This window comes from Pelobates fuscus, chromosome 2 (assembly GCF_036172605.1).
Source record: "Pelobates fuscus isolate aPelFus1 chromosome 2, aPelFus1.pri, whole genome shotgun sequence".
In the NCBI taxonomy this organism is placed as follows: Eukaryota; Metazoa; Chordata; class Amphibia; order Anura; family Pelobatidae; genus Pelobates; species Pelobates fuscus.
In genome coordinates this window covers 356,639,042-356,783,220 of record NC_086318.1, presented here as the reverse complement: position 1 = coordinate 356,783,220, position 144,179 = coordinate 356,639,042, and the positions used below count along the sequence as shown (strand labels likewise).

General features: G+C 41.7%; 1 protein-coding gene across 1 annotated transcript; it reads right to left on the bottom strand.

Moving 5' to 3' along the window:
• Positions 1 to 26,067: 26,067 nt before the first annotated feature.
• On the bottom strand, positions 26,068 to 132,462 carry RMDN2 (regulator of microtubule dynamics 2). The gene is made up of 11 exons (XM_063443642.1): positions 132,353 to 132,462; positions 124,321 to 125,067; positions 107,075 to 107,249; positions 102,674 to 102,776; positions 96,454 to 96,514; positions 55,663 to 55,738; positions 53,601 to 53,678; positions 42,548 to 42,646; positions 39,616 to 39,669; positions 39,422 to 39,502; positions 26,068 to 26,560 (listed from the first exon to the last, which is right to left on the bottom strand). Exons 2-11 carry the CDS (start codon positions 124,755 to 124,757, stop codon positions 26,507 to 26,509), a joined length of 1,218 nt encoding a protein of 405 aa, XP_063299712.1. The 5' UTR covers positions 124,758 to 125,067; positions 132,353 to 132,462; the 3' UTR covers positions 26,068 to 26,506.
• Positions 132,463 to 144,179: the final 11,717 nt, after the last annotated feature.

Sequence of the window (144,179 nt, the reverse complement as noted above, 5' to 3'; positions counted from 1 at the left end):
CTCTTTCATCCAGGCACCTCACGTTGATTATCCTAGTGGTGGAACTAATGTAGAGAGGACGGTGGTGCAAATATGTTTTCTGGACCCCCTCTAGTGCAAGTGTGGCCAAAAGGTAGATCTCCACCTGTCGGAGAACTTCAACAATGCTATACCAGATGGGGATCTACCATTTTCTTATCATTGCAGGGTTATATTTGTGAGCAGTGTTTGATCGTTTGAATGTAAGCATGTTTTTGTATTAAGTATATGTGTGCATGTATGGGTGTATTTGTATGTACTGTTGCCATTGGAATGTAGTGGTGTACTTGTTTGTAATGTTTGCGTCTGAATGCAAGGGTGTTTGCATGTAGTGTCGGACTTAAAATGCAGGTGTGCTTTTTGAGTGTTGGTGTTTGAATGAAGGGGTGTTTGTAGATAATTTTAGTGTTTTAATGCCGGGGTGTGTTTGTATGTAATGTTTGCGTTTGCAGTACGTGTGTAGTGGATGCAGTGTGTGTATTGTGTTTATAAAATATACATATACACAATGTGTGTTTGAATGTAAGCATGTTTTTTTGCATGGAGTATGTGTGAAGTGTATACACATATACACACACAGACACACAAATACACACCCTGACAGCAATACACACAATGACACCTAGTTAAACAGACACTCATGTACACAGATACACACTGACACTAAATACACACACAATGACACAAAAGGACGCAGAGACAGGAGGTGAGTGTGACAGTGTGTGGGAGAGGTGAGGGTGACAGTGTGGGAGGGAGTGTGTGTGCTGGTAACAGTGTGGGGGGCAGTGTGAGGGCAAAGTGAGAAATGATTACAGTGGGCGGGCAGGGGGAGAAGGCGTGGGCAGGCAGGGGGAGAAGGGGTGGCACAGGCGGGAGGAAAGGGTTACAGTGTGGGGGGCAGGGGGAGAAAAGGCTACAGTGGGGGGGCAGGGGGGAAAAGGCTACAGTGGGGGGGCAGGGGGAGAAAAGGTTACAGGGGGGGCGGGGGTGACATGGGGAGGGCAGGTAGTGAAGGGGTGACATGGGGGAGGGCAGGGAGTAAAGGGGTGACACATAGGGGAAGGCAGGGAGTGAAGGGGTGACATGGGGAGGGCAGGGAGTGAAGGGGTTACATGGGGAGGGCAGGGAGTGAAGGGGTTACATGGGGAGGGCAGGGAGTGAAGGGGTTACATGGGGAGGGCAGGGAGTGAAGGGGTTACATGGGGAGGGCAGGGAGTGAAGGGGTTACATGGGGAGGGCAGGGGGTGAAGTGGTTACATGGGGAGGGCAGGGGGTGAAGGGGTTACATGGGGAGGGCAGGGGGTGAAGGGGTTACATTGGGGAGGGCAGGGGGTGAAGGGGTTACATTGGGGAGGGCAGGGAGTGAAGGGGTTACATGGGGAGGGCAGGGAGTGAAGGGGTTACATGGGGAGGGCAGGGAGTTAAGGGGTTACATGGGGAGGGCAGGGGTAAAGGGGTTGCAGGGGGTGAAGGGGTTACATGGGGAGGGCAGGGGTTGCAGGGGGTGAAGGGGTTACATGGGGAGGGCAGGGGGTGAAGTGGTTACATGGGAGGGCAGGGGGTGAAATGGTTACATGGGGGCAGGGGGTGAAGTGGTTACATGGGGGAAGGGCAGGGGGTGAAGGGGTTACATGGGGAGGGCAGGGGGTGAAGTGGTTACATGGGGAGGCCAGGGGGTGAAGGGGTTACATGGGGAGGGCAGGGAGTGAAGGGGTTACATGGGGAGGGCAGGGGGTGAAGTGGTTACATGGGGAGGCCAGGGGGTGAAGGGGTTACATGGGGAGGCCAGGGGGTGAAGGGGTTAAATTGGGGAGGGCAGGGAGTGAAGGGGTTACATGGGGAGGGCAGGGAGTGAAGGGGTTACATGGGGAGGGCAGGGGTTGCAGGGGGTGAAGGGGTTACATGGGGAGGGCAGGGGGTGAAGTGGTTACATGGGAGTGCAGGGGGTGAAATGGTTACATGGGGGCAGGGGGTGAAGGGGTTACATGGGGGGAGGGCAGGGGGTGAAGGGGTTACATGGGGGAGGGCAGGGGGTGAAGGGGTTACATGGGGAGGGCAGGGGGTGAAATGGTTACATGGGGGAGGGCAGGGGGTGAAGGGGTTACATGGGGGAGGGCAGGGGGTGAAGGGGTTACATGGGGGGAGGGCAGGGGGTGAAGGGGTTACATGGGGGGAGGGCAGGGGGTGAAGGGGTTACATGGGGAGGGCAGGGGGTGAAGGGGTTACATGGGGGGAGGGCAGGGGGTGAAGGGGTTACATGGGGGAGGGCAGGGGGTGAAGGGGTTACATGGGGGAGGGCAGGGAGTGAAGGGGTTACATGGGGAGGGCAGGGAGTGAAGGGGTTACATGGGGAGGGCAGGGAGTGAAGGGGTTACATGGGGGGAGGGCAGAGGGTGAAGGGGTTACATGGGGGGAGGCCAGGGGGTGAAGGGGTTACATGGGGGAGGGCAGGGGGTGAAGGGGTTACATGGGGGGAGGGCAGGGGGTGAAGGGGTTACATGGGGGGAGGGCAGGGGGTGAAGGGGTTAAATTGGGGAGGGCAGGGAGTGAAGGGGTTACATGGGGGGGGCAGGGGGTGAAGGGGTTACATGGGGAGGGAGGACATGGTCTGGGGCTGTGTCCTACCTGTAATAAATTCCCTGGTGGTCCAGTGTCTCCCTGGTGGTCCGTTGGGGTAACTCTCCGGTCTGCAGCTCCGCCGAGTGCAGAGCTGCAGACAGTGTAATAAAAATCTCGCGAGCTCCCTGAGTGTTGCCATGGTAACGCTCTGGGAGCTCGCGAGACTTCTATCACACGGTCTGCAGCTCTGCACCCGGCGGAGCTGCAGACAGGAGCTGCTGGGCAGACTGATTGGAGGGAGCCCGGCGGCATACAGGGCAAGCCGCCGGGCTCCCTCCTGGTGTCAGTCTGCTTGCCTGACTCCCCAGCGGCCCTGGATGTGTGGGTCAGCGCGACCCACTGGGAATCGCCCTGCGACCCACCAGTGGGTCGCGACCCACACTTTGGGAACCGCTGATCTAGACCACTCTCATACCAGATTAAAGTTCACCTAACACCATACTTTTGAGACATTGGTTATGTGGCCCCAGAGGCTGCGTGTTGCCATTTTTTGATGGGGAACCTGCAGGATCCGGATGTCCTGGGTCCTAAAGGTGACCTCCGCCAGACAACTTTACCTCTCGGAGACACACTGTTATTTTTTGTATATACTTTAATTGGTTAAGAAAAGGAGAAACCTTTTTTATTTTATTTTGTTTGTTCTAGCTTTTGCATCTGCACAGAGCACCCTACAACCCTCAACAAACAAGTGAGAGGAACAAGTATCCTCAACTTTGAGTAAACAAAGGACCAAGGTGATAACACCTATACTTACAGTAAACATGGCCTCTATGCCAGCCTTAACTCCATTAACACAAAGGACTTAAAAATGCCAAACAAAAATCTCCCATGCTCTCTGCTCTTTCAAATACCACAAGGCACAGGTGGTGTACATTCAGGAAACACACTTTAAGGAGTTCCATACTCCAAAAAATACTAAACATGTTTACACACAGGGATTCTTTAGCAATAACTTTGACTGCAGATCCAAAGGAACTGTGATATTGAGGTATAAACTTTCCCTTTCTTTTTCCCTAATGCAAATAAAGGTGGCTCCCTACTGGCTCATATGATTGCTATGAAGAGATCATCCACATTTATAGAGAAATTACATACGAATGATAATCGGCCCTTCTACAAACCTATGTAAACCAGAGACTCATTTCTGACTTGATAACCCACTCAATGAGAAGAAAATACCTATTGCAGTCAAAACAGCCAAACCAGGCAAATCCCCTGACCTTGATAGTCTTACAATAAAATATTATAAGCAATGTGTCTCTATCTTATAGCCACACCTATTCACAGCTTTTAACTCACTCGCAAACAACTGCCCGATATCCCTCCTAAACACTGACATCAAACTACTGTCAAAAATCTTATTCTAAAGGTTGCATGATGACCAGGTGGTTTTTATCCCACAAGACCCTTAACCAGTCACCGGTTGGAGTGCTTTCTCCTCTTGTCTACTGATGCAGAGATGGCCTTCAATTGGTTAACTGGAAATGTATCTTTGCAATGAGAACTATGAGGGCTTCAGTTCACACCTACTTCAGTGGGCTCAAGCTCTCTATTCTTCACTGACTGCTACAGTATACATCAAAGGGGCATTTATTGCACTGTTTCGGATCTAAAATGGAATCACACAACAGGGCTCCCTTTTGTCACTTTTGCTCTACGTTCTTGACCTCAAACCCTCCCTGAACATGATCTACCCCAATCCTGATAACTCTGGAATTAGAGACAGAAAGAAGCACTTCAAACTGGCAGTGTATGCGAATGATCCTCTCTTCTATGTCACCAACACAAACATCTCCCTACCTAATATCAAGAGAAAAATGTGAATGCTTTCCCCTTTTGTTGGGCTACTGCAGCCAGAAAATATCTATGAATTTGGATGAGCGCAAACCACAACTTATTGTACATCAGAAACATCCAACCCATATTAGAGAGGTTCCATAAAGATCTGGAGGGGTGGCCACACATCGTTGCTCTGCCACATAGTAATGGTAAAACTTAGTCTTCTGCCTCACCTACAATACCTTTTTGAGACGATTCCAATAACCCTGCCAAGGATCTTTTTCCAAGCCCTAAAAAAATTGTTGATCCAATATGTGAGGAAAAAAGTAGATCACGGCTGCAGTTCTCTACTGTGAGCCAACTGAAGGCTGAAGGGGGCTTTGCAGTCCCAGACTCTATATCCGGTGGAGTGGGCAAAGGATAGGATTCACGAGTAGTGGAATGTGAAAGAGCCACAGGTGGGGAGATCTCTAGCAGGAAATAGTGTGGCTGGATAGCAATGTGTGTGCTCCACTGATGACCCAGTATTCCTTTATTATCTCAATATACATACACACTTGCTTTTAATTAAGACTTCTCCTCCTTCCCATCCCCACTTACAACTTTGATACATAATTCTTCTTTTCCCATGTGACTGGATCCCCGTGTGGGGGGACACAGCCACTTACAAGTCAGACACTTGATGGTGAATGACAAGATAATCCCACTGCAAACATTGAAGAGGTTATATACCACAACGTTAATGGCGATGTTCAGGCATCACCACGTGAAGGTGTTTTTGAGTAAAGTTCCACAGCAGCACCTCCTTTGCTTGACCTCCCTGCGTTTGGTGAGCTATGCATGAACCTAGATCCACTAGATCCACAGTCTTTGCAAAAGCAAAGTAGACCCCCGAAACCTATCTGTATGGGGAAATGGAAGGACACATTGGGCTTGACCTTTACAGATGCCCAATGGTAAACAATCTGCGACATCACACATTATTGCTCCTTATTGAGCAAGATCCAAGAAACAGCATACAAAGTACATTGCAAGTGTTGAAAGCAGTTGATTCTTCCTGCACAGGTAGTTGCTGGAGGTGTATGAACGCAGAAGGTATGGCCCTGCATATCTGGTTGGAATGCATGGAGATCTGCCCATTTTGGCAGAAGACACATTCCTTCATACAGAAAATTTCTGTAAATTTTCCCTTGCAGCAGGCTCCTTTTCTCATCTACCACATGACTACGTCATCTTCTACCTACACGTAATCGCTAACTGTAAGAATACTAAACGTGGCAAAAAGTTCACCACCACAAATGTGGAGGAAAATGGAGTTTTGGTATATATTCATATACAAAAAAAAATTAAAAATCACTTGCAGTGTTTTTTAAAGCAGTGTATTTTGGATTAATAGCAATCTCAATGGTTTACAAGACCTTCTAGCCTTTCCTAGGGTTATATTTAGAGCTAGGAAAATGGTAATAGCGTGATCCGTAGGCTTGGATGGCCTGGGGAGCGCTACGGGGTAGTTCTGCAGATGTAGTTCTGCCTTAAGTACCAATATTAGAAAATAATAACAACTTTAATGCGGGTATCATAGAATTAATGATCCCAGGAAAAAATGAAAATAAAACTTAATGCACCATCACCACTAAGGATAAAATAATGGGGGTAGAGGGGACCATATAATCTGTGGAAATATCCCAGATCGAAAGGTAGAATTGCTAATGGAGTCTAAAGGGAAATAAACCTGCGTAAACGATAGCTGTATGAGTATCTCAAACTAAGGAGGCTCAATGTCACAGCCGCAGGGTAACCCCAAGGCTCCAAAAAAGGAGAGAGAATCTTTAACCACTAAATATGATAACAGTATCCATAGAGTAACAGCTATATCGCAACCACTCCATATAGTAAGCTAGTGCACAGTGTAATGGATCTATCTGTAGAGATCCTACTATGTGTGCAGAGCTTTGGTAAAAATAGTGGCTCATATGATAGCTGTGGAACAAAACAGATACTGTTCTAGAGACACTCTGCTAGCTGGTTCTAACACTTGATAAAGTTGGCAAGTGTATCATACACTGGATGCAGTTGTAGAGAACCTGCTGTGTATGCAGGGCTTTGTAGAGATATCAATTCCCAATGTTGCTGAAAAAGAAAAAATTCTACTCTGTAATCATTCTCCTGGCAAGTTCTAACAACTGTTAGATCCCAATGGTGCCCATTCCCCCTAGACCAAAAGAGATCCCATCAAACGTGCAACAGTTTAAAAACAAATAGCGGATCTAACGTACGTTTCGGCGCTGCCAAAGCGCCTTTGTCAAAGGTAAACCGGGTACTGAGACAGTTGGCGTTTTAATACGCCCAGTAAACGATCCAGCGACCAATCATATTCAGAGGTGTGTCTCACCGATGCGCGCCAAGCCGGCACGCTGTGCAAGCTGTCAGTCAGCATTGGGTCCGCCCACGTGAGTATAGACGGGGCGGGACCTGTGAGCGGCGAAAAACGCCTGGCTGATCTGACCGCAGAGACAGTGTAATTGTTGGGGGAACACACTGCGACCCAACTTACATAAATGTGATCCTTAGTACTTCCCTATCTAAGGTGGAATCAAAACCACCATTATGTGTAGGGAAGTAATTAGATCACACCAGCGGTATAGTGATACATGAATAAGAATAATATACACTATACTCAATGAGTCTGGCTGATCTGTCCACAGAGTCAGTGTTACTGTGAGAAATCACATTGCGACCCATCATGCATAGGTGCGATCCTAAATATCCCTATCTATGGTGGAATCATAACCACCATTATGTGTAGGGAAGTGAATAGACCACATCAGTGGTATAGTGATACATGTCATGTCATAATGTCTGGGATGCCCAGAGAAAGAGCATGAGTATAACTAATGTACACTATACTGCATATATATAGATGGATGATAGAGACAATTAAAGGCGTAAAAGCCCTATTTGGTTATTGTGGAGCCCTAAAGATAGAGCTGTACAGAATTCTTCCGGTCTGAAAATACATCTATGGGAAAACTGATCCCATTGTAGATGGTAAGTACCGAAAGATCTGAGAGGAAGTCTCTGTGGTCTAAACCTAACCATTAATGGTTTATTGAATAGGATCACATTTACTTATAGACAGGAGGTGTCCAATTGTAGTGCTCTGTCTATGTATGGTCTTTTAATATATATTGCTGCTGGTATGATAGTACCTGGTTAATTGAGGATCATTATATACAACGATTACGATTAATAAGTGAAATAAATTGTAAAGAGAGACGTAAGGAAAGAACATTACAACGCATTAACTATATACATATCTACAGATATAGAACATCATGTGTCTATGAAAGGAGTGAAGGTGAAGCCCTCATTTAGACCTTTGGGGGCTAACGTGTCCAGCTTAAAAATCCAGTAGCATTCCCTCCTTTTGAGGGTCTGGTCTAGATCACCCCCTCTTTTTCCTAACTGAATTTTTTCAATACCCGCAAATTTGATACACTTTGGGGTGTCAGCATGATTGTTTCTGATATGCCTGGCCACTGGTGTGTCCCTATTGGAGGACACAGAGTGGACATGTTCCATGATACGTTTTTTGAAAGGGCGTATAGTCTTGCCCACGTACTTCATGCCACATTTGCATGTAAGTAGGTAAATCATACCAAGGGTGTTGCAGTTGAAGAACTGTTTTATGGGAATTTCTATGGAGTTGCTAGAGTCAGAAATGGTTTTAGATCCTTTCGCTATATGTACACATGCGACACATCTACCACACTGATATGTGCCTTGTATCTTCATCCAGGTGCTGTTTTTCTTTTTTTGGTGCTGAAAAGTGGCTGGGTACCAATATTTCTTTCATGTTTTTACCTCTTCTGGCTGTTATCGATACTTTGGTAGTGATTATGTCCTTGAGGTGTGGATCCTCAGTTAGTAATGGCCAGAAATGTCCCATCACCTTCTTCACCTCATTCCATCCAGCGTCATAACTTGCTATACATCTTATTATGATGTATGGATCTAATGGTTTTAGATCCTTTCGCTATATGTACACATGCGACACATCTACCACACTGATATGTGCCTTGTATCTTCATCCAGGTGCTGTTTTTCTTTTTTTGGTGCTGAAAAGTGGCTGGGTACCAATATTTCTTTCATGTTTTTACCTCTTCTGGCTGTTATCGATACTTTGGTAGTGATTATGTCCTTGAGGTGTGGATCCTCAGTTAGTAACGGCCAGAAATGTCCCATCACCTTCTTCACCTCATTCCATCCAGCGTCATAACTTGCTATACATCTTATAGCTTTCTTGGGGTCCTCTTTGGGCTTATTGGTGAGTAGTTCTTCTCGTTCAAGGTTAAGTGCTCTCTGGTAGGCGTGTTTTAGGCATCTATTCGGATAGCCTCTTTGTTTGAATCTCTTCCGCAGATCTGCAGCTTGGATTTTGAAATCCTCGGTGGATGAACAGTTTCTTCTTAGTCTCAAGTACTGCCCCACTTGAATTCCTCTTTCAAGATAGATAGGGTGGTGGCTCTCCCATCGTAGCATGTTGTTCATAGAGGGTGGTCTCTATACCAAGGTCCTTGGTTATCCTTAGAGTGCAGTCCAAGAAATTAAGTGTCTGATCCCCAAATTCCATGGTGAATCTTAAGTTGAGATTGTTCAAGTTTAATGTCTCAACGAATGTTTCAAAGAGTAGTTGGGTACCTGTCCAGATGATTAGGACATCATCAATGTACCTTTTCCATAAGAAGATACATTCAGTAAACCTGGTATGGGGATCCGTAAAGACTATTTCTCTCTCCCACCATCCCAGGTGCAGGTTAGCATATGATGGGGCACAAGACGTCCCCATCGCAATCCCCTGCACCTGGTGATAGTATTTGTTTTGGAAGAGGAAAAAGTTGTGTGTGAGGATAAACTTTAACAAATCCAGTACAAAGGTAGTGTGGATGTCATGCTCTATACCTCTTTTCTTAAGGAAGTATTCAATATGATCCAGGCCACTCGAGTGTGGTATGGAGGAGTATAGGGCTTCCACGTCTAGGCTACAGAGGGTTGCTCCCTCAGGTACCTTGATTGTTGCTAGGCATTTTAGGGTATCTTTCGTGTCTTTCAAGTATGATGGTAGACTTTCTACAAATGGTCGTAGAATTCTGTCTACATAGACACTGCCCTTACTGGTGAAGTTATTTGTACCTGAGACAATTGGTCTAGATGTCAGAGTTTCTTGCTGCTTGTGGATTTTTGGAAGGCAGTAGAACGTGGAGATCGTAGGGTATCTGATAAAGACACTGGCATATTCTTCCTTTGATAGTATGCCCTGATCAAAGGCTCGATCAAGGAGGGTCTTGTATTCGCTTTGGTATTTAACAGAGGGATCTGTGGTCAGTAACTTATAGGTCCTATCATCATGTAGGATGGCTTCGACCAACTGTATATAGTGTTGCCTGTTTAGAATGACGATGTTGCCGCCTTTATCAGAAGGCTTGATTATAATATTCTCGTTGTCCCTGAGTTCACACAAAGCCCTCCATTCCCTCCCGGGTAGATTCCCCCTAGGTTTCATTTTCAGCATATCTGTGTTAATAGCTTTGATCATACTGGTAGTAGAGTCTATGAATGATTCAATATTCTTGAATTCTCTAAGGTTGGGAGTGAACTTGCTCTTTGAACGTAAATCAGTATAGGGTGCTGTGTAGTTAGTGTCACTATCTTCTAGGAGAGACACCAATTCCAGAAAGCATTGGTATTCTCTAGAATTAAAGCCAAATTCCCTAGCTTTTTTGTCATCCTTTTGCTTAATGTCAGGGTACCTGAAGTCTCTACCTCCGAGAGAGGTAGAGACTTAGACGTCTATCCGTCCGGACGGGCTGTTTCCTCTGTTCCTCGCGGTCCACCCGGTCACGTAAACGCCGGCCGCGAGGGAGTCACTTCCTTTTGTAGCAGGACGTCCGGAAACCGACGTCATGACGCCAGCCCGGAACGACCTGTCACTCAATCCTTTAGAGACTAATCAGATCTCGTCGGAGGCGTGTCTATCCCTCCGAGCCAGGGTATTTAAACTTGCTTCTCCCATTTGCTCATTGCCCTGTCGTGGTTCTAGCCTGTCTAGTCACACAGTGCTCTGGTATTTTCTGTTATCCCTTTGGTTCCGACCCGGCTTGTTTGACTTACTCTGTTTACCTCTGTTATCCTTGACCCGGCTTGTTCCTCGCTTACCTGTCCTCTCGTTCCCTCGACCTCGGCTTGTCTCTGACCATTCTCTATACTCTCCGTACGTTAGTCCGGCCATTCTAAGGTCCGGTATACGTATCCTGTACCTGTTTGTACTCTGCGTGTTGGATCCCTGTCCCGATCCTGACACTTAAAGAACTTGTGAAGGGCTAGCTTCCTCCCAAAAAGGTTAATATCCTTTATGCATTGGAAGTGATTAAATGGAGGAATTGGGACGAAAGAAAGCCCTCTAAGTAGTACCTTTGCTTGTAAAGGAGTCAAAGTGACCTCAGATAGGTTCACCACCCTCCTATCATCCTCTAATATCGCCTGCGTGCTCTCCCTCTGTAACGGGTCTGTCTCTGAGTTTGAACGTCCCCCTCTCGGGGGGGCTGTCCTAAAAAAGCCACCCCTTTCTTTAGGATTCCCTTACTGGATTGAGGATTAGTGCTACCTGTTGGAACCGTAACTTGTTCGTTGTCAGTGTCAGATGTCTCGTAGTCAGAGGTCATATAGTGATCTGAATCTGGCCTTGTTGTTTTTTTAAAACGTCTATATACCTTCCCTTTTTTATAATCGTCATTATCCCTGACGAATTTGCCGTGTTTGCGGCTTTTGACGTTGCTCTGATATTTGTTAAGGTTCTGTTGGAGTCTCTGTTCTTGTACAGTGAAAGAGGGATCATCTTTGCAACTCTGTGTCCCTTCGACCGCTATATTGACTTTCTCATTGACCACTTTCAGCCTTTCTGATTCGAATCTGAGCAGAATGTCCGGCCATTCTAAGGTCCGGTATACGTATCCTGTACCTGTTTGTACTCTGCGTGTTGGATCCCTGTCCCGATCCTGACATTACGACAGGGCCAATGGATCCTGCAAGTACAAAGAGTCAGCTTGGTCCCTCTGATCCTAGGTTCAAAGCCATGGAACACAGAATGGACCAAATGGCACTAGCGCTACAGGCGTTATTATCTCGTGCCAATAATCCACCAGAGGAGACACGTACTACGTCTATCTCCCCTGTAAGTTCTGGCCTAGAGGTAGCCACTGTAGGTGCCTTCTCCCGCATTACCCCACCAGTACGTTATGGTGGTTCACCTGAAAAGTGTCGTGGTTTTTTAAACCAGATTAGTATCCACTTTGAATTGCAACCTCGTTCCTATCCTACTGATAGAAAGGTTGGATTTATTATCACCTTACTCATTGAGAAAGCTCTGAGATGGGCCAACCCACTATGGGAGAACGATAACCCGTTAGTATATAATTATAATGCCTTTGTAGCTGCCTTTAGAAGAACTTTTGACCCCCCTGGTAGAAAGGTCAATGCAGCCAGATTACTGTTGCGCCTGAGACAGGAGAACCGAACTCTCGTGGATTATGCACTAGAGTTCAGGTCTCTGGCGTCAGAAGTTAAGTGGAATGAGCAGGCTTATATAGATGTGTTTTTGAACGGGCTATCAGACGTAATCCTTGATGAGGTTGCTACTAGAGAACTCCCTGAAAATTTGGAGGATTTAATTTCGTTCATTTCTCGTATTGATGAGCGTTTAAGAGAGAGACAAAACACTCGAGAGAGGAACCTTAGACCTTCCTTTAAATTAGCTCCCGCATTTCAAAGTCCTGATTCCACTACCTTACTGTTTCCTGAACCTATGCAGATAGGCAATACTCGCCTCTCAGAAGAAGAGAGACAGTACAGGAGAAGAGAGGGATTATGCATGTATTGTGGAGTCAGAGGTCACTTACGCCTGAATTGTCCTAATCGTTCGGGAAACGCTCGCACCTAAGTTTCTCTAGAGGACAGGCCTTGGGTGTTTCTATTTTGTCCTCTACTCATAATTATAAAGATCACAGGCTTCTGCTACCAGTTTCTTTAACTTGGGAGAAGGGAGTACTAAAGACTATGGCTTTGATAGATTCTGGAGCTGCTGAGAATTTTATCGACCAAGCCTTTGCTACTAAACACACTGTCCCATCCCAGTCAAGGGATACACCCTTGGCCGTTGAGGCCATAGATGGTAGACCTTTACTTGAGCCTGTTATCTCCCGTGAGACCATACCCGTTAACTTAACTGTTGGTATCTTACACGAGGAGAACTTATCACTTATGCTCATTTCGTCCCCTTCGGTCCCCATAGTCCTGGGGTACCCATGGTTAAAAAGACATAACCCTATTATCGATTGGGAGTTAGGGGAGATACTCTCATGGGGTCAGGGCTGCCAGGAGAAGTGTTTACGCAGGGTTTCCCCATTGGCTGTAATAAACACACCGGGTAGTTCCACTCAGTCTACAGAGGGACAGATACCGTTCATCTACCAGGACTTAAAAGCAGTATTCGACAAGAAGAATGCCGATACCTTACCTCCACACAGGTCATTTGATTTTAAAATTAAGCTTCTACCTGGTACTATGCCTCCGAGGGGCAATGTATATCCTCTATCCACTCAAGAGAACTCAGTTCTAGAGGAATATATTCGTGAGAATCTAGAAAAGGGATTCATTAGGAGATCCTCTTCCCCCGCCGGGGCTGGTTTTTTTTTCGTTAAAAAGAAGGATGGTACTTTGAGACCTTGTATTGATTACCGAGGTTTGAATAAGATAACCATCAGAAATGCCTATCCCATTCCTTTGATTACCGAGCTGTTTGATCGTTTAAAGGGCTCTAAAATGTTCACCAAGTTAGATCTCAGAGGGGCGTATAACTTGGTGAGAATCCAGCATGGACACGAGTGGATGACAGCGTTCAATACCCGTTATGGTCACTATGAATAAACGGTTATGCCATTTGGTCTTTGTAATGCTCCGGCAGTATTTCAGGATTTGATTAATGAAGTTCTTAGGGAGTTTCAACATGATTGTGTCATTGTATACCTGGATGACATACTTATACACTCTAGGGAGATTGAGACCCACCACAGACAAGTCAGAAAGGTATTGCACAAACTTCTGCAACATGGCCTATACTGTAAATTGGAGAAATGCAGTTTTGACCAGTCTCAGATAGACTTTCTTGGGTACGTGATTTCTGGGGAAGGCTTTAAGATGGATCCTGACAAACTCCAATCTATTTTAGATTGGCCATTGCCTAAGGGACTCAAGGCTATTCAGAGGTTTATTGGTTTCTCTAATTATTATAGGCGCTTTATTAAGGGATACTCTTCTATTATTGCGCCTATTACCAATATGACCAAACAAGGGGCTGATACTAAGACCTGGTCTACTGAGGCTCTTGTTGCTTTCAAGACGCTCAAGGAACTTTTTGCTTTGGCTCCAATTTTGGTCCATCCTGATACGACTCTGCCGTTCCTACTCGAGGTCGATGCCTCTGAGACGGGAGTAGGGGCTGTTCTGTCACAAAGGTTAGGGGTGGACAAACCGTTACACCCTTGTGGGTTTTTCTCTAAGAAACTATCTGGTCCTGAAAGCAGATATGACATCGGTGACAGGGAACTGTTAGCGGTCATTATGGCTCTTAAGGAGTGGAGACATTTATTAGAGGGGACCTTACATCCTGTTACTATTTTAACGGACCACAAGAACTTGTCCTATATAGGGGAGGCTAAGCGCCAATCCGCCAGGCAAGCTCGTTGGTCCTTATTCCTGACTCACTTCAATTATGTGCTTACTTATAGACCTGGTTCTAAGAACTCCAAAGCCGATGCTTTATCTCGCCAATATGAACCGTCCACTATAGCTGAGCCAGTTCTTTCCTCGATAGTTCCTAAATGTAATATCATCGCTAACACGAATCTCAGGATTCATTCTCCGTTGCTTACCGAGATCATAAAGTTACAACATCTAGCTCCTAAACAGACTCCTGGGGATAGACACTTCGTTCCTCCTGCTCTCCAACTGGAAGTGTTACGGTGTTTCCACAACAGCAAGGTAGCTGGGCATCCTGGCATTCGCAAGACGTATGCTTTAATCTCCAAAGATTTCTGGTGGCCTGCTTTGCGTAAGGATATTAAAGATTTCGTCGATACTTGTGAGGTCTGTACTAAGACTAAGCAACCTCATACGCTTCCATGTGGATTTCTGCATCCCTTAGAGGTTCCAGAGAAGCCATGGTCCTGTTTAGCTATGGACTTTATTGTCGATTTGCCTATCTCTAAAAAACAGACTGTCATCCTCACCGTGGTTGACAGATTCACCAAGATGGCTCACTTCGTTCCTCTGCCTAAACTCCCGTCTTCACCCGAATTGGCAGAGATATTCGCAAGGGAGATTTTTCGTTTACATGGGATACCCTCCCAAATTGTATCTGACAGAGGCTCCCAATTTGTTTCCCGTTTTTGGAGGTCCTTCTGCTCTACACTGGGTATCAAATTGAATTTCTCTTCTGCCTATCATCCTCAGTCTAACGGAGCTGCTGAACGCACCAACCAAAAGATTGAACAATATTTACGTTGTTTTGTTTCTGAACACCAGGACGATTTGGTTGGTTTGATTCCTTGGGCGGAGTTTGCACACAACAATCTCGTTTGTGATTCTACTCATTCAAGCCCCTTCTTCATGAATTATGGCTTTCATCCATCTATTCTTCCCTCGGCTTCTCCTTCCCAAGGGATACCGTCGGTTGATGTTCATGTTGCCAATTTGAGGAAGTTGTGGGATCAGACTCGACAAATTCTTCTGCACAATTCTATGCTGGTTAAGAAACACGCCGATAAACGTAGAAGGGCGGCTCCGGTGTTTGTTCCAGGTGATAGAGTATGGTTGAGTACAAGAAACATCCGTTTAAAAGTACCTTCCATGAAGTTCGCTCCTCGTTATATTGGACCTTACAGGGTGCTGACTCGAATTAACCCAGTTGCGTATCGTCTAGCTCTTCCAACTGCCTTACGCATCCCTAACTCATTTCATGTTTCATTGCTGAAACCACTAGTCTGCAACAGATTTTCCTCCACAACGTCCTCTCCTCGCTCTGTTCAGGTGGAGGGTCAGAAGGAGTATGAGGTTAACTCTATTATCGATTCTCGAATCTCCCGGGGGAGAGTACAATATCTGGTCGATTGGAAGGGATATGGTCCTGAGGAGAGGAGTTGGGTACCTCAAGAGGATGTTCATGCTCCTCGTCTCCGCAGGGCGTTTCACTCCCGCTTCCCATCTCGTCCCGGTTCCTTCCGCCCGGTGGGCGTATCTGAGAGGGGGGGTACTGTCAGGGTACCTGAAGTCTCTACCTCCGAGAGAGGTAGAGACTTAGACGTCTATCCGTCCGGACGGGCTGTTTCCTCTGTTCCTCGCGGTCCACCCGGTCACGTAAACGCCGGCCGCGAGGGAGTCACTTCCTTTTGTAGCAGGACGTCCGGAAACCGACGTCATGACGCCAGCCCGGAACGACCTGTCACTCAATCCTTTAGAGACTAATCAGATCTCGTCGGAGGCGTGTCTATCCCTCCGAGCCAGGGTATTTAAACTTGCTTCTCCCATTTGCTCATTGCCCTGTCGTGGTTCTAGCCTGTCTAGTCACACAGTGCTCTGGTATTTTCTGTTATCCCTTTGGTTCCGACCCGGCTTGTTTGACTTACTCTGTTTACCTCTGTTATCCTTGACCCGGCTTGTTCCTCGCTTACCTGTCCTCTCGTTCCCTCGACCTCGGCTTGTCTCTGACCATTCTCTATACTCTCCGTACGTTAGTCCGGCCATTCTAAGGTCCGGTATACGTATCCTGTACCTGTTTGTACTCTGCGTGTTGGATCCCTGTCCCGATCCTGACACTTAAAGAACTTGTGAAGGGCTAGCTTCCTCCCAAAAAGGTTAATATCCTTTATGCATTGGAAGTGATTAAATGGAGGAATTGGGACGAAAGAAAGCCCTCTAAGTAGTACCTTTGCTTGTAAAGGAGTCAAAGTGACCTCAGATAGGTTCACCACCCTCCTATCATCCTCTAATATCGCCTGCGTGCTCTCCCTCTGTAACGGGTCTGTCTCTGAGTTTGAACGTCCCCCTCTCGGGGGGGCTGTCCTAAAAAAGCCACCCCTTTCTTTAGGATTCCCTTACTGGATTGAGGATTAGTGCTACCTGTTGGAACCGTAACTTGTTCGTTGTCAGTGTCAGATGTCTCGTAGTCAGAGGTCATATAGTGATCTGAATCTGGCCTTGTTGTTTTTTTAAAACGTCTATATACCTTCCCTTTTTTATAATCGTCATTATCCCTGACGAATTTGCCGTGTTTGCGGCTTTTGACGTTGCTCTGATATTTGTTAAGGTTCTGTTGGAGTCTCTGTTCTTGTACAGTGAAAGAGGGATCATCTTTGCAACTCTGTGTCCCTTCGACCGCTATATTGACTTTCTCATTGACCACTTTCAGCCTTTCTGATTCGAATCTGAGCAGAATGTCCATGATTTTTTTAGAACAAGTGTCTGCTGCCTCCTCCCATTCCTTCAAAAGGAGAGGGTCGTCTAGTTCCACGTTAGGGGTGGTTTGAATTCTCAAACCTCTAGGTATCATTGCCTTGCTAAGATATTTTTGCAATGAAGTCACCTCCCACCCTAACCTGATTTGTTGTTTACAAAGGTTAGATGGGGTCCTGAACTTGGCATTTATGTTATCTTGCTCGGGCAGATATGTCAAGGCTTTGTCAGAGAATACTGAGTCAATGTCTGTACACCACTTATTGGACTCCTTCAACTGAGAAAGAAAGTTAGTCATGATGTTCTATTGTCTGTAGTTTTGATTTAAATGTGATCGCACACTCTGAAGGTATTGAAACCTCTAGAAATAGATATAACTAGAAAAAAAGAGAGAGCACCGAAGTGCTTAAGTTCCCAGTTCGTGGGAACAAGAGTGTGTCTGCAGAACTGATAGGGGATAACCCTTGTGTTTGTACATATATTAGGAAAATGGTAATAGCGTGATCCGTAGGCTTGGATGGCCTGGGGAGCGCTACGGGGTAGTTCTGCAGATGTAGTTCTGCCTTAAGTACCAATCTTAGAAAATAATAACAACTTTAATGCGGGTATCATAGAATTAATGATCCCAGGAAAAAATGAAAATAAAACTTAATGCACCATCACCACTAAGGATAAGATAATGGGGGTAGAGGGGACCATATAATCTGTGGAAATATCAAAGATCGAAAGGTAGAATTGCTAATGGAGTCTAAAGGGAAATAAACCTGCGTAAACGATAGCTGTATGAGTATCTCAAACTAAGGAGGCGCAATGTCACAGCCGCAGGGTAACCCCAAGGCTCCAAAAAAGGAGACAACGTTAATGGCGATGTTCAGGCATCACCAGGTGAAGGTGTTTTTGAGTAAAGTTCCACAGCAGCACCTCCTTTGCTTGACCTCCCTGCGTTTGGTGAGCTATGCATGAACCTAGATCCACTAGACCATAGCATCTCATACTTATACAATACTTTGCAAAAGCAAAGTAGACCCCCGAAACCTATCTGTATGGGGAAATGGAAGGACACATTGGGCTTGACCTTTACAGATGCCCAATGGTAAACAATCTGCGACATCACACATTATTGCTCCTTATTCAGCAAGATCCAAGAAACAGCATACAAAGTACATTGCAAGTGTTGAAAGCAGTTGATTCTTCCTGCACAGGTAGTTGCTGGAGGTGTATGAACGCAGAAGGTATGGCCCTGCATATCTGGTTGGAATGCATGGAGATCTGCCCATTTTGGCAGAAGAAACATTCCTTCATACAGAAAATTTCTGGCAAACCTTCACCCTTGCAGCAGGCTCCTTTTCTCATCTACCACATGACTACGTCATCTTCTACCTACACGTAATCACTAACTGTAAGAATACTAAACGTGGCAAAAAGTTCACCACCACAAATGTGGAGGAAAATGGAGCTATGGTATACATTCATATACAAAAAAAATTAAAAATCACTTGCAGTGTTTTTTAAAGCAGTGTTTTTTGGATTAATAGCAATCTCAATGGTTTACAAGACCTTCTAGCCTTTCCTAGGGTTATATTAAGAGCTAGGTGCATGTAATCTAGCTTCATGTCAATGCCTGGATACACATTTAGCATAGCTATATATCACTGTTTGGGAAACTAGCTCTATCTCCTCGTGTCTGGGGAAGACATAGGGAGAAATATTTAGAAGGAAAATAAAAACTCACAGGAAGGTGGAAATACTGTTAACAGTATCATAGCAATCACTATAAACAGTATCATAGCAATCCAATTTTGGATAAAACATTACAAGTCAGTTTGTAACAGTGTAAACTAGAGACTAAAAAAGTCAACTCAAAAATAATTTGAGATCATATTTCAATGTGATAACTCTTGCACATAAATGTGTACAGGTGGGGGCGGAGCCTAGCAGCGCAACTGAATAGACGCCATATTACATAGCTCGAATAAAATCCACTAAATATCACCGGCATCACTGCACAACCAGCCGTAAAAAGGGCAGATATCACAGCAGCCCATCACCCTGAAGCCGCCGATGCCTTTTTTCCTCACTGCGGGGAAAAAAAAGACAGAGCTGAGGCTCCAAGGCCTACCAAGCCAGCAGACAACCCATCACAGCATACAGAAGCCTCCCAAGCTGGGACGAACCAGACTTCCTAACTCTGCTGGCAGGCGACATGGGCAGGAGAAACCTAAAGACACCCGCGACTACCACCGGAACGCAACAAGACATATGCCAGATGCTGCAACACCCACGACGGCACCGGCACTGGCACCGCAATAAGCTTCACTCTACCGAGAGCCCTCGACTTCAGGAGCCGACAGCAGGATCTCACGCCAAAGCCCAACACCGGCACACAGAGAGACCCCGTGACAGAAGCCCCGGAAACAAAACGGGAACTCCAAGACATGCTCACCGGCCTCCAAAACAACCTCAGGGTGATGTGGGAGGCGGACCTGGCAGTCCTCACGATGGAGGTACATGCCGTCAAAATGCGCACACAGACAACTGAGGGAAACTTGACAGACCTACAAAAGAGACTTCAAGCACTGAGCGACAGGGTGCAGCACCTGCAAGATACACAGGCCGAAACGAACAGACAAATACACATACTGGATGACAGGGGAAGGAGAAAAAACATAAAGGTACGAGGAATAGCAGAGACAATACCCCTAGAAGAATTGCCACACTTCGTGAGAATGTTAGTGACATCCTTAATGCTAGCGAGAGAGGACAAATACCTTGCATTTGATGGGGCATACAGAATAGCCAAATCCCCAAGGGCCCCCAGTACCGCACCACGTGACGTCATTTTAGGTGCAAAACGTTGTTTAACAAGCTAAGCCTACTAGCGGCGATCAAAGGGAAGACGCCATATAACTTTGAGGACTGCAAAATCTCCTTCTTCCAGGATCTCAGCAGAGCCACACTAAAGTGGCGAAAAACCATGCAGCCCCTCGTGCAGACCCTACAAAAAGAAGGGGTGTCGTACCGATGGGCAACACCACAAACACTGTGGGTCACCAAAGAAGGAAAGCACTACAAGGCCTCAGACCCTGCAGACGCTCCCGGTGGCACTGAACTTACCTTCACGGCACGCCGCCACCCACGAACTGCCGGGCACACAGCCTCGGATGAACTCTGACAACGATACATTTCCATCAGTCCATAGAGGAGATAGGAGACCAACGACCTGAAACAGCAGACCCATGCTGCAGTGACATATATGAGGCTATCACAGTTAAAAATGTTTAGCATGTTTGTTGATACATTCTACGCTTACTTTGCCTACCATCATACACCCACACACCGACACATACCCAGCCGCCTTGCCGGGACACCCAAACAGCACATATGACGCGCACACACCGCTTAGAGACTCTTCCACCCACCCCTCCCCCCCCCCCACACAGGGCACCAAAGTGCCAGAAAAGAAGAAAAATCAAGGGGACATGGGTTCAGAATTCCAGACAAGGGCCGGAGCTGGGCCAAAAGCCAGAGCCCACATTACTAGAGATTATCTTACATAGATATCCCACTCACCAGAGGAGGAACCTACTCGGACGATAACCTTGACACTAATAGGAATCATAGCCCCCCCACTAGGTGAAGGCAACGCAATAGCAAAGCCAACACCCCCCTTACCTAAACCTAAACGAACTCGATCTAGCAAACTTCACTGGCACACAACCCCCGCAGCACTACACGCAGAGGGGGTCAACTACCCCTAGCAGCGACCAACTAGTTACAACCCGACAGACCACCATACTCATAAAAATGTGCAACACACTAACCCGACATAACTACTAAGCCACGATGTTACATGCGATGTTATCCACTGTACATGACCATGCTGCAAAGTATATACGTATGTTACATGCAAATCTGCACCAAAAATAAAGAATTAAAAAAAAAAGTGCACAGGTCTTATTTAGTAGCCTACCTGTTTTACGATGACTCACACTTACGACTAGGCATAAGTGCGAGCTGTCGTGGGGAAATTTCCCCCGAGACGACGCACCAGAGCAGGGAATCCCTTAGCTCCTCACTTACCGACCAATTTGTTCTACGACCGGTGTCGTAAGAACGGAACCCGGTCGGTAAGTGAGGAGTGTCTGCATAATAAAGCAAATTTAAAGGATATTAGATTTTTTGTTTATAAAGTCATATAGAATGATTTCTGCACATTTAAAACAGAATGTGTAAACTGCATCAATGTAGAATGAATTTCTACATCAATGTATAAACCCCAAGAGAAAAGAGGCATGAAATAAGATGTATTTAATAATTAATGTAACTTAAAGGTAAGTTGCCTCTGGGCTTAGTAGAAAGGTATTTGTGGATGTCCAGCAGTGCTTAAGCCAGTTGCAAAATAGTACCTTTAGGGTACAAAGGTGTGTGATATTAAGACAGGCAAATAAGATCAAATAGGTGAAACCCAGTAAATTACACTGGTAGCATTTAAAGCACAGAGTGGCAGAACTTCACCGTAAGTCCATTCCATTCCATAATACTTTATCACCTTTGGCTAAGAGAAAGGTGAAAGTAGATCAACAATGGCGGACAATCAATATTTTTATAAAAAATGTAAGAAACAGATTTGCAAATTATTATTGATAGCCACAAAATACTAAAAACTGTTTGCCAAAAGTTACATGTCTACACAGTTTGAGAAATGCAAGTGTGTAGTTGAGGTCACATAGAGAAGAGATTGAATTGACTATTTTTACCTTCAGATATTTAAAAAAAAAAAAAAAAAAAAGAACAGATCTGAAAGTGGAAGATGATTTTAATTCCAATGGAAATATTTACATCAGATTATAAAAATGAATTGAAGAAACAAATTTATATTAGTTACTTTAAAGTGTCACGAGGCCCAAAATAATGTTTCAAGAATCTAGAGTTACATTAGTTCGGAATCATTAACGTTCTGCTAAGCCAGCAGTTATTTCATAATCATTAACAGTTTAAACATGTACGTTATCTGCTATTTATTTACTAGAGTAAATATTGCAGTCACGAAATTCATTTTGATCTTGCCCTTCACATGGTAAATGAACCAGTGCACATACTTCACATCCTCTTTCATGATATCAATTCTCAAAATGAAAACCACTGCTTCCTGTGGTTCCAGTAAAAAGGAAATAAAATATGAATTCGAGTGCATGTGATATTTCCTTAATTCACATTTACAATTAAATAATTTTGAAAGGGATGTAAGGTAAAATAATATGATTTGTTTAATGGTCATATAAATAATATGTACCAGTTTAATCTTATACACAAGTATAAACAAATATTATACGTGAGTATGACATTAAACCGATAGACTTACAACATATAATAGAAAATAAAAAACAGATGTTTTTGTAAAACAAGTAGTTAAAGGGAAATTCCAGGTACAAACACAATTTTATAAGTTTTATAAATTTTGCATTCCCAATTTTGTACGCATTTGCAAAAGAATGTGCGTCCTAAATCTCCCTGCTCTATCCCTCTTCCACCATTTTAAATAATACGTTGTTGTTGGTTCCTGTACCTGCATAAAGCTTTTTTTTTTTTTTTTACTATTCTTCTGTGAAAAGAAACAAAACATTGTCTCTAAGGAGTACAGAGTAAAAGCTGATCAATGAACCACAAGTCACAGAAACTTCTGCTCTTTGCAGAACCGAACTTTGGAATCTGCTAATCAGTCCCTCGCTCTATGCTTTACAATCTTTGCAGTGCTGAATTATACTTGTCCAACTGTTCTGGTTTTGTAGGCTAGAATGAGAGGCTCATTGGATTGTTAAAATTCAAATAGAAACTAGCATGCTCAACTGATTTATAGACTTGTACACAGCAAAAAAAAAAAAAGTCATTGTGGCTGAATCACTTCTGAAAATGAAAAAGTTTTCGGGAAGGATGAATTTTGTTAACGAAGAAAGATTTGGGAAAATGAACCAGACGAACCAAAAACAGCCAGAGTACTGTAAAACATATATAATATAAATATTATATACATTAGGTCTGAAGCAAGGTCTGAGGAAGAAAGGAAAACTCTTGAATGCTTGTCTTTTAAGTATTATGTTAGTCCAATAAAAAAAATGTATCATTGCCTACTGCACTATTCTGGTATTTTGTCTTCTGGACCAATAAGGCTAATCCAATCTACACACACACACACATATATATATATATATATATATATCACCAGCATCAGCAGCACCCCATTTATGCATGTTCGGGTGAGTGCAGCCCCCTGGTTTCATATATATTTAATTTTACATAGCTGAATAGAGCCATGCGGCCATCAAGTTTAGCCTTTCATATTATATGTACATATATTTTAGAAAGTTCCGATTGGGAACTGAAACGTTGTTGCACTATGGCATACTGCTGAATAAAGCTAAGTTTATATTTTTTCAACTATCTAAAAAGTCCTTTGAGTGCTATTTTTATACAGTTATACATATATTTATTTATTTATTTTTAGTACACTGATAGGCCCATTTTACACCATTTGGTTTACAGATCAAGTTACATAGTTACATACATCAAGCTCAGCCTTTCTCACATTTGATTTTTGCTGTTGATCCAAAAGAAGGTAAAAACCACAGACCAATTGTGCAACAAACTAGGAAAAAAAATCCTTCTTGACCCCAAAATGGCAGTCAGATATCTCCTATTAACCCACTAATTAAAATTTATACCCCAGTATACTATATTTTTGCAAGTATTTATCCAATTGCTGTTTAAACATCTGTATAGACTGATAAAATCACCTCTTCAGGCAGAGAATTCCACATCGTATTGTTCTTACTGTAAAAAAAATGTTTTTACTTTGCCTTGGACTAAATCTCCTTTCTTCCAGTCTAAATGCGTGACCTCGTGTTCGATGTATAGTCCTATTTATGAATAGATTTCCAGACAATTGTTTGTATTGGCCAAGATTATATTTTAATATTGCTGTCATATCCCCTCTAGGGCACTGTTTTTCCCAAAATAAAGAGATTTAGATTTATTAACCTGCCTTCATAACTAAAATGCTCAATTAAAAAGCTTAAAATTTTGTAATAGACACGTGCAATTCATTTCGTTCCGAATGTGAATTCAGCTGAATTTCAGGCAACTGGGACATTCAGAGGCTTCCGAAGGGCCGAATTTTGGAAGTGCCGAACTGAACCGAATTGCCAAAGTGCCAAAGTGCTTTGGATTTCTGAAAAGTGGCAAAACAAGACAAGAAGGGAAAATTACGTGAATGATGAGAGGCGTAGGGTTAGGGGTAGAAGTAGGGTTAGGGTAGAGGTAGGGTTAGGGTTAGGAAGCCCTACAGAGGTTCCAAATTCTGAAGTCCCGAATTGCCGAAGTCCCGAATTGCCGAAGTCCCAAATTTCAGAAGTGCAGAACCGAACCACCGAATCCCAAATTGCCAAAATACTGAATTTTGGAAGTGCCGAACTGAACTGAAGTGCCGAATTGCAGAAATTTTTTTTCTTACCCGAATTTCCGAACCAATTTTTTTGATCATGCACATCCCTATTTATTAACCTGCCTTCATAACTAAAATGTTCCACTTTTTCTATTGCCATTATATCCTTGTTGAGAACAGGTGCCCAAAATTGCACAGCATATTGAGAGTGTGGACTTACCAGTGATTTATAAAGAGGCAAAATTATACGATACCTTACTGGCCTTAGCACTGCCAATTGACATTGCATATTGTTGCCTAGTTTATTGCACTTAGGGTGTAAGTTGCTTGTGCATTCTTTACCCCAATTTGCATAACGTTGCATTTTTCTACATAAAATTTCACTTGCCATTTGAGTGCCCATTCCCCCAATCTATCTAAATCCCTCTGCAATTAAGTAATATCCTGCTCACATTATATTCTTTTACAGATCTTTGTGTCCTCTGCAAACACTGAAACATGGCTTTTAATGCCTATTTCAAGATCATTTATAAATATGTTAAATTGGAGTGGTCCCAGAACAGAACCCTGAAAATTTACCATTAATGACAGCTCTCTGTGTTCTGTTTAAGTTATTGTTCTACCCAAGAACAAGAATTTTCATCTAGACCAATTTCTTTTAGTTTGAACACTAAACTATTGTGAGGAACCATATCAAACGCCACGGCAAAATCTAAGTAGAACACATCCACTGCAAAACCCTGATCTATACTTCTACTTACTTCTTCGTAAAATGCAATTAGGTTAGTTTGACATGACCTATGTTTCATAAAACCATGCTGATTATTGCTAATAACACTGCTCCTCCCAATGAATTCATGAATATTATCCCTTAATAAGCCTTCAAATACTTTCCCAGTGACAGAAATTAAGCTCACAGGTCTATGGTTTCCAGGCAAATTTTTTGAACCCTTTTTGAATATAGGAACCACATCTGCATACCTCAAATTCTCCGGTACAATTCCTGAAAGAAAATAATCTTAAAAGATTAAATACAGAGGTTCACTTATTTCCACACTTAGCGCCTAAGTACTTGAGGGTGAATACCTTCAGGTGTCAGAGTTTTGTTTACATTAACTTTCTTTAGCTGCTGTAGCACCTTGTTTTGAGTCATCTATTCACAAATATTTCTGCACTCTTTATGCAGCAATCATATGCATATATATTACCATATAATCTTCTTTAAATATATACTGAGTAAAAAATTCAAAATGTCTGCCTTTTCCTGGTCTTCATTAACTAACACACCCATCCCTGTTTTCAGTGTACATACACTTTCATTTTTTGAATTTATTTATTTTTAAGTGAGAAAACTTAACCAATAGAAGGAAAAAGAGGAGGAGAAGTAAAATTATTCTTAATCCCTTTGTCCTCATGCCCAATGTTTGGTAGATGAAATTTCTAAATTTATGAAGTGCTTAAATGCATTTTTTAGTGCATGTTGGATACTCTTAAAGGAAACCAAATTTAATTTCTGTTTTTCTTGACCAGAACAAAGCATTACATTTTACATATGTATATGTTCTTTAAACAACTCCACTACCCCCCCCCCCCCACCCTAAAAATATCCTAGGTATATTTCTACTAAACAACAAAAATAATCCACTTGGTTTAGATCAAAATATTTTTATTGTTGCAACCATTACCAGCTCTGTAATTATTGCTAATATAGTACATTATTCTTTCAGCTAAAATACACTTTTATATACACACTTATTTAAAAGTTATGGAGGTAATATTGAAATCATGCAAAGATCACATTTAAAAAATGCCCCATACCATGTTCACATTGTTAGTCACTGTTTATTCAATAAAATACAGAAGCAATCCAGTCAATCCTGGAACATGTGGGAATTATATCTGAAAGTTCCTTAATAATGATTTACTCTGAAATTTTATCAGTTTGGTGACATTATGAAAGTGAACTGAAGTCTGTAAAGGGCTTTGTGTAAATATTTAATCACAGTGTATACAATTCATTTAATTCCAGGTGTTGGGTTCTTTTCTCGGAATGTATTCTTAATGTATTGGAAAGCATTCATAAGTGCTTCAGGGACTAATGGATGCAATCAAGACTTCCAAATCTTTCTGGGCATCTTTATCCTAGGAAAAAATATATATAAATTTCAGTAAACAAATTTCCTGTACAAAAATGTAATTGGGAAAAAATATTATATTTAAATAGACTTGTTGGAAAATTTAACTTCAAATACAGTTTATTGCACAGGTTCAAAGTAGATGGAAAGCTTCTTGATGGTAACTTTCGATATCTTAGAATTTGTAATACATTTTCTGAATTCAGCATTCTGAATTGTTGTGAAAAGTGCAGGCATCTTATTAAATACAAATCAGATTTCTAATGCGTCATAGTTAATACAAATAATATGTAAACATTAATATAATTATATAATATATCATATAATATATATATTATATAATATATTAAAGTGGATTTAATGTAATACAGCTATTGAATAGTGTAAAATAAAAATACTTTATTTAGAATGTTTATAAAACAAAGTCATGACAATACATTTCCCCTAGGCACGGTAGATTATCATTATTGGCATTCATATAGCGCCAACAGATTCCGTAGCGCTTTACAATATTATAAAAGTGGGAGATTTAACAATAAAGAAGAAAATTAAAAAAAAATAAAAACTTACAGGAACGATAGGTTGAAGAGGACCCTGCTCAAACGAGCTTACAGTCTATAGGAGGTGGGGTATAAAACACAATAGGACAGGAGATCGCAATCAAAGAAGTTGGAAGTGAAGCAGAACTGGAGTAGAGAGTAGAGTGCTGCCCGTTGAGCAAGAGACGGGTATGTGAGGTAGAGGTTACTCAGAGTAAAACTTACCTGAAGAGATTTTAAGATTTTTTTGTCCTGAAGAAGTTTTAAGGCCCTTCTTAAAAGATTGAAGACTATGGGAGATTCTGATGGTGGTAGGTAGGCTATTCTATAGAAAGGGAGCCGCCCACGAGAAGTCCTGCAAGCATGAGTTGGCCATACATGTGCGAGCAGCGGACAGTAGAAGGTCATGAGCCGAGCGTAGAGACCGAGAAGGGGCATACCTATGAATCAGTGAAGAGATGTAGAAGGGGCTAGAAATGTTCAATATTTTAAAGATGTGGATTAGAACTTTGAATTGACTCCTATAGGATACAGGAAGCCAATGTAAGGAATGAAAGAGGGGTGAGGTGTGAGAGGACCAACTGGAGGGGAAAATCAGCCTGGCGGTGCATTCATTACAGATTGTAACGTGGCAATACGGCTTTTGGGAAGACAGATTAGGAGAGGGTTACAATAATCCATGCAAGAGATTACTAGAGCATGGACAAGGTCCTTAGTAGCATCTTGTGTAAGAAAGGGGTGGATGTGGGCTATGTTTTTACGTGGGAATATACAAGATTTGGTAACTGTAACAGATCCCCTATACTCTGAGTATATCCTTTGTAATTCTCAGAAATCCCAAAGTGAAGCAGTGATTATAGCTCTGGTATACCCAAACATCAGTCAAGACTTGATCAAGGGTACAAAAAGACGGATTCATTATGGCCCAGTGGCCTGCATGGGGTCTCCAGCAAAAACATAGTAAAACACTCCCACAACAAGCTCATGAGTCTCTGTGTCTGGGAGATAATGGAGTATACTTTGCTTAAACTAATTATCTCCCAGGCACTAGAGATGCAAAAGATAAAACATACATAATATTAATAGGATAGCCTGGATCTGAGTGCCCAAAGTGTCTAAATAGCGCCCAGATTCCACGAATACAGCCGAATAGCTAACAGGGTAAAGTTTTGACCGACCGCACACATGGAGTCTGCCCAAAATAGTTCCATGAGGAAAGTAGTAGCGGTCGGTCACTTTCGGGAGTCCAAAAACGAAAGAAATACCGAACAGTTCCCCTGGCTCATAGGTAGAGATTGTTCGCCTGGTTCATGTGAACAATCCTACTGAACAGCGCTCTCCTGGCTTGTCGGGAATAAGAGCAGGCGTTTATATGAGGTTACCGGTGTTAGCGGTGTTGAGTGTCCGACTTAGAGTTCCAGACACTCGACGACCAAGTCCCTGCTTACGTTCGTGTGACAAGATGGCCACTGTTTGCTCCAGCATGTGTTGTTCGGTTATACAAACGGCGGCCACACAGAGAGAGCACTTAAGTTTGTGATTTCTTTGAAGTTCAATGAGCTAGAGGGGTGGTCAGTGTTCGGTAGATTACAGCTCCCGATATGAGGAAACATTTGTGTTCAGGGAAACGTTTAACACAAACAAGGAAGGAACTGTCCTTAGCATAAGAGAAATAGTGAGTTTGTCCCATGGTATATGGCCCATAGTAGGTGGGCAGAAGGCCAGCTTCCACACTCCTCCAGGAGTTTGTAGCAAATGTCCAGGGTAAAGAGCATTTGTCACAGTAACAGACTAGATATGAGGCTCAAAAGTGAGGCCAGAATAAAGTATAATGCCAAGACAGCATGCAAGGATGGACTGATGTGGGTACCACTAACTTGAAGGGAGAGCGAAAGAGGAGGATCAGTATTAGGAGGAGGAAAGATAAGGAGCTCAGTTTTAGAGAGATTGAGTTTCAGAAAGCAGAAGGACATCCAGTCAGAGATGGACGAAAGGCAAGCAGTGACACGTTGCAGGACAGCAGGGGAGAGGTGCAGGAAGGAGAGATATATCTGGGTGTACATGTGGTAGTGGAATCTAAATGAGGTGATAGGTTTGCCAATAGAGGCAGTATAAAGAGAAAATAGAAGGGGACGAAGGACAGAGCCTTGGGGGACTCCAACCAAGACAGGACAAAGGAAGGAGGTATTATTAGAAAAGGAGACATTGAATGAGTGTTGGGAGAGATAGGAGGAAAACCATGAGAGGACAGTGTCACAAAGACAGTGTGATAGAGGAGGTTGAAGAAGGAGAACATGATCAACAGTGCCAAAAGGCAGCACAGAGGTCAAGAAGAATTATTATGGAGTAGTGGCCTTTGGATTTAGCTGTGATTAGGTCATTAGTAACTTTGATAAGAGCAGTCTCAGTAGAGTTGAGGGGGCGGAAGCCAGACTGAAGAGGGTTAAGGAGAGAGTTGGGATTGAGAAAGTCAGCCAAACCGGTATAGTCGCTCCAGAAGCTTTAAGGAAAAAAGGGAACAGGGTATGGGACGATAGTTAGAAGAGGAGGGCTGGTCAAGAGATGATTTTTTTATGGATGGGTACTACAATGGCATGTTTAAGGGCGGCAGGGACAATGCCAGAAGAGAGAGCAGTTGAAAACGTGTGTTAAGGAAGTCTCAAGACAAGGGGAGAGGTAAGGTAAGATGGGACAGGATCAAGTGGGCAAGTGGTGGGGCAAGAGGAAAGGAGAAATACAACCACCTCTTGTTCAGTAGCCGGGAAGAAAGTCTGAAGGGTAGGAAAGGCGTGATCTACGTGTGGTTGAGAAAGAAAGGGGCAATGTGGGGAGGATTCTTTCCTTAGTTGTTATTACATCTGTCATTACATCTCCAAATAGGATTCTGGAGTTAGTTTGGTTAAAAGGCCAGTAATGACTAACAAAAGATAAATGTTGAAAATGTTGGCATACTGTTAGAACTTTCTGAAAATTATGGGACATGCCTATTTAAATGCCTTTTAGAGAACTTATGTGATAAGAGAGAATACAAAAGAGTTGAGAAAAACCCTGAAACATTTACAATTATATGTTCCTGATGCTTCAGCCAGCCAGAATACAGCTAGAATTTACATCACTGTCAGTGTTCAGGAAAAGCTGAAATTAAAGGGAAACTATAGTGACAGGAAAACAAACAAATTTTCCTGGCACTATAGCTCTCCCCTCTGTCAATGCCCCATCCGTGGTGCAGAAGGGGTTAAAAAATCCTGGATCCAGCACCTATGTCCCTCGGCATTGGCTTGGGTCTGCCTTCACTTCTCCCCTGCGGTCGTCAGCTGGCAGGGAGACCTAATGCGTTTGCACAGCAATGGCCGCACTCGCATAAGGATTTTCCCATAGGAAAGCATTATTCAATGCTTTCCTATGAGTATTCCGGTGACGCTGGAACTCCTCATGCATAACATGTGGACGTCCAACGTCACTAAGGCAACCAAAAGTAATACATGTAAAAATAGGTAAGTTCAACAACATTTACATATATATCTCTTTAAAATTCTCTAAATGTGCTGTTTAGTGTATTTAAAGTCTCTTAAGATGATTGGAAAATAAGTGCAGCTTAGTACAATATACTGCATTTTTTAATAAGGAACTGAATGATATAAAAATAAATTAAGTATCTGGCTATTTCATAACTAAAGGATGGCGATATTACATCATTACATTCTGTATGAGTCTGTCTTGTTGGTTAAAGTATCTTTAAAAAAAATAATCAGATTACTAATATTTCTTAACAATATCTCACTAGAGTACATTCAAAATATGTAAACTATTTGTATATGATTCATTTTATTTTTACGCTGTTTAGATACATGTTTACTGTGTAGTCTTAACATTCTATATATTTTATCATATAGACATTATCTTTTACACATACTTCGTAGATATAGTTAAGAGTCCCCATCCTCTCCCTTTCAAAATGTAATCAATTACATGAGATAGGCCTCAAAGTTATTATTTTTGGCTTTGATACAGAAAATACTGCTTATTAAAGAGATATTTGTTATATACACATTTCCCTTCAAATTCTTCCCTCTGTCTGTAAGGCTCTGTACAATCTATTCATGACATACCACTGACTAATAATACATGAAGATGGTGTTTTCCCAAAGATAGGTTTCCTACAAGTTGTCTTTTCTGTTCCATAAATTAACTTTGTGAATCACTCCCGTGTGACAACCATTATTTCAAAAGTGTTCATGATTTATTTTGTAAATCACAAGTTCAAATTTCTCAACAACATTTCTGAGATGCATACTTTGTATCTCATTAAAAATGCTTTATAAAAAAAACACCAAAGAACATTTTGTAAATATTATACTGCCCGTAAGCCTGACTTAAAGGTCTCAAAAACTTTGCCTTCAGAGAAAAATATATTATTTATTACTTACAGGTTTTATATTCAGCTCAGGGATATTAATTTAAATTTATTCCCCTCATCCCTAATTTGATAGTTTTAGAATAGATTTTACTCAGTTCAGTTTTCAGGTCTGATTAACTCACAAGTTAGTTAATATTATTATTATTATTATTATTGCCGTTAATATAGCGCAAACAGATTCCGTAGCGCTTTACAATATTATGAGAAGGGGGATTTAACTATAAACAGGACAATTACAAGAAAACTTACAGGAACGATAGGTTGAAGAGGACCCTGCTCAGACAAGCTTACAGTCTACAGGGAGTGCAGAATTATTAGGCAAGTTGTATTTTTGAGGATTAATTTTATTATTGAACAACAACCATGTTCTCAATGAACCCAAAAAACTCATTAATATCAAAGCTGAATATTTTTGGAAGTAGTTTTTAGTTTGTTTTTAGTTATAGCTATTTTAGGGGGATATCTGTGTGTGCAGGTGACTATTGCTGTGCATAATTATTAGGCAACTTAACAAAAAACAAATATATACCCATTTCAATTATTTATTTTTACCAGTGAAACCAATATAACATCTCAACATTCACAAATATAAATTTCTGACATTCAAAAACATAACAAAAACAAATCAGTGACCAATATAGCCACCTTTCTTTGCAAGGACACTCAAAAGCCTGCCATCCATGGATTCTGTCAGTGTTTTGATCTGTTCACCATCAACATTGCGTGCAGCAGCAACCACAGCCTCCCAGACACTGTTCAGAGAGGTGTACTGTTTTCCCTCCTTGTAAATCTCACATTTGATGATGGACCACAGGTTCTCAATGGGTTTCAGATCAGGTGAACAAGGAGGCCATGTCATTAGATTTTCTTCTTTTATACCCTTTCTTGCCAGCCACGCTGTGGAGTACTTGGACGCGTGTGATGGAGCTTTGTCCTGCATGAAAATCATGTTTTTCTTGAAGGATGCAGACTTCTTCCTGTACCACTGCTTGAAGAAGGTGTCTTCCAGAAACTGGCAGTAGGACTGGGAGTTGAGCTTGACTCCATCCTCAACCCGAAAAGGCCCCACAAGCTCATCTTTGATGATACCAGCCCAAACCAGTACTCCACCTCCACCTTGCTGGCGTCTGAGTCGGACTGGAGCTCTCTGCCCTTTACCAATCCATCCATCTGGCCCATCAAGACTCACTCTCATTTCATCAGTCCATAAAACCTTAGAAAAATCAGTCTTGAGATATTTCTTGGCCCAGTCTTGACGTTTCAGCTTGTGTGTCTTGTTCAGTGGTGGTCGTCTTTCAGCCTTTCTTACCATGGCCATGTCTCTGAGTATTGCACACCTTGTGCTTTTGGGCACTCCAGTATATGGCCAAACTGGTGGCAAGTGGCATCTTGGCAGCTGCACGCTTGACTTTTCTCAGTTCGTGGGCAGTTATTTTGCACCTTGGTTTCTCCACACACTTCTTGCGACCCTGTTGACTATTTTGAATGAAACACTTGATTGTTCGATGATCACACTTCAGAAGCTTTGCAATTTTAAGAGTGCTGCATCCCTCTGCAAGATATCTCACTATTTTTGACTTTTCTGAGCCTGTCAAGTCCTTCTTTTGACCCATTTTGCCAAAGGAAAGGAAGTTGCCTAATAATTATGCACACCTGATATAGGGTGTTGATGTCATTAAACCACACCCCTTCTCATTACAGAGATGCACATCACCTAATATGCTTAATTGGTAGTAGGCTTTCGAGCCTATACAGCTTGGAGTAAGACAACATGCATAAAGAGGATGATGTGGTCAAAATACTCATTTGCCTAATAATTCTGCACTCCCTGTATAGGAGGTGGGGTATAAATCACATTAGGACAGTTAACCATAAACTGTTTGCACAAGCAAGTTGATAGATTTATTTTGGGTAATTACAAAACAGCCTAAACGCTTATCAAAATCTGGACAAAACTTCCCTGTAACGTTTCAAGTGTATTTCAATGATGATCTTCCTCCCCAACCCTCCCCTTTCTTTTTTCTGTATCCCTCCCCCCCCCCTTTTTAAAAATCCATAAAATTCGCAAATGGAGAAATAATAAAAAATCTGGATCCAACTTCTATAATTATTATTATTTTATTATTTATATAGCGCCAACAAATTCCGTAGCGCTGTACAATGAGACCAAAATCTCAAAACACATTTTTAAACTGCAGACTTATTTGGTATAAAATAGCATTACAAAACAACTTGCTGACCAGTCACAAGAGCTTATATTATAGCAAGAGCGTTGACCATTGGTCAGTGTGGCCTTTCATTTCTTGTGGTTACTTGACTATAATTATGATACATACAGTGTAACATCAGATAGAATACTAATTTCAGCAGGGCTCTCATTATCTTCCTTTGTTAGATATTAAATGATATGTTTTGATCACCTCTTGTGCTATATGTACTGTGAAAGAGAACCGTCGAAAGGAGCACTTCATATTATTCTTCAGACAACTCTCGTCATACATTTTATGTTGGCGACATACCTTTGTATGCCAATAATTGATGGGGAGGTGAGTAAAAGAACTATGTCACTATTTAGACTTCATTAAAAATGTACATAATTTGCAAGCAACTTAGATATCATAGTATAGATAGCATTTATGTTCTTTCAGTTAAAAAAAAAAGTTGAATGGAAAGTACACATAAAAAGGCCGATAGACTGACCCTGAAACCATAAGCACTCTCTCTCTCCTAGCTTCAACTCATTTTTAAAGGGGAACCAACACTTCCTTAGATTTTCAATATCTTGTTGACATATTGAAGAAAAAAAAGTTGTTGGGAGATTTGAAAATTAAAACTAAATATAGTAATCCACACCACTGTCTTTATATCAATTCTGCAAATAAACATCTCCATCTTGGATCCTGTATATAAACTCTGCCCTGTAAGAAACAGTCTTTGCACCTGTTAGTCACCATAGAGAGGAAGAGAAAAATAAACAATGGGAGATGTGTTCAATTGCTGTGTTCTGAGAAATGGTGTAAAGTCTTAAAAATGGTAAATCACTTGCACTGAAAAACTGAAAGAATTTTAAGAATAAAAACAAAAAATACATTTTACCCCTTAGGAACAGAAGTCATTTTCCAACATCTGAACCAAAACAATACCTAGAACAGGAGTATGCAACCTTAGGCACTACATCCATAATACTGGCAAGGCATCAGGTAATGTAGTCTATAACGTCTGGAGTGTTGAAGGGTGCTTTTCCCAGACCTAGAATGTGTGCTACGTTTGTTCCAACATAATTTAAGGGCTTCTCTTTAAGTATATATTATATATTGTTTGTAGAGGACAGAAATGTCTGTCTTTCATTATGCAATATATATATACCTAACACAACGTTAAGCTTGATTAACATGCTAAAAATGGTTAAAAATGCACATTTATTTCACAGCTTTTCTTAAGATATTTACACATCAATTCCAGCAAAATAAAAATAATTCAAAACAGATTCACATCTCTGATACTTAAATGCCTCACATTTCTCGGATCTAATTTTTTTTGTAGTTACCACTACCTCTATACCAACCCTAACTCTATGCCAAACCTACACCTTAACCCTACGCTTACAATAACTTAAAAAAAAAAACTACTTCCAACCCTAAAACAGTATTAACCCCTTTACACTAACAGCAAATCTACACTAACCCTACACCAACACTACCCCTACTCAACCCTTAGAGTTTATGGGATTCCCTTAAATAGAAATCTAATATTTAAATTTCCTTTATTGTGCAGTGTGTTTAATTTAGAATTTATCATCTCTTCTCTGTAGACCCTCAGAAGCCTCCTGTTTATGATTAAAATTCTACTAACATAGCAAGACATAAAAAAATTCCAACAAGTATCCCATGTGCTGTCAGGGCTGATTGAAAATGAAAACATTGGTTCATGTAGGATGTGGGAGTCACAGGGAGGTGTTGCTAGGGCTGTATAAACAGATGCACAAGTAAATTCAACTTTTACATGGCAGTCATTTCTCAATGAAACCCTTGAAGGGGTTAATTGAGAATGGTGCATCATATACAGAAGAAAAAAATAAAATAACATAAGTTTCAGGTAATGTTCAATGTTATTTTCAGTGGTGTAATTTCCAGATAACTGGCAGTTATTCTCTGTCATCTAAAATTCAGAGACGTGTTTACATTGGCAAATTATAGAACGAAAGCTAAATCTTCAAAATGTAAAAAACATTTAAAAAAAGAATGCAGCATCCTATTAAGCAGAAAAAAAAATAACAGGAGTTACAGGTGATTTTAATTATTTTGTTCAACGGTGTAAAAAGTGACAGTTACCCCTTAACGTCTGAACTTCTTTGAAGTGTATATACTGGCACAGTATAACATGAAACAAATCCATATATTTCGCCACGTCCCAGTTGAAAACTGGATCAACTTTATATCGCAAAGTAAACAAGGCAGACAAATTAATTCCTTAATTATACATGAAGGCTGTGAATGAATAACAGTGCTCATGTATAAACATTAGACAGTGCCAAGTAATAGGTTATTGGAGACCCCACAAAACCTGTAATAGTTATTTCCTATTATGCAAGAGGAACATAAAGAAAGTTTATCACTTTGAGTATTACTGGCTTTCTACATATGAAGCAAGAGTGCCACCCGGAGCTGATATGTACAGTAATTAAAGTAACACTATGGCATTATGAATACAAACCTGGGTTATTATTATTATTAAGTTTGGCAATGGTGTTCTCCTCTGCATTTAGTTAAAGGCCCCCAAATCTAAACAAAAAAATAAGGTTTTACTTACCTCTTTATACAGCGCTTGGTTTCAGTCCCTATAGCCGCTTGATCCGCATCCTGCAATGTCATGCCGACACTTCTCTTTTGTCCAATCCAATGCCCCTTATAGAAGAGCATTGGGGATGAAAAGCACAATTGAGAAGTGCATTCAATGAGGAGCCCTCTAAATGGGTGCCGGTGATAGGCTAAGAGCATCAGCTAACAGTCTCAAACTACAAATTAAAAATGTGTCCAGAGTGCAATAAAACATCATGCATCTTTGCGGATACATGTAAACTTACAGAGACTGGATTTGGCAGCTGAACAACAGGCGGTATGTGCTGTTAGTATTGGCACATACTTTAAAGTTTAACCAATATGCAGCTGATAGCTGCTGTCAACTGGTAAGACTATCACACTGCTCTACTAGTTTACTAGTTTTTCCCCCCAGCAATTAATTTAGCTAAAAAAAAAAACCACAAAAAAAACCTGCATATTCAAGTGCTAGTGTATGAAAAGTGCACTTTTCCCCTACTTCTAGGGTTAATATTTGTAGCAGCTTCTGCTTCTACTTAATTAACACTGCCTGGCCATATTAAGGCTGCTGAGAATTTCTCACTACTACTGCTGATTACAAACACAGAGAGAGTGTAAAAGTGTGCCGGAGTGGTAAGAAAAACTTTGTGCTGTCTAATTATTGTTTTGTGACTGGGAACCAGCTTAGCTAGTTAGTACTGTTAGAACGGAAATAACTCTGTTTACTTAGTCTTCTAGAAAGAGTAGGCTTTTATTTGCTTTTGGTTTGATTTATGTCTTAAGAGGAAAGAGTATCCTGAATTTTAAAAACTGTTGGTTTTTTGTAAATAAACATATTGAAAAAGCATTTGAGTAGCTGTGTATATACACAGACACACATACATATAATATATATAACACGTATACACTCATGTATATATGGCTGTATATGTGTATGTATATTTTGAAGGAACAAAATGTTGTACTGAAAAAGTGAACTTACATTCTTAGTAACATCTCTATTTATCAATGTTACCAAGCTCCCGGTCCCTTTAAATACCTCCCATGTATTTACGTTTGTTAAGGACTCTGACAAAGTCATTGTAGGAGCTAGAGTAAAACCAGTATTTTCGGTACTAGGTGGCGGTTTAGAGATGCATGGCTCTCCTAGGTTAAGATCACTAATTTCCAATTACATACAAAAGTAGCCTATACGTGTACATAAAAATCTAAAACGTAAAGGCAGACTGAAACAAAAGTGTTTTTTTATTTACTTGAAGTTTATTGGAGTTTGTTCACCAAATATCATCTTAATCAGAATATGAGTGAAGTGTAACAATAAAAGGGCACATGTAGATCAAACATAGCGTCATAGAGGAAATTATAACAGAAAAACAGAAAAAATACAATATATAAATTGACACTTATATGGAGAAACTAGTATGAACTAAACTAGGCTTAGGCTAGTGATAAAATATCAAGCCCATCTGAAGTGTTTGGAGACTATCATAGCATTAGGAACTGAGTTAGAAAGCGTGTTCTGTTGCATTCTGAACACTATTACAAGCCGTTGTGTCCACTACTATATGGAGCTATAGTAGCTTCTCTAGATTTATAGGGTTTACTGGGTGTTGCCATGGTTGTGGTTTATTTCTTTAACTGCAACCGATGGACTTAAGTCCCACTCTGTTTAGTTTTGGTCTGCAAAGTTCCAAAGTTAGTACAAATTATATTTCATTATTACAAATTATTAGTACAAATTATTTCATATTTTGAATACATTTTAAAAATTAAATATATATATATATATATATATATATATATATCAGTGTTCCTGATGAAAGTCCCAGAAGAGGACTGAAACGTTGAGCTGCCATTTTTAAATAAATTCTATACTTTTTATCTACTCTACACAAACCGCTGGTCATACTGTACATCTTTGATATTTAAACCTGACCTGGATTTCAAGCACCCGGATTTTAAAGCTACAGTCAGTGTGCAAGGAACTTGGATTATTGTGTGTATATATATATATATATATATATATATATATATATATATATATATCCACAATAAATGTATCCTTGCACTCACGCTTTAGTATCCTACTGCCTTGGTGCAGTGGTATAATTAGCCGGGTGCCAGTCCTTCCAGGGGATCCTGATGTATACCGGTAAAGGAAAAATGCAGGCTGCATTCTCGGACTTTAAATATAAAAAAAAAACTGCTTTATTCCATGTGACAAGAAAATCGACTTTTCGGTCCACGAAGGGACCTTCCTCAGGATTAAGTCACCTCGTCCTAACCTCTGCTGATAACCCAGAAACTTTTCTAGGGAAACTGAACTTACTGGCCGTGCCATTGGTACAGAAAGCGCCGCAGGTGGAGGAAATAGTCGCAGAGCGACCACATGGAATAAAGTGCAGCCTGCATTTTTCCTATACATATACATATATACACGGTTTATCCAAAAATATCAAATTGAGGCCTAATTTAGAGGGGGGGAAAAAAAGTACAACCTATAATAGTTAATGAGTGGAGCAAGTGGTGAGCATTCTAAATCATTACAGTGTTTTGTTACAAATGTTCTTGGCTGTTGTAAGAGCAGATTACGGTAATTAAATCTTCAGTATCTGTTCTCATTTGGCAATCACACTGGCATTCATAAAGAGACAGTCTAAACATTGGGATCTGTTCAAAATCACAGCAGGGAATACTGAGTGTTGCAGTTATCTTCACAGCAACAAAATGTGAGACTTAACGAGTAAGGTAAATATATGATAGATGTAAAAAGCATATTGTGCTACTGAGCAGTATTGCACAAACTTAACCTTACATAAAAATAACTAGATGGTGATTTGTGATAAGTTGAAATAAAGTTAAAGGGAAAAAAAATGGACTAAACTAGCTAGAATAAAATATGATGTCCAACTCAACTGCTTTGTATTTTTATTTTGGTTATAAGCTATTTTGGTTTTCGTTGTGCATACAAAACGTGAGATCTTTACAACTCACAGTTAAATAAATACATCTACATAGTGTCTTAGATTTAAATACCACTTGCCCCTAAATTGGAGGTGCTGTGTACTGTACTGGGTATTGTTCATAAGGCTCACCTCTTTAGTTACAGATGCAATAGCCGATGCATCATTGCAATACTTCAAAGCTTTAGTTTTCTGTCCCAGATCTTTGTAACACTGAGGGAGACATACACAGAAAGGATGAGTAAAAAGCAAAACTATACAAACCGCAGACTTAGAGTATGCTATATTTATGGGAAATAATCAGATAAAAAAAATTTTCTTGTTACCTTTGCCAAGAACACATAGTTGTACTTCGAGTACCCAGGATGCATTTCTTCAGCCTTGGAAATAATGGGAACACGATTACAACAATAAATTACAGCGAAAACAAAGAAATTAAAGTATTATTGGCATGAAATGCTGAGACAGAGATGGGAAAGAGCCAGGAGGTTTTTCATAGGGAGGTAAGCAATTAAAAAAAGGAGATCTGGAAGGACTAACAAATATGAGATTGCTTTCCTTTGATTTTTCAGCCCATAATTTAATATGCTGTATCAGCCAATTGTCTGGATGATTATTATGGGAAATGTAGGTTGCATGTTAACGGTTACTGAACTACACTAAAGATGTAGCCTACTCATTGTTACCAGAAGAATATATAGAATAGGGGTGCCCAATAGCTACTGGTCGACTGCCTTGAGCAGTTGCGTATAAAGTGATCAGACTTCTTCATTAAATTTTTAATATTGCAACGTTACATCCTCGACTTGTGAATGCTGATTTTAACAACTAATATAATAAGGGGAAAGGCTTATATCATAACCCTGCCCCCTTAACACAGGGTACTATCTACAATCTGGACAAGGGAAGTGGCTAAAAATTAGAGTGTGTTCATCCCTGCAGGCCACAGCAGAAGCCTACTGTATGCAAACAAACACAAAATGGGGATGGAGGAGGGTAGAAGAAAGGGCACACATATAGGGTGAGACAGACATAGGGATGACAGGTGGAGGCAGGATGTAGAAAGAGAGCAAAATGTGCGTGGAGTAGAGACTTAGCATCACAAGTGTAACCTACAACCCAACACACAAAGTGAAAATCCACCAAAAGAAACAGACAGATAGAAGGTCCCTAAACTGGTCTTGAGAATGGCCGGATAATAGAATAAAATTCAAAGAACGTCAGAATAAACCAAGGTTAAGGGAAGTCAGAAACACACATATACTAGAGACCAAGTCAAGAGAGCCAGAAATAGACAATTACGAGAAACAAAGCTGAGTCAAGGGAACCAGAAAACAGTAGTCGAGAGCAAGCCAGCTTAACACCAAAATTATACAAAACAGACAAAAGAACGCGCTATTGGGACACTAGGAACATTAGGAACCACAATGAAAATAAGGTTTTATACATTTGGGGGCGTTGTTAGCATTGCCCCGCCCCAAAACATGAATGTTTGTTGAGCTCTAGGTTTTTGAACTCAAACGACATCTTGACAGTGACTGGTGAGCCCCCCCAGTGGCCGGCGTCCAGGAGGCTGTCTGAGACAGCAGGCAGAGTGCTGACAACAAGTATGAGTGGGATAGAGAATAAGAAAAGAAAAAAAAAAAAAAGAGGAAGCAGTGTGGGGAGTGAGGGTTGGAAATAGAACTGAGGTGAAGAAATAGGATCAGAAGTTAGAGTGGCATTGAAACAGAGGGTCACCAGTGGGGGTTGCAAGACTGACATGTTTCCTACCAAAATGAAATAGTAGGAAAAGGTAGCTCCATATTACTGGTCATTAGAGTGGCTGGCTTTAATGCTATCAAGGAAAGGGAACCCATAGACCGTAACAAGTCTAAAATCTGGCACATGAGGATAGAACAATGCTAATAAACTATCATAGTTCAAGATAATAAAAAACAGTCTAGAAATAGCCAAAGAAAATCAAAACTAGACAGTAATCACATGTTATGATCGTTCAGTAGCAGAAACAACAAAATACAGAGGCTGATACAGAGGCTTTTAGACTTGTCTTGTCTATAAATTAATATATTCAAACTAATTGATCAGGAAGATAATTTATTTCCTGAATAAATAGATTCAAAGAATTTTGATTTGGACGATCGATTCGCTCATGACAAACACATTTTTGCACAAGTCTAGTTTATATAGCATTAGCAAATTAAGTCATCAACTGGGATCATTTTGATGATGCCAGAAGGTGCTTGTAGGATTACACATATTTGACACACAGTTCAGTGACGGCAAAGTTTGGACATCAACAAATGATAAATATCTGCAGTGTGCAGTGTCAAAGTGAATAAAACACTTAGAATGCTGCAGGTTGTTGCTGAAACATGCAGATCCCATTACAGTTTAATAGAGAAAGAGGGACACAAGTGGAGTGTAGGATGAAAACAGTGCGACCCAAGTGAGGTGGGATTGAGAAACACACAAATAAGATCATTGATGTAATGTTTACATCATTATTGAAATTAATAAAACTAATAGTGAAAGTTTTAACTTTTATTTACATATATAACTAATGTATTAGTTTGTTAATATAGCAGGAGACAATTCAGTCTCTTCATAATTGCCGCAGATGCCAATACCGACAGCTTCATATTAAAACCTTGTGCATACATACACATACATACAGACTCCACGCACCAAGACCACTTAAAACCAGTGAGGTGGTAATGGTGCTTGGAGTAGCCCTTAAACATGTATGGACAGTGACATTACAGTAATGAAATGTAATAATGGCATCAGTAATAATATAAGTCACTCAATGGCATTTCAAACAAGAAGTATAGTTCATCTTGGGGAGGGAATATTGTGATATTTAACAAAAAGGGGAAGTGATGTATTTAGTAACCGTGACAATGCTTTTTACAAAACTTAGCATATGATTCTATGATGGATCATAAGACATTACACTTTAAGAGCACTTTTTTGTGATTGAGAATAGAGTTAGTATAGGTAAACCCAAATCTACCAGTGCTGGTAGAAATGTCAATACACACAGAATGCAAACGGGACTGTAATGCACCTACACTAGTTCACATATTGCATAGACAACTCCGGACTTTTGTAATTTCAAACACATAAATGCAAACAGAAAATCACATGATGTGCATACAACTATATTTAGTGACTGGGACCTGGGTATGAGAGTAATAAATTAATCATAACGACAGTACACAAATCTAAATAGACCATAAATAGTTGAATATTTGCCTTCAGAAAATAATTCAAGGCATCTTGTACTGTTGCAGTTGGTGGATTCCCAAACAGGGTAGCAGCCACTTTTCTTTCAATCCAGGATAACCGGGAAACCTGTAATACACAGTCCCATTTGTAATTATAGTGCAACAAATCTGAAGAACAAATTGTTTCCTATTATACAATACTGCATTTATATAATACAAGCACACACGCTAAAATAGGAACATTTCAAAGGAAGTAAACGGGAATAATTAGTGCTTTACTATTTGGATAACTGTATGGAAAAATATGATATTCTTGTTACTACACATTGTAAATAGGTTCATTTTGACATATAAAAGTGCAGGTTTTCTTTGGAGTATATGTAATATGACCACCTAGTTAGTGGCGTACTGTGAAGGAACACTGCAGGCACCCAGGCCATTTCATGAAGTGGTCTAAGTGCAGTGCTCTTGTCGTTTTAAACCTGCAATGTAAAAAACAATGGCAATTTGTAGAAACTGCAATGCATTAATTGCATTGTTAATCATACCTCTAGTGGCGGTCTTTCTGACAAACACTAAAGGCACTTTCCCTGCGACGCCAGAGTCAGACTCAGTTCATCAATCAAATGCAACTCACGTAAGCATAGATTGGACGAGTGCACGCATATCAAATCCCCAGTGCTTCTCTATCAGTAGTGCAGAAATTATGTCTAGATAATTTGCTTATGTTAATTTATTTGTATTTTAAATTCCATTTAATGTGGGTTAAAGTCAACTGCTTTTTAAAGGGAAACTATAGTGCAGGGCTGCGCTCCCACCATCAGCGCTAAAAGGGTTAAAAATTCTCTTCTCACTTACCTGATTCCAGTGCTGATGTCTTTCGGTGCTGGGTCAGGCTCCGTCTCCACCGACTGGAGGGATCTATTGCGCATGTGGGGTGAGCGCAGCGATTGCATTAGGACTTCTCCATAGAAAAGCATTGAATCAGTGCAGCCCAAAAGTCCTCTATGGACCCGGAAGGTCAATAGAGGAATTATATATATTTTAAGTTGTAGTGCCACCTAGTGGGGTAAGCTACAGCCACAAGTTCTAAATAAATATTGTCTTAAGATGCTAAACAATTCAGCTATTGTAGTGGTTATGGTGCAAAGAAGCTATGGGAGTTGTCCATTTATTTTTTTTTTAAAACCAGTTCGATGTGGACTGGCAAAAGAGGGTCTCCCTGGCATGGAAAGCCCCAACCTTCTTTGCAGACATGATAATGAAGATGTGTTACAAATGTTGTACACATTTGCAGAATTAAGTCTCTTTGCATAATAACCAATGCAATATGCTCCAGTGTTTATTTATAGGGACACTATAGTCACCAGAACAACTGCAGCTTAATGTGTTTTTTTCTGGTGAGTATAGCAAGTTCCTGCAGACTTCTCAATGTAAAACACTTTTCAGAGACAAGGCAATGTCTACATTGTTGCCTAGTAACACCTCCAGTGGCAGTCACTCAGACGGCAACTAGAGGTTCTTCCTGGGTGTGCAGCACTAACGTTCAGTGTCTCCATGCTTTGCATGGAGTCGCTGAACTTTCCCCATAGAGATGCACTGAGTCAATGCATCTCTATGAGAAGATTCTGATTGGTGCAGAGCGGGGTTTTGCCACACAAGTGCGACAGCCTCCCAGTGCTTTCCTAAGGGAAAGCATTGGATTAGCTGAGATTATGAAGTTTGATGATCTCAGCCAAGGGTTGGAGCGTGGGCAGGGCACGACCGGCCCCACGTGGCACTGAAAAAGGTGTGTAAAATCACATCTGGAGTGCCAAAAGGTTGCCTATCTCTGACTTAAGGGAACACTCCAAGCACCATTACCACTACAGCATTCTGTTGTGATTATGGATCCAGGAATGCTCTTGCACACTCCTAGTGTCAATAGTCAGACCATTTGAAACTTGACAACCTACTTGAAGTTTGCTTGGATCTGGTTTCAGCCTCCCGTGGAGCCAAAAGCTCCAACATGGAGCTTACTTTGTGAGTATGTATGTATGTATTTATGTAATCTATATATCTCCAAGCTAAAAAAAAACAATCACAGAGAACCGTTTAGCACACCAACTATAAAGATCTAGCCCCTAACCTCCTATAAAAATGCATAAAACAAATGGGTAGCGCTTATATTAACTGCCACATTAAACACAATTGATCACTACAAGACAGATAGAATAAGATAAAATAAAATTGACATCCACAGAATGAATAATCATTATTGGAGCACATTAGAGCATTGCACAAAGTAAACCAAAGATAACCAATAAAATAATCCTTGTATAGTTATATTAGGGCAGCGCATGAGGTATATAGAGATCAAATTGTACTTAATCCAGAGGTGAGAGGTTCCAATCTGGTATAATGACGGATCCTACTGCCAGAGTAGGTATTTACATAGTGGTAACTATGTAAATTGGCTCTCGATGGAAAAACTTTCCAATTGATGCAATACTTTTAGAAAAACTTTTAATGTAATTTATCTACAAGAATTTCACATACATTAATGTTGACTTAATCATTTTCTAAGAGTATTGAAAAATTCCTGAGACAGAGAGCTCATGGAAGAGGTAACCAGCACCCTGTGGACCAAAGGTAAGTTGTCATATCATTTGCAAACCATTTGACTACATACCCTGGGATGTCTACAGGGCACTCCAGGCAACATAACCACTACAGTATGCTGCAGAAGTAATGGTACTCGGCATATTCCTTAACGTGACTAAACTGAATGCAAGGGGCAGAAAACTTCTGCAGGCACCAGTCCTGAAATTGCATACATGAGCTGTTATATGCAGAATCAAGTACCCTGAAAAGTTCAATTGATGGTTTTTAATACATAAGAGTTTGATTCATTTTACGTGCAGAATGTAAAGTATTTAAGCAGATACCTTGGTATACAACCAACGCAAGGTTTATACATGTACACCTGGATGGCGAACATACAGAATCATCTTGCTACATCATGTAAAAGCTTGAATAGGAGATACGATATATGTTAGACGGTATCTCACCGAATCTGGGAAGTACCCTACTTCTTCGTAGATATGGATGGAAAAAATAGTTAAGGACTGAACTACCGGTACTAAAGAAGCTTTCTGTTGGGTTAACCTAAAATCCAAGAATGATATAACTGACGGTTACCAATGTTTAAGCAAGACACTTTTTTTTGTTTTAACAAACCACTATTTTTAGACTGAAAAAGGTTAGAAATATTTAAATAATGTCTTATGTCTTATTATTTAAAAGTCAAGCTGGGGGGCGTGGTTTGACCGCCGTGCGAAATGGCCGCCTGAGAGCAGAGCTCCGCACCCGAAGCCCGCCAAAACGCCCTGCAACACGCTACAGCTACCCCAAAAAACCCCAAAACAGCCCGAACTGTCCCCCTGCTCCCGCAGCAAATGGCCAGCAGGAAGCTGTCGAAGCAGGGCCATAAAGACGCGATGTCGGTCGCGGACATGCTATCCACGCCGCGGCCTACCACTCGAGGCGCCCAGACGGACCAACCGCATAGGCAGGAGGAGGCACCGGGTGGGACCCCGTCGCGGGGGGCGCCGACTGAAACCTCGAGCGCAACGATCCTCCACTCCATTGCGGAGGTCAAGGGCTTCCTGGCGGCGGAAATAGCTCGGTCGACGGCAGAAGTGAAGGCGGAAATAGCCGCCATTGGCATCCGCACAGCGGCAGTTGAGCGCCGGATGGCCGGGATCGCCAAAGCCCAAAATGATAACACCACTGTCACCAATGCCCTGCAGCACAGACTTGTGGACCTTGAAATAGAAATGGAGGACATCTCTAACAGAGCCCGCCGCAATAATTTACGCATCCGCGGCCTGCCAGAGACAGTAGGGGAGACAGACCTAGAAGCAGCACTGGTGAGCACTTTCAGACGCAGCCTCCCTGATATACCAGAGCACATGTGGTGGATAGACAGAGCCCACAGGGCCCTCAGAGCTAAAGGCCCTAACAACAGCCCCCCAAGGGATGTCATCATAAAATGGCATTACTACAAAACAAAAGAAGCCATCCTCAAGCATAGCAGATCGCACCCATACACCTGGGAACGCACTGAACTGCAATTGTACCCGGACATAGCTCCCTCTACGCTGCAAAGACGCAAGGCCTGGAGACCGGTAACAGATCTCCTCAGGGAACAGGGGGTGAGGTTTGCCTGGGGATACCCCTTTAAAATTATAGTCTTCAAGGGACCCAAGCCAGCAGTACTACTACCCTCTATGGACATACCAACTTTCCTCACAGGCCTTGACATAGCTGTGCCGGCTGATCTACAACTCCCCCAGGGAGGACAGGCCCAACTCCCACTACTACCAGACGCATGGGGGCACAGCGACCTGACGGAGGACATGCACTAAAAGGGAACCTCAGCAACAAAACCACGGGAGCATTGAGCCGAATGCAAACTGACCTGCTTAACTGAAGGACTTCTTAATACAGCGGTTTACAAAGCCTGGACTGAGAGCAAGTATATACTGAGACTGGGGTGGGAGGGGGGGGGGGGGGACAATGGTTATTGGGACTCCCGGAAACTAAGCCACGCATGCCCTGAGAAGGGGTATGACTGCGATCTGATGGCGGACACTTAGCTACTCTGCTCTACGGTCAAAAGCCAAGCTACAGCGGAGTCACAGAGTAGCGGGACGCTTACTAGAGACGCCCAGTATTACAGGGACCTTTGCCTCGCTTGACTTGGGGCCTCTTATGGGGTGCCTGGGGGCGGGTGGGGGGGCTGGGGTGGGTTCCGGGGGGGTGGGGGGTGTACATCAACAGAGAGCACTCAAAGCTGGCCTCCCCCCCCCCGTTTCTGCCCTCCCCCCCCTTCCTCCCCCGGGGCGCTCCGGGAATACCGCCCGGGAGGTGGGACCAGTCCTGAGGGAGGGGGTGGAGAATGATCCCCCGTATGGTAGGTGGGAGTCCAGATGAGGTATAGGGAACCTGGGGGGCACACACGACAAGTACCTTTTATACACACAGACCTAAGGCAGGCGAGCCCCAACACACATTACAGGGGGAGATCCTGATGGGGGCGGACCCCCCCCCCCCCCACCTACACACTAGCTGTAGTTAGCTGAATACGGGTTTGACTGGGTGCTGGGTTTGGCAGCCACCGCTCCCTTAGAGGTGATCCCCTCAGCGGAGCGGTTGCACACCCCCACAGCTCCTGGCGATTGATAAGACCCGGAATTCCTGTTGTTGAATTGTTATTGTTTTTTTGTGTTTTTGTTATTGAATTTGTACTAAATATTGTACACTATAACTTTGTACTCTAACAGGTGGTAGACCTTCTGAGCCTGCTCGCCTGTTTCTCTCTACTTCTTCTCTTGTATCTCTTTACTCTCCCCGCCTTACCCACCCCTCATCCCATCCCCGTACCGGACGAGCCGAAACTCCGCGGAGAGACCCAACGCTCTGAGCGCATAGGATCCTCACTGCAGACCTGTCATAGAATACAGCAGCCAACGGTGAGTACCCCACAAATCTAAGTCACAGCTCAAAGTAACACGACACACACCCCGACACATGGACCTCCTCCTGACCTCACTAAATGTAAATGGCCTAAACACCGCAAACAAACGCAGGCTGTTACTGAGAGAAATCCATAGACAGAGGGCCACAATAGCTTTTATCCAAGAGTCCCACATTCCTCGCACCTCTAGGATTCAACTTACGAACCATATCTATACGAGAGCCTACACATCTAGGGCGACATGTAAAAGAAATGGAGTAGAAATACTCATGCATAAGAACTGCCCCATGCGAGTCACTGGGGTGCAAACAGACACGGAGGGCCGGTACGTGGTACTCTCAGGAACAATGCTCAACAACACATACCACCTTATCAACGTATATGGCCCAAATACTCCAAACCCACAATTCTGGAGAGATCTGGAACTCATAGTTAAGAACCTGCCGAGAGGCATACTAATTCTAGGGGGGGACCTTAATGCCACGCCCTGCCCGGCGTCGGACAGAGGGGGTGGACAACAGTTGCCCCGATCGCATAATAGGGGGGGCCAAGACAAACTCCTCCACACCTTCATACAACACACGGGACTGCTTGACCCATGGAGACTGCATCACCCGGGAGAGAGGGACTTCACCTTCTTCTCCGCGGCTCACAAATCCTACTCCCGCATAGACCTCTTCCTTACAAATAGCATGGGAATGCAATGGATAAAAACCTCACGAATCAATCCGATCACGTGGTCGGATCATGCAGATATCGAAATAACATTGAAAGCACCCGGTAATCACACGCAATGGAAATGGAGACTAAATGCCTCCATGCTGAAAGACACACAAACACAGGAGGATCTCCGACAGGAGATCGGGCATTACTTCCAAACAAACGCTACACCGGACATAACACCAACGACCCTGTGGGCGGCCCATAAAGCGGTGATTCGTGGTCTCCTCATAAAAATAGCGACACGTAGGAAAAAACAGAAATACGAGACACTCACGGCATTACAAACACAATTGCGTAAAACCGAAATGCAACACAAACAGATGGTCACTCAGACCACGACTAGGGAACTGACAGAACTCCGACGGCTCATTACGGAACTTATGTTGGACGACATAGGCAAGACGCTAGTAAGGACAAAAAGACTGTTCTATGAAAAGTCCAATAAAATGGACTCCCTACTGGCGAAGGCCCTCAGACCCCAAACACAAGCGCCTACGATCCACGCCATTAGAAATGACAAAGGGCAGATACTCACAAGCCCGACCGACATCAATGAAGAATTCACCAGATTCTTCATGTCAGTGTATAATCACTCTCCCACTCTGACAAGCAGTAACAAGCTGCATGCCACAGCAGTGGCGAAGTTTTTAGAGGCAATAGATCTCCCACTACCCCAAGCGGACCTGGTTGCCCCCCTGGGGGACCCGATAGACGCGGAGGAGGTAGATAGGGCCATAACGGCACTGAAGGGTAACAAAGCCCCAGGCCCAGACGGCTTCGATGGGGCCTATTACAAAACCTACAGGGAGGACCTGGTGCCACACCTGACAAACATGTACACACACTGGACAAAAGGAGAAGCCCCATCCCCAGACCTTACGACAGCTAACATCGTCCTGATCCCGAAGCCAGATAGAGACCCGGCGCTAGTCGCAAATTACCGCCCTATCTCACTTATAAACTTTGATGTAAAAATCTACGCCAAGCTGCTAGCGAACAGGTTAAACCCACTCCTGTCGAAACTCGTACACGCTGACCAAGTTGGCTTTGTACCCAACAGACAACTATACGAAAATACCAGACGGGCGGTAGATCTCATGTGGTGGGCGGGGGAGTCCCGAACGCCTTCTCTGATCCTTTCCCTGGACGCGGAGAAGGCGTTCGACAGACTTCAGTGGCACTTTATGTTTACCCTGTTAAGGAAATTACAGATACCAGACCTCTATATAACAGCGGTGAGAGCACTGTACCATAACCCGAGGGCGCAGACGGTGATACCGGGTGCGCCTCCATGCCCTTTCAACCTTACAAACGGCACGAGGCAAGGGTGCCCGCTGTCGCCGCTATTGTTCATACTGGCCCTAGAACCTCTGCTGCAATCAATACGATCCCACCCGCAGATCACGGGAGTGAAGATAGCGACAGAAGAATTTAAGGTCTCTGCTTACGCAGACGACATTCTGCTCACTGTCACCAACCCCGGGAGCTCAATCCCACACCTCCTGGACCTCCTAGACTCATATAACCAAGTGTCGGGATACAAAATTAATGTAGATAAGTCCGTGGGTATGCCCATAGCAATGACGGAGGAAGACGTCGTAGCGGTCCAACAAACAACCCACCTGACCATCACCCACAACCCTATAAAATACCTTGGAGTAAAATTGACAGCCCGCCCCGAGGACCTATACAGAGAAAACCACCTCCGCATTATCACAGCCCTGTTAAAAGATCTGGACACATGGCATGAAAAACCAATTTCATGGATAGGAAGATTGCATAGTATAAAAATGAATCTGCTCCCACGCTTGCTCTTCCTGTTCCAAGCGCTCCCAACAAAAGTGACCAAAACAGACCTAAAAACACTACAAACTGCCATTGACGACTTCATTTGGGCCCGTAAAAGACACAGAATTAAGAGACAGACACTCTACAGGCCTAAGAGCAGAGGGGGGTTGGGACTTCCCAACCTTCACCTCTATTACCTCTCAGCACAACTCGCCCAGGTTATAGAATGGCACGCACCGCCAGACACACATAGATGGGCAGATGTGGAGACCTTGCTCATGTCCACGGACCTACCACAGTTCTGGATCTGGTTGCCTCGAGCGGACAGACCAGTGCTTCGCACCACCTGCCCAGCCATTCTGAACTCCATCAGAATCTGGGATTTAACGGCACATAAATACGCACTCACGCACCCGGTGTCACCACTAGCCCCATACCTACGAAATAAAGCCTTCCCCCCGGGAATGACTGCCAGAGACTTTAGAAACATTGAAGATACCGGTATACAGAGATACCACCAGCTGTTCCACGCGGGCAGGTTCCATTCATTCGATGAACTAAAGACCCTGGCCCCCCTGACAACAAAGGACTATTTCAGATACATGCAGTTGAGGGACTTTGCAACAAAAGCACATATCAAGGCAGCGGCATTGGCAAAACTTACCTTCTTTGAGCGACTATGTATCGAGGAGGGTCCACGTACCGGCCTCATCACCGCACTCTACAGTCAACTAAGCGCACCGACAGGTAACTCCCACATACATAGCACACTGGGAAGCAGACCTCCAGCAACCCCTGGAGAGCGGGGAATGGCAGGACATATGGGAGGCGGCAGCGAAGGCCTCCATTTGTGTCCTCCATCAAGAGCAGTGTTACAAGACACTAATGCGCTGGTATACCACACCGGTGAAGCTCTGCAGAATGGGCAAAACAACAACAGACACCTGTTGGAGGGGGTGTGGGGAACAGGGCACATACCTGCACATGTGGTGGGGGTGCCCGAAGGCACAAACCTACTGGGAAACGATAGCCACACTACTGACGACGGTCCTACACAAGTGCATCCGACCAGACCCCTGGACATTTCTAATATCCAGACCAATAGACAGCCTGCCACACAAAGAACAAAAACTGCTGAACAAAATTACCTTAGCCGCCAGGCGAGCAATGGCAAAAAAGTGGCTACACACAGACATGCCGCAGATAGAAACAGTAATACAATATATTAAAGAAGCGCATCTAATGGATAAGCTCACTGCACAAATTAGAGACACCTTCCAAACATTCCTTAAGACATGGGAACCTTGGGAAGACTACATAGACCACTGAGGGCCCGGACTCTACCAAAGACGCTCCCCCGGTACACTCTCCCCCCTCCCCCCCACACCCCCTGAACCCCTGGCATCTCCTTCCTAGTCTTTCACCCCTCTACTTTCTTACTATCCTGTATAACTTCTTTTCTAAAAATAAAAATCCATGCATGGCTGCGTTTATAACTGAGGCCGGTGATTATCGCACTACACATCGGTGCAGACGATGAAGCTGCACCCGATAGGCCATATGAAGTCAACGTTCCCAACGAAGCTTCTGATCAACACCTTCATCGATACCCTAACGACATGACTCACTGCACCGACGAGTGTATGCGTACACCGCCCCCCACCCTTTTTCTTCTTCTGTACAAGCACCATGCATGATTGATACATACAGCAGTTATAAAAAAAAAAAAAAAAAAAAAAAAAAAAAAAAAACAGAAAATAATAAAACTCCTTGACTAGTAGCCAAACAAGCTTACGGTCATATGTGCCGGTCTCTGTACCTAATGTATAAGGACACTGTATAAACACGTGTAAACATGTTGCACAATGTTGGGCTTTTGCATAAGCCATATATGCCTATTATCTGCATGCTTATCTTGTCAAGATGAAAAAATAAAGAATTTAAAAAAAAAAAAAAAAAAAAAAGTCAAGCTCTGCAAAGACAAACTAAAAAAAAAATACAATTATTTAACATGTTAAAATAATATTTTCAAGACATGTCATTCTTCAAGATTAAGATCTAATACATTAATCCAGTGGGATTCCACTGATGATTTCCTAGATTATCTACGACCATACAACTCCTACTTTGATTGGCCACACTATAGAAAGGTCATTCTGGGACATCAGGAGAGACACAGCTTGGATACGGATTTAAGCTTTGACTTTCGATTAATACATACTGAAGAAAGTTAAACATACACAAACAAAAGTAGCTAAATATTAAGGAAATATTAAAGTACTGAGTACATAATTACAGGAAGATTTGTGCTAATGATCTTCGTTTTATTATCCTGATGATTCACTGCTGAAGAGGAAATTCATCAAATGCAAGTAGTGTGTGTATGAGTCAAGTAGCATGTAGGTGTCAGGGTGTGAGACAGGCTGATCTTTTTTCCTCTTTATATTAAACATAGGCATCTGTTTTAGTACCTCTCACAAACCCTCCTGTCCTTCTGAATTCTTCACTGGGGATTTCATTAGTCATAAGGAAAGAACTACCTAATTACCTATCATGGATAGATAACTCTTTCCAATGTCACCTTCCAAATTTAGAATGTGTGTATAGACGTCTTTTATTCTGAAAAAAGTAAGTTTAAAAAAAAAAAAAAAAAAGAGAGAGAGAAGAAATACGGTACTAAAAGAAAAGGAAAATAGTTTAGCAAGACTTTACATGCCGTCTATTAAAATATGATGACTATTTTCACAGATCCTACATGTTTTGAGATAAATTAGTGAAAGGTGAATACAAAATAAAAAGCTAAACACAGATCGATCAAAGCTATAGTGCTTATTACAAGAGTTCCCCTGCTGTTCGTAGGAATACTTAACAGCACATTAATGTAAGGGTAAAATGCAATAATGTAAAAAATAAATTGTGGCTCTTTGTCACACACAAAACAAACATGCACGAAGGATATATGCATACATATTATATATTCAAATAAACACAATGTCTTCATTCATAAGAAAAAGTGTATTTAATCTATAAGAAACCACGAGTGACTTACCTCATAGCACCATCTACCCAACAGGTAGTACTGGAGAGGGTCCTGTGGATTTAATTCTATTGCTTTATCTAGATGTTCCTGAAAAATGATTAAACCTTTACATCAATCAAACCTTTATAAAACTTTAGTTTGTAAATTAATGCTTGTGTTACTATGACAAGCACTCTATATCTTTCAGTAAAACCTTCTATCCTTCTTTTTCAAACATTCTACAGGATATGATTGAAAATAGGAAAATAAACATTGTGCGTTGATGAAAGGACTTTTATGTACGTAATACCCTGTTTGATCATTACATTTGTTGATTTGATGCATTGTTTAATCTTGGGCCTTATATGTGTAGAACATAAAGGATAATGTTTGATTGTATTTAATTTTGGAACTATCCTACATAGATATATATATTTCAACAAGCATTATATTTAATAAGGAGACAGGAGGCTACCAATATTTGGGTCTTACATTTTCTACTGGTATTGTTGATGTAGGTATCAAACACATGACTGGCAGAGGTTTATTTAGCCTAGATAAGGGTAACTTAAATAGGTAGCCATAGTATTAGTCCTGTGAGAAGGGAAGCCTGTTTTTGAGGATGAGCTGCTTTTTCTACTCATTGGTAATGTTGACTTGGATGTTGTGGCCAGTCTGCAAAGATTAGTGAAACCTTCCTATGCCAGAGGCTTTCTTCATCCTATAATAAATGGGACATTAGGTCAAGGGATCCCAAAGTTTACCTCCACTCATGTCTTGGCACTTGTATTTTACAATTCAAAAGAATAGGGTAACATGGATTTATAAAACACTAGGTGGCTCATTCACCAAACATTAGATGGCAGTGAGATGACAGACTTGGAATATTTGGGGGAAAATGGCAGACTTGGGATTATTGCAATGTCACAATCACACACAATTATTTAAAAGAACACTATAGCATTGGGAATACAAACTGCCCCTATCCCTATAGTGTCCTTTCTCTGCCTCCTGGTGTATAAAACGTACCTTTTTCCAGCATGGAGATCCCTTGGCTCTTGGTCGGTTCTCCTTCTCCAGTGACGTCACGCTAACTCTGTAAGAATGCAGGAACTGGCTCTAGTGGCTGTCTGGAAGACAGCCACAATAGGCTGTCTTAACCCAGCAATCTTACAGGGTTAGGGTAACAATGGCATTTCACCCAGACCACTTTATTGAAGTGGTCTGAGTGCCTATAGTGTAACTTTAATACATGTATTTTAAATTAATAGACTTGGAGATATTAACCCCTTAAGGACACATGACATGTGTGACATGTCATGATTCCCTTTTATTCCAGAAGTTTGGTCCTTAAGGGGTTAAAGTGCACAAAGTGTTAAATATATCATATCTCTATATTTCTATTTATATATCTATATCTGTGTATCACTATTAATCTATGAACATATATAGATAGAGGTCAGGATGCCCAATCACGCTGCAGGAAAGAGAGGTTATCCACAGGGCCTCTCCCTCCGAGCCGGAGGTGTAACGACTGGGTCCAGCATTATGGAGGACGCAGGCTGCTGTAGTCCTGCGCTACTAAATTGCGCTGCCCCCCCCCCAAAACATCATATGTTACGTAAATGTGCGTGCGGTGTCAGGTTTTCACCACGCACACACACATTTCGGGGTCATTGGACATATTTTGACCAATAAGCAAGGTTTTTAATTTGGTTATGCGAAAGCACATATTTATTTTTTTATTATTATGTTTTTTGATCTTGGCTTGTTCTGACTATCCGTATTTCTGGTATGCATGACCCTTTAGCTTTGTCTTCTCTTTTATGCTCCTGTCTGTGTCCCGAACTTCGGTTTGTTTCTGATTATTCTTTCTACGTTAGATCCCACCATTCTAAGGCCCGGTAATCTATTCTACGTTTAGACTTAATCCTGAGTGTTGGACCACAGCCCCATCCGGACAATAGCAAGATAGATGCTATATAATTTTACATTAATTATTTCTCACTAAATGCCAAAACTAGTAAAACAAGAAAGAAAAAGTAGAGCAAAATTTAAATATTTTCTTTCTATATTATCACTAATAACTTACCTTGAAGAGATAGCCATTCTTTATTTTATTCTGCACATTATCATACTCAGACATGTATCCACACATGATAGCAAACCTGTAAATACATATATAAAAACAGACTCAATTTTGGAAATAAATGTAGATTTACCAGTAAAAAATCACAAATCATTTAAGTGTGTTTTCATAACACGTTTCATATTATTCTCTGCATTTTGTGAATATAGGTCTCAATACAGTTTGACTTTTAATATTAGCAGCTATAAGCTCACAACCTCTGCACAGGAAGAAATTAAGTTAAAAGTTTATATATGACTTGTGAATACATGTGTTCTCAATAGTCCTGATTGTCTTCCTTGTAGAATTATGTAGGATTAAAAGTAACTAGGAAAGCTACAATTTCTGGGGAAATTGTGTGAAGTGTTCTTGCCTCCACCAGTAGTCTACAACTGGAGTGGGTGGAGTAACTGTTATTATTTATTTATATAGCACATTTAACCCCTTAAGACCGCAAGACGTACCATGCCGTCCTTATTTGGGCGTGTCACGGTTCTCACCGCAACATCCAGACGGCCAGACGAGGTCACTCCAGAAGTGCCCGATGAGGGACTTGAACCTGGGTACTCTGCAATCCTGGACCTGCTCTCTTGTCTCTGAGCCACTACACAGCTCTAGAAATTGCCTGAAGTTAATCTTGCCTTGTATCCAGCACTGGGGGCTGGACGTTATTCTGTGGCTGCTTCAACATTCTCAGCACACCTGTGGCTAATCACTAATCAGCCAGGTATAAGACACTGCCTCTCCCTGAGGGCAGTGTCAGTTCATTGACTCTGGTTCAAGTATTGCTGTTTCATGTTCCAGTGTGCTCCTGACCTTGGATTGTTATTTCGTTGTACCCTGACTTCTGGCATCCTCTGACCTCGGCTCTCTACTCGCTCATCCTGATTTCTGGCACCCACTGACCTCTGGCTTACCCACGACTATTCTCCTGGTTTATCCGTTTCTGTACTGCGTCTTGGAGCATTAACCTGCACAGCCCCCGTGCACAGACTCACAGGCCAGGTGAGTTCTTACCTGACCACCTTGGTCTGTGTTTAATTGCAAGGGTGAGCATATATCTGCGCTACAGACTCCCAATAAAGGTAAGCCGTTACAGAATGAACTGACCATTTATGGAGTCCGCAGAGATATGTAAAATGCTCCCCTCCCTTGCTCAGCAAGTGTCCAGCCTGACCCAGACTGTTTTGGAGCTGCAGCAAGAAGTTTTATTTCTTAAAGGCACAGTACGCCCAGTCCCAGAACCTGCTTTTCCAGAGCCGTTTGTTGTGATGCCTGACAGATTTGATGGTTCCCGTTCCTCCTATACAGCATTCAGACTGGATTGTGAACTCCTTTTTGCCCTTAAGCCTAGAACCTACGCCACTGACCCTATCAAAGTCCTCTCTGCTATAAACCTGTGTACCGGGCGGATTAAGGTGTGGGCACACCAGAAGCTGCAGGAACAAAGCACTGTCTTGGACAGCTGGGAGTCATTCATGACTGCAATGGACTCTCAGTGCGTTACCTCCAGGAAAGCTACCCCCAAGCCTGCTCCTTATACCTGCAAATCTCGGTTACCAAAAGAAAAGGACTCCTACCAAGTCCCCATCATGTTGCAGCATAAACCCACCTTCAGGGACCCGCCTTGTGACCCTGTTTATACTCAAGCTAGCCATGAAACTCCACTGGACATGGAGGAACCCATGGAAATTGGATTTACCAGAACTAGATTGCCTCCTAAGGAAAAAGACCGCAGGAGAGCCCATGGCCTATGCCTATACTGTGGGAAAAGAGGGCATTTCATCTCTCTCTGCCCAACTCGTCCACCTAGGCCAAGATCACTTTTGTCTGGTACCATATGGACTTATCCTGTCATCCCGGCAAGACAGCCTGGAAACTGCCAGCCCTGTCCCCGTTCTGTGACACAAAAGGGTACCCAAACTACTACAGTCAATGTTACCAGTGTCCCTCAAGAACCTGCAACCAGTACCCCTGAGGAATCTCCACCTCCTGCTCCAGAAACATCTGTACCTCCTCTTAATGACACTTCTGTTCAAGCAAGCACTATCACCACTTCCTGCCTTGCCAAAAAAGTTCTACCACCTGACTGCACGTATGCCTCAAATGGCACTGTTGTATGCAAACGGGATCTAGAAGTATTCGGAAAAGCACTGAAAGCTGCGAATGCCTCCCCAGTGAGAACTACTAGAGCAAGGGCTACGGTAGGTGCTGTGTTTCCCTCTGATCTGGAAGAAGGCCGTACGTTTGGCATGGATGCCTATGGTAGAACGTACCTCCTGCCAGATGACGTATTCAATCTATCAGAGGAGGAAGGTAATGATGAACTACCAAATCACGCCCGGAGGGCGTTCTTGAGGGAGGGGTACTGTCACGGTTCTCACCGCAACATCCAGACGGCCAGACGAGGTCACTCCAGAAGTGCCCGATGAGGGACTTGAACCTGGGTACTCTGCAATCCTGGACCTGCTCTCTTGTCTCTGAGCCACTACACAGCTCTAGAAATTGCCTGAAGTTAATCTTGCCTTGTATCCAGCACTGGGGGCTGGACGTTATTCTGTGGCTGCTTCAACATTCTCAGCACACCTGTGGCTAATCACTAATCAGCCAGGTATAAGACACTGCCTCTCCCTGAGGGCAGTGTCAGTTCATTGACTCTGGTTCAAGTATTGCTGTTTCATGTTCCAGTGTGCTCCTGACCTTGGATTGTTATTTCGTTGTACCCTGACTTCTGGCATCCTCTGACCTCGGCTCTCTACTCGCTCATCCTGATTTCTGGCACCCACTGACCTCTGGCTTACCCACGACTATTCTCCTGGTTTATCCGTTTCTGTACTGCGTCTTGGAGCATTAACCTGCACAGCCCCCGTGCACAGACTCACAGGCCAGGTGAGTTCTTACCTGACCACCTTGGTCTGTGTTTAATTGCACGGGTGAGCATATATCTGCGCTACAGACTCCCAATAAAGGTAAGCCGTTACAGGGCGGCTCTAAACGCCGCAGGACGGCATGGTACGTCCTGGGCGGTCTTACCCCCCACGTGGCCGGCGGAACATGGCCGCTGCAGATCGCGGTCGGGGGGCATGCCTGGCCCCCCAGGCAGAACCCCTGTGCCTGGGGACCGCGGTCTGCAGCTTCCGATCGCAGTGACAGGCTGTCACTGCGATCGGTATTTACCATGTGTCAGCCGATTTTAAAATCGGCTGACACATGGAGCCGGCCGCATTTTCACTCTGCAGATCGCGGTCGGGGGACATGCCTGGCCCCCCAGGCAGTCCCCCGGCGGTCAGTGACCGCGATCTGCAGAGTATGATCGCAGGGAGAGGCTGTCTCTGCGATCTGAATGCAGAGACAGCCTCTCCCTGCGATCAGAGTTACTATGTGTCAGCCTATTGGCTGACCCATAGTAACTGCAGGCAGGATCCCCCTGCAGATCGCGGTGGGGGGCATGCCTGGCCACCCAGGCACTCCCCCTGTGGCCAATTACCGCGATCTGCAGGAGGTGATCACAGTGACAGGCAGTCACTGTGATCACTGATCCTGTGTGTCAGCCAGTGATGTAAAATCACTGGCTGACACTGTCTCTGCCCCTCTCCTCCCCTCTTAACCCCTTAAAGTAAAAAAATAAATAAAATTAAAGTTAAAAATAAAATACACTTACATCATTTATATATATAATCTATATATATATATATATATATATATATATATATATACGCACACATTTACACATACACTAAGTGTATTTTAATATTTATATATATATAATTATATATATATATATATATATATATATTAATATCAAAATACACGTAGAAGGATATTGATTAAATATATACATAATTATAATTATATATATATATATTATAATAAAAAATATGTAAATACGTAAAAAAAAAAAAAAAATAATTAAAAAAATATATATGTGTGTAATTTCGTTCTAACTGTATTTTGATATTAATATATATATATATATATATATATATATCAAAATACACGTAGAACGAAATAATATATATATATGTATATACCCAAGTATATACGTATACATCACTATATGTATAACTATATATAAATAAAAAATAATAGTAAAAAAATGATATACATATATATACATATATATATATATATACAAACACACGTGTATATATAATAATTTTACATATATATTTATGTAATAATTTTACATAATTAGGTCCTTTTATTAATTACAATTTGCAGGACCTGCCTAACAACCCAGGCCGAAAGTATAGGGAATTTAATTTGCTAGCACTATATTTAACCCTATAAACTTTCCAAGACACTATAAAACCTGACGCGTTTCGGCGTTACAGCCTTCTTCAGAAGCGGTGATTCTGCTCTTCTCCATTCCGTTGTTTTTAAATCTAAAGTTTTGGCGCCGTTTTTCCCTCCGGTAAAGTACTTCCGCATTCGTCATTGGTACTCGACAGACCTGTTCGGCGCATTTGTTTGGCATCCTTGCGCCATGACGTCGGGTCGTGATAGTAATCCCAGGGGTTGCCGGCGGCCATCTTTAAAAGTCCGTTTGCAATACTGTTTGCCAGGACTGTTCATTCTAAAGTTCTTTTGGCATTAAAATTCAATACTGTGACATATCTTTACACCAATATTCACATAAACACTAGATTAAATAGGAGACTTCCCTCTATACAAATAAATAAGATGGTTAAATTACACAAATAAAACTCATCTATAATACAAATTCAGCTTATAATGGATATACCCCAATCCTCCTAACAGGGACAAAAAAAAAGGGAGGGAGAGGGGGGGGAGGAAAAATTCAGAAAAAAGAGAGACATATTAAATAAAATAACATTAATATATTTAAAAAATATATTAATTATAAACATTAAATACACGAGTTAATTTCAAAGTCGGCATTTAAGCCATTGGGTATCAGGGTATCTACATTAAAAATCCACCTCATCTCGCTTTTACTGAGGAGTTTTTCTATATCACCTCCTCTCCAGTGGGTTTTAACTCCTTCTATTCCTATAAATTCTATTCCACTGGCATTGCCACCATGGGCTTCCAAAAAATGTTTGGATACACTGTGTTGAAGAAATTTTCGATTAATATTATAAATGTGTTCCCTAATACGGATTTTCAAAGCTCTTGACGTTTTTCCAATATATTGGTATCCGCAGGGACACGTAACCATATATATAATATTTTTAGAATTGCATGTTAAAAATGATTTTATCTTATATTCTTGTTTATTAGTGAATGAGGTGAATTTCATAATGTTCTTATTTTTATTTGTTCTTAAAGTGCACCCTCTACATGACATGCAATAATAAAAACCATTTTCCCTTTTAAAAAACATTGACATTGGGTTATTATTACTATTTTCTTTGTCTAAAAAACTCGTAGTTAAAACCTGTTTAAAGTTTTTCGCCCCTCTATATATAATCCTAGGTTTATTACCTAAATATCGACAAATTTCTTTATCTTCTTCTAAAATATGCCAATTCTTATGTATTATTTTCCGTATAGAATTGCTATTTGAACTAAAATTAAAAACTAAAGGTATTTCTTCATTTTCCTCCATATTTTCCTTATTTTTATGTTTTCCTTTCAACATATTAATCCTTGGTTCTTCTTCTATTTGTGCACATATTGTTTTCAGGGAATCATAGTTATAGCCTTTTTCTACAAATTGGTCGATTAAAATTTTAGATTGGCATTTAAATTGATCCAGGTCTGTACAGTTCCGTCTCAATCTTAAAAACTGGCCTTTCGGTATGTTGGTAAGCCACGGTTTAAAATGACAACTTTTAAGATCAATAAAACTATTTACATCTACTGTTTTAAAAAAAGTTCTGCTTTTGATTAGATCATTTTCTACATAGATGCATAGATCTAGAAAGTTGATTTGGCTTGGGCTAATTTCATAAGTTAATTTAATATTCCAATCGTTCTCATTAAGGCTATTTAAAAAGTTTGAAAGTGATTCTTCTGATCCCTTCCACACTATAAAAATATCATCAATATATCTTTTGTAGAGGACCAGACTCGCCCCGATATTCGATCTTGAGAATACCTCCAATTCTTCCCAATATGCCATAAAAAGATTTGCATAACTCGGGGCGAATCTGGTCCCCATTGCTGTTCCTTTAATCTGTAGATAAAATTTATTCTCGAACCAAAAGAAATTGTTTAAAAGGATCATTTTAATACCTTCCATTAAAAATTCTATTTGTTCTAATTTTAAAATCGTATCTTTCTTTAAAAAATGTTCTGTAGCCTCACACCCTTTCTCATGGTTAATAATGGTGTAGAGGCTACTCACATCGCACGTTACCATAAGAAAATCTTTTTCCCATTTAAAATCATTAAGAATTTGTAATAAAGTCATAGTATCTTTTAAATATGAGGGACGTTTTTTTACAGAATCCTGTAAAAATTGATCTAAAAACTGGGAAAGGGGGGATAAAAGGGAGCCAATTCCAGAAACGATTGGTCTACCCGGAGGGTTGTGCATATCTTTATGGACCTTCGGTAGTACATATAAAACAGGAATTCGTGGGAATCTGAGGTTTAAAAAATCAAACTCTTTCTTATTGAGTATTCCCCGTTCCAAACCTTGATTTAAAAAGATACTCAATTTTTGTTTCATATCCTCCATTGGGTTATTTCTTAATTCAACATATGTTTCTAAATCCGATAATTGTCTGTATATTTCTTTTAAATAGTTGTCTCTCTGCCAGATGACAACACCCCCCCCCTTATCCGCAGGTTTAATAACAATGGAGGAATCTTCTTTTAGATCTTGTAAGGCTAATCTTTCCAATTTCGTCAGATTCTTGCAGGAATCTCTAACTGGTTTAACCTTCCTCAAATCTTTTATACATAATTTCTCAAAAATTTTTATTGCATCTGACTTTAGATAACTTGGAAAGAAATTAGATTTATTTTTAAGGGTTGTATGTTTAAATTCCTGATTCTCCATATTTACAGTATTTGTACCATTGTTTGGAAATTTATCAAAAAATTTCTTTAAACATAACTTGCGTGAAAACCTGTTTATATCTAAAAACACTTCAAATTTATCTGTGTCACAACTGGGGACAAATTTAAAACCTCTATTTAAAACTTCTTTATGTGTCTCATTTAAAATTTTATCGGAAAGGTTAAAAATTCTTATGTCTCTTAATTTCTCCTCATTTCTTCCTCCTTCCTCCTCTTTTCCCCCCTTCTGTATTCTATTTCTTCTTCTTGTCTTACTCTTTTTGTCGGGGTCTGTGTTTTTAATCTCCCTCCAGGTCTGATCATTGTTTGTCCTAAAAAAGGATCCTCCCCATCAAAATGTTCCAATTGTTTAAATCTATTTGTTAGGGTGATCTCTCTTTTTGGAGAAGAGAAAATTTTGGATTTTTGATCGTACTGTGTGGATTTAAAGCTATTTCTCCTATATTTGTTAATTTTGGGTTTAACTTTAATCCATTCTTCTTTTTTATCATACTTCCTTTGATTAGCTACCACAGGGGATTGGTTTATGGAATATTTTCTCCCATTATTTTTCAATTTGGGTTCAAATTTATGTTTGCTAGACTGCATTTTGGCCTTAAAATTTTCCCTTTTCATATTTTCTTTTTTAAAACCTTTATTTTCCCCCCTGGGTCTTACTTTCCCTTCGGAATAGTCTTCCTGATCCCTTTTAAACTTTCTTTTTTTAGTTTCTATAACTTTTCTTTCTATATTTTTGATATTTTCAGTGATTTTCGTTAGTAAAACTTTGAATTCTTCCATCTCCATGAAAGGTTCAAGTTTTTTCTGAATATCTTTAATTTCTTCATCTAATTGATGTAAGTTCAGGGTACGTTGATCTATAATAATTCCCATCATGTGTTTACCAAAAGATTCCAATGCATTATCCCAAATATTCATAAATACATTGTTATCCTGGTCAGATGTGGGAGATTTATAAAATCTTAAGCCTCTTGGTGTTATTTGCAAGGCAACATATTTTTCAAGGGTATACACTTCCCATTTAAATTTCATTTCTTTGATCAGAAGACGTTCAAGCTGGAAACAAATCGAGTCCAGGTCATTACTGATCAAAAGGGATGATTTTTCTGTACTTCCCTCAATTAACCCAAATTTTTGGTCCATACCTTTATGCCAACTATTACGTAGTTTAGAGATTGACATAATGGGTTTGTCACTTTTCCACAACTAGAGTGATGAGAAACAAGTATCATACAATAAAAACAAGGTGTTGGAAAAAGTGAAAATCTGGTGCTGCTATCACCTATGTGCACCACTCAACACATATACAAATAAAGCAAAGTGAAATATAAACAGGTGAGAGCACTCTAAAATATTTAAAAGGTTTTTACCAATACTTCATAGGACTTATTCCTGAAAATGAGATAAAAAGACCATAGGGTAATACAGTTTTACTGTATTACCCTATGGTCTTTTTATCTCATTTTCAGGAATAAGTCCTATGAAGTATTGGTAAAAACCTTTTAAATATTTTAGAGTGCTCTCACCTGTTTATATTTCACTTTGCTTTATTTGTATATGTGTTGAGTGGTGCACATAGGTGATAGCAGCACCAGATTTTCACTTTTTCCAACACCTTGTTTTTATTGTATGATACTTGTTTCTCATCACTCTAGTTGTGGAAAAGTGACAAACCCATTATGTCAATCTCTAAACTACGTAATAGTTGGCATAAAGGTATGGACCAAAAATTTGGGTTAATTGAGGGAAGTACAGAAAAATCATCCCTTTTGATCAGTAATGACCTGGACTCGATTTGTTTCCAGCTTGAACGTCTTCTGATCAAAGAAATGAAATTTAAATGGGAAGTGTATACCCTTGAAAAATATGTTGCCTTGCAAATAACACCAAGAGGCTTAAGATTTTATAAATCTCCCACATCTGACCAGGATAACAATGTATTTATGAATATTTGGGATAATGCATTGGAATCTTTTGGTAAACACATGATGGGAATTATTATAGATCAACGTACCCTGAACTTACATCAATTAGATGAAGAAATTAAAGATATTCAGAAAAAACTTGAACCTTTCATGGAGATGGAAGAATTCAAAGTTTTACTAACGAAAATCACTGAAAATATCAAAAATATAGAAAGAAAAGTTATAGAAACTAAAAAAAGAAAGTTTAAAAGGGATCAGGAAGACTATTCCGAAGGGAAAGTAAGACCCAGGGGGGAAAATAAAGGTTTTAAAAAAGAAAATATGAAAAGGGAAAATTTTAAGGCCAAAATGCAGTCTAGCAAACATAAATTTGAACCCAAATTGAAAAATAATGGGAGAAAATATTCCATAAACCAATCCCCTGTGGTAGCTAATCAAAGGAAGTATGATAAAAAAGAAGAATGGATTAAAGTTAAACCCAAAATTAACAAATATAGGAGAAATAGCTTTAAATCCACACAGTACGATCAAAAATCCAAAATTTTCTCTTCTCCAAAAAGAGAGATCACCCTAACAAATAGATTTAAACAATTGGAACATTTTGATGGGGAGGATCCTTTTTTAGGACAAACAATGATCAGACCTGGAGGGAGATTAAAAACACAGACCCCGACAAAAAGAGTAAGACAAGAAGAAGAAATAGAATACAGAAGGGGGGAAAAGAGGAGGAAGGAGGAAGAAATGAGGAGAAATTAAGAGACATAAGAATTTTTAACCTTTCCGATAAAATTTTAAATGAGACACATAAAGAAGTTTTAAATAGAGGTTTTAAATTTGTCCCCAGTTGTGACACAGATAAATTTGAAGTGTTTTTAGATATAAACAGGTTTTCACGCAAGTTATGTTTAAAGAAATTTTTTGATAAATTTCCAAACAATGGTACAAATACTGTAAATATGGAGAATCAGGAATTTAAACATACAACCCTTAAAAATAAATCTAATTTCTTTCCAAGTTATCTAAAGTCAGATGCAATAAAAATTTTTGAGAAATTATGTATAAAAGATTTGAGGAAGGTTAAACCAGTTAGAGATTCCTGCAAGAATCTGACGAAATTGGAAAGATTAGCCTTACAAGATCTAAAAGAAGATTCCTCCATTGTTATTAAACCTGCGGATAAGGGGGGGGGTGTTGTCATCTGGCAGAGAGACAACTATTTAAAAGAAATATACAGACAATTATCGGATTTAGAAACATATGTTGAATTAAGAAATAACCCAATGGAGGATATGAAACAAAAATTGAGTATCTTTTTAAATCAAGGTTTGGAACGGGGAATACTCAATAAGAAAGAGTTTGATTTTTTAAACCTCAGATTCCCACGAATTCCTGTTTTATATGTACTACCGAAGGTCCATAAAGATATGCACAACCCTCCGGGTAGACCAATCGTTTCTGGAATTGGCTCCCTTTTATCCCCCCTTTCCCAGTTTTTAGATCAATTTTTACAGGATTCTGTAAAAAAACGTCCCTCATATTTAAAAGATACTATGACTTTATTACAAATTCTTAATGATTTTAAATGGGAAAAAGATTTTCTTATGGTAACGTGCGATGTGAGTAGCCTCTACACCATTATTAACCATGAGAAAGGGTGTGAGGCTACAGAACATTTTTTAAAGAAAGATACGATTTTAAAATTAGAACAAATAGAATTTTTAATGGAAGGTATTAAAATGATCCTTTTAAACAATTTCTTTTGGTTCGAGAATAAATTTTATCTACAGATTAAAGGAACAGCAATGGGGACCAGATTCGCCCCGAGTTATGCAAATCTTTTTATGGCATATTGGGAAGAATTGGAGGTATTCTCAAGATCGAATATCGGGGCGAGTCTGGTCCTCTACAAAAGATATATTGATGATATTTTTATAGTGTGGAAGGGATCAGAAGAATCACTTTCAAACTTTTTAAATAGCCTTAATGAGAACGATTGGAATATTAAATTAACTTATGAAATTAGCCCAAGCCAAATCAACTTTCTAGATCTATGCATCTATGTAGAAAATGATCTAATCAAAAGCAGAACTTTTTTTAAAACAGTAGATGTAAATAGTTTTATTGATCTTAAAAGTTGTCATTTTAAACCGTGGCTTACCAACATACCGAAAGGCCAGTTTTTAAGATTGAGACGGAACTGTACAGACCTGGATCAATTTAAATGCCAATCTAAAATTTTAATCGACCAATTTGTAGAAAAAGGCTATAACTATGATTCCCTGAAAACAATATGTGCACAAATAGAAGAAGAACCAAGGATTAATATGTTGAAAGGAAAACATAAAAATAAGGAAAATATGGAGGAAAATGAAGAAATACCTTTAGTTTTTAATTTTAGTTCAAATAGCAATTCTATACGGAAAATAATACATAAGAATTGGCATATTTTAGAAGAAGATAAAGAAATTTGTCGATATTTAGGTAATAAACCTAGGATTATATATAGAGGGGCGAAAAACTTTAAACAGGTTTTAACTACGAGTTTTTTAGACAAAGAAAATAGTAATAATAACCCAATGTCAATGTTTTTTAAAAGGGAAAATGGTTTTTATTATTGCATGTCATGTAGAGGGTGCACTTTAAGAACAAATAAAAATAAGAACATTATGAAATTCACCTCATTCACTAATAAACAAGAATATAAGATAAAATCATTTTTAACATGCAATTCTAAAAATATTATATATATGGTTACGTGTCCCTGCGGATACCAATATATTGGAAAAACGTCAAGAGCTTTGAAAATCCGTATTAGGGAACACATTTATAATATTAATCGAAAATTTCTTCAACACAGTGTATCCAAACATTTTTTGGAAGCCCATGGTGGCAATGCCAGTGGAATAGAATTTATAGGAATAGAAGGAGTTAAAACCCACTGGAGAGGAGGTGATATAGAAAAACTCCTCAGTAAAAGCGAGATGAGGTGGATTTTTAATGTAGATACCCTGATACCCAATGGCTTAAATGCCGACTTTGAAATTAACTCGTGTATTTAATGTTTATAATTAATATATTTTTTAAATATATTAATGTTATTTTATTTAATATGTCTCTCTTTTTTCTGAATTTTTCCTCCCCCCCCTCTCCCTCCCTTTTTTTTTTGTCCCTGTTAGGAGGATTGGGGTATATCCATTATAAGCTGAATTTGTATTATAGATGAGTTTTATTTGTGTAATTTAACCATCTTATTTATTTGTATAGAGGGAAGTCTCCTATTTAATCTAGTGTTTATGTGAATATTGGTGTAAAGATATGTCACAGTATTGAATTTTAATGCCAAAAGAACTTTAGAATGAACAGTCCTGGCAAACAGTATTGCAAACGGACTTTTAAAGATGGCCGCCGGCAACCCCTGGGATTACTATCACGACCCGACGTCATGGCGCAAGGATGCCAAACAAATGCGCCGAACAGGTCTGTCGAGTACCAATGACGAATGCGGAAGTACTTTACCGGAGGGAAAAACGGCGCCAAAACTTTAGATTTAAAAACAACGGAATGGAGAAGAGCAGAATCACCGCTTCTGAAGAAGGCTGTAACGCCGAAACGCGTCAGGTGGCGATATTTTTGGTGGACTCATCTTGTTTTTAGAGAATTTGTTATTTGTGTGCAATAAAGTAACCTTAAAGTGATCCTGCATCCTGGGTCTTTTGGAGTGGTTTCCGTGTGGCACTAAAGGAAGTATCCCGAATTCTGAACAGATATCCACCAATACAGATGCTCTTCTCTGCTGTTTAGTCTGAGTCAGCTTTTAAGTGACTCAGACAAATGTGAGTTTGACCAATAAGAGGTGTTTTAATATTAGTGTTTTACTGTATTACCCTATGGTCTTTTTATCTCATTTTCAGGAATAAGTCCTATGAAGTATTGGTAAAAACCTTTTAAATATTTTAGAGTGCTCTCACCTGTTTATATTTCACTTTGCTTTATTTGTATATGTGTTGAGTGGTGCACATAGGTGATAGCAGCACCAGATTTTCACTTTTTCCAACACCTTGTTTTTATTGTATGATACTATAAAACCTGTACATGGGGGGTACTGTTTTACTCGGGAGACATCGCTAAATACAAATATTTGTGTTTCAAAACCGTAAAATTTATTACAACAATGATATCGTCAGGGAAAGTGAAATTTATTGCATTTTTCGCACACAAACGGCACTTACACTGACGATATTTTTGCTGTCATACTTTTTGCTGTTTTGAAACACAAATATTTGTGTTCAGCAAAGTCTCCTGAGTATAACAGTACCCCTCATGTACAGGTTTTAGGGTGTTTTCAAAAGTTACAGAGTCAAATATAAGGCTTGCGTTTCAGTTTTTTCACAATGAAATTCGCCAGATTGGTTACGTTGGCTTTGAGACCGTATAGTAGCCCAGAAATAAGAATTACCTCCATAATGGCATACCATTTGCAAAAGTAGACAACCCAAGGTATTGCAAATGGGGTATGTTCAGTCTTTTTTAGTAGCCACTTAGTCACAAACACTGGCCAAAATTGGCTTTCAAATTAGTTTTTTGCATTTTTCACACACAAACAAATATTAACGTTAACTTTGGCTAGTGTTTGTGACCAAGTGGCTACTAAAAAAGACTGGACATACCCCATTTGCAATACCTTGGGTTGTCTACTTTTGCAAATGGTATGCCATAATGGGGGTAATTTTCATTCCTGGGCTACCATACAGTCTCAAAGGCAACGTAACCAAACTGGCAAATTTCAATGTGAAAAAACTGAAAAGTGTAACATGCTATATTTGACCCTGTAACTTCCCAAAACACCATAAAACCTGTACATAGGGGGTACTGTTTTACACGTGAGACAGAAATATGTGTATTTTATTGCAGTAAAAGCAAACAGTATTATGACATTCACAGTTAGAATGTCACATAGAACTAAGAAAATTTAAAAAAATCATATTTTCTTTTTTTTTTTATAAATTCTTTATTTTGGAAGATTTTTTGTTTTATGGGGTGGGGGTACAGAAAAGAAAATGGGAGGTTCAAGGTTTAAAATACACATTGCACATAACAAACGAGTATTTTTAACAGTATGCGAACAAAGCAAACCAATATATCATTTCGGTGTACATTCTTATCAGCTTTGTGTATTTTGATAGGGTTTCAAGGGTACAGAATGGAAGCGGGGGGGTAAGAGATTGGTTAGGGAAAAGTATATGCTATACAGTTTGTTTACATATAGGCATTTCGTTGGTTTATACATATGGACAGTAGCTCTGTTTTGTTCGTTGTCGGCTATTTTGTCCAAGTGAATGTTCAAGTCTCTTGTAGTGTGACTTGTTCTAGTGGTCTGGGTAGCGTATTTGAGACTGAGGGGTTCAGTTTATGTTATGGTTTCTTGGGGGTTTTGTTGTGCCCCTCGTGTTTGCTTATAGAGGTGATCGGGTCGGTTCGTTGGGGTTCGGGCTCCCCTCGTGTGAGGGGGGGGTCGGGGTGGGTGATTATTCGTGTCGTTCTGGTCCATGTCAGATGTTCTTCGTGCTTTAAGTAGTTCGTTGGCTGTCGTAGGACGTCGGTTTGAGTGCAGGTCGGGTGACTTTTTGGTGTTGTATGTAGTGTGGTGTGGAGTGCGAATCTCTGGTGTGTCGGTGTTCAGTTGAGCATTGGTAGGTGTTCGTGTGTGCCCTAGGTGTCCAATGTGGAGCTGTCTCCTAGTTATGTGGGTCCTTTATCCTTGGGTTGGCATTTGGTTTCGGTCCGCGCAGCGGCTTGGACTGTGGGGGGGTATGGGGGGGTGTGTGGATGGTCTTCAGGTTCAGGGGAGGGGATGGGAGGGATAGGGTTATGGTCTTAGGGTGTGTGTGGTTATTGGGTTTGTGAGGTGTTGTGTTATGTTAGTGTTGGTTGTTGGCTAGGTCGTTAATGGGAATGCATAGAACCACGGGTCCCATATTTTTTTGAAATTTTTAGTTGTGTCGTGGATCAGTGCGGACAATTCGTCCATTTTAATTGTGTCCTTTATTTTTCTCTTCACTGTGTCCAGTGTGGGTGTGTCTGGGCTACCCCATTTTTCGGCGATGGCTCTTCTGGTGGCGAGTGCGATTTTGGCTATCAGTTTGTTGTGGGACCTTGGTGTGTTGGCCATGGGTTTGGATAGGAGCCATATCCATGGGTCATGTGGGATGTCAGTGTGGAGGATCTGTGAGACCATTATTTCTATTTGGTTCCATACTTGTGTGGTATGGACACAGTCCCACCACATGTGTATGTAAGTGCCTCTGTGTCCGCAGTCTTTCCAGCATAGGTCAGTGCTTGACCTGCCCATCTGTTTAAGTTTTAGAGGGGTGACGTACCATCTTAATAACGTCTTGTACGCTTGTTCCTTGTGATTTACACATATGGATATGGAGGCTGTGGCCTCCCATATGTTTGCCCAGTCTGATGGGTCCTCGGCCTGCCCTATATCCCTCTCCCAAGCCGACACGTATGTGAGTGCGCCGTCCTTAACGTTTTGGATTATGTGGGTGTATAGCTGGGAGATTTGTCCTTTATGCGTTGGGTTTTGTAGGCAGTGTTTCTCAAAGGGCGTGAGTGGTTTTGTGCCGGCCTGTGTAATTGTTGGTGTTTCTAGGAAGCTTCTGAGTTGTAGGTGGCGGAACATGTCAAAGGTGCGGAATGGTGTGGTTTGTGGAAGGTCTGCGAATGGTATCGGTTGTCGGTTTCTGTAGAAGTGGTGTAGTCGTGTGAGGTCGTTTTCTTCGAAGCGGGCGAAGTCTTTCGGTGTCATGCCGGGTGGGAAGTGTGTGTTGCGAAGTATCGGCGTCAGTGGTGAGGGTTGCGAAGTCAAGCCGCTTTTTGGGGTTACTTTGTCCCATATTTTGATTGTGTTGAGGATTGCAGGTGATGTTTGGGGTAGGTGGGGTCTGGCTGTTCTGGGGAGCCAAATATACAGTGAGGGGAAGTCTCTACCAAAGATATCGTGCTCTAGGTCTACCCATCGCTTGGTACCGCTGGGGGCGTGCCAGTGTTGTGCTTGTGTTAGCTGGGCTGCCTGATAATAATGGATGAGATGTGGGAGGCCTAGACCCCCTGCTTTGTTGGGGACGTATAGGGTCTGTCTTTTAATCCTGGTACGTCTGTTGGCCCAGATGAATTTATCGATGGTAGTTTGTAGTTGTTTAAAATCTGCGTGATTGATTGGGATTGGTAGGGTTTGGAATAAGTATAAAAGTCTTGGTAGGACGTTCATCTTAATCGATGTTAGCCTGCCCAGCCATGATATCGGCATGTTTTGCCATTTGTCTATGTCTTGTTTGATTTTTTGGATCGTGGGGGTGTAGTTTAGTTCATAGCTGCGGGAGAGGTCCGTTGGTATGGCAATACCTAGGTATTTGATATATGTGGGCGTGAAGTCAAAGGGGCAAGTTAGGCGTATGGCTGTTTTAGTGGGGGTGTCTAAATGGATGGCCAGGACTTCGGTCTTGTCGAATCTGCATATGCAGCCGTTTTATATTCCTCCTCGCGAATTTTCAGTCCTTGTATGCTTTCGTCTGATCTGAGTGATTGCAGGAGTGGTTCTAGGGAGAGCGCGAAGAGGAGTGGGGATAGGGGGCATCCCTGACGTGTGCCGTTATATATTGTGAAGGAAGGGGGGTGCGTTAATGGTAGTAGGAGATGGGCTTGCGGGGTGGCGTATAATACTTGTAGAGCGGTTATGAATGTTTGTGGGAATCCGAATTTGAGTAGGGTAGCGAATAGGAAGGGCCATAACAGTCTGTCGAAGGCTTTTTCTGCGTCAAGTGATAGAAAGAGGGTTGGTATGTGTCTAGTCTGTGCCGTCCATATGAGGTCGTACGTCCGTCTCGTGTTGTCGCTGGCCTGTCGTGCCGGTATGAAGCCTACTTGGTCTGGATGTATTAGTTTGGGTATGAGGGGGTTCAGTCGGTCGGCGAGGATTTTGGTAAACAGTTTTATGTCAACGTTGAGGAGGGAGATCGGTCGGTAGTGTCCTGGTTCTAAATGAGATTTGTTGGGTTTTGGGAGGAGGCAGATGTTGGCTTGTAGCATGTCTTTTGGTAGGGGGTCGCCGTTTAATATAGCATTGTACAGGTTGCATAGGTGTGGGATCAGGGTGGGGGCGTACGTTTTGTAGTAGAGCCCGGTGAATCCGTCCGGGCCCGGGCTCTTGTTGGGTTTCAGGGCTTTTATGGCCCTTGCAATTTCAACTGTTAATATGGGGTTGGCCAGCGATTGTGCTGTTTCTCCGTTAAGGGTGGGTAATGTTACGTGGTTGAGGTAGCGTTCTGTGAGTGTTTCGATAGGTGTTGGGTTGTGGCGTGCTTCCGGTGAGTGGTCGTATAGAGCCTCGTAGTATTTTTGGAAGACGCTGGCGATTTCGTTTGGGGCCTCTGTGACTGACCCGTCTGGGGTGCGTATCTTGTGTATCTGTTTGTTTTCGGATCTCTGTTTGAGTTTTCGTGCGAGTAGGGTGTCGGCTTTGTTGGCTTTATCATAAAAGAGTTGCTTTGACCATAGCAAGGCTTTTGTGGAGTCTTTTGCCATATGTGTTTTGATGTCTATTTGGCATTTTTTAATTTGTTCGGTTAGCTCCTGCGTTGGGTCGATTTTGTGTTTTGCTTCGAGGGTTCTGAGGGTTTTGAGTGCGCTTTCTAGATGTGCAATCTGTTGTTTTTTGTGGATCGTCGCCTGGTTTATTAGGACTCCCCTGATTACTGCCTTATGGGCTGCCCAAAGTGTCCCTTCCGAAGTGTCCGCGTCTGTGTTTAATTGAAAGTATTCTGTGAGGGCTCTGTCTACCTCTTGTCTGATTCGTGGGTTGTGCAGCAGGTGGGGATTTAGTCTCCAAGACCATGGTCTGACTGTGCATGGCAAGCTGATTGTGAGCGTTATTTCTGCGTGGTCAGACCATGTAATGGGACCTATGGATGTGGTGTGGACTTGCGGTGCTAGTGCTGGGGAGATGAGGAAGAGATCGATACGGGAGTATGAGTGGTGTGGGTGTGAAAAGAAGGTGTAGTCCAGGGATGTTGGGTGTTGTGATCTCCAGGCGTCTAGTAGGTGGGTGCGTGAGATGAATGATGAGAGCAGTTTGTCGGCTTTGGCCGTTGGTTGTTTGTGTTGGGTGTGCGTGCGCGTGCGGTGTCTGTCTACTGAGGGTGATGGGGTGGCGTTGAAGTCCCCTCCAAGTATGGAGTGGTGGGAAGGAAAAAGGGCTAAGTGCGCTTGTAACGTTTGCCAGAATGTGCTAGAGGGTACGTTTGGGGCATATACGGAGGTGAAGGCGTACGAGTGTGTGCCTATTTTGCCTGTGACTGTGAGGTATCGGCCTTGTGGGTCTGCTATTGTGCGTTGGATGGCGAGTGGGCACGATTTTCGTATGACGATATAGCTACTCCGTTATGTTTGTCGTGAGGGGAGCTGGCAAAATGATTGATTCGGTAATGTCGGCTTAGGAGAGGGAACTGTTTGGCTTCGGTGTAGTGCGTCTCCTGGAGGAGGAGGACGTCCGCCTTAGATCTGTTTGCCCATCTCATAAGTTGGTGACGTTTGGCCGGGTTGTTTAGCCCTTTGCAATTTATTGATAGGCAGGTCAGTGTGGCTGGCATGCTGGGAGTCGCTGCGTTGTGTTTGTTGTGTGTTTTGTCTGGTTTCTGTTGTGTGCGTTATGGGTGCGTGCGTGGTCCTTGGTAAACTGGGGGGGGCGAGAGTTCGGGGGGGGGAATTGGTGAGGGGTGGCGGTATGGGGGGGGGGGTGTGTGGGTGTCGGGTGTCCCGGGTGGGACTGAGACTAGGGGGTTTGTTGGGTCCTGGTCTTACTATCGGGTTGCCAGGCGTCGTGTGGGCGGTTGGGTTTGCGCGGGTGGGTATTTGTTGGTTGTGTGCTATGGAGGGTTCGGGTGTGCTTGTAGTGGCTTAGTGGTCGGGTGGTTCCGGTGGTGTATGGTTGGTTGGGGTTTTGAGGTAGGAGGTGGGTCGGTACTTCGCCTCTCCCTCTCTGTCCCCGGGTTTTTTGTATTGGCTCCGATGGTGCATCTCGAGTAAGATGGTTTAAGTGGGGGTGTCTAATGTTCCAGTGTTTTGTCTTGTTTTGCGTGAGCGTGGGTATGTCGGGGGTTCAGCTGTTCGGTGTGTGTGTTATTAAGTTGTGGGTGGCTGATGTTTGTCTAGTGGGTGGTGAGGCTGTGAGGGTGTTTTTCATGTTTATGGTGTGTGTGGTTCTGTCCCCTGTTGGGTGTGATTGTGGTTCCTTGGTTGCGTGTGCTTATCGCGGTGTCTTGGGAAGGTGATGTAGGGGTTGATGTTTGTTTGGTGATATGGTGGCTATAGTGCATGGGTCTGAATACTTGCAGGTTCCAGTGGGTGCAAGGTATGTAATTGTTTGCTTGTCATTGAGTGGGTAGTCTTGGTTGCTCAGGCAAGGCTTGCGGTCTCATCTCAGCGGTTCGGGAGTCTGGTGTGGTTTTGCTGAGGGGCAGGGGTGCGTGTGGGGGCGGGGTGTACAGTCTTAGTTGCATGTCTCTAATTGTCTGTTAGTCAGGATATAGTGTCCCTGTGGGGTTGGTGGTATGCTTGTTGATTTCAGGGGGTTAGATGTATAAACATAGGCGGAGCGGTGCCATGTTGTCTGAGGGGTAATGGGTGGTGTGTCATCCGGTGGGGTGCTGTATATAGCTAACTGGTATTGCCCCCATGTGCAGAGTAACTCAAAACAGTCCTATGTGTACTGTACATAATATAAACAGTAGATTATGTTGTACGTTTGCGAACATAAATATATACATAAGAAGTGCTTCAGGGTGAGACAAATTTTACAAAACAGACATAACGTTTTTGGAGTAGCCTCCGCGTGTGGGAACCTACGATTCCCCTTAGGTGCTCTGTGATCGTGTCAGATCGGTTCGATCCGGTTAGGAGGCCTTGCAAATTCTGTGGGCCTCTATCGTATGTACTTCCCCCCCCCCCAAACCCGTTTACTGCTAGAGGGAGATAAAGGGAGAAGGGTGGCAGGGGCTGAGGGAGAGGAGCTGGCCATTGACTCCGGTTTGTGGTCTTGGTGTACCTCGATTCTTAGTGTGCCGGGTTGGGTTGCGTATGGGTCGGTCTGCTAGAGTTGGTCTTAAGGGGACCAGGGGGGCCCTCAGCCCTCTGCTTTAAGTGCTGGGAGTGGGGAGGAGAGACCGTCCGGTGGCACCGGTGTGTGGCCTTAATGTGATTCGTTACTCGAGGTGCTGGGTTGGGTTGCGCAGGGGTTGGGTTGATGAAATTGGGCTTAAGGAGACCGGGGAAGTCTTTTTCTTAGCCTCGCGGCCTGTTATGACCCGGGGCGAGTGGTTAGTGCGGTTGGGAGGCCTCCTCACTTCCCGGTCAGGGTTTGGGGTTTGTGGGATTTATACATTGCCCCCTGCGCTCGTGAGTTTTACTGTACGTTTGGGTCTAGCAGGTTTGGGCCTTGTGGGGAGCAGGTATAGAGCCCTAAGGTGCCAAGGTCTGGCGGTTGACTACAACATTTGTGATAAACCATAATAACAATCAAAAACATTAACTGGGGTGTAACCTGTCGTAGAATATACTACCAGAGGAACAGTGTCCTTGGACCGTGTTCGCGGAGTGGGTCTGTCCGCCTTGATTGGGTCTGCCAGGGTAGTACTGGTGGCTGCTTGTGGAGCCGTTCAAGTGTCCGTTTGGGTAGAGTCCTGTGAGGCCGGTGTCAGATTGCGCCTTGCTTGCATGCGGTTCGCGGTAATGCGGGGTCTGTCTTTACGGCTGTTATCTCCAGGGGTAGGGCGGATGGGGTCCGTCGGGGGATATCGCAGGGGGATTCCCAGATGTGCTGCGAAGTCTTGCATGTCCATGACCTGATGGAGGGTGAAGGTTTGTTCTCCTTTCTTTACGGTCAGTCGAAAGGGGTGCCCCCACATGTAGCGCCATCCAGTTTCTAGCAGTGCGGTGGTGAGGGGTTTCAGTTCTCGGCGTTTCCGCAATGTGGAGGGTGCCAAGTCTTGATAAAAGTGTAGCTGTTGACCTTGGTATAGTGGTGGGTGACTTCTGGCCGCATTCATGAGTTTTTCTTTTATCGGGAAGTGTAGGAGCTTCACGATTATATCTCTGGGGATGTTTGTGTTGAACATCGGTGGCCTTAGCGCCCGGTGTGCCCGCTCAATGTAGATGTCCTGCTCTGGGGTATCCGGTAATAGGGAGTGGAATACTGCAGTAACGGTCGGCAGTATTGCGTCTGGTAAGACTGTTTCTGGTAGGCCCCGTATGCGGATATTTTGCCTGCGGGATCTGTTGTTTAAATCTTCCAGGCCGTCTTCCAGAAAGTGTACCCTGTCCGTCAGGTTTTCAATTGTTTTGCCTTGGGAGGCTGTTTGCGTCTGGGTCTCTTTTATGAGGCGTTCCGTGGCGCCCGTGCGGGAGGCCAGAGCCTCCATGTCTTCTTTGAGGCCTGATATTTGCTTTTCAAGCGCCGCGGTAGTGTAGGCCTTGATGTCGGCCGATGTTTCTCGGAGCATTTTCCGGAGATCATCTTTGGTAAGTGGAGATGTGTCTGAGGTTTCTCGGCCGCTCTCGTCGGAGTCTGAGCCCGTGTCAGCCTGACTCTGGGCCCAAGATGGCGGTTTGTCTTCTTTGGCGCGGAACATTGTGGCCACTGACGGCGTGGATTCTTTTCTTTTTTTAGTTCCCCCCCATCTGGTTGTGTAGTGGTGGGGCTGCTGTGGGTCTTCAGTCGGTTTTGGGGGTGAGATGCACCTTTGTGGAGGCTGATGGATGCTGATTGTATGCCCGGGGTAGGAGAGCTAGGGAAGCACACGTCTTACTCCATTGAAGGTTAGGCTCCGCCCCCCTTCTCTAATTTTTTTATATTTCATTCATATTACGTTATGTTCCATACCTAAATATTTGATGTTAAATGAAAGCCCTGTTTCCCCTGAACAAAATGATATATAATAAGTGTGGGTGCATTTAATATGAAAGAGGTAAATTATTGTTGAACAGACATATAGTCAAAATCTGTGGTTTGTTTACGTTTTTTTTGGTTCACAACTTGTACATTTGGCTGCGGTCTTAAGGGGTTAATTGCAATGTTGTTGTCCAAAGTGCTTCACAGTTACATTAAAACATACATTTATAAAAACATTAGCAGGTGTACAAAAGGCCCTGTCTATGACATCACTTGCTGCTGCAGCCTGGCACAGGTCAGAATATTTTGGCGGTTGCCATCTTCAAACGGTCGTATTTTAAAAACTAAACATCCTACATCGAAGAGCTTTATATTGTGAGAATCACAAGACCCAGACCTACATTTTGATGCATAGTATGACTCTGAAGTATTCAAAATGAAGGCACGGTTGCAGTTTAGAAATTGCCCTTCAAGTTTGACCTGGCTTGAGTGGAGTTTCAAGGAATGTCAATGGACGGCATGAGTTGCAAACAAATGGTCATCTTGTGAAAACTATCCGGACTATGGCTTAACCATTTTCAGTGACAGCAGGGATAGCGGAACGTTTTGATGTAAGATTTGTGTAGGTGGGCTTGAAAATGAGGGAGTGGTGGCAGTTTAGAAATCATGTCCTGATTTTTCCGCTTTTGCCAGCTCCCACTCTAGTTTTGAACATTTTGCCATTCATTCATATGGGACCAATTTCGCCACAAGAACGACGATATTCCGTGAACCATTCGGCGAAACGTTCCACAAAGTAATAGCAATCCGATCGGGAACAATCCGCACGTTTCGGTATATTACTGTCTATGTAGTGTAAAAACTGTGGGAGGAGTTAGGGTGGCAAATTTGGCTATAATAATAATATATATGTGAGATAACATTAAGTGGTTTTGCTATGCAAGAACACTTAAATATAGCTATTAAATCTGATTGTGCAGCAGTTTGATCCATGTCTTCATGAATTAATCTGCAGCCAAATGTTAAACTATGTATTCCATACAATCATAGACAGAGGGTTATGGGATATGCTCAGGGCTTGGAATGTAAGTAACATAGGCCAGAACTGGCTCTGCAGTTTTAGCAACTCACTATTTCCTGGAGAGCTAACAGCAAAAGTTGCAAATTTACATGAAGTTCAATACTAAAGCTGGGCCCTGTAGTAATATAATCAACTCATAATATGCCTCATACATGCAAAAAATACAGCCTTTTGTTTTTATTCAGTACATTGCACTGTAAAGGCCACCAGCAAACAGTATTTCACAGATTATAGGATATGGTAAATGTATTACTTTATATAATAACTGTGATTGTAGTCACCATCACGGGGCATATGTCTGTCACTTCAGGTAGGTCCCCAGATATCTGTTATGTTTAAGTCACCATGTGCCCATTATATGTGCAGGATGTGTTTTGTAATGTTATTTGCAGAATGTCTTGTATAATCATGTTGGGTCTGTGCAGTGCTACCTGTTGGATGTAAATAAGACTGCAACACTTATATGCAGCGCCATCTGTTGGTTGCAACAATTACGTGCATTAACTGAATAGAAGGACTCATTAATTTGCATATTGTGGCTTATTCCCAAACACTTTAATACATTTTATATTGTGTTATTATGAATTTAATGTTGTTTATTACCTGTTATTTGAAGTGGTAGTATTTATTATTTTGCTGTTGCATTACACCACATGCTTAAGGATTGTGTGGCTGTTTTGTTGGGAACCATGTATACCTTCTCAGGGCCGGAACGTCCATAAGGTTGCACAGGCAGCCACCTTGTGGCGCACCGGCCTGGGGGACACTATATTAGAGTGACCAGCAGCAAAGAAGCACACAGCGCTCCCTCCTACCAGTCACTCTGTGTAGCATGGCCGAGCGAAGCACACCATGGTACAGGAGCTTCTTATTCCTGTACCTGGCTGCACTGACAGAAGTGGTCCAGAAGTGCTCACTGAGAGAGCACTTCCCGTCAATCCGGCCGGGTACGGGAATCAGAAGCTCCTTTACCGCGCTCTGCTCGGCCACGCTACAAGAGATACCAGGGAGGAAGGGGAGCAGACTACTAAGGGGGGGGGGGAGAGAGAGGAACACTAAGGGACGGAAGGATTGGGGTGGGTACACCTAAATTAATCTACCTTTAAATATTCCAGTAACAACCCACAAGAACAGGTTTGTAGTACTGAAAGCTATAAAATAACATTATATAACACCCACACATACATATTTGTAAACTAGAGGTTATTTTTTTTGTGTAATTTAGCATCCAACCATATTTAGGAGCCAACATAGTCAAGCACGAGGCACAACTATAATATTCTATATAAAATCCAGTTCGGTGTAACATTTTTTAAGAACCACTACTGAAACTGGGGTTTGTCAAAATCTGCATTTCCATTGTTATTCTTTTATTTCATGCCAATTGGAGAAGGATTTTCCTATGTATTCTATTTCACCGATACCTTACATGAGTCCCAACTCATGTTACAAATGTAACATTTTAAATGCCATGAAGTTCTCTCTAGTCACTACTGATAGTTTAAGCAATACAATCAGACTATTTATATAGTATTAATATTATAAAACTATAAAAAACAAGTACATATGGCACTAAAAAGAAACCTTATACAGTAGCAGATACAAAATATTTCAGTTAGCAGCACCTTAAAAGTGTAATAGCTCAAAAAACACCTCAAAATAACACAACTCAAAAAAGGTGTGCTTTCTTTATATCACATTTGTATGGACCAGTGTTAATTTGGGCGACAACATTCAATGTGGTTTTAGTCATAGTCTTGACATAAAAGTCATTTTAGTCATCTGAATTGTTTCAGTTTTATAGTTGACTAAATTTAAAAAAATTTAGTTGACTAAAATTGGACAAAAATTGTTAGTCGACAAAATTAACACTGGTACGGACACTAAAAATAATAATTGCAGGTTGCGGTCTGTAAAGGAAGTTTGCACTTAGTCATAAAGCAACATCTTGCGTATTTGCCTGCAGCTATTTAAGCCAGAGAAGGCAAAGATTTCTTCTTCGAGACACAGTGGTTCTGTTTCCATGTCTATTCAGCGTGTGTCCCTGATAGCAAGCTTTTCAATTCATTTACCCCCTGAGAACTAGGCAAAGGTCATTCTCTTGCAACACAAAACGGTCTTCAGAGTGATCTGCACTTTCCCACTGTGCTTTTAATGCTTACTCCATTTAACTTTGAAAGGTGTTGTAAATTCAGGATCTCACAATGAAATAAAAAGTTAACTCTTGGTATAAGACTTTTTTTTTTTTCTTGTTTGGGAAAGGGGGTGGTGATGGTGGATGTTTCACAATATACGAAGGAAAAGTTAATGGGGAGAGCTAATGTGAGCAAAACTAATTACTTGCCCACAATTAATCTGCCAATGAAAGGCAATCTCACAGAGCTTCCAAAGGTATACAGGGTGGTTGTTGGACTTGCGTGAGTGTTGGATAGATTGTCAAATACCGTGGGGATGGATGCAGACTGTGATCAAAGAGCATGGAAAAGAATCTGGCTAATCCTGCTGGTGTTCTTGTCAGCTGCAACAGTGGCGTGCAAGGACTCCTTGCAAGGAGGGGCGAAGCAGCAAGGAAGGTCAACAGAGTTCATTCAATAAAGAACAAGTTCTTCAGACTGTGCTTAGAAATAATAACGTTCAAAACATTTCCCACTCTTAGAGGAAAGGTTTTGGGTTTTTTTCAGCAAGAAGTTACACTTAATTTACTTTTATGAAAACATTAAACATATCCTGACACCAAATTTTCTTTGTATGTGTATCATAGTCTGAAATAAAATATTTGCATCTGCAATGTAACAGTGAAAACTATAGATTTGAAACAGCATATAGACTGAGCAGCTTGAATGCTACCACGTTGCCCAGAGTGCAAATGCCTGGTTGAATATCACCTGGACCCCAGTCCAAAATAGATGGAGGGAGGGGAGAATTAAGTGTTCAGTCCAAAAATCACTGGGCCATTAATGACTTCTTCCTTTTTATATTTGTTGCACCAAAATGAGAGAATGCATTTAAAATCTCCCCCATATATATCACGACTTTATTTAGTTAGTAATACAGAGATCAATAGAGTACAACAAGTTGTGTTTGTGGGTCAATGCTTTAACCATTTGTATTCAATGACTCACAGTTTGTTTTTGTTTACCTACAGTGGCATTTCTGGAAATCTGTGAGCCCTCTAGCCTTCACCATCAAATAATGACGTTATAGATGGAACAGGATTATAAATAAATTATCTTTCTGAAAATACCAATATTTCCTCCCATAAATTGTGTAAGCTACTCACTTTGTCCCCATTCACTGTGCCCTATGTACTCATAATGGACCAATGTATTTACAGAGTCGGATTAAGATTGCCCAGGCCGATGGCAGATCAAAATATCTCCCTGCCAGTTCAGAGAGGGCCCTCATAGACTGAGCTGGAGCTCCTGGCCCTTGGCAGCCGCCTTTGCCACTTTATGGGTAATCAGACTCTATGTATATTGTACGAGTTGTCATATTACCATGACATTGCACATATTAGCCTCAGTTTTTATTTAGACACACAATGTACAATGATATACTTAAACACTACTAAGGTAGGTAAAGACAAAATAGCTTCAACTATGCTTCCAGTTCAGCTATTTTGGCCTAAAATATGTACATGCATCCGTGAGGGTGTTTGGAATGCATATCTTTGTAAATAAACCTGTACGTTTGTATCTCTCTGTCTGTGAATGTGTGTATGTGTTGGGTATTGCTGCTTGTGGTATGTTGTATGTTTGGGGGTACTACTTGTAGTCTTGCTGTGCATGTTGTGTTTATAGGAAGGCTCAATGTTGTGTGTCCGAAGCCAACTGTGGTTGTGAAGTTGACTGTATTTCCGTCTTACATATTACAGCACTGAAGTTAAATATATAAAATATTTTTGTAAACAAACAGACACACAAAGCTTTTTTTTGTTCCTCCTTTTCTTTTTTTCTCCAGCTTAATTTTGGAGATTGAGGGGGGCTAGTGGTCTGGCCCAGAGAGCTATGATGCTGAGCTGGTGGACTGCATCTCCAGTGGGTGCAGATCACTGTAAATGTTCCATTTGATCTACAGTGGTGTACAATGTAGCATGATATTCTATATATAAGCCAAAAATTGCAGTATGGGGTAAATAATTTCTTTTGTTATAATTTCTGCAAATTTCTAAGGTATTCTAAGCAATAATCATTTAAATAATACATTACTAACCTTAAAACATGATATTGGCTTTAAATACGTAATTGTTGTCAGATAATCGATATGTATTTATCACTTGCCAAACAGATTTTTTTTTTCTTTTCATTAACAGCAGATATATGAACTAATTAGATGTGAGGGATCATAAAGTAATATTCTTTAAGGAACTACAGAAGTGGAACATTTTTGAGAAAAGCAGACTATTTTATACGGAAAACTTTCATAGAATGATTTTAAATACCTGGTTTTAACTTGGCCTTTCTGCTATTTAAAAAAAAAAAAAAAAAAAAAACTAATATTAACCACTAATCATTGGCAAAAGTAGTAAACTTTCCTCTGTGAAATTGTCATTTTGTGTGGTGTGTAAGAATTGAATGCAATAACAGATTACATATTTTGTCTCTTCATTAAGTAGATGAAAATTTTGACGGAGCAAAAACAAAAGCCAAAATAAAAGAGAAAAAAAAATAATTCACGGCTAATTTTCAAATGCTTATATCAAATTGACTAAAATAACACAGTTTTAATGTTTATAAAACGTTGCTTTGTGAAATCTAAATGGTTCTATGCACTTTCACCGGGGAAAACAAAGGTGCATGGAAGAACTGAAACATGTGTCGGGCATTTATATTCTTTTTTTTTTGTCACTATGGTTTCACCAATTTTCACTGTCACACTGTTGTGTTAGTTGGAACATAAGGTTCCATTCCTCCTGGTTGCTACTGGAGAGATTGGTGTTTAGGCACTGATTGCCTTTTGTTGACAGCATAGGCAGGACTTGGCATATTCCTTTAGACTGTTAAGTAGACTGTTGGTATTGCCTAGCCGCAGCAGAGGAATATTTAGAGAGCGTAATATTTTGCAGGAATATATTAGCTGTAGGAGACATGATCATGTGATATATTAAATGAGCAAAAGTACTGTCAGTTTACTATAGTAGATCTCCTTCACCTGGCAGAGTTTTGGACCTAGGGACCTATTATTAATACCCCAAAAATATTGTATTAAAAAGAGTTCGGGTAACCCTTTAACTGCCAGCTCTCTCTCTTTAGTCTAATTGCCTCCTTTCCAATTTTGGTAATTTGTGAGTACTATTTAGGAGGAATGCTCTAGTGGTTTCTACATAACACCTTTATCTAGTTCTGATGAGAAATATTAATCTATACTTACTTTCATATTTTAGATACAGAATAGCTAAACTCTCCTTTGTACTCTGCTTTCCCAATTTGTATTTATAAGCAGTTATACTCCCGATGAAAGAGCAGCTTATTCGTTTTGAATCTCGGTATACAGTATTTTTTAAATCTCTTGAGCTGCTTCTTTGGACACCAGGATGTGGTTACACTTTGGGTGTATGGTATGGTAATACTGCAAATATCTCTCAAGACTTATTGATACATTACATCGTAATGAATGCAGACTGTGGTTATATTTATATACAGTATCTAAAAAAGGCTTGGACTTACTGATATGAGGGTACTTTGTCAAAGAGGTTGGCTTAAAGCATACCTGTCCCTATATTTTTATTTATGCTCTTATGAAAGAGCATATACATTGCATCTATACATTGTGCTAGCAAAAAAACTCAGAGAAAAAAACAACTTAAAATCGTTTTTTTTCTTCTCCCAGCTGTCAGTCAAAGCCTCCGCAGACAATGAATGCCAAGGCACTGACTGCCAAGGGAGAGCAGAGAAGACCTCATACAGGAGGTATAGTTATGGAAACGTCTGAACTGGCGCTTCTATTACCAGCTAGAGAGTAAAGGAATAGAGTCACATGACATCACTCCATTCGGACGCCAGAACCCTGGAAACTAAGCCAGCATTCTGACATCATGTGTCTCCAAGCAGGGCAAATGGGAGAAAAAAAGCAGGCAGAGCAGAGGATGGCCCAGAGCTGTGTGTTACACGAAACATTGCTGGAATGGAGGAAAGGTGAATAAATCTCTATATTTTACATTGAATACATCATGTATCTTTGTATTATAGGATGTACTCAATGTGCAAGGGAGTATTTAAGGTAAGTTTACTGTTTTTACTTCAGGTTCACTCTAAACATGATGTGGTCATATTATAGGAATAAATACCTGTACAGATTTTTACACGAGACATGATTTTAAGTAGTTTGAACAATATTTAATAAACAGGTAGATAAAAGATAAATAGTCACAACATTTTTTTTACAGGCCACTGCAAGCCAGGGGTGTCCATAGCACATTCAACACGGCTACATTTTCCCTCACTGACTAGAGGAAATTTTGAGCCCTAATTACAACCACTGTTGACTTCACTGTCATCATTTGGCCGTTCTCACAGATTCCTGTACTTTGATTTGTACAGTATGGAAGGCAGTCTTCTCTGCAAATAGGGATGCACTTGCGTAAGAAGAACAATTTCTTTGATAAACGATATCCTGGCTTACGTGATAATGTTTGAAGACAATTTTAAAGAAGATAGACATAAACCACCTAAATGATTTAATAAGCTTTGTGCAGAAACCTGCCCTTTTATTTCCTTTCTTTGTTTCACAGCACGCTGAATGCACTTAAAACATATTTATGTGTAATTGTCAGGTTTTTTGAAGATTAAATAAGGTGTGTGCATGTTGCATCTAGTTGTGTAGAAAGGCTATTACACACAGGAGCTTGCAGGAAGAGTTAAACTGTGGGAACGTGTACCCCAACTAGGAATTATCGTCCATGTAACACAAAATAATCTAATCATGTGTGTGATGCAAAATACCATGGAATAAAGGACCTCTGAAGGCACCCAGATCACTTCATAGTAATGAAGTGGTCTGATTGCAGAGATCCTTGAGTTCTAACCCTGCAAAGTAAAACATGTTTTTTAGAAACGGCAATTATTCCATTGCAGGGTTAAACACTCCACGAGTGGCTGTCTTCTTGACAGCTCCAATATTGAGACTCAGTTCTTAATCAACTTCTGCTCCTGTATTCCTAACGCTATAGTGTTCCTTAAGCTGCACTGTGATTAGGTAACTTTAACAAAGACTCACACTGGGATAATATAGGCGTCAAAACAGCTTAAACTTAATCAAGCAGGTTTGGTGTACAGATTATGGCACTGCACTCTCACTGCTATGCCATTTATGAACAAAATCACTTTTGTTTCTGTTCATGCTGCCCTAGCCAAACCTCCTTTGGCTATAACGGACATAGCCTGCATGAAAAAAAATTCAGTCAGATGTTAATTTACTGTAGAAGTTTTTCTCCTTCTCTGTTTATTGAACTGTAATCACACACAGCAAAGATTCAAAAGGCAATTTTCCAATTACAACTATCTAGCACCATACCCACTATAGTTGTTATTATACTTTATTTATGCTAACACATCCGGCGGCGCTGTACATCTAAGACAAATAAAAATTTGACAAACAATACAGGAGAAGCGGAGGACCCTATTCTTGTGAGAACGTGCAATCTAGATCAATCAGAGAGAAATGGGAGGCAGGGACGGCAAAGATGTTGATTCAGAGTGAGATGAGGGTGTTTATTGGCTAAGTATCCGTTAATGAGTTCAGTGGTAGACTTTCTTGGACAAAAATGCCTTTAGAGAGCACTTAACTTAAGGCAAACTAGGGGGGAAGTTAGACAGTTCTGGGAAGCTGTAACTGTCATTTTTCAACTTACATTACTATTTAAAATATAATCTAGAATAAAAAAAAAGTACAACAAAATGAGCAAATAGCATTTTGCTTTTATATAACAATCAAATCTGTGACATTATTGTAATAAAGGGACAAGGCGAACAAACACTAAAATAAAAAAAAATTAAAAAAAGTATAATATCTTTGAACACTCACAAGCAATTCGTACATTTTGTTGTACTTGTTTCAACAATTTTAAAAGTAACCCCAACAAAAGATGTATACTTTAATGTGGGATGCATTCTTTTAAAGCACTAGGCTGGGACTCTTACAATGCAATACCTGACTTCTTCAGCATAATTCTACAACTGAATTTCTTACTCTGCAGGAACTAATCATACAAACTCAGCATAGCATAACTAAACGGATTGCTTCTTAAAAAGAAAACAATGAAAAGCGAACAGGATTATCTAACATCTTGTAGAATTTGTTTCTCTTTGCGTGACAAGGAGATATAATGAGACTAGTTAAAACTGGTCAAGAGCAAGAGGTTTAGAGTAATTACAATGTGTGGTCTGAAGAAATTGTCATGTATTCCACCAACATACAGGCATGGTCATTTATCAGTTATTAGTCCAGAAGAAAAACACGTAATTAATAGCAAAAGTGCCCAAGGGAGCATAAACAGAATGTGACATTGTATAATAAATATTTCACGGTGCCTGAAAAGTTTGTTTCTATTAATGAGCTTTGTCTTATGATTGTCAGGATCTGGAATTTGAACTGTACGTGGTATAATACTAAGGCTAAGGTAATAAGCACCAGAGACAAAAGGATAGTAGTGCATAAATGGACCTTGTTATTGCCTGACCTAATAAGTACCCTACAGAAAAATATATATATATATATTTTTCATAAATTAATTGTAGAAAAGGGAAAAACACATTTCAGGGAACCAAAAGGACAAAATAAATCATAATCGATTGTTGAATGCCAGGGGTGTACCGAGGTGTTGGCGAGACCGGCACCTGCTGGGGGCGCAGGCCGAGTGGGGGTGCAAAAATAAATGGTCAGTGTGAACATTGAATTTTGCGCCCCCCGATCAGCCTGCACCCCTGGCACCCCCAGGCAGCGTGTGGCTCCATCAAAGAACCCCTTGCACAGTACACAGGGGGAGCGCTGGAGACTCTCCTCCTCCTTTCCCAGTCATCGGCTGAATGCGCATGCGCGGCAAGAGCCGCACGCGCATTCAGCTAGTCTCATAGGAAAGCATTCTCAATGCTTTCCTATGGACGTTGGCGTCTTCTCACTGTGAAAATCACAGTGAGAAGCGTGGAAGCGCCTCTAGCGGCTGTCAATGAGACAGCCACTAGAGGCTGGATTAACCCTAAATTAAACATAGCAGTTTCTCTGAAACTGCTATTTTTTACAGCAGAAAGGGTTAATCCTAGGTGGACCTGGCACCCAGACCACTTCATTAAGCTGAAGTGGTCTGGGTGCCCATAGTGGTCCTTTAATGGACGCCAGCCGCTGCGGATCCATGGGCAATTATACCCCCACGTCCACTCACGTGAATGACAACGTTGGCATGCATGTGACGTCACGCACGCACCGTGCGCGCACGTTTTGGGGTCAAAGAGCGATCCCGGCCAATCGGAAAGGTAAAGAAGGTATAAAAACCTAGACTTAGCTTTCCTCATTGCCCTGTTGTGGTTTCCCTAGTGGTTGTCCGAGAGCGCGTCCTGATTTAAGTTTCTTCTGGTTTTTGACTTTGGCTTTAATTTTGACTTCGCTGTATTTCTGTGTCCCCTGACCTCGGCTAGCACCCTGACTATTCTTTGGTACATTAGTCTGGCCATTCTAAAGCCCAGTAATACATTACCTATTAGTCATCTGTGTAACACAATTCTACGTGCTGGGCAGTGCTGCCATCAGAAATTGTGGGGCCCCTAACACAGCTCAAGGTCTGGGCCTCCGTGTGCCCGCCTACAAATCCCGCCCACAGGAATACACACACACACACACACAGACAGACACAAAAGGACACAGATACAGAAAGATACACACATACTAACAGACACAAATACTGAAACAGACATAGACACATACACAGATACACACACACACACACACACACTGATGTACATACATACTGACACACACACACATACATGAATACATACAGACATACATACAAACTGACATACAGACATGCACATAAATACATAATGGATTACATACACACATACTGATATACATACATACAGACAGACATACACACACACACACACACACATATATATATATATATATATATATACACATACACAGATACATACAGACATACAGACATACACACACAGACATATATGCATACTGACATATATATTCATACATACACACACAGACATACATGCATACTGACATACATACATACATACTTGCAGACACATACACAGACATACATACAGACATATATACATACATGCACACACACACACACACATACAGAGAGACACATACACACATACAGACACACATACACACAGACATACACACACACATACTGACATTACACACACAGACATACATACATACATACTTGCAGACACATACATATACACACACACACCTCATTTATCAGCCACCCTCCTCTTACCTTTAAGTTGCAGGAGGGTGGCTGGGGATGATGGGAGCGAGCGGATGCCTCTGCTCTCTCCTCTCCTTTTTTCCTGTGCTCTCCCTCCACTCTCCTCCCGCGTGCAGTAAGCTGGGAGGAAGTGGCCGGCCGTCACTTCCTCCGAGCAGCACTTGTGGTGCAGCCGCAATTTTTTTTTTTTAAAGGGGCCCGGTCGCGCAATTACACAGCCACAGCGCTGACCGGGCCCCTGAAGATATAGGGCCCATTGGGTGGCCCTAAATGCTTGGGCCACCTGATGGGCCCCGGTGCAGATGCACCTGCGGCAGTTTCGCCGCTCCACATGGGGCCCGGGCAGCCGGGCCCCCCAGGGCCGCCGGGCCCATGACACCCCCTGGTGCTGGGTCATATAGTAATCCTGACAGGGGGGATATTGAGGAAAGGGTGAGGTTGGCAAGGTAGGGGGAGCGATATGGATGAAAGGGGGAGGTTGGCAAGGGGGGGGAGAGATATGGATGAAAGGGGGAGGTTGGCAAGGGGGGGGGGAGATATGGATGAAAGGGGGAGGTTGGCAAGGGGGGGGGATGTGGATGAAAGAGGGGGAGGTTGGCAAAGGGGGTAGAGAAATGCATGAAAGGGGGGGAGAGATTAAATGAAAGGGGCCAGGTTGGCATGGTGGGAGAGATATGGATGAAAGGGGGCTGGCAAAGGGGGGAGAAATGGATGAAAGGGGGGAGAGAAATGGATGAAAGGGGGGGTTGACAAAGGGGGGAGAGAAATGGATGAAAGGGGGGAGAGAAATGGATGAAAGGGGGGAGAGAAATGGATGAAAGGGGGGAGAGAAATGGATGAAAGGGGGGAGAGAAATGGATGAAAGGGGGGGTTGGCAAAAGGGGGGAGAGAAATGGATGAAAGGGGGGGTTGGCAAAAGGGGGAGAGAAATGGATAAAAGGGGGGAGGTTGGCAAGGAAGGGAGAGATATGGATGAAAGGGGGGAGGTTGGCAAGGGGGAGAGATATAAATAAAGGGAGGGGGTTGGCAAGGGGGGGAGAGATATGGATGAAAGGGGGGAGGTTGGCAAGGGGGGAGAGATATGGATGAAAAGGGGGAGGTTGGCAAGGGGGGAAAGAAATGGATGAAAGGGGGAGAGAAATGGATGAATTGGGGTTTGCAAAAGGGGGAGAAAAATGGATGAAAGGGGGAGGTTGGCAAGGGGGGAGATAAATGGGTGAAAGGGGGAGTTTGGCAAGGGAGGGATATGTGGAAGGAATAGGGGAGGGAACAATGGATGGAAGGGGGAGGGAGACATGGATGGAAGAGAGACACTGGGGGGATATGGATGGAAGGGAGACATAAGGGAGAGAGACATGGATGGAAGGGGGGAGATATGAATAAAAGGTAGGAGAGACATGAAAGGGGGAGAGAGATATGGATAGAAAATGAGATACATAGATGGATGGAAGGGGGGAGAGACATTAAAGAGAGGGGGGGTAGAAGTGAGCGGAGAGTGCAGTCACATCTTACCCTGCCTGTAGAGTGCAGAGGGACTAGGGAGCGAGCCAGAACGGATAATGCGGCTACACCTAAGGTGTCAAACCTTACCTACCTGGCTGAGACTGCAGTTGGCATAAGGACTGATGGAGCGTGTGGAGTGGACATTCTAGACAGTGGCATTACTACTAAGACAGTAAGTAACGAAGTGAAGCATTTGAGTAGATAATATGTATGTACCCAGGATTACATATTATGTGAGAAAGAAACACGTAATTTTAGTTTGTGTTGCTCTAGGATTCACCAACTTTTATACAGGTTACAGATGACCAGTTACATGATGCTATCTACTCATCAGTGGTTATTACTGTCATTCAAAGATAAACACATTTAGTCCCATCATACACAGACCGCCCAAAACCATCACAAACACAAGCAGTCCCCATCACACATTGACAGCATAAAATGATTACACACATTCTCATCACACACACACAGCCAGCCCAATGCCAACACACAGTTTCCATCACATGTACACAACTCAATAACATTTCACGATCACACACAGACAATATAATACATCACATGCAGTCAAATATATCACACACAAACTGTAGCCACTACACTGAGACAGCGCAATACGCAGTCCCCATTACACCTTGATACCCCAATACATTACATGCAGTCCCCACTATACTCAGACAGCCTGAGTTCATTGGTCAAAACCAGAGTATTTGTTAGTTATGAAAAATGTAGTGACACCAGTAAAGACTTCTGTTTGTAATAGGGTACAGGGCCAGACTACCCTGGGGCCACTGTGGGATGTGACCGTTGTGTTGGGTAAGTCCTGGGGCACTCTCAGTGTTGGATAGGTTATGGTTGCTCGAGCACGTCATGTGAGTGCAATACAGCTCCTTGCCAAGGGCGCTGGAGAGCCTAGGTACGCTTCTGTTGACTGCTTTATAAAGCTTGATAAATCTTAGCAAAATAGGAGTGCTTTTCACCGATAGTTGTGTGCTGGACTATTCCTTTCTTGGTTATATAATTTAGCTTTTTTTTTTTTTTTTTTTTTAGATTCATTCATAAAATTAATCAATCCCTGGTAAAACCTATACAACAGGATGAGAGGAATGGGTAGGGGCATTCTGAGGCTCCGATTGTTGACAGATGTTAATTATCCTCCAACAAAAGTGGAGGGGGGAAAAAAAAGACCTACTTATCTCACACCTTGTCCCAAATATTCTGGATGTCTTCTTTGCAAGAGCCTAATCAACCTATTAAAAGGAAATTCTAAGCATCAAAACCACAATATATTCATGAAGCTTACTGCCTTTTTCGACAGACTGCCACTAGAGGGACTTCCTCCATATATCCTTTTCAATTTTCAATTTTCAAAAAACCTGTGACTCTTCATTTTACTTTCAAGCTGTGGATGCTGTAACTTGTTAAAATTCAAACCATTCTAACATTCTCATTTCCAATATATTCTCAAACTATGCAATACAGCCCTCTGCTGGAGGAATGCACAAGATAGGCTCACTGCTGTTCAGTACTGGTTGTATTTTTAATGAAAATTCAAGGCATCACATTTGTTCATTTTTTTAGGTGTTGGGAGAACACAATTCTTTTTTCTAAGTGCTGCATGTTAGTTTAACTTGCTGTATATATTTTCACTTTTCTTTAGAAGCGCCATTGCTCTCATGTATTATGTATCTTTAGAAGATGGTCAACTCATATTTGATGGTATTTTCAGTCAATATTATTATTACTATTACTGTTATTTATATAGCGCCAACTTGCTCTGCAGCACTTTACAATGTTTGTAAAATTAAAAATTTTACAGAAAAAATGGGTTGAACCACCTTACAGGCAAGCTTACAATTTATAGGAAGTGGGGTATAATAATACAATAGGAAGGATAGCATGGGGGATAGCAACTACATGACGGGGTTGGAATGTAGCATGGTTGGAAAGTGAAAGTGAAATGAACAAAGGACCCACTAAGTTGAGAGCTTTATAGCAGTTACCCTGGGATATCCATAGGCTATTCTGAAGAGATGGATTTTTAGGGACGTTTTAAAGTATTAGAGATTAGTAGAGTTTCTGCCATGTGAGACAGGTGTTTCCATAAGAACGAAGCCGCCAGAGAAACGTTCTAGAAGTGTGAGTAAGCATTACGGGTCCGAGCATCAGACAGGAGAAGTTCACCGGTAGAACAGAGCAGTTAAGAAAGGGCATACTTGAGAATTAGTTAAGAAATGTAGATGGGGGAGCAAGTTGTTGAGAGCTTTGTAGGTAAGAGTAAATACTTGGAATTGAAACCTAGAGGGTAGAGGAAGCCAAAGTAAAGATTACAAATGACAGAGGGGTGATGTGTGAGAGCTACAGGAGAGAAAAATCAACCAGGCAGCAGTATTCTTTGCAGACTATAAAGAGGCAGTAAAGTTTCTGGAGAGACCAATTAGGAAATAATTACATAATTCATTCTAAAGTGTTCATGGTCACATCATATGCATGTTTTTTTAATTTTTTTTTTATCTGTTTATAAGAATATATAATGTATGTTTGAAAAAGACATAGATTTATTAGTTTCCATTATTTTAGGTAACATTGTCACGTGTTTTTAAATAAACCCTTTTCAAATGCAGAGACAAAATTCATTCACGTTCTGTGCCAAAGATAATCTAATAACTATGTACTCTTAGCTGTATTTGTTAAATGCATTCAGGATAATTTAATAAGTAAATAATGCTGGGATTTGGACTAGTGGGCTGTTGCGCTCTCTAATATATAAGCTTATTAAGCAAAAAGAGAATGCTAACTTAAATGTCAACAGTATTATCCGGTTTTGTAAGAGAAAATAATTTGCTTAATCAGACACCTAGCCTGAGGGAAAACTCAAGAATGCCCATAGTTCCCTCATTCCTTCATCAGCGCCTTCGCCCCAGTCTCAATCACATTCTCCAAGCCCTATAACCCATCTAACTTCTTTTTTAGGGTAACATACAATGCTGTAACAATAAAAGAGTTTCTACGATATGAAAAAACAACTTTCAATAACATTCTAGATAGTGAGTGGGAGCGGGGAGTCCTCTTTCTTTGCCCTCACTAGTCTCTCTGTAAAGTTAACAAAGTCCCCAGTCATATCATATTTTGCTCTTTCATCCACTCTCTCTCTGAAAAATTGTTTAGCCAAAACAAATTTCAATATATCACCAAACAACGGTATGCCTCATCATTATTGAAGTTCTTAAAGGACACGTAAACAATAAACATTTATTTTTTAACAATAGAATGTTCTTTAGTAGCTTTAGATTATGCCCACCCCCACATAATTCACAGCATTCAGCAGCATAAAGCTATCCTTGATGATACTAAATGTTAAAACTGTTAACTATTTAATTTTTTTTACTAGAAAGTGCCTGTCACTCTGACAGTCACTAGAGGCTTCATTACAGCAAAATGCAAACATTGCCGTATTTCTGTAATTGCAAAGCTTTAGATTTCAACAAAAAAGGGACAGAGTCTGTACATCAAATCCACTTTGATAAGATTTAGTAGTTCAGGTGCTTATAGTGTACCTATGACCTTTTGCCACTTGTAGTGGTGGTACATATAATTCATAGCAACAAAAACAGAGAATATGAGAACTCAGAGCTTTCAAACTCACAGTAATATGTAGTGTGAATAAGTGTATCATAAGTGTATCACCTTATCAATAGGATAAATATTTGGGGTGCTGAAAGTTAGCGTTAATTTAACTGCAGTTAAGGTTAACAGGGGTCCTTATGGTTAATTTATGATGAGATGGGTAAATTTAAGGTGCAGTTAGGGATAAAGGGGGCTAAAGTGTATCCAAATCTTTGAGACAGTGCAAAGTGATCATTGAGTCAATGTCCTGTTCTACTGATGACTTGAGAACTGGTTCTGATCTGATCTTTCAATCAGTATACTGTTAACTGAGTGATACATGGTAAATAAAAGCAAGCCTAAGCAGACATCACTCTAGAAACTAGAGTGTTTCAAACAAATCAGTTCAGTCTGATGAACTGGTATATCCAGTACATTAAAAAGAACAAAACCTTCATGTACGGACCATCACTAATCTGGACTTCCCTTATAGGCAGTGTCAATCTGATATGCAAACGGTATAACCAACAGATATGATAGACACACTTTATTTATTAAAGGGACACTATAGTCACCAGAACAACTACAGCCTAATGTATTCTGGTAAGAAGAATTATTGCCTTCAGGCATTTTAATGCAAACACTGCCTTTTCACAGAAAAAGCAGTGTTTACATTGCCCATAGGGACACCTCCAAGTGGCCACTCCTGAGATGGCCACTGGTGGTGCTTCCTGGGGCAGTGCTGCACAGCAAGCAGCACTGCCGTTCAGCGTCTCCACGCTCTGCATGGGACAACGAATTTTCCTTATAGAGATACATTGATTCAATGCATCTCTATGAGGAGGTGCTGATTGGCAAAAAAGGGTGTTTGGGCCCACCCCCATCCCGCCTCTTTGCTGATTTCAGTCAATCCAATTGGCTAAAAATCGGCAATTCTGATCATGACACCAAGGAGGCCGAATGGGGCGGGGTCAGCGTCGGCAGACCCGCGTAGTGCTGGAAATAAGGTGAGTTTTCTCCTTTTCTAAGGGGGCAAGCCACCTAAATGGTGGATTAAACACTGTAGGGTCAGGAATACATGTTTGTGTTCCTGACCCTTTAACTGCTCTGACATTTTTGTTGCATTCCTTCAATATTCAGAAACACTAGGCTTCTCTCGTAATTTATAAAGATAAAAATACAATTTCTGTCTGGTATATTTATGCCTCATTTGCATATGGCACAACATTCACAGTGGTTCATGATGTAAAACACTTACTGCAAGACATACTAAAGGATCAGCACATTCCTTTGAATACTCTATATATAAGCTATTTGAGGAAGAATTCCAAACATTCGAAATAGAGAATAGCATATAACTGAAAACTTAAATACAGTCCCTTTGATTTTGCACACTACAGATTCACTAATTATGATTCCTGCATGCGTTGTTTTATAAATGCAATTCATAAACATGCCATATATGAAAAACAGATCAAGGCGTGCACATTTTAATATGTCAGAGTGCTTTGCGTGAGTTCACAGAGTGCAGACAAAACAGCTTGATTAGCTTTGCAATCATCTAACAAGACTGGCATATTGCATACCTATGGTCGCCAATAATTGTAAGATATACTAAATCCTAAAAAAAACAAAAAACAGTTCACTCCCATAGTAATGAGAATTTCTCAAGAGATTACTGTAGGAGAAAGCTCGCTTAGTAATCAGCAGTATTTTATCAGCACTAGATAATCCCTTAGTATTTCCAAGAAATGTTACTTTTAATAAATTTTACACTAACACATTTAACTCACAGTAGACTATGTAGGGGTTTAACAATAGACAGGCATTAAACTATCAAAAGATTCATAGCAGGGCTTTACATGCACATTTTGTATGGATAGTCTAAGATAGTGTTACCTTCATATTGTGATTGAAAGAGAACCATACATAAGTAGCACGTGACAAAGCATGGAGAATTTAAAACCAGTGTGAAAATTCCTAATTTGAATACACTATTTGGAGGGTACATGTTGCCACTAGTGGGAACATTTAGATTCTAGTAATATAACCTAATTTATACCAGTCAGTTTTTGTATATATTGTGTATTAATATTGTTTTTGTATTTTATTGTACCCTATTGTATCAATGCAATGTTTTGTGGACCCAGGACATACTTGAAAACGAGAGAAATCTCAATGTATCCTTCCTGGTAAGATATTTTATAAATAAATAAATACATTCATACCAGTCAGCAATACTTACCATCTGTGGCTCTCCGCACTAGAATCATTTAATTCAATAGCTCTTTCAGCAACAATCTTCCCTGAAAGAAACAAAAGAAAATGTGATATAATCATTGTGGAATATAATAAGAAACCAACTTCAAGAACACAAAAACGTGAAGATTCAGCTACACAGTACTATTCGTTTAATTTACAAAACAGTATGAATGTCGATGTCCACAGCTCATTGTTACAAAAAAAATTAAAAAAAATAATGTATGTTTAATTAATTGAGCTGGTTCTATTTTGATCTTTAATATCATATATCCACTAATTATAAATGCTCTGAACAACAGCATAAAAATGAAAGGTGATAAAAGGCAACTGTCAGGAAGATGTAAAATAAAATATGATCAGGTAAATTAAGAGGTACAAAAATATGCAGTGTTGGCTTGCTCTACCATAGACTATAGGGCTCAAACAGAAAACAGTAAGATCCAACTCGTGCTTGTGTGACTCTCAATGATCCATATTGTGCCAATTTCCAATTGCCAATGTCCTGTGCTTTGACTACTTTATTTCACACACAGAAAGCCTTTCGTGTACTTAATGCATGGAGGTACCATTTGGTGGCTTTTTGCTGAGAACCCACAGAGAATTTAATCCTGGACCTTGATCCCAAAGGCTTATTGCTGGTGCTTATATTGTGTTGTACTAATTTCCGTTAAATATGTATGAATATGACTATTGATATTTCAGGGCTTCTTACAAAGATTAAATTATTGCTACTCACTGTCTGGCACAGTCAATCTACATAACTTTCTCTAACAATGGGGAAAAAAAGATCATGGCAATTTAAATGTAAAATGATTTTATATTTATTACTTTAGAAATGTATACAAATTTTGAATGGATTATTTTTAGAATGCATTAAAATGGAGGTTAAACTACAATCTTCAGTGCTCATTTAAATAAATGTTAGACACCCCTCCAACCTTAACATACCAACTTCTTCTTTACATATATACCCTAATACTATCCCTACTTTTAAAGCAAAATATCTCCATTATTCTACCTCTTTTATCGAACTGTAACCCAACTTGGTTAAATGCTCCATTTCATATTAACATATTTACATCTTCCTATTTCAATATTACCACATTTTGTTTTCACATTTTATGTAATTTATTATTCTTTAGCTTCCTATTCATCTTTACCCAATTTACCTCACTACTTTACTATCCCTCATAACCTTTAAATCTTCCTTGTCTTATCTCCTCATCCCTACCTCTACCATGCTTCATCAACATGTCCTTATTCCATGTCCCACTCATCATCACTCGACCATTTGGTCTTCTGATTGAATTTTGCCTTCTTTGGGCCTCATCAGTAAGGTATAGTTGATGAATATTATAGGTTACATGTAAGTATATAAAAGGGGGAAATAAAAATAGGTGTTCAAACTTCATTGCTTAAGAGATAATTCCAATTAAGACATGTTTACTAGAAGAAGAGTAAGGGCATCAATTAAAGCCAGGATTCTCAAACACCTGGGAATCTGGGAGATCCGCATCTAAGTTGTACCAAATAGTTTCTAGGTGGTGCAGCAGGGGGCAAAATATATGTAACTCAGTAGCACATAGTTCACTAATTCCCCTAAGGTTAATACAGATTCAGGGTGCAGGATAATTTGATCAGTCTCAGGCATGCTTTGTCGGTACATGCATAGAGAAGTTAATTCTGTGATAGCAGGAGTAGCAATATCCTGCTACCTCTTACTATAACACCAGGTTTGGACATTTTCTGTAGGTGAACTGAATGCAAAGTGAAAACAACAGAAATCTCAATGAATCCTTCCTAGAGAAATATTTTATAAATAAATAAAGGGCTAAATCACTCATCCCCATAAACTGTAGGTCTCCGCACACCTTAGAGGAGTGGAAGGACAGGGTTGAGGACATTAGACGTATGGAGGTACTCACAGCCTTCTCCCTAAATAAACTCCAAGCCCATACGCAGAGATGGAACACATGGGTCACCACACATAAGTTTATCCCTGTCTAATTTTGGCCACCCTCAGAGGTGAGCTTACCCATAGGTGAGCTGTTGTTATCCATAGTATAAAACTGCAGTGGCCAAGGCCTATCCCGCTGAACATGTTATTCAGGAAACAATCTAGTGAATCCCAAGAAATTATATTATGTTTTGCTTTCTACAATGTGACTATGTCCTGATTACCCGTTCTTTTAATTTCTTTTTTCTGTTCATATTTTCTTTATATGGGTATTGTAACACATCTGCAACTTACAATATGCAATTAAAATGTGATGTGTTTTTTGTTGTTGTTGTTTTTCTTTATTTTGTTCTGCTATGTACCCAATAAAATGTAAAAATAAATTAATTAACTGCATCTGGAGTGACATGTGGCCTGGCCAAGCGCAAAGGTTGCTCATCAAACAATGAATTATAGAGAAACGACCAGAATTCCATACTTTGGTCAAAATAACAGAATTAAGAATTTATGATGTTTTCTACTTCAGCAATTTTAATATTTTCCAATTCAGGCCTTTAAAACGATTTAATGGTTTAATATTGAAGCTTTAAAATTATTTTTTTATGTATATTATATATTATATATACTTTTTTATAGGTATGGTATATTTTTTGAAATTTTAAAAATTATTTTAAAAGTTCAACTATATTAAATAATTTGAAAAGCGTATCCAGCAATATTAAATAGATGCATTAGGGAATTAAATAGTTAAAGCGGCACTGTCATGCCGAACTTACCTTTCCTCAATCTCTTCCTCTTCTACCCCTCTCTCAGGATCTGTTCTTCTTTTCTTCCTGTCTCCTTTAGTTTTCTTTAAAACCATAAGACAAAGTAGGGACTCTTTGTCTTATGGGATTCCTCCGCTTGACCAGCTCTGACCAGCGGAGGAGCAAAGTGTGCTTCATTTCCGCTGGTCAGAGCAATTTTCCCATGATCCCTAGCTTTCCTCCCTGTTCCCACAATGCTTCCTGTCAGTATTGCCAAACGTCCTGTCACTTAGACAGAACGCCGGCAAAACTGCCGAATTGCATCCTAACAGAATTCTCCATTGGTGTTAGGATGCAATTCGGTACTTTGTTTGTATCGGAATTTCATTCTAATGAATGAAACTCCGATCCTATTCATTGCCGCGGCTGCATCTTGCAGCCGCTTAGTAGATAACTCCCTAATTCCCACGGTATCAGGGAGCTATCTACTAAAAGGCTGAAAGACCTGAATTGGTCTTTCAGCCAACTTTACTAATACTAAGTAAAGATTACTTAGTATTAGTAAATAATATGCCCCTACTCGCTATACCGCGAGTAGGGGCATGTCTAGTAAGCAGTGAGCAGTGAGCAGCCTGAGCAGCCAGCCTGTAAAAAACAAAAAACAAAAAAAAAACCCAATAAACACCCCCCCTCCCCTGCGCGGGGGTTAAAGATTGGGGGGGGGGGGGACCTACTGTCCCCCCCACCCCTGCGCGGTGGGTGGGGGCCCTAATAAAACAATAAGGGGGGGGGACCTACTGTCCTCCCCCCCGGCCCCCACCCCTGCGCGGTGGGTGGGGGCCCTAATAAAACAATAAGGGGGGGGGGACCTACTGTCCTCCCCCCCGGCCCCCACCCCTGAGCGGTGGGTGGGGGCCCTAATAAAACAATAAGGGGGGGGACCTACTGTCCTCCCCCCCTAGCCCCCACCCCTGCGCGGTGGGTGGGGGCCCTAATAAAACAATAAGGGGGGGGACCTATTGTCCTTCCCCCCCTGGCCCCCACCCCTGCGCGGTGGGTGGGGGCCCTAATAAAAACAATAAGGGGGGGGGACCTACTGTCCTCCCCCCCGGCCCCCACCCCTGAGCGGTGGGTGGGGGCCCTAATAAAACAATAAGGGGGGGGGACCTATTGTCCTCCCCCCTGGCCCCCACCCCTGCGCGGTGGGTGGGGGCCCTAATAAAAACAATAAGGGGGGGGGGACCTACTGTCCTCCCCCCCGGCCCCCACCCCTGAGCGGTGGGTGGGGGCCCTAATAAAACAATAAGGGGGGGGACCTACTGTCCTCCCCCCCGGCCCCCACCCCTGAGCGGTGGGTGGGGGCCCTAATAAAACAATAAGGGGGGGGACCTATTGTCCTCCCCCCCTAGCCCCCACCCCTGCGCGGTGGGTGGGGGCCCTAAATGAACCCCCCCCCATCAAGGTGACTAGGGGTCCCAAGCCCCTAGTCACCCCCCACCCAAAACATTCTATCCCCTACCTACCCCCCTCACCCTAAAAATAGTGAGGGGGGAATAAAATAACTAACCTGTAAAAAAAAAAAAATTAAACTTGCCATTTGACGTCTTCTTTTTTCTAAATTCTTCTTACTTCAGCCCCCCAAAAGGCCAAATAAAAATCCATAAACCCGTCGCACTTTAAAAAAAACCAAAAAAAAAAACGAGCGCAAACAAAAATTAATCCATCTTCACCCATGGAGGGCATGCCGCGTACTGAGCTCCGCAGGGCGGGTCACGGCTTATAAAGCCTTGCCCCGTCCTGCAATTAGGCTTAGAACACAATGATTGGTTGGTTTAAGCCAATCAGAGTGCTCTGTGTCATTTTACACAGCGTGGGAAAATTCAAAAGAACTTTCCCACGCTGTGTAAAATGACAGATCACTGTGATTGGATGGTTTTCAAACCATCCAATCACAGTGCTCTGTGTCATTTTACAAGCGTGGGAAAATTCCAAAGAACTTTCCCACGCTTGTAAAATGACACAGAGCACGGTTATTGGATGGATTTCAAACCATCCAATCAAGGGTGGGCGCCAGGGGGGGAGGACAGTAGGTCCCCCCCCTTATTGTTTTATTAGGGCCCCCACCCACCGCGCAGGGGTGGGGGCCAGGGGGAGAGGACAGTAGGTCCCCCCCCTTATTGTTTTATTAGGGCCCCCACCCACCGCTCAGGGGTGGGGGCCGGGGGGGAGGAAAGTAGGTCCCCCCCCTTATTGTTTTATTAGGGCCCCCACCCACCGCTCAGGGGTGGGGGCCGGGGGGGAGGACAGTAGGTCCCCCCCCCTTATTGTTTTATTAGGGCCCCCACCCACCGCGCAGGGGTGGGGGCCAGGGGGGGAGGACAATAGGTCCCCCCCCCCTTATTGTTTTATTAGGGCCCCCACCCACCGCGCAGGGGTGGGGGCCAGGGGGGGAGGACAATAGGTCCCCCCCCCTTATTGTTTTATTAGGGCCCCCACCCACCGCGCAGGGGTGGGGGCCAGGGGGGGAGGACAATAGGTCCCCCCCCCTTATTGTTTTATTAGGGCCCCCACCCACCGCGCAGGGGTGGGGGCCGGGGGGGTGGGACAGTAGGTCCCCCCCTTATTACCATTTTTTTTTACAGTGAGCAGCCACAGGCTGCTCACTGTTTAGTGGACATGCCCCTACTCGCGGTATAGCGAGTAGGGGTATTGGGGAGATTTTAATCTCCCTTGTCCTATTATGGGGGTCATATTGACCCCCATAGAGTGAGGGGGGACATGGGGGGCTTAGGAAGTGGCGAGGAGCACTGCTCCCTGCCGCTTCTATAGTTACATATTACAAGGAGGGAGCTGCACGCCGGTAGCTCCCTCCTTGTAATAAACTGAACGAACAAACTAACACTGATACACAGTGTTAGTTTGTTCATCTGATTTTTTCTATTCATTCATTCGTCTGTCTGATGAATGAATGAATAGATGAAATTCCCGTTCGCATGTCCAGGTGTTTCACTGGGCATGTGCGGGAATCTCACAGTCTGTGTAGTGTGGGTAGATGACGTGTCCCACAGGGACTTCACCTACCCACACAAAGATGGCGGCGCCCTGAATAAAGATCGGGGCAGAAGATAAAGAATTAAAAAGAGGTAATGTGGGGGGCTTAGGGGCATTTGGGGGTGACTAGGGGGTCGATTGGATGTAGTGGAGGCGGGAGGGGGGTTAAAAAAAAAACGGGATTCGGCATGACAGTGCCGCTTTAAGAGAAAAGAAGCAATTACCACAATACAATGTTACTTTACTTCATAAAATATTTTAACACAAATTTTATATACATTTATATACAGAAATATAGTAACTTGAAAATTGGAATCCACTTTTGCTGGACATATCTTTCCAACACAAACAATTAAAACATTTTAGTATTTCTATTTTAATAAATACCCTTCTCCTTTCAAAAAACAAATACCTAAAGCTAAAAATGTTTAAATGAAAATATTCTTTACCCTCAGATGCGTAATTCTTCTTTTCTTCATAGTCGCTTTCAATATAATACACGTCACTATATGCCCGTGCTAGTCTCCAAAGAAATTCAACATGATTTTCAAACTAAAAAAAAAGGTAGTGAGGGTGAAAAAAAAAAAAATTAGGTAGGAAATTATGAAAGACAGTCAAAGCAAACACCAATTTGTAATTGTAGATTAGCAGTTAGAATATGCAATGATATTAGTTGGGCACCACTGGGACTCTATGTGTTAGCTATTCCATTGCCATCTTGCCCTCCCATGGGTGGCTCTAGGATATCTGCCATTATAACTATACAACTCCATATTATACACATAAAAAAAAGACAAAGAACTGAGTATGTTACACAAATGTGACAGTGAGTAAACTAAATTGACAGGGAATTCCTATTTAGAAATGTTTCACATGTAAAACATAATATACTAAACGAGAGGCTGTAATAAATGTGGTATAGAAGGATTTGAATTTTATTTAAGAATATCCAAATTGTAAAGACAATGCAAACACTTGGATAGAAAGTGAGCATGAAAAAAAACCCCCAAAAGACAGCCTCTTTGCAATGATTCAAGCTGACTGCTTTGGGTCACAAGAGAATCTTTGAAAAACATCTGACAGAAAATGTCAATAGAGGGACTGCATCCCAGCAACAGAGCCACTGTAATTAGCTGTAGAGGTCGCAGTGCTCCTTATAAAATAATATATATATTGTGATAAAGTGAAGGCAGATAGGCCTATAACATTTATTTATTTATTTATTTATTATTGCCATTTATATAGCGCCAACAGATTCCGTAGCGCTTTACAATATTATGAGAGGGGGATTTAACTATAAATAGGACAATTACAAATAAACTTACAGGAACAATAGGTTGAAGAGGACCCTGCTCAAACGAGCTTACATTCTATAGGAGGTGGGGTGTAAAACACATTAGGACAGGAATTTACAATCAAATAAGGTGGGCTGCCCTTTAGGAGAGGGCAAGAGACAGGTATGTGAGGTAAGGGTTAGTCTTGGAGGCCATAAGCTTTCCTAAAGAGATGGGTTTTAAGGCACTTCTTAAAAGATGCAAGACTAGGGGAGAGTCTGATGGTGGTAGGCAGGCTATTCCATAGGAAGGGAGCCGCCCGCGAGAAGTCCTGCAAGCGCGAGTTGGCCGTACGAGTGCGGACAACGGACAGGAGGTGGTCACGGGCAGAACGGAGAGACCGAGAAGGGACATACCTATGGATCTGTGAGGAGATATAAGAGGGGCTAGAGTTGTTCAGTGCTTTATAGGTGTGCGTTAGTACCTTGAATTGACTCCTATAGCATACAGGAAGCCAATGTAAGGACTGGCAGAGGGGTGAGGTGTGAGAGAAACGACTAGAGAGGAAAATCAATCTAGCAGCAGCATTCATTACGGACTGTAAGGGTGCAGTACGGCTATTGGGGAGACCAATCAGGAGAGGGTTACAATAATCCATGCGGGAAATTACTAGAGCATGGACAAGCTCCTTGGTAGTATCTGGTGCAAGAAAGGGGCGGATGCGGGCTATGTTTTTAAGATGGAATCTACAGGATTTGGCAACATGCTGGATGTGAGGCTCAAAAGTGAGACCAGAGTCAAGTATGACGCCAAGACAGCGCGCTTGCAGGGATGGACTGATGTTGGTACCACAAACTTGGAGGGAGAGCGAAAGAGGAGGATCAGTATTAGGAGGAGGAAAGACAAGGAGCTCAGTTTTTGAGAGATTGAGTTTCAGAAAGCGGGAGGACATCCAGTCAGAGATGGAAGAAAGGCAAGCAGTGACACGTTGCAGGACGGCAGGGGAGAGGTCCGGGGAGGAGAGATATAGCTGGGTGTCATCAGCGTACAGGTGGTAGTGAAATCCAAAAGAGGTAATAAGTTTGCCAAGAGAGGCAGTATAAAGCGAAAATAGAAGGGGACCAAGGACGGAGCCTTGGGGAACTCCAACCGAGACAGGGCAAGGGGAGGAGGTATCATTAGAAAAGGAGACACTGAATGAGCGTTGGGAGAGATAAGAGGAAAACCACGAGAGGACAGAGTCACAGAGACCAAGCGATTGAAGAGTTTGAAGAAGGAGAGCATGATCAACGGTGTCAAAGGCCGCTGAGAGGTCAAGAAGAATTAGTATGGAGTAGTGGCCTTTGGATTTAGCTGCGATTAGGTCGTTAGTAACTTTGATAAGGGCAGTCTCTGTAGAGTGGAGAGGGCGGAAGCCAGATTGAAGAGGGTCAAGGAGAGAGTTGGAATTGAGGAAATGAGACACATGGGTAAAGACAAGTCTTTCCAGAAGCTTTGAGGAAAAAGGGAGCAGGGATATGGGACGGTAGTTAGAGGGGGTGGATGGGTCGAGGGATGGTTTTTTTAGTATAGGTACTACAGTGGCATGTTTAAGGTCAGCAGGGATGATGCCAGAGGAGAGCGAGCAGTTGAAGATGTGTGTTAGAGAAGGCACGAGACAAGTGGAGAGAGATCTAATAAGGTGAGATGGGACAGGATCGAGCGGGCAAGTGGTGGGGCGAGAGGAGCAAAGAAGAGCAGCCACCTCTTGGTCAGTAGCTGGGGAGAATGTCTGAAGGGTAGGAAAGGCGTGATCTATGTGTGATTGAGAAACAGAAAGGCAAGGAGGGGAGAATTCTTTCCTTAGCTGTTCAATCTTGTCAGTGAAGTAACATGCGAAGTTATCAGCAGTAAGGTTAGTTTTGGGGGTGGCCAGGGGGAGTTTGTGTTGTAACCCCAGGGGGAGTTTGTGTTGTAGGCAACACAAACCAAAGTTTAGTTATGAGCCCCTGGGGTGGAGCATTTGGAGAGCAGGGTGGGCCAATGCTCCACTCCGCAGTTTACATACAACTGGGAGACATAAGGTCCAGGCCAGAGTTTTAATCTGTCTGCAACCCACTGCTCAGCTGCAGATAATCAGCTGCAGCAGTGGGAATAAACCCCTCCCTGCTAGGCAGGTAAAAGGGGATTGCTGGCTTCCTCCCTGGAAGCTGGAAGGAGAGACGCTGTTCTCTCCTGTGAGAGAGTCAAGGGTGGCTTGGAGCACTGGGAGTGCAGAATGAAGCAGTCAAGGCTGGCTTGGAGCACTGGGAGTGCAGAAAGGAAAGCATTTAAGGCTGGCTTGGAGCACTGGGAGTGTAGAAAGGAAAGTGCAGTGTTGTTCTCTAATAAGGTTGGTGCAACCCAAAGATAAGTTTTTGTTAGTTTAACCCATGATAGAGAGGGATATTAAAAGTCAGTCAGTGCTCAGACTAGCTAGGTTTTTGTTTAAAGGGAAACCTGTTACATTTATGGTTTAGTTGTGTTGCTGTGTGGACTTGCCAATAAAATTGCCTGGATTATATGAAAACCAAAGGACTGTGCCTGTTGTTTACCCTAGAGGACCGTGCTATCTGCAAACAAGGATCACAATAAATATATATATATATATATATATATATATATATATATATACATACACACACACACACACACACACACACAAATGTAAAATGTAGGCAATGGATTACACAACTCTCAAAAGCAGATCTTTAGTAAATTTTAAAATACATTTCCTGACATCAAGCTGCTGGAATATTACCATGGCTATCTTATTCTTCTATCAGACCTCACAAAACATTATTTTAAGAGCAGTGCAATGTTCTAAATATGTTCGCAGTGTGTGTGCACTTGTTATACTACAAATTATACATGTTTGCATGCCTTTTATTATTTATATATGGGTTGTGTAAGCTCAGCAGTAATCCCTTACCTCCTTGAGAAAGAATTTTAATGTGAACGTGGCTAACCAAAATATAGATGTGTGTTTTAGCTCAATTTAATTAATTTAATTGAAATTAAAACAGTTTAATTTTGCATATCATTTACAAAGTAAACACCCTTATTCTTGGCGTATAGAATAGAGATTCATTATATATATATATATATATATATAGATATCTCCCCAACATGGGCTTGGCACTCACATTTCTGTCCTGTTCTTGCCTCTGTGCTATTTTGCGCCCCAATACAACTTCCCAGAGAAATGCACTCAGAGGGCTTGTAGTCTTGTGCAATATATCCTTTATTTGTGCAAAGGTACAGTCAACGTTTCAGTCCGATTGGACTTGAAAAAAGTCCAAGTCAGACTGAAACGTTGACTGTACCTTTGCACAAATAAAGGATATATTGCACAAGACTACAAGCCCTCGTAGTGCATATATCTGGGCTGTGTGTATATATATATATATATATATATATATATATATATATATATATATATATATACACTATATAAGTAATTTAAGTTTACAGTAACTGAACAAAATTATAACATTTTAGAAAAGAAATACATCTGTGACTTACATTTTGTTAACAATACAATTTAATCATGAATACCTTTTCCTTGTTGGTAAGCAACATTCTGAATCCTTCCTGCTTTTCTGATTCAGAGCCAGAATGTTTTTTATCTGCTTCCTTGAGAACATAACGTATTTTAGCTGCCTCTTTTTTGGTCTTGGAACCGTCAGCAAGTTTCTCATCCTCTGATTCTGTGTCGTGAGCTGTCAAGTATCTGCAGGAAGAAGGATCAGATAGACTTTAGAAGGTAACATTCTCCTTAAAAGATATACGGTACATACTTTACATTGTTGTGCATCAAGATCCATTTTTTTTATTAGAAACATTGTAAAACATTAAACACTGAAGAATACATATCCTTCCCTTGTTAATTTGCAGCACATGTGTGTGTTGTCAAATTTTAATTGTAAAATAATTTCACAAAAAAGAAAAAAAAAATTACCGTATATACTCGAGTATAAGACGAATTTTTTCAGCACATTTTTTGTGCTGAAAAACCCCAACTCGTCTTATACTCGAGTCAATTGTCTGTATTATGGCAACTTACATTGCCATAATACAGACAAGGACCGGGGGCTGGCAGAGCGTTTACTTACCTTTCCTGCAGCTCCTGTAAGCTCCCTTCTCTCACCTCAGTTCCGTGCAGCTCCCAGGTCAGCTCCCTCTGCAAGTCTCGCAAGAGCCGCGGGGTCAGAGCGTTGCCACGGGTTGCCGTGGCAACGCTCCGCGCGGCCGCGAGACTTACAGAGGGAGCTGACCTGGGAGCTGCACGGACCGGAGGTGAGAGAAGGGAGCTTACAGGAGCTGCAGGAAAGGTAAGTAAACACTCTGCCAGCCCCCTCCTATGCAGTGCACACCACTGGACCACCAGGGAGTGAGAGCCCCCCTCCCTGGCCAGCTAACAAGCATGGAGGGGGGACAAAAAAAAAAAAAATAATAATAAAAGAAAAAAAATATTAAAATAATAATAATTAAATAATAATAAAAAAAAATGCCCACCCCCGACCAATGCTCTGCATCACACACACACACAGCATTCATACACACACTGTAAATAAATATTCGATTAATGTAATTTTTTTGGGATCTAATTTTATTTAGAAATTTACCAGTAGCTGCTGCATTTCCCACCCTAGTCTTATACTCGAGTCAATAAGTTTTCCCAGTTTTTTAGGGTAAAATTAGGGGCCTTGGCTTATACTAGAGTATATACGGTACGTTAAAAAATTTCTTATTTTCAGGATTCTTTAAATTGTTTTTATGTCAAGGTAGCAAACATATGGACCTTCAGCTATTGAGGGACAACTCCCACCAAGCAGGGCCGGACTGGCCCACCGGGATACCGGGAAATTTCCCGGTGGGCCGCGGCACCTGGGGGCTGCAGAGGTATGTGCCACCGGGTGGCCGGTCCGGTGGCACACTCAGAGGGGGCCGGCCGCTTTCCACGCTGGTGCCGCCGGGCCGGGTGGCAGCCTCGCCGGTCCGGCAGGACTTCTAATGCTGGAGACGGAGCGAGGAGGAGGGAGGAGCATGTCTCTGTACCATGCTCCCTCGCGGTTCCCACAATTCACAGCACAGGAACCGCGAGGGAGCATGGTACAGAGATATGCTCCTCCCTCCTCCTCGCTCCGTCCCCAGCATTAGAAGTGCCGCTGGACCGGCGAGGCTGCCACCCGGCCCGGCGGCACCAGCGTGGAAAGCGGCCGGCCCCCTCTGACTCACTCCTCTCAGGTAAATGGAGGGGAATTATAGAGCCACAAAGGGGTGGAGGGGGAATTATAGAGCCACAAAGGGGGGTGGGGGAATTATAGAGACACAAAGGGGGGGGGGGGGGATTATAGAGACACAAAGGGGGGGAGGAGGAATTATAGAGACACAAAGGGGGGGGGAGGGGGAATTATAGAGACACAAAGGGGGGAGGGGGAATTATAGAGACACAAAGGGGGGGAGGGGGAATTATAGAGACACAAAGGGGGGGGAATTATAGAGACACAAAGGGGGGAGGGGGAATTATAGAGACACAAAGGGGGGAGGGGGAATTATAGAGACACAAAGGGGGAGGGGGAATTATAGAGACACAAAGGGGGGAGGGGGAATTATAGACACAAGGGGGAGGGGGAATTATAGAGACACAAAGGGGGAGGGGGAATTATAGAGACACAAAGGGGAGGAGGGGGAATTATAGAGACACAAAGGGGAGGAGGGGGAATTATAGAGACACAAAGGGGGGAGGGGGAATTATAGAGACACAAAGGGGGGAGGGGGAATTATAGAGACACAAAGGGGGGGAGGGGGAATTATAGAGACACAAAGGGGGGAGGGGGAATTATAGAGACACAAAGGGGGGGAGGGGGAATTATAGAGACACAAAGGGGGGAGGGGGAATTATAGAGACACAAAGGGGGGAGGGGGAATTATAGAGACACAAAGGGGGGAGGGGGTATTATAGAGACACAAAGGGGGGGAGGGGGTATTATAGAGACACAAAGGGGGGGAGGGGGTATTATAGAGACACAAAGGGGGGTGGGGGTATTATAGAGACACAAAGGGGGAGGGGGTATTATAGAGACACAAAGGGGGGGTATTATAGAGACACAAAGGAGGGGAGGGGTATTATAGAGACACAAGGGGGAGTAATATAGAGACACAAGGGGAGGGGGGGAAATAAAACAGAGATAGGGAAGAAAGAGACAGTGGGAGTATAGAGAGAGACAGAGGGGGAGGGAGAGTGAGACACAAGGGGAGAAAGAGGGGGATAGAGAGATGGTAGAGAGGGGGAGAGAGAGACAGGGAAAAGAGGGAAAAAGAGACGGGGAAGAGAGAGATACACAAGGGGAGGGGGAGAAAGAGGCAGAGGGGGAAGAGAGTGACTGGGAAGGAGAGGGGTGACATGGACACAGAGGAGCAGAGAGGGGGAGAAAGAAATATATATATATATATATATATATATATAATATGACTGGTGGATCCAGGGGGGGGCAACGGGCAATTGCCCTTTCCCCCCCAGATGCTCTCCCCTGCTGGCCAATGCAAGGCTGGCACTGTCCAAGCACCATGTGCCTTCACCGACCGGAGGGGAGATCAGAGATCTCCCTCCCTGTTCTGGAGGCACCATGCAGGCAGCCGGCAGGGGAGGGAGGAAGAGGGGACAAGGGAGCTCAGCCTACAGCTCCTCTGGGTCCTTCTTGTGCGAGTACAGAGCCTTGCCGCGGTTACAGTGGCAACGCTCCAGCTCTCGCGAGAGTGAACTCTAGCGCTGGAGCTACGGGCTAGAGTTCACTCTCACCACTGCGACCTCTAGCCCCATACACACACCCAGACCCCCCATACACACATTGCCCCACCCAAACACACATTGCCCCACACACCCTACACACTGAACCTTTCACACAAACTGCACTCCTCACACATTGCACCACTGCTCCTATACCCTACTACAGGCCCATATCCCAGCAGACCCCAGGTAAGTTGTCAAACTGTTCTTAAACAGTTTGACTACTTACTCTGGGAGCGGGTCCCAGCACTCCTGGCACCATAACCACTACACAGAGCAGTAGTGGTTATTGTGCATGGATTATTTCTTTAAATCTATAAGTGCCCCTCCCGAAATCAGGCTCTGGATCCGCCACTGGTGTGCGTGTGTGTGTGTATATATATATCATGTATATTAATGTGTGTATTAGTTATATATATGCCTATTATATTTACACATATATTAATGTACACATATATGTATATATATATATATATATATATATATATATATATATATATAAAAAATATATATACGTAATACACAGAGAAATGCAATTGATATGTACCATATGTAATGAGCAGATATTGGCCCAGTCTTGTTGCTAGGTGCATACTCCAGCACAAAACAATATTTAAAGTGAAGAGCGCACCCACAGGACTTCAAAATAAACAAGATATCGTCATTTTTTACAGTTGTGCCCTACATACATTCACCATTTCAGTCCCATTACCAAGCTTTTCTTAATATGTCAAGGTAGTTGGACTGAAACATTGGTTATATGCAAAGGCACGTCTGCTTAAAATAAATCTGCACTCTTGGTTTTTTTTTAAGCCTATATGTGCTTTTTTTCACGTTGGAGTAATCATTTTTAATCTTAAATGATCTTTTCTAACGCTGTATTTGCACACTATGCTGGCGCGACGCATTATGGGGCTGGTAAATAATTTTTTTCCAGGGCTGCTTTTAATTCCCAGTCCGGCCCTGCCACCAAGCAATAAACCAGCTTTCACCTTTCATTTTTATGTACATGGAAATGGTATTGCCAATATGAAGCCTTGCAAGTGTTTTAGAATGTCCAGTGATACTTTACAAGACTTTACTTCACTGCAAAAACATTCAATTCTTTTGCAAAGCATAAAACATTTAAAGAAATATTTAAACAAAATTGGCCAACAAATATTTTCAGCAAAGAATGAATATATGAATAAAACATGGATGTTAAATACATATATTTAGAAGTTACAACAAAGCTCTAGCTTAAAGGTACACTCAAAGATCAGAGTGTTCTTATCAGTATTTAGATAACTACCCCCCCCCCATGTTAAAGAAAAATTTAATGTATCACCATAAAAAAAAAAACTTACCTGTAATCCAGTTCTAGGACAGTCTCATTTGTGCAGCTGCTCCACCTCCAGTGAAGTCATCAGTTGTCATAGCTTGTTCTCAATTGTTTCTCATAGAGAACATAGAGCACAAGTCCACCAACACCTCACAACAGTTAATATGAAGACCACTGATTTTCACAAGTCATAAGGAGGAAGACCCTCTAAGCTCTACTCTAGTAGCTGTAATTGTGACAGCCTATAGAGGCTTGGCTATGGACAAACATAGACAGAACCATTTTTCAGAAAAGGTCATGTTTTACATTGTCCAAAAACAGGGACGCTGCAAGTTGACAATAAACACTAAAATGACTAATATTTTTGGGGGGAATCAAACAAACACTAAAAAGTGAGACTATGAATGACACAACAGCTGAATTTGAGAAAAAAAAATATTCCCATCTATTGTGAATCAAACTGTATTCAGATTGGGTATTTAAGCCTTACATTTGATTTTTTTCTATATATTTTTTTAATTATTGCCACTAGATGGCCCTCCCTCCCAAGCTTTTATTAATGTCTCAGTAATGTAAGTCTCAAAGAAATTGTGTGGTAAATCTCACATTTTAAATGTGAGTTATGACAACACTGATTTGATGTCCAGAGAACAGAGATGCTATCTTTCACTTTACTGATAAAAGTTAATATATCCATTTACTATCAAGCCTTTATTGTTATCTGAAAAGATATGACTTGTGTTCTGGAATTTAGAAACTATTAACAATCTATGTAATAAATGTGTGTGTCTTAAAGATCAGTGGAGACAGTCTTCAAGCAGTGGTTCTTTAAGAAGAGGAGTCCCCACAAAATTTCCAAGCCTTAAGAGTAAGCAATTTTTGAAAGGAGTACAACATATTAATTAGGCCCAAGGTAACATATCCACACTAAATTTACTGTAGCAGCAGTGCCTTTCCAATAAATATCAGGAATAAAATATATGGATCAAAGTTCCAGTCTCTGGGGCAATGTCCCTGAATTGCACTAAATATTACTTAAGATTACTAAGGAACTGTTAAATGGTGATGGAAACTATCATATAGTTGCATGGCATTTTTACATTACTTACATTACTGTGGCAGAACATACTGCTAATTTCGGATGTTTTACCTTTTATCCGTTCGGGAGTTATGGTATCCAAACACTGTGCATTTGACTCCCAAACAAGGACCCCCCTGGTCCCCCCCCCCCCCCCCCATTAGAATATTCGCCCCTAGTAACTAAGTGCGAAACCGCAAGGGAAGAAATTAACGAAAGCTTCCCCTGCGTGGCCGCCATTTCGTATAACCGAATGCACGTGGTCGGCAAAAGACTGGCGGCCATTTTGTCTCCCAAAGGGGCAGCAGCACTTGGCCGTCGAGTGCCTGGAACTCTTATCAGCTTGGCACTCGCACGAACACCAGTAAATGCAAACAACGTTCAGGAGATGGGAACTACCGACTTGGGGGAGCATACCGAGTACACCGAAATCAAGAGAATCCCTTGCATGGTTTTTGCACAGGAAACCCTAGAACTGTTTTGGGCTATCCCCTCGTGTCCGGCCAGTCAAACCGTTACCCCAGTGGCAATCCAATTCTACCAAACAGATCGGAGTGATACGTGGCCAGATTATACACTCAGATCAGAGTTATCCGAAGATGTAACTGATGTGGGGTTCCTGGTTATGATGGGGGTACTTTTGGGGTGCTGTATATTTTGTAGAAGTTTTCTGTACCTGATAGATAATTAAATTACAGTTTTTCTCACCCAATTATCTCTCAGGCGCAAAATACCCTGGGGAGGAAAACCCTGCAATGTTGTATTGGAGACCCCATGTTAGGGGTCTGTACATAAAAGCCATGTGTGGCTTGAATAAAATCAGTTGACTGGGGGAATGGATGCTTGCATATTTAATGGCTCCAGTCTGGCTGTGAGAAGGAATTAGAGGTGGTAATCAGTCGGGTTACCCGGTCTGCTTATAGTCTCTCACAATCACACAAAAATAAATTCAGCGCAGAAGGATTACTGAAGCGCTGCACCTACCCCCCTGTTTTTATCAATTCTTATAGTCTCTGCCTAGCCTGACGGTGCTAACGCTGGCAGGTATTATAAGAATGGAGTGATTGAGGTCACTCAGTTCAGATGCCAGAATGTTGGGGGGGGGGGGGGGGGAAATGGCATGTCATCACAGAGGAGGTTTGCCCTGCTTGGGATGCTTCATTAAGCAGGTCATATAAATGAAAGACCGAAAGAATTGTAGCACCCTCATGACCATACCAATACCGATAGGCGTTCTACTGAATCGTGCACTATCTATGATGTTCTACTCAAATTGTACAACCGATACTCTCCTGTAATGAAACCTACTATGCAACATTGTTCAGTTACACCTGACTAACTCTCTGTATCAAGTAATCGCGTACCAGCATATTGTACTTATGTGACCAATACTGAAACCATGTAATTCTTGTCTCTCTGTAACTACTGTAAAAATATGCTCACACTACAAAACAATAAAAACCTTAAATTCAAAAAAATAAATGAAAGACCAGGTTGAGAATGCTAGGAACAAAGGGCGACTGGAGGGAGTTACAGAAGATTAATCCCTACGAAGATGAGATAATGGTGGTGCTGGATCAGAAGTAAGGCAAGTACATCTGGAAATTTTACATTTAATACATTATGCATCTCTGTGATATACGACATATTTGGTGCAAATTTATGGTAAGTGAAAAAAATGATGGCAGGTTTATTCTTTTGCCACGAAAACTCAATGTTGCCTTTGAGACCATATAGCAGCCCAGGAATGGAAATTAACCCCATCATGGCATACCATTCGTAAAATTAGACAACCCACGATATTCAAAATGGGGTATGTCCAGTCTTTTTAGTAGCCACTTAGCCACAAACGCTGGCCAAAGTTAGCGTTTATTTGTTTTTTGCATATTTTTTTTTACACAAAAACGGCACTTTTACTGGTGATTTCATCGTCATGATAGGTTTTACTGTTTTAAACACTCATATTTGTGTTCAGCGAAGTCTCCCGAGCATAACAATACCCACATGTACAGGTTTTATGGTGTTTTTGAAAGTTACAGGGTCAATATAGGGCTTGCCCAATTCAGTTTGCCAGATTGGTTTGCTGGGTCTGTGTTGCCTTTTGAGACCATATGATAGCCCAGGAATGTAAAATAATAACCCAATCATGGCATACCATTTTCAAATGTAGACAACCCAGGGTATTTAAAATGGGGTATGTCATGGGGGCGGAGCCTGACCACCAACCTGAACAGACGCCATTCATGTGTGCTCCTCAACGAAACCAAACAAACCTGAGAAATATCAAGATACCCTCAGCCCATCCACCGACAAAAAGTGGACAGAAAGACCCCTTAACCTACCCCGAGGCGATTGATGCCATTTTTTGTGGCCTCCCACCAACCCAAGCGTGGGCAAAAACTCAGGGCCTACCCCAAACTAACATACACAGGCCTGGAGGCAATCCTGAGTGACACCGCAGCAAGGAAAGCGTGGAAAACCGCATCCTCAACAGCAACAGACCAATCTGACTGTATGCCGGCTATGGGACGCCGCTCACAGTGACCGCAACACCAGACGGACAATAGGGACATCGGGGCCATGCTCCAACGGCCCACACAGGCCAAAACCGGCCCTGCTGAATACCCGCACCCCGCAACTCAAACTCACCGCCAGGAGCAAGCAGAGCCAAACACAGGGCCAACCACTGTAACGGATCACCTGGCACCCCGACTGGGTACCTCCGTTGAAGGAAGCTCCTAGCGCTTACAGAGGGCTCCAAGTGCTCCGCAGACACCACAACCACCGTAGACCCCACGAACCGCCGCAGCTTGGTTGGGGTCTCGCCGTCTCCTACCCACCCTGGACCTACGACAAGGCTCCAGGTTCCAGTGGGTGAACCTCTCCTCCAAGAGAGTGAAGCAGGAACAGGCTCTTAAAAGAGCCTAGAAGTGATTATCCAAGGGAGCATGCAGAGCATAGCAATCCCTTGTAGTGATATAGCAATTCCCCCAATAAGAGACAGGACTCTAGATTGAGGGTGAAGAAGAACTGTGTGCTGGCACACCCAGTCTGGTTTTTATTACGGTCTGGTACATACAGCCCAGATAAAATAACCAATCAGACAACGGTTTAAATCCCACAGATTCCCTCCCCTCAGATAAACAGTTAACATAATTAACACACACACATTTTTATGCATTTTTATAACTTTAAAACTATACATTCAATCTTCATAAAAACATATTAATAATCACCATGCTTGAAATATGAACATACTCAAAAATCATGCAAATCTTCCATTAGTTCAAAAGTTAGTTGGAAGTCCTTTGTGACCGACCGCAGGCACATTTTCCTGCCCAAAACAGTTCCATGCATTTGGGCTGTGCGGTCGGTCTATTTTACACTGAGAAAATGACTAAGTCCCATTCGAACGGGCGTTCGAATCTTCGAACGGGACTTAGTCTCCAGCCGCAGTGTGGAAGAAGGTACGGGTCAGCGGTGTTCGTGCATTTGGGTTGCCACAAACAGTTCCATAGATTTGGCTGCACACACCGCTGACCGCGTTCGAATAAGTTGAAATGGCCGCCGCCACGTGTTCGTTTGTCGAATGGCGGCCACTTCGACGACTTCGGCACTTCGACTGCATTCGAAGTGCCAGTTTAAAAATTGGACTTCTCTTTTTGTATTTGTATTTACTTTGTATCACACAGCCTGGTTACAATGCTGCTGCCCATCCCATGTGTTCCCTATTAAGGGTTAATAAGTATAGGGGTGTATATAAAAAAATACCCCTTTCTGTCTCATTAGAGATATCTTTGCCAGAAGCTCAAGGAAGCAGGCTGAAGGGTCAGTGTTAGGACCCGCTTAGGGGGGTCTGCCTTGACGTTGGCAGGCACACATTCCCTCCAATGGCCATTGGAGCAACTAAATGACCTCCATTTGTCTAAATATACATAGGGATTAAGGAGAAAGCGCAGGTAACATTTTTCTTTTCTTTAGTTTAAAAATTGTAACACTGCTCCCATGTATTTAAAGGGCCAGGAACAGCATATAAAAATCCATTGTGCCCAAATACAGTTCTTAAAGGGCAATACATCCCAGGGCCATAGTCGCAGGGCAGGAGGCTGGCAAACAGGCCCCTCCAAAAACCAGTGGCGAGGTTACTTTCACCACAACCACCTCCACGGACACTCTGGCAGAGTGCCTAACACAGATGGACGACCCAGCCGACATGAACCCTATCACTAGGCACAATTTAAATTACTGCTGACAGACTTCCATACAATCTTAGCGGCAGAACTGGCCCTCATCAAGAAAGACATTAAGGCCATCACGGAAAGAGTGCAGGTGTTTGAAAAGGACATTATGAGCCTGCAGGAACACCAGTCCGAACTACAAGAATCACTACAGCAAGTATGGACTCAGCAAAGGGCTATGCCTGCACAATTAACAGCACTGGAAGAAAGGCAAAGACACACCAATATAAAAATACGGGGCATCCCTGCACGAACCCCGCAAGATGAACTTCCACACTACGCCAGGCGCCTGTTACTCCAGCCACTAGCCACAGTAGCGAAATACCGCCTACCACCATCAGCAAGGGCCCCACCAACTACAGCCCCGGGACGTAATACTCAAATGCCCAACACTTAAGGACAAAATACTGATCATGTCGGCCCTTAAAGGTAAAACACCACTGGGGTTTGAGGGTGCCGCTATGAATTTCTTTCAGAACCTCACGAAAGCCACACTCACCTGGCGCAAAACTTTCCTCCTGCTCACCAGCAACCTGAGATCAATGGGCATCCTTTATAGATGGGGCACCAACGGCTCCCTGATGGTAAAACATAACGGAACCCAGCACACACTCACCTCAATGGAGGACGCACCCAAGCTACTAGAGGCCCTGGGACTGCCGATCCCAGGGACTGCAAACCCACCCCAAAGACCTGTTGCAGGCAATTGGTACCCGGTACATGCTGCTCCATTTGTACCAAGGGCCAGAAGCTACCAACACCGAAACACGGACGGAAAACAGACTCTAGGGACCAACCTGCCACAAGACAACTGAATCCTCCGGCAGACCCAAGCCTCGGACGCAAATGATCTAAAATTAAAATGATCTTGCTCACATTATATATTGATTGGCTTACTAGCTGCCCCTTTTAAATCTGTTTTGTTTTCTTTTCCTTCTTTTCTTGCTAGAACACATAAATGCCTAACCCCATAAGCCGCTGCCTATACAGCTTAGCCCACCTCAGCTAGTCGAGACACGGCACAAGCCACACACACAGGGGATGGAAAGTCCACTCAAAATTACGTATGGCAACGTATACACTCTCCTCCCCCCTTCCCCTCCCCCCCCAACTCCCATGCTTAGGAGATAACACACTTAAGGGTACACTCACCGCCACCACATTTCTTGACATAAGGCAGCAGAGGTTTTCTATGACCAACAAGTTTCTCATCTCCTCCTCAACACACTAGCTATTAGGGAAATACCTTTAATGTAACACAGCCCATGCAACTCAGGCAGAGAGGCTCGGCACGCTAGACAGCCAATTGAAAGCCTTTACCAATCCTCACATACCTACTAACCACCACGTCTTTAACACCAAGCATGATACACCCACCACGAACCCACACATAAGGCGCATAAACACAGCTTGTATCTAACCAGATTTAAAACCTATACAAAAAGTGATTTTTTTTAAGAATGCCATGCAACTAATTGACTAAGCATGTATCTCGTCTTACCAGTGACCATTGTTGTAGCATTGCAAGCATAATCCTGTAAACTCATGCACGCAAATATAAAAAAAAAAAAAAAAATTGGGTATGTCCAGTTGTTTGTAGTAGCCACTTAGTCACAAACGCTGGCCAAAGTTAGCGTTTTTTTTTATAACTTTTTTTTTTTAAATTTGACTATATAATTATATATACACACACACTTATTATATGTGTGTGTGTGCAGATATATATATATATATATATATATATTTACATATATATTATATGTAAATGCACACACACACACACACATATAATAAGTGTGTGTGTGTGTGTATATATATATATATATATATATATATATATATATATATATATATAGGGCCGCCACCAGAAATTTTGGGGCCCCTAACTCAGCTCAGGGTCTGGGCCCCCTGGGGCCCGCCTCCAATCCCGCCCACAGGGTCCGCCTCCAAATCCCGCCCACAGGAATACACACAGACACAAAAACACACACTGATACAAAAGGACACAGACACACACACACACACACAAAAATACATACTAACAGACACACATACTGAAACAGAAATACACGCATATAGGCATACGTACTGACACACACATACTGAGACATACACACATATACAGACACACAGGCATACATAGTGACAGATAGACACATACTAACATACATACATACAGACACACATGCATGAGGACTTACACACACATACACCGACATCACATACATACACACAGACATACATTAATTCATACTGGCATACATACATATAGACATACTGACATACTGACATACACACACAGACAGTCACAGACATTCTGACATACACACAGACATTCTGACATACATACAGACATACTAACATACACACAGACATACGTACAGACATTCTGACATACACACAGACATACTGACATACGTACAGACATTCTTACATACATACTGACATACGTACAGACATACTGACATACACACAGACATTCTGACATACACACAGACTTACTGACATACATACAGACATTCTGGCATACACACAGACATTCTGACATACGTACAGACATTCTGACATACGTACAGACATTCTAACATACATACAGACATTCTAACATACACACAGACATACATACACAAATACAGCTAATTTTTCTTACCTTTTTTTGCAGGTGGAAGGCTGTGGCTGATGGGAGTCGGCGTGGCTCCTGCGGGCTGCAGGCCTGTCCTTCTTGCCTCCCGCGCGGTGCTGAGGGGAGGGAGCTGGGAGGAAGTGACGGCCACTTCCTCCCAGCAGTACTTTGCGGTTGGGATTTTTTTTTAAGGGGCCCGGTCGCGCTATTGCACGGCCGCAGCGCTGACCGGGCCCCTGAAGATACAGGGCCCATGGGGTGGCCCTAAGTGAGTGGGCCACCCGATGGGCCCCATCAGCATGCGCTACACGTGGGGCCCGGGCGGCCGGGCCCCCCAGCCCGTGACAACCGTTATGGTTGTCACCCCCTGATGGCGGCCCTGTATATATATATATATATATATATATATATATATATATATATATATATATATATATATATATATATATATACACACACATACATACATACATACATACATACACATACACTTTTATTTCCTATATATGTATGATATATATAAATTAAAGGAGCACCATAGTGCCAGAAAAACAAACTCATTTTCATGGCACTATAGGGTCATTAGGTCCCCCTCACCCTCGGGGCTGCCCTGCCGCTGGGCTGAAACCCCTTCAGCCACTTACCTTTCTCCAGCGCCGGGCTCCCTTTGCGCTGGGGAACTCTCCACCCCCTGCCGATGTCAGATCCAAATGCGCATGCGCGCCAAGAGCCGCGCACGCATACACTCAATTACTCAATGCTTTCCTATGGACTGCCAGCGTCTTTTCACTCTGATATTCACAGTGAGAATTTTGGAAGCGCCTCTAGCGGCTGTCAATGAGACAGCCACTGGAGGCTGGATTAACCCTCAGTGAAACTGCTATGTTTTCAGCTGCAGGGTTAAAACTAGAGGGACCTGGCACCCAGACCACTTCATTGAGCTGAAGTGGTCTGGGTGCGTATAGTGGCATTTTATAATTTATTATACATATATAATGCATATATATGATTTCATTTTAATAGTATTTTGAGATATATGTGTAATATGTAAAACATATTTTTCTTTTTTTTTTACTTTTTAGCAGCCTGGGGGACTGACTGACAGCTCAAACAGTCCCCCTGCTGGCAGCAACTAGAGTCCTATTGCAGAGATATGATCATGGTGCTCACATGGCCCTGGAGGGCCGGGGTGGTCGGAGCTGCTGCAGGGGTACTGCTGGGGTCTCCGGCAGTCCCCCCTGACCGCGATCGCCGGTCCAGAAAAGTCCAGGGCTCCTATTTGCCGCGAAAATACTAGGTACGTCTGCGGTACTTAACAGTTTTTTTTTTTTAATTCTTTATTTTTGCTGTGCAGGTGGGTACAAGGAATAAACAGACGCCACAACAGCGTATTGCAAGATATACATGTTTAACAGTGGCATGAGAGTCTGCACATTTTTATATTTTTAGCAGGTTTGCCTAAACAGTTATATCATCAGCGTGAAGTTAAATAAAATACAGCAAGATAATTGTCGCTTAAAATGTCTAAATCGGCATTTGTGCTAGGCAGATGTGTGAGAGACAAAACAGTGAGCTAATTTTTGCCGTAAAAACACGAGCTAAGGTCATTATCAAGAACGGGCTTCCATAAGCTTAATTACGTTTATCCCCCAGGGGGCAGCAGAGCGTCAGACATACATGCAAGCTCAGACATTTTAGTTAGTTATTTTAAGCAGAAAGAGAACTATATCACAATGCAGACTTTTTCACTTGCACACATTGTTAAATGCCATAAACAAGAGTTATTAACATTGACTTCATATATGAACAGTTATGTTGATGAGTAACTGTACATTGAGCCGTGCTGTGCCGATGAATTGCTGGGCATAGGGCCTTTGGGGAGCGCTTTGCGGTATACCCAATGTTGTCACATCGAGTCTAAAATGGGGTCATAGTCCGCAAGTGGCCTGTGTTAGACGCCTGAGTCCGGGTATTCCGCTGTAGCGAAAGTTCGTAACAGTCCAGGCCAGAAATACCTGTGAGGCAGCATGGTGGGCAGTTCAGCCTATGCCCAGCGTAGGTAGGCCTTGTGCGCTGGGACAGATAGTTTCGTGGCTCTTGGGGATGGTGACTCCGCTTTGTTGGTCGGCTCCTGTCGTGCTCCGTGGGGTGAGCGGCCGCTCAGCCACCAGTTTTGCAGCGTTGGCTGTAAGGCGTTGGGTCATGCGGTACTGAATGTCGCAGTTTTGGTCGGGTGAGGTGCTTGTGTGCGTCGCTTGTTTGGTGGTTCCGATTTCGTTTGTCAGCGAGTGGAAGCGTGCGCCCGGAAAACATGGCGCCCGTTCCCGCCTTGAGGATCTCAGGTACCTGCTCTGCCGCGTGGCCCCCTTGGATGCTTGAGGTACGTGCCTGTAGTATCGGCGTCGTGCCGTGGGTCTGATCCATGAGGCCACCGTCCGTTCAGCCTGGAGGTATGTTGCCCCTCTGCTAAGTAATGCATCCCTGAGGTTTGCACAAAGCCGGTCAAAAAAAACCAAAGGTGTTGTGGATGGTTGGATGCGGGCGCTCTGCTTATTAGGACCACGCTGGGCGGCCATATTGGTTTTGACCTGGTGTCCTGGAGCCCCTGTATGCCTTGCAGCTGGCAAATCTGCTCTTTGGTCGGATCTGTGTGTCCAGCGGGGACCAGGATGACCCCCACCGGTCCAGAGGGCGGGGGGGTATGCCGAGTTAAAGTCGCTTAAGGGCCCTTGCGCCGAGGAGTGCGGCCGCCTCCCCCCGGCTCCAGTCCCAGTAGGCCGCATGTGGTTTTCAGTGCTCCCGGCTCAGACGGACCCCGGGTGGTGTCTTTCGGTTCTGGGGGGCACCCCCGAAGGACCTTAGGCTATAAAGCAGTCGTTTTTGTCCCGGGTTCTGCTCGCCAGGCAGGAGCTTGCACATATGTTCTACTGGCAATATCTCCACTTCAACTTCCATTTTCACACAGTTTTTCAGAAAACTACACAATGACAAATTTCCCCATGAATAAATTAACTAAGCTTACTTCCTGATGTGTTTGGATGCTATTTACTAACTAGTACCAAGTTTGCTTCTTCCACACTGTCAACTTTGTATATCTAAAATGTGAGCAGGATCTTTAAATGTGAGCAGGATATTGTTTTGCTGCAGATTGATTTAGATAGATTGGGGGACTGGCACTAAAATGGCAGATTAAATTTAATGTAGAGTTATGCACTTCGGGGTCAAGAATGCACAAGCAATTTAAACCTAAATGGTAGTGAATTGGGGATAACCACACACGAGAAGGATTTGGGAATTGTTACAGACAACAAATTAGGAAGCAATATCCAAGGTCAATCTGCAGTTGCTAAAGCCAGTAATGTTTTGTCATGTATAAATAGGGGCATAAATATAATTTTGCCTCTTTATAAATCGCTGCTAAGACCACACCTTGAATATGCTGTGCAATTTTGGGCACATGTTCTAAGGAAGGATATTATGGCACTAGAAAAAGTGCGGAGACGAGCTAAAAAATTGATAAAAGGAATGGAGCATTTTAGTTACGAAGAAAGGTTAAAAAATTTAAATCTCTTTAGTTTGGGAAAAACGGCGCTTCAGAGGGGATATGATAACATTATACAAACAGTACAAACCATTATCTGGAAATCTATTCATAAACAGGGCTATACATAGGACACAAGGTCACGCATTTAGGCTGGAAGAAAAGAGATTTCATCTAAGGCAAAGAAAAGTTTTTTTTACAGTAAGAGCAATAAGGATATGGAGGATATTCTCTGCCTGAAGAGGTGGTTTTATCACAGTCCATACAGATGTTTAAACAGCAATTGGATAAATACTTGCAAAAACATAACATACAGGGATATAATTTCTTATTAGTGGGGTAATAGCTGCTTGATCGAAGAAGATATCTGCTATTTTTGGGTCAAGAAGGATTTTTTTCCCCTAGTTTTTTGCAAAATTGGAAGTGCTTCAGACTGGGTTTTTTGCCGTCTTTTGGATCAACAGCAAAAACATATGTGAGAAAGGCTGAACTTGATGGACACAAGTCTCTTTTTTTTCAGCTATGTAACTATGTAATACAAAGAGATCAAAGATAAGACTGCCCCGATATAGAAATCTAAGTATTTTCAAATTAATAAATTGTAAAGGTTCATGTGCAATTTCATTTTTGGATCATTATGTGTCAAGTCATCACACTGCCTACATATCAATACATATTCAGAGTCATACTTAAATTTTAGGTGGAGGATGCTAAGGTACCGCTAGCTCTCTCCAAAAAATTCAGTTCTGTCTTTCTTACTCCATGTTTGGAGGAACAACAAGTGAGCCTGAATGTACATGTCTCCTTTCTCCACAACAGTTAATGAATGAACGAATAAATAAATAAAATAAAAAAATTACCATGTAGCAAATCAAGAGAATTCTATAAAATATCTAAAAATGAAGAAAATGCACATCTGCTGTAATGGTCGGCAACGTTGGTCAGACAGCTGCATTCTCTTCCTACTGTCAAATCTGGCCTCAGACAAATTGTGTTTGTGGCATGTTACAAACCTTTACAGAAGGACATGTTATAATCCACATAAATGCATACGTTATAAAATTTAAAAAAAACAATGAAACTTGCTAATGTGAACATAAAAATAAATGTGAAAAACATTTTGATAAAGAAAATAGTCCAGGTTTGAACTATTAGAAATAGGTTTCTATTTATAAAGCAATTCCTAACTTTAGCAGCCTGCAAGACTTACCCTCCTTCACTCTCGGCTTCCTCTGAGCTAGGGTATTCCTCTGGTTCTTTGGCTGTCTCACTTTTCTTTCTTTTGAGACCTTTATGTTGTGGGCTAACCCGTCGTCCATCATTTTTCCCTCTAATCTCGTCTCTTATTTGTTCTTCTAGTTTAGGAATGGTTTCTTTTAAAACTTTTACCTCCCGCTTGAGCTCTTCCACACTTTTCAACAATTCTCCAAATTTTTCCAGGATCTGAAGCTGGCTACCTTGTAAAACCACCACCTTCCCTTGGTGGTCCTGAACAAAGCCATGACCATTAGAGGTAGACCAAAGACCAGGAATGTGTTGAAAGTAGTGAGATTTTCCATGTTTCTTCCACCACAATAGGGCAACACTTATTCCAGCAGCACCAGCAAGCACCCCCAAAATTAATCCTTTGCTTTCTGAAAGAGACATACTTTAATTACATGTATATAGTCTTTTAAACTAGGAAAACGAGGAAGATGCTTCATACAAATGCTGTTCAATGAACATCTCGTTTTGTTTTCTAATATTTTATGAGTGTGTTGAATGCATAAAATTTCAAAGTTCACGAAGTGTAGAAGGCCACATTCTTTCTCCACTAGTTTTATTACACAATGTTTCACCACGTGACAGTATCCCGCACATGAAGGTTGCCATCAAGAGTGGATAGTCCTTTGAAAAGCAGCACTGCGTTTCACCATGGTACAAAGTCACAGTGTAACTTCTTTGATATTCAGTCAGCCTGAAAAAAGAAGGTTAAAGGCAACTTGCTTTAGTACCAGGTACTAATGGGTCAAAGTAGAAAATAAAGTTCAACACAAAGCTTTCATATTCAGCTTACAAAACAGAGTGCAAGAGAAAATAAATTGCAGCAAAATATTTGTATTATACAAAAACGCACACAGCAACCATCTTAGACATAACGTTTGCATGAATAATATTTATTTTAAGTAGCCTGCTTTACATTTTATTTGGATTAAGTTAAAACTGTTTGACTATTGTCTTGTTTGTTTTGAATTGCTTAGATTAAATGTGGACTCGGAAAGAAAATAATTTAAATACATATACCAGGACCAGCAATTCAAGCTTTAACCCCTTAAGGACACATGACATGTGTGACATGTCATGATTCCCTTTTATTCCAGAAGTTTGGTCCTTAAGGGGTTAAAGAGATACTATAGGCACTAAAACAACTTTTGTTTAATGAAGCAGTTTGTGTGTATAGATCATGCCCTGCAGCCTCACTGCTCAATTCAAAGCCATTTATGGGTTAAATCACTTTTCTTTCTGCCGATGCAGCACTAGCCACAGCTCCCCTATCTGTGACTGACAAGATTCCATGAAAAAAAAAAATAGTTTCAGAGCTTACTTACGTTAGAACTTTTTAACCCCTGCTCTCTTAATTGAACTTAAGATTCCAACAGACTCTACACACATGAAACTCCAAAAGGCTCTAACAGGCTATTAACAGAGCAGGAGATAAGAAATTCTAAATTAAAGAATAGTTTGGGCACCATAACAACTTTATCCAAATTAAGTTGTTATAGTGCTTCTATAGCATTATGGGATAAAATATTCATCAACTGTTTAACCTCAATGTCTGTACTCCAGGGCTGGATCACTCTGACCCCCTGTCCTTCTGCTTTCTGAAATTCTTCAGAACAGATGCCTCAGGCAGGGACACCTCTGACTGGCTTAGAGCAGTCAGGAGATGTTTGAAACCAATTAGTAGCTCATCATTCATAAAAAACGGCTTGAAAAGGGTACATTAATGACGTTTTTATAGTGCCCGAAGTGTTTCCTTAACCCCTTAAGGACACAACTTCTGAAATAAAAAGGAATCATGACGCAGTTGGGACATGCAGGGACAGGATCTATACACTAAAACTGCTTTATTTTATTGTTTTGATGCCTATAGCTTCCCTCTAACATTAGGCATTAAAGTTATTCACTGCTACAATGGTTTTGACTCACATTTTGTCTGTAGGTGTATAAATGTAAGAAGTGGGTTTAGAGAGTTTGGTTAAAGCTTTGGTGAATGTGCCAGTAAAAGCACAGGGACATATGTGTGCATATGTGCGAACTGTCCTGTTTTCTCCAAGACAGTACTGTATTTTGGGCTACTGGCAATAAAGGTCACCATGTTCTAAAACATGTTGACCAGTTACACTATTAATCTGACATGCCAGGTGGATATCAGAATGCAAGAGAGGGCAATAGAACCATGCAGAGAGCGCATTAAAAGCATTCCATGCATGCTGTGCCCTTAGTGGTGCCAGCCAGGGAGGCGTGCAGGCACATCATGCTGGCCAGCCCACTTTACAGGTGCCCACTTTCAAACCATTTCCAGTCCTGTGTCATGGAGACCCAACGTTTAAGATATGTGTGTGAAGAGTCAGTGTGTATGTGTGAATACAGAAGTACATATATGCATGATTAGCCAGTGCATGTGTGAATTCTTGAGTGTATGTACCCTTCAAAACTAATTTGGTGCTTCTTTCCCATGAAATTTGTCTTCACTTTTCTCAATGCAAGTGACCTTGAGATCTAGATACAATTTTAGGAGGGGGCAGGCCTTGGACAAATGCCCAGTGGGCCCGATGGAGATGTGCCGAGGCCGGCAGGTGAGGTAATAGGACCTCCTGGGCCGGTCCACGCAGGGCCTGCACTATCCGAGCTCCGGCCCTGCTGCATTCAATGATGGGCTGGTGGGGAGATCAAAGATCTCCCTCACCGGCCCACTTGCACAGACATGCGTCCGCCGGCTGGGGAGGGAGACAGCAGAGGACCCAGCGGCGCTCTATCTTGCAGCTCTGCCGGCTTACTCTCGCGTGAGCCGGAATGTTGCCATGGCAATGCTCCCGATCTCACGAGAGTGAGATCTACCCTCGCAGGCTAGAGTTCACTCATTACTAGCACCACCAGGGATGGTGTGAGAGTGCCGGTTCCCTCCTATTAGGCCCACCATACCGGCGCCCCCCCTCCCAGGCTAAAGGTAAGAAGGGAGGGGGGATATAATGCCTGTTTTTGTATATAGTATATAGGCATTAATCTGCCTCCCCCAACACACAATCCCTCCTAACATATACACACACCCTCACAAACAGCACCTTCACACACTTCACCTCTTACTCACAGCATTCATCACACATATTGCACCCCTCTCTCACACACACACACACACACACACACACACAGAGAACCCCCACAACACACTGCACCCCTCACACACATACAGCACCCCTAAACACATTACATTTCAGACACACACTTGATCCCTTACTCTTCATCATCTATACACACTACATCCCTATATACACGCTGAATCCGCTATATACACATTCTGGGTTCTTCAAACACACACTAAACGCCTATACTTACATACACACGCACACACTACATTCCTTGTAAGCAAACACATACTACATTCCCTCTGCATTCCCTCCCTACAACCCCTGCAAACACTACATCCCCTATACAAACACTCTCTACAACCCCTAGCCACACATGCATTACATTAACAAACACAACAAAACAGACCTTATTACACAATACCACACTACAATCAGCTTACTCTACACCCACGCAATCCCACAAGCAGGCTCCAAACACACGCACAATACTCTTTCCTGGCCCTTTTGTCTCCTGGTATCCCATTTATAGAGACACCAGAGACAAGTTGCAAGGAAACACAGTCCATGCATGTTATTACATTTGCTTGCACTGTGCAAAACAAATACAGGGCCTTTTTCTCATGCTAGAGCTCTTCAGCAGAGTTCTGCGCATGGACTGCCCTGGGAGAGCATTGAACCAACATGCTCACTTTGAGAGGGGGCGTGCTTGCCATTGGTGATGACAAAACACACCCTCTCTGCCCCACTCCCTTCTTGGTGTGGCGCTATGATTAAAAAATGCCCGGATTTTTTTTACCAGTCTGTCCCTGGGAAGGGGGAACAGTCACATCCAGTTGTCATTTCCTGCATCTCAACATAAAGTCTCCCAATTTCCTTCCAAGATCCACAAAACATGGCTTGCTATTTTAGTTTGTTTTTTTCTACAATTTATTTTTGGAACAGATAGTCAGGAGATATGTGGGCCAACACTGTTTGCCAGTGATGGTTGAGCTACTAGCACTGGAATAATGGACTTGTGCACTAATACTTTCAGCTGGGAGGAACACATCACATTTCTTTTAATCGACGCCCGAGCTTAGACTGTGGAATCTTATTTATTGATTATACTTGACTACTATGTTATCAGTTTGCTACTAACATTGTAATAAGTAATAATTCTGAAGCTAAATCATTTTCCTTAGGATTTGGATTCACTGAAGGTGGTAGATATTTTGATGGAGTTTTTCTTTTCTTTGTTAGGTACTTCTAGTAACTTTCAAAAAAAATGTATGATAATAAACTGTAATAGATGAGACCAAAGGAGTAGAGAAAGAAAAGAGTAGAGAAAGAAAGGAGTAGAGAAAGAAAGGAGTAGAGAAAGAAAGGAGTAGAGAAAGAAAGGAGTAGAGAAAGAAAGGAGTAGAGAAAGAAAGGAGTAGAGAAAGAAAGGAGTAGAGAAAGAAAGGAGTAGAGAAAGAAAGGAGTAGAGAAAGAAAGGAGTAGAGAAAGAAAGGAGTAGAGAAAGAAAGGAGTAGAGAAAGAAAGGAGTGTGGGGGGAAAACAAGGGAATTTCCATCCAGATTTATATATGGTTTCATATATATAAAGATTTATGAAGGCTGAGCCTGTGGTTGGAGCCTCAAGTTATAAGATATTATGGATTACATCTCCCCTGATTCTTTGTTAGAACTTTGGCTGTAAGAGAACTATGTAAGAGTCCACAACATCTGGAGTGCTGAAGATTGTCTACCCCTGCAATAGACTATAATGGCTCTGTAACAAAAAACAAAAAACAAAAAAAAAGAACTTTTTGGAGCATTTCATAAAGATAAAACTTTATGAAATGCTCATAATGACCGCAATCCCAATGCAGTTGAAACATAGAAGACAAAGTATGGACCACTTTGCCTTATGCTATGTTTCTGCTTTAAAGTATCACTATAGTGTAAGGAAAACAAAACGGTTTTCCTGACACTATAGTGCCCTGAGGGTGTCCCCACCCTCAGGGTCCCCCTCCCGTGGCACTGAAGGTGCTAAAACCCCTTCAGCAGCTTACCTTAATCCAGCGCCGGGCTCCCTCGGTGCTGGTGACCTCTCCTCCCCGTCCGACGTTAGCGGAGCCGAATGCGCATGCTCTCAATGCTTTCCTATGGAAGCTCTGCGCAATGGAGGCATAGTATGCCTCCAGGGTCGCAGATGTGCCTTTAGTGGCTGTCCGGAAGACCGCCACTAGAGGCTGGCTTAACCCCAAATGTAAACATAGCAGTTTCTCTGAAACTGCTATGTTTGCATCTGAAGAGTTAAAACCTGAGGGACCTGGCACCCAGACCACTTTAGCTCAATGACTATAATGTCCCTTTAACTAGATGCCGAGCACCTGCTGTAAAGTATTGTCACTTCCTCCAGCCGTCACTAGCGCTGGTAGTGTGCATAAGGCATTATCTCGCTCATTGTGCAATAATATACACTGCCTGGCCAAAAAAAAAAGTCGCCACCTGGATTTAACTAAGCAAACAGGTAAAAGCCACCTATTGGATAGTTACTGCAAAAGCTGGCAACAAGTTATTTAACCCCAACTGATGCAATGAGTAGCTTCTCATTTCTTAAACAACCAACAACATCCTGTGGTCGTGGAAAAGATGGTTATCTGTTTGAGAAGGGTCAAATCATTGGCATGCATCAAGCAGAGAAAACATCTAAGGAGATTGCAGAAACTACTAAAATTGGGTTAAGAACTGTCCAACGCATTATTAAAAACTGGAAGGATAGTGGCAAACCATTGTCTTCGAGGAATAAATGTGGTCGGAAAAAAATCCTGATCACTTACACGTTTAGTGAAATAAAATCGGAGAAAAACAACAATGGAACTCAGGGCTATGATAGTAAGAGCATTTCTATACGCACAATGCAAAAGTAACTCAAGGGATTGGGACTGAACAGCTGTGTAGCCTTAAGAAAACCAATAATCAGTGAGGCTAATCAGAAAAAAAGGCTTAAATCTGCTAGGGAGCATAAAGATTGGACTTTGGAGCAATGGAAGGATGTCATGTGGTCTGATGAGTCTAGATTTACCATGGGCGCATCAGGGTAAGGAGAGAGGCAGATGAAATGATGCACCCATCATGCCTACTGTACAAGCCTGTGGGGGCAGTGCTATGATCTGGGGTTGCTGCAGTTGGTCAGGTCTAGGTTCAGCAACATTATGTGCCTAAAGAATGAAGTCAGCTGACTACCTGAATATACTGAATAACCAGGTTATTCCATCAATGGATTTTTTCTTCCCTGATGGCACGGCCATATTCCAAGATGGCAATGCCAGGATTCATCGGGCTCAAATTGTGAAAGAGTGGTTCAGTAAGCATGAGACATCATTTTCACAAATGGATTGGCCACCACAGAGTCCAGAACTTAACCCCATTGAGAATCTTTGGGATGTGCTGGAGAAGGCTTTGCGCAGTCTCCCATCATCAATACAAGATCTTGGTGAAACATTAATGCAACACTGGACGGAAATAAATCTTATGACATTGCAGAAGCTTATCGAAGCAATGCCACAGTGAATGTGTGCCATAATCAAAGCTAAAGGTAGTCCAATGAAATATTATACTGTGTGACCTTTTTTTGGGGGTCAGGCAGTGTATCTGGAGAAAAAAAATTGAGGATATCAACACTATATCCCCGAAGTGGGGATTGTACCACTCACTACAAGCGATAGACGCTAGAGCTGGCCATAGGTCTGCCGAATGTAAGTGCATTATTATTATTCCACTATAATCACTTTATATGAGACATATTGCACTATTTGGTCCTCTCCCCTCTTCTCTCCATTTTATATTACCAATATCGGAGATACTAACTACAAGTACCATTCCCAAGCCTCAGGAATCCACACTTGCCACTGAATATACCATAAAGACACAATTTGGTGTGAAACAAAAGTTTCTTTCTAACAGTGACTATATCCCGCTATTCCCAGTGGCGCAGCCCCTATTTTTCTTTTGTACATTTATGTTTTCTGTTTAAAGAGTGAGAGGGATCCCCTTTATTGTGTTTGCTGCTTATCGACTGACATATTAGAACTGATCCTTCTTTTGTGTAGTGTATATGGAGGTTCCCACGGGTGCTTCCATAGACATCAGTGGTGTACTCTCACACATGCATGTGCATCAGGAGAAGAAAGAGCTGGTGGTACAAGCGGGGGACAGCATCAAATAAGTATTTCTCACCATAGCTGCACTCCCAGGTCCACCACACCACTATCAATGATGTCACCATCCTGGGTCTTTGCGAAATATGTAAAGGTGACAAAGCAGCTCTACATACCTTAATTAATTATAAATTACGCTAGCAAGACACCACTACAGTGGGTTCCAAACACTAAGAATTTCTAGAAGGATCTTAATAGAAACATGAAACAAAGTCCTGTGGTGGAGCAGTTTCTATGGGAACCAAGGAAATCAACAGGGAGCTTCAGTTTCCATGCCAATTGTTCCACTTTTAAAACATTGCCTACTTGGTTGGTTAGGAATACTTTTATAAAGCTCCTCAGTGTGTGGCAGATTCTGGTAATGCCACTAGCAGAAAGCTGGTTAATTTCTGAATATATTAAATTTAAAATATATTTATTTATTTTTTTAAGAAAAAAAAAATTGGAATCAGACATTTAGCATTAACTAATATAATAACAAACCACTGTTGTCAAATGTTGGTATAAAACTGATCCTATATTGAATTCAGTGCAGTTCACCTCATGCAAACAATGTCAGTTCATTCAGCAAACTATAACATAAATAACCTTTCTATTGTCCTTGGCAGGCCTGCACTGCAGTATGTAAGTATTTACAAGCAAGCTTGCTGATACACAGACATTCAGACAGAACACACAGAGCCAGACATGCCTTTCCTCTCACTCACCCTCTGTAAGATTCCCCCAAACCAGCAGCACTATTATTTGACACTTCGTTGTGTGCAGCGCAGATAGCCTCGGCTGGTGCATAACATTGTAAAGAGCTTAGTTCCGGATGAACAAGGTTCCGCCCCTGTGACTCACTCACATATCATTGTAGTGCACACTGAAAGGGGAGGTACTGGCTATTGGTTACTGTTTTTGTGTTTTCCCAGGTACTCTGTGTTTACTTTATTTGTGAAATATTGATTGTTTGCTCTCTGCACCTATTCCTCATTATAATTACTACTGTAGCTGGCATGCATTTACATTTCCCCTGTTGTGAAAAAATATTATTATTCAATATGGGAAGAAACTTGCCATTTTGGAGTTTATATGAATTAAAATAAATAAATAAATAAGAACTGTCATCTAGTTATTGTTGTTATTCTATTTGTATATCCAATTTAGGTGCCTTCCTTCTTATTTGCCAGGTTTTTAAATATGCCACTGAATTTTAATAGCCAAGGAAAAAGACTGAATATAAATTGAAATTAGGATTTGGAACTTAGTAAAGGTAATTTGGAGGTATGTAAAGACTATGGGTATTATGTACAAATTGTGACATTAACTTTCACTTTTGTGCCAATTTTGTGTGAATGTGTCATGTTGATATGTATAAAACTGTTACTCGACCTGTATACATTATGGACATTATTTTTCCTAATGTGGTATCCTTAACCCCTTAAGGACACATGACATGTGTGACATGTCATGATTCCCTTTTATTCCAAAAGTTTGGTCCTTAAGGGGTTAAAGGGATACTATATGTGGCAGGAATACAAAGCTGTATTCCTGTAAGTATAGCTCCCCTCCCTTGCGCCACGTCCACCCACCACGGTTAATAAAGGGTTAAAAAGCCTTTATTTACTAACCTGATCCCAGCGCCAAGGGATATCGAGGCTGGGACCAGGTAATTAAATAAAGTTTTTTTCTGCCTTCCCTGATGTCCTCTGATGAGTGGGCGCTAAAGCATTAGACCTCCCATAGGAAAGCATTGAATCAATGGTCAGTCAGTTACCAGATCAAGGAAAGCCACTGGTGGCAGACTTCGAGCTCCAATGTAAACATTGCAGTTTCTCTGGAACTGCAATATTTAACATTGCAGCACTAAATGCAATAGGGACATGGCACCCAGACCACTTCAATGAGATAAAGTGGTCTGAGTGCCTTTAGTGTCCCTTTAATTATGGCAATCCCACGAAAGGATACAAAATTAGGGAGCTATCTACTAAAAAGCTGAAAGTTGAAACTTTTTTTTTTTTTTTTAAATGTTTGTTGTTTTTGTTGCTTAGTATCGGAAATTAAGTCCCTAATTTGGTACACTTAATTATGTCAATCTCACGTAAGGATGCAAAATGATGGAGCTATCTACTAAACAACCGAAAGGGCAAAAATAAGAAAAAGAGCCCTATTCTTAATTTTGCTGTTTCAATTGATTAGTAGTCCCTAATGTGCTATCCATATGCAAATTAATGGATCTGAAAAATCTTGGATCAATTTGTTTCAAATTTGTTAGTTTTCAGCTCGTTTTGCCAAATCCATACGAATTTGGATGTAATTCAATTTGGAACAAAACTAATGCACATGTCTAAAGCACATTATGCTTTAAATGTACATGAGATGATTTGTTTAACAAACTTCAGTTCTGTCCTTCTACATTTCAGCTTGCCCTTCATCTGAAAATTAATTTAGTAATGCACAGTATGAAGACTGTGTCTTTGGACGACATTAGTTGCATCAGAAGGTTAAATATATGATAGCCTGTTTGAAAATTGTAAATCATAAGAAGCATTAAAAGGATTATCTTATGCTAAACACTTTCAAATAAGTATTGTTTCTAAATATTTGTAAATGTATACATTAGCAGATTGGAAATGGAACCCTAACATGCTATTTTTTTCACTTAATCAGGAGACTCATTGTACAGTCAAGCAAAAAAAAAATAAAAAAATATATATATATATATATATATATATATATACAGAGTGGAACAATTATTTGTCATTTTATTTCCAATCATATATGAAGTGAGACAAAATATAGAATTTATTGCAACTTTTAAGCAAAAAAGTTGCTAATTTCATAAATATCAGGCATTTTACTGTAACTTTGAAATTATGGAGGGTAATGAGAATAGTTTTTTATTACCATTTCCGTATTTATTACAAGTTACCTATTCTTAATCAGAGTAAGCACTAATTACATTGCCATATTACCAAAACTGTTTAAATATTCACTGAACTATGACTAAAATCAGCTAACCAAAGAACTCCTATCATTCTCACCTCAAGTTGGTCATGCAGAAATCATGTCAGGCTGTAGGTACTGTTTATAAATCTTTTAACTAAAATACAGGTGAAAGACCCTAAAGAGTATTTACTCCATAACCCAGGTTTTTGTACTGCCCTGATTATGGCAATCCTTATTTCTGGGCTCTGCTCCACAGGTCACATGGTTTGTTCCCTAGTGTCCCTATTTTGGGGACACCAGTTAAATGTCCCAAGAAAGCATTGCATGCGCACATCAGTATAGGTAGTTACACTACGCTAGGCTAGGGCACTACAACCATGCAGAGATTGCTGTACCTGTGCTTTCTGCATGGTCTACACTTTATGGGGTTATCCAGCATGATTTGCATACTACATACCATACACAAAATTTTACCCTCTAAAAACAGACACTCTATACCCCCTGTTTACACATATTACACCCCTGCATTGACACATAAACTACACACACTCTATTCCCCCTTTAAACACACACTACACACCCTGCACTCACACACAAATACACTCTAAAGACCCTATAAACACACACATTACACCCCCTGCAGTCACGCACACACACGTGTCTATGTAACCTATAAATACACACGATATCCCTATACACATACACTGTACCCCTATACACACTACATACACTATACCCACTGACACTACACCCCCTGTAAACACATGTGCACACATTATCACACCTATACACACTTAAATACACACACTAAATCCCCTATTCACAAGTAGTACACAACAAACAGACCCCTTTACACAAACACTAAAACATGTTTGTCCAGTAGTTCTCAAACCCCTCCTCATGGCCCACCAACAGTCTAAGATTTATGTAATTCCCTGTGTTATTCCAATGGAGATACTGACAAAACCTTGACTGTTGATGGATCTTGAGGACTGGTTTAGGAAACACTGGTACAGTTTGTAAAGTTTGTTATAGTTTGTTCACACACAGTTAAAGGGACACTGTATGCACCCAGACCACTTCAGCTCATTGAAGTGGTCTGGTACATTGTCCCATGTCCCTTAACCCTGCAGTGGTAATTATTGCAGTTTCATCATAGCTACATAGATACTTTTCTAATTTAGTTACCATACTATGTTTATTTGTATAAGATAGTATTATCTTTTTCTGCTTTGCTGGGCCGTTGTTATTTGTTGTTATTTAAACCAGCATGGTTTAAATAACAACAAATAACAACGGCCCAGCAAAGATATTCATTACTCCGGTTACCTGGAGGCGGGCGGAGATGAATTGAAGCGGGCAGAGGCGGTCCAGAGGCTGGCAGGCAGTCCAGGAGTAAATGGAGGCAGTCCAGGAGAGAATGAAGATGGGCAGAGGCGGTCCAGGAGCGAATGGAGGCAGTCCAGGAGAGAATGGAGGCGGGCAGAGGCGATCCAGGAGAGAATAGAGACAGGCGGAGGCGATCCAGGAGAGAATGGAGGCGGGTGGAGGCGGTCCAGGAGCGAATGGAAGCGAGCGGAGACGGTCCAGGAGAGAATGGAGGTGGGCGGAGGTGGTCCAGTAGAGAATGGAGGTGGGCGGAGGTGGTCCAGGAAAGAATGGAGGCAGGCAGAGGAGGTCCAGGAGAGAATGGTGGCGGGTCACGTCCTGATGTGTAATGTCTACAGGCTCTGCCTTCAAGGAGTTTCGGCTGTGTCACGTGCTGCGGACGGCGCCAGTGGGGATATACAGGAAGGACACTAGCTACGTTTTTGTTTTTTTAAACAGGGAATGGAGTTTTGTACAATGGGGTTGGGGTTTTGTACAAGGGGGTTGGGGTTTTGTACAGGGGGCTAGGGTTTTGTACAGGGGATTTGGGGTTTTGTACAGAGGGGGTTGGGGTTTTGTACAGAGGGGGTTGGGGTTTTGTACAGAGGGGGTTGGGGTTTTGTACAGAGGGGGTTGGGGTTTTGTACAGGGGGGCTGGAGTTTTGTACAGGGGGGCTGGAGTTTTGTACAGGGGGGCTGGAGTTTTGTACAGTGGGGCTGGAGTTTTGTACAGTGGGGCTGGAGTTTTGTACAGTGGGGCTGGATTTTTGTACAGTGGGGATGGGGTTTTGTGCAGGGGGTTTGGGTTTTGTGCAGGGGGTTGGTGTTTTGTACAGGGGGTTGGAGTTTTGTACAGGGTGCTGGGATTTTGTACAAGGGGATGATGGTTTTGTACAGGGGGGCTGAGGGTTTTGTACGGCGGTGGAGTTTTGTAGAGGGGGTGCTGGGGTTTTGTAGAGGGGTGCTATAGTTTAGTAGAGGGAAGTGCTGGGGTTTAGAAGAAATTGGATGGGTGGGCAGCAGATTGTTAATGTGCCAAGGGGAGGGAGGTTATCAGTCACTTTCAAGCCCAACAGCCCAATAAGGCTCCATCCAGGCTCTACTCGACTCCATTAGAGACTTTAATAAAGAATAAAAGGGACTGATAAATAAATATGCTTTAATTATTAAATAAGATATATATATATATATATATATATATATATATACACTGGGGGTTCAGAGTTATGAAACAACAGTGTTGTTCTATGAAAATGTAAGGTTTTTTGTGTGCGGCCCACATAACCCTAAACCTTGTTTATTTGGCCCATGTTAGCCTTTGAGTTTGACATGCTTGGTTTAGGCGATAGTCCCCCCCCCCTTCCTTTTTATAGACTTGTGTTCTATTTTTCTTTTTATCTCTTCACTTTTGTATTTATATATATATATATATATATACATATATATATATATATATATATATATATTTTTATTTTTTTTTTGGTGTAGGTATTCAAATCCTCTGGTATTCTTTGGCATGTTCGTGTGTTTTTACTGATTAATAAAGGTTACATTTTAAATCAAATTAAGACATTACTATTTTGTATCCTATACCCCATTAGCACACTCCAAATGTCTTTTCTCTCTCTCTCTTTTTTTTTTTTTTTTTTTTGTTATATGTAATATCTGCTTTAAGGTAATGGAATTCAGCTAGGGCTAATAAACATTTAAAATGTTTAAATGCTACAGAACAGTCTGTTTACTATAGAAGGAACCAGAAAATGGGACAGATAAATGAGAATGTGAAAGTGCAGATAGTGCAGGCAAGCCACTGGAAAATGGGAAAACACTCCCTGAATCCCTCTGAATAAAGCCAAATGTACAAAACTGTATAACACACAAGTGCAAATACACAGGTGAAAATACAGTGCAGGGTGCCACAAGCACAATATATATAGTGGTTATAGTTACCAACAGTGTTGAGTTGGGGACCAGACTCACATATAAGAGATAAACAAAAAAATCTTAGTGCAAAACTTTAATATACACAAAATATATAAAGAAAGTGAGAACACTCACAAATGTAGAGGCGCAATTGAAATAAATCAATATGTGCACAAGCGCTTGCTTGTTGCCTCAAGATAGGCTTAAACCCCAGGATCAACAGTCAGCTAGTGAGGTCTCATTGTATCTTCCTTCTCAGGTAGTCAGGAAACAGAGAGTCCAGGTCTTAGATACTGCTGGGCTGGAGTCCTTGTGGAGTAATGCTCAACGCGCTTCGTCTAGTTGTAGCTCCTGAAGTCTACAACTAGACGAAACGAGTTGAGCATTACTTCATTACTTGACTACATTTCCCATGAAGGTCGGCTAGCTTTTAGAGTCTAAAAGCTAGCTGAGCATCATGGGAAATGTAGTCCAGAAACAATTTATGGTGTCAAGGTTAGCCATCACTGGTTTAAACTGTTTCTCAAACTACAGCACTACATATGTAATGCTACAGTAATGCATCACACAGCAGTGACGCGATGGTTTGATGGTTCAAGGCTGTGCAAATATTATCTTGGATCTAACATCAATGGGAGATTTCAAGGCTGTACACGTTCAGTTATATGTAGATAAATAAGAATAAAAAAATAATAGGAAACCCAATATAGAAAGGATGTTCTCATTAAAATATAATTTTTACTGTCACTGGTGAACATTTTATTCATTCATTCATTGATAAGTGGTCTCCATAATCATTTTGCTTCACTCCCTGCACATAAGCAGGAAAGACCAAAAATTCAAATTGTTGGTTTTCAAACAATGCCTTTACCCAAGGTGCAGATATAAGGCTGATGGATCCTTTCATATACTAAAGGTAATGACAAGTTTTTCTAATTTTTGTTTTACATATACTTAATTTTTATTTATTTTTTAATTAATTTTTTTTAAAAAAACTTTATGAAAATAATTATTGACAGTAGAGGTGGCAATTGTCTTTCAAAAAACAATTTGTAAAAAGTAAAAAAAAAAAATATATATTAAAATCACTTTTGGATTCCTTTTTTTTTCTGGACTGTTGATTTGGTTGTCAAGTCACCACAACTCACATTGAGCAATAGTAACAATATAACTTTTTAGTGTCCATAATAATTATTCTTGTATCTTGAACACTGTGTAACAGCATCTCTTTAAAGGGGCTCTCTAGACATTAAACACATCACAGCCAGCTTTAGTGGTCATGGTGCCAAGACGCCATAGTGATGTTCCATGCTAAGAAATCTGTTTTTGAAAGAGTCAACATTTTGGGTCCACTGAGCATTTTCAGCCATCCCTCTTCTCTGATATTGGTAAAGTGGAACATAGTAAGACTAAGAAAAATTTTATCACATACTGTAGGTGTTGATAGTAATATTAATAAAAGTGGTCAAATGCCTTGTATATGAGTATTTTTAAGGAACTGATTGGCACTTTGGGAAGTGCAGATTTCCAAAAAGTAACGGTTATACATTATACAGTAAATAAAGTTATTTGGGTTCTACTGCAGCAGGAGTATAGAAAAACTAGAGTATTGATGGGTTTGACATTTAAAACCCAAGCCTGAATTTTAAAACATCTGGGCCTGGATTGACACTGGCTGGCAGCCATTGAACATGTTGATATATCAACACAGTTGTTGAGCCAGAATTGCAAAATCCAAAGATTATTAAAATACTGTGAACTATGTCCATATGGAACTGGACAGCTTTGCCCAAGTCTGTATGGGACCAGCAGGACTTTTGTGAATAACATAGGCATAAGTTAAAATGATAGAATATATGTGGGCATGGAGGTATGGTTGCAGGATTTAGCCCAATGGCTGAGAGTGATTAGCTAAAGCTCTCCGCCAATGAGTTAGCACTACATGGCTTAACACAGCAGAGCTAATAATGGAAGCTACTGATTAGGAGTTCCTGGCTCGCTGACTGAAATAGTGGAGGCAGAGTGTGGTGCCGGTGGACCCTAGGTAAGAAGTTAAAAACATTCTACTGACAGTGGTTAGGGGTGGGGGTGCTTCGGCTTCCCTGGAAACATAACCACTACAGCACACTGAAGTGCTTGAGGTGTCCTTTTAAAAGCAATCCTGCATAACCATACTTTTTGCTTATTAAAATTGTCATCTTAAAAAGAACTCTTAATCGTGCTTTCTGTAAGTTATGTTACAGTGAGCTATGCAGGGTGTTCTCTTGTATTTTTTTCTTTGAGTAATGTTTTTTTGTTTTTTTATTTATACTCACCCTTGATACCTCTTCCATCCAACCTTTGATGTTAACTTGTTTGCTCCATAACTAGAGTTGTAAATGATGTAACCTATTTGAACTACAACTCCCTGAAATCTTTGCTGTGCCCTTAAAGCACTAATTCAAAAAGTCCGTTTTTTTTTTTTTAAGTGATCAGGATATTCTTGGCATCATAAACACTGCAGAGGGCTGCAGTGTTTATGATGCATGGGGTAACATGTTGACCAAGTCTCTCCCTTGTTTAGAGAGCTAACTGCAGAAAAAACAAATCTTGGTTATTTGCAGTAAAAGTCGGCATATCTATTTATTTATTTTTTATTGACATATATCTTTTATTGTTTTTATTTTACTGCATTATCTTAAAATGGTTTAACTACAGCTCTAAAGTGTCAACTATATTTAAGGTACAACTATATTTAAAAAATACTTGCTAAAAGAATCCTGGCTCATAAAAAGAATTAGAGCTGTTATGGAGTGGATATAAATCTCTGGGCCATGGCTGTAAAGTCCATGTGAATGGCTAGATTACTAGCAGTCATTCTTTTACCCATGATGTTAGGATTTAAAAAACGCACTTTACAGCATTTTGGAATTAATAGATTATGAATAATTAGCCATTTTCTGGTGTGCTTACATGAATCTGACACCTGACACTCATACAGACCTCTGTACCTGATGTTGTGGATAATGCTTGCTGAGAGGACTTTATACTGTTATTCACAGTTTTAGCTAACCTGTCAATTACAGCTTTGAAAAAAACTGTGTTCTATTATAGAAGGGTACATAAAACACAAAATCACACATAAAATCTTTGAGACCAGTAATGCCAGCTATAACCACTAGGTGTCAGCAGACTAACAAATTGAAACTATTGTTAGAACATTCTTTTTCTCAACAGCTGGTTCAGACTACAACTAAAAGGACAGCTTAAGAATAATAATAAGCACTGAACAAGAAGCATCATAATGACCTTGGTCTTGCTATACTTTTTTTCCTTTCATTATTTACAGGCTTTTTGAAATCAGGAATGTGCCCTGTCAGATTTTTTTCACTCCCATGTGTCTGGTTTTAAAGACAGTGTTTAAACTATTCAAAAATCTCCTGCTCTGTTGCACCACAACCTTTACAAAATAATCAACTCGAGTGTTATATAAAGAGAATGGAATTTTTCACCGTTTAAAGTCAACCCTCTCCCTAAGTACATGACAACAAACAAGTTTCACTTCAATGTATTCATACAGATTTTTATCCCACAAATCTGTAACAATAGCTCAGATAATGTGTAAGCCTTAAATTGGACCTCCTGTTAACAAAAAAAAAGTTTAAACTTACTGTTGCTGTTAAACGTGGAGGGTTTATTTAGGGGAAAGGGTAAATGCAGGGGCATTTGGTAGGTTCAAGAAACATGACTTGATCCCAAAACAAAATGTGATGTCTCGTAGTTCCACTTTCCTTACCCCCTGCGTTTCTGGCCAGCTTGCCCTACTCCTTGAGTCTCTGTACCCATTAATCTTAACCCTAATGACTGCCCTTTCCCCCCCTTAGCTGGTTACAGCTGACTTACAGGGCGACTGGCTGCCTGGCTTTCATGGATAGATGACCAGTGGGCAAATGTGGGACTGCTGCTGCCTCCTCCCCCGATCTCGTCTTTCAGTGATATGGTGATGCATGAGCACAGACGAGGCCTAACATGGTTGATACAACTTGCTTGCTGAATCAATCGTACAGAGAGATCCAGGTTGCATTTTAGATCTAAACAGCCCTTTTGGGTGGGATCAGTCGTCTATGCAAATTGCTTAGGTTAGCTTTGTAATGGCATAAGAAGAACTAAAACCAGCTTGTGAACTGAGCAGGGATCCACCAAAGGGCAAGCTACTTGAGCTACTGTCCATTCTCACTATTTTCTTGCATCCTGTTTTTTGTTCTCTGCGTAAACGGTGTGCTGAGTGCCCACAATGCTTTTGCACCTTGACAGCAGTAAATAAAGGGATTGGGTAGTGAGCCCAGAAATGGTAACTCCACATTCTCTGCTAATCACACAAACAGATTTGGAAATAAAGATACTGTATCAAAGGTTGTAGTCCCTAGGAACAGATTTACCCTCCTTGCTGCCCCAAGGCAAGTTTCCCCAATACAGTACTTATAAATATTAATAATGCATATATACTAATATACACGCCTGCATATATACGCATGCATGATACTCTCCCACAATTTAAAAGTATTGTACCATTAATGAAAACTTTTTTGGTTTTTGTGACCTAACTGTACACTCACTGTCCCATGCAGACACACATTGACCCATGCAGACACATTTGCTGATCCATGCAGAAACACACTCAATGATCCATGTACACACACACACACACACACACATACACTGACCCATGCAGACACACACAAACCTTGTGAGTACAGGTGGCTGGCCCCTGAACTTGGCAAGGCAAGCTGCTGCTGGCCTGGCAGGTCCCCTGCTGGGCAGGCTAGTGGCTGGTACAGGTCCCCAGCCAGAATGGAGGTTGAGAAGGGCAGAGAAGTATAGGGAAGGGCAGAGAAGTATAGGGAAGGATTGGCTGACTGGTGATGGAGATCTTTGTTCTCCAAACTGGCCGTCCCACCTCTCTCATGCCTACTTCCCTGAGGCCACAGGTTTGGTGGCCTTTTGAGAAAACCAGCCCTGGTAGTCCTCCCATTAGCCCCCTAGTGATATCACAGCCATTTTGTGTATAGATTGGTTTTCAAACAAATAAAAAAAATTAAGTTATACACATGTACACAATTTTTATTTTTAAATAAAGCTATTGACATCATTATACATGAAGTTACTCCAACAACCATGACCATATCTGCATTTAGAAGTGGTCATGGTGCAAGCAATCTGTATGTGCTTGAATGCAAAGAAATCCGTGAATTTGTAGGTACACATCTTGCAAACATGACATGAATTCAGTGCTTGCTGACAACAGACCCAATGGGCTTATTCTCTTGCAGACAGTGCTCTGAATGCGCCTGAATGCAGAGAAGACTGTAGGGCTGGTTCATTAGAACATTGCACTTGCCCTTCCTTATTTTGGGGTAGACTGTGGCCTGTAGGTTTGTGACTTGCATGACAGACAGTTATTCAAAGGAGTAAGAACACATTCCTGCACATACCTAGCAGCATTCTCTACTGTAAAATGATGGTGGTACATTACCCATTGTCTAATTTCTGGGGAGTATGTTAATAGAACTGCTCCATTAGACCCAACTGGAAATCCTCATCCACTTGCCACATGTGCCACCAATTAAAGGCAGCCTGATGTAGTTTAAAGGGTCAGATTCACAGATGAGTCTTGTTCCTTTCTATGCATGTCTCTGAACATCTGCTTTCAAGACTTCGGATGATGGCATAACAGATAGAAAAAGCTCTTTCACAATATTGTAATCCATACCAAGATCCTTCTGTATTTTTTGTTTTGTACAGATTACTATGCCTATGCTGCCCAACTGGACAATTTAGTTGCCAAAATGTCAATCAACCCATTAACCAACCTTTACTTTCTCATAAACCCTTATCCTACCTCATAACCCCATTACCAAACTCCTAAACCACCCCTAAAATAAATCTAACCCCAAGATTAGCCCTCTGCCTCTAGCTCCTAGCTGCAGTCAATTTGACATCACTTGAAAGATTTCCCCAGTAATCACAATACTGATCACCAAAGCATCTCTAAATTTAAAGATGCCGTGGGCAACCTCTCACTGCACCAAAATGATGTGTGGAACCTACATGATGAGGAAGTTGTGTATTAAGAAAGTAAATTTAAAAAAAGGACAAGCAATATTAAAACAGTTTATTAAACATTTTATGTCCGTGTGTGTCACACATAAACAGTCTGCATATTTATGTAAATTACTGAGCTGTTTAATCCGTTGCTATAATTTAACCCAAGGCAATTAACGCATAGGTCTTTAATGTAAGAATATGATTCTCACTGAGTTGGCATTAAGCCTC

Excerpts from the sequence above, each read along its gene's own strand:
- RMDN2 (XM_063443642.1), bottom strand. The coding sequence starts at position 124,757 with ATGTCTCTTTCAGAAAGCAAAGGATTAATTTTGGGGGTGCTTGCTGGT. Across the intron at positions 102,777-107,074 it reads TGCTTACCAACAAGGAAAAG|TTTGAAAATCATGTTGAATT; the intron begins GTATTCATGATT and ends CTTTTTTTTTAG. Across the intron at positions 39,670-42,547 it reads CCTTGAATTATTTTCTGAAG|GCTGAAGAAATGCATCCTGG; the intron begins GCAAATATTCAA and ends ATTATTTCCAAG.